General features: G+C 48.3%; 2 protein-coding genes across 3 annotated transcripts; one reads left to right on the top strand and one right to left on the bottom strand.

The window, feature by feature from the left end:
* Positions 1-23,694: 23,694 nt before the first annotated feature.
* BLK (BLK proto-oncogene, Src family tyrosine kinase) lies at positions 23,695-67,568 on the bottom strand. Of its 2 annotated transcripts, XM_054820565.1 has the most exons (14): positions 67,444-67,568; positions 67,139-67,342; positions 50,692-50,794; positions 48,526-48,574; positions 42,661-42,754; positions 41,548-41,646; positions 40,202-40,305; positions 33,789-33,938; positions 33,126-33,278; positions 32,022-32,201; positions 31,354-31,430; positions 27,483-27,633; positions 24,824-24,955; positions 23,701-24,448 (listed from the first exon to the last, which is right to left on the bottom strand). In XM_054820565.1, the coding sequence occupies exons 3-14, from the start codon at positions 50,791-50,793 to the stop codon at positions 24,240-24,242; spliced, it is 1,500 nt and encodes a 499-aa protein (XP_054676540.1). In that variant the 5' UTR covers position 50,794; positions 67,139-67,342; positions 67,444-67,568; the 3' UTR covers positions 23,701-24,239. The 2 variants fall into 2 exon arrangements, with proteins under 2 accessions (XP_054676541.1, XP_054676540.1); XM_054820566.1 differs by having other exon boundaries at positions 23,695-24,448; positions 67,139-67,568.
* A 6,148-nt stretch (positions 67,569-73,716) lies between these two features.
* On the top strand, positions 73,717-95,608 carry FAM167A (family with sequence similarity 167 member A). The gene is made up of 3 exons (XM_054822518.1): positions 73,717-73,972; positions 82,512-83,053; positions 92,839-95,608. Exons 2-3 carry the CDS (start codon positions 82,538-82,540, stop codon positions 93,100-93,102), a joined length of 780 nt encoding a protein of 259 aa, XP_054678493.1. The 5' UTR covers positions 73,717-73,972; positions 82,512-82,537; the 3' UTR covers positions 93,103-95,608.
* Positions 95,609-131,344: the final 35,736 nt, after the last annotated feature.

Raw genomic sequence — 131,344 nt, 5'->3', positions numbered from 1 at the left:
AGAACTGAACCAGATAGTTCTTCCCAAAAGCCTTTCCTGGCAATATTTTTCCCCCCTCCTGGCATACATACCCAGACCATGCCTGAGTTTCTGCTTGCAGCACCTGCGTGTCAAAAAATGCAGAGGAAGAAAGAACAACAAAAGAAAAGGGTAGATAGCACAGGGTAGTTCTTGTTTATCTCATGCTGGGGCTTGCAAGGTTGCAGAGATCCTCAGACTGAGCTTGGATGGGGAAGAGATGTCCATTAGCTCCATTGCCTTCATTCCCCACGTAAAGCTTTCTCCCTACTTTGCCACTTCAGTCCCCCCACCGCTGCCCCTGCCCCCCGTCCCATTAGGACCCAGCGAGCTGTCGGAAGCATAATGGAAGAGAGAGCTTTCATCCATCATAGACCTTGAAGAGTTCAGCGAGGCAGAGCCATCACAGAGGAGAAACATTCCTCTGCGAATCCCCTCTTGTCTCTCGGGTGGGAAGGGGGAGGAGGAGGGAGAGATAAGGCCAAACTAATTTGTCTTTTTTAATTGGCTCAGAATACTTGAACGAAAGCTGGTTTGTTATCCTTGGCTTTGCTCTGGCAGGCGTCCAGGATGTAGGGCAGAGACAGAGGCTTCTGAAGAGTTAACCTCTTCTAAATATCCTATTAGGATCCTCTCCATTTAGCGTAAGGACAATGTAAGCAGAGACAGAGTGGGAGGGCCTCTTCGTATTTCGTTTTTCCCTTTTTCTATTAGAAACTCAACCTTGGAAGGGACACAGGGACATGCGGAATAGCAAAGGCCCAGGGGTGAGAGTCTTCTGGTCAAATTTTGCTGTATGCATTGTAAACATCCAGAGCTGAGCTAATCACCCCGAGGTCCCTTTGTAGTCAGAGAAGAGAGACAGGCACTTCTAAGACGCAGTTCGTCTCAGTCTAAGGCAGGCATCTCAAAGAGGTCAAATGATTCATGCCTGCTTGTCTGCAAGGGTCTGCAGTGACTAGAAAGGGAGCCTAGAGTCATTAGCTTGAACGGATGCATCCATTTAACTGCACGCTTGTAGGCACCTAGTTCTCTCTGAGATTCTCTAGGGTTTATCATAGAATCATAGGATGGTTTGGGTTAGCAGGGGCCTTAAAGATCATCTACTTCCAATCCCAAGACATTTTTTTTGAGACATTTAAATTTATCTGGTGTCACACAGATATGACAACAGAGCTACAGGAGACCTGTGCAGGTCTTGAAAAGCAGCTAAAATGTCACTTGATAGAGGGCATCTAAAATGTCACTTGATACCTACTCATGGGTAACTGAATCAAGCTGCTAAAGTCAAAGAAGATGACTCGGGCTCTGGATGTCTGGCCCTAGCTGACCAAGATTTGTGTACACGGCTGGGAAGAAGTGGCTCCAAAGTCAGGCTTGAGGCCAGATTGATTGGCAATCCATGATTTGTGTTTCCATGCCGCAAATGACTGTTGAGCGACCCATTTGTTCTAGAAGAGATCAAATGCTGTAAAACAAACTCTAAAATAAACAAAAGTCACATTTACAAGATCGCTTAGGCATGAACTGCAACCTTTGTCAGTCTTTGTGGTCGTGATGTCTGGCAGACAAAGTGGTCCAACATGCTTCCTTGAAGACTCCAAGCTCTATCTTTCATGAGAACAGATGATGTGTGTAGAGGTGAGTTCAGGACCATATGGGCATGAGCTGGTGGGTCTTAGAACAACCCTGGTCTTTGCCAGGGCTCCTCACTCAGGTCCAGTGAAGAGGCAGTTAGCAGAAAACCAGTGACGCTGCACTCTTTGGTTTCCTCTCGTGCTCAGATGGGTTGATCCTCTGTCTGCAGATGGTTACAGTCACAGGTCAAGGCCTGTGCCCTCCACATGTCTGGGAGCATCAGATTTGCTTTGGTCTCTGACAGCGTTACTGCAAAGTAATTTCTTTTTTTGGGCCATGCGACTGTAGTAGGCAAAGAGGCGAGAGAGTGCCCAGCAGCTTGACATACAGTTTGCAAGGTCTAGGGTTAATTCTGTGCTCAGTTATAAATTTCCCTTTGTAGAGTTGGCAGGCCTAATTGATTTAGGAGCCAAGTTCCCATTTCTCAAAGAAGACTTATCTGGACTTGTAAAAACTGGAGCTTGCTTTCAACCTCAAAGCAGAAGAGTTAATGTCCCTTCTAGATGGTCTGCCATCTTAAATCATGTTAATTAACAATGTCATTTAATTCATATAAATGTCTGATTCCTTTTTTTTTTTTGAAACCCATGTTCCTATCAAAACCCATCACATGGGCAGTTTAGTTGCGTTCCTCTCTCTTATGGAAAGGAGAGTGCAAACTTTGCAGGGGTTTTGTTTGTGTGAAGAAAAGCCTACAAAAGCCTACAAAGTGAGAAAGGGGAAAATGTCCTGGAGAAATATGACAAAGCCTGGAATAGTACGGGCAGGGCTGTGTTTGCCAGGGCTGGAAATCCCTGCCCCCTGTTTTCATTGACAAAGCCTGTTAGAGTTCACCCAGTGTGACCCAAGTAATGCCGTCAAAAGACAATCCCAGCCCCTGGGTTTTGCTTTTCTCAGATTTCTTAATCAGTTTGTTTGACAGATGCAGGCAGATGCAGCGGGTGGCCCTGCAGCCAGACACTGGTGTGGGCGCCCGCAGAGATGGGTCTTATTCCCTGCTCCACCCCAAAAGTCCTGAGGCGCCTGGGGCAAGTCACATCTCATGGCAGCTGCCACAGTCCTAGCCGACAAGTGTCAAAGCATGGTGGGATTGGAAGGGGCTTCTTGAGGGCATCTTGCATCTGCCTCAAGGCAGAGTCAACCATATCTACCTACTGTTATCCTTGTCAGAGGCTGTTCTGAAGGATGCTGAGTTTCCCAGGCAGTTTCTCCATCTTAGGCTTCCCCGTCCTTGCCATTAAAAGTCCCTACCCTCCCTTCTTTTACCTTTCATGAAGGGATGTCACTCCTCAAGTGTCTCTGCAGACTAACCAATTTCAGTGCTTCCTCCTTAATCGGTTGTTTCTACTCCTTTAGTCATCTTCTTTGCATTTTTTTGGGTCTGTCCCCAGTCTGACCCCTTTTTTCCCTTGAAGCCCCGGGCCCAGGAGGGGGCTCAGCGCTCCAGCTGAGACCTTCCCACCACCAAGGAGATAACTTCATAGCTAACTTCAAAGATAATGCCATAACTCCACAGAGCTCCCCAAAGGCTCAGACACTTCCCAGCTTCCCAGGGACTGGGAAGAGTGGTTCACATGGTGAAATGAGACTGGGGAAGGCTGTTGGTTGGCAGCTATAAGACACCCACATTTCTGTGTCCACAGTTCAGTCATCCAGCTGGCCAATCCTAGGTCTCTGCTGCTGAGTGGAGCAAGTAGCTGTGGTGGCTCCAGTCAATACTGGGGTGTGATTTGGTTGCCACATGGGTGTCTAACTTCATTTTAGCCAAAGATCCTGCTCCCATTCGGATGGGTGTGAGTCTTGTGCCGTATCTTCTCACCCTGTGTTGATATCTCAGGTGCTTTCAGACATTCCCAGTGCCTCTGTTTGGCCAACCAAATTGTGTCTAAGGGTACCATGGGGAATAAACGGAATATAAAGGGAATTCAGACAGCCAGCTCATAAGGAGACATTGAGAAATTTATTAGCCTTAATCCACAACTGAGTCCTGACTTAGTGTACTAAGTCTTACAGCCTCCCTTGCTCTGTTTTCATGTCTACCTTCTCCATTTCCATCTCTTCTCCCCATGCAAAGGGACCTCCCTTGCCCTGCTCGGTGGAGGCATTGAAGGACCCCATCCCATCTACATCCCTGAGCATCCCTTGGGAGCAGGGCACTGAAACGCCTGAGAGGGACCCCAACATTTGGGACTTGAGTCTTGTACAGATGAAAGGGATGGTGAAACACCTTCCTTCAACTCTACCAGCACTGTTGAGCCCTGCATGGAGAGGAGCTGCCTCCTCCCACATGGGGATGTGCTGGAGGCCGAGCAGAGCCCACCGCTCTCTGAAAACCCCCCTCTGCTTCCCCGTACATCACAGATCCGGGCACCCCCAGCCCTCCGAGGGCTCTGACAGTAACCATGCCACGGGGGGCTGTCAGTCAACACAACATTGGGCAGTGTCAGCCACAGTTCGCTGTAATCTCCCGGGGGGGAGAGCGGTGCCAGAAGTGACAGCTACCTTTATCCTCATCTCGGGGATATAAACAATATTGTGAAATAATGACAGGGGGAGCATAAGCATCAATATCCTTCAGACGCTTCAACCCCCCTCTCTCCACCCCGGAGTATGTTCCTGAAAAGCCTCGTTTCCTAATACCTGGGGTTTCTTTGCTTATTAGCCTTATCTGCTGGAGCAAAGTACCTCAGTGAAAGACATTTTTTGGTGCCGTTTTTTGGAATGTTTTTGTAATCCTTGCATTTATAGGCAAAGACAAGGAGATCAAAGCTGCCTAGGGTTTATAAAGCATGTCAGGCTGAAAGTTTGACATCAATTAAAGTGATATACACGTCTGGATTTATGAGAAAACACTGATTTCGCCCCATCCCCTGCCCCCAAATCACTGAGACTCTTTGCAGTGACTTGCATCTCTTTTCAGAGCCTGCTGATGAGTGATCAGGGATCTGAGAGCAAAGCGAAGGGGACCCGGTGCCCCATGGTTCCTCCCAGCTGCAAGTCCTGGCCCTGCATGCACTGAGTTGGCTGGTCTCAGCTGCTTCCATTCACTCTGCCAGTGGCACTGCAGCGGCAGCAGTCAGAAATTATTCACTTGAAATATTTTTGGAAGGGAAAAGGGGATACAGGACTGAGAATTCAGTTCTCCTCTTAATGCTTTTTTTTGGGCCTTCTTTTGCCTCCTTTTGTGGTAGAAATTGTTTTGTTATCAGCAGAAGGAATGGCTGAAAATTGTAAAAGCGTCACATTTTGGCTGCTAACGGACAAGTTTCCCTCTTGAAAGGTTAGAGAGATTTCCTAGTGAGAGCAGTTTGGGTCACCATCCCCACTATTTTCCCAAATATTGTCCCAGATTGGATACTCTCTCTGTGGCACTGCAGAAAAGGGGTAGAAGAGCCCAGTGGCTGGGCAGTTTGGCAGAGGAGAAGAGATTTCATTTCATAGCCCGTCTCAGGCTCAGGAAATTTTCACTGAAATCATCTGTTTCCCAGGAAGGAGCCACAACCTCCTCTCGAGCCTTCTTGCCGAAGCTGGCCAACTATATATCAAAAAATAAGTGACTCGTAGACCGTGAAGGTAACCGAGGGGAGGGAAGGCTGGCTGTGCGTTTCATCTTTAGGGTGCTCCCCTGCACAGGTGGACTCTGCTGCTGTCTGTGCTTTTGCAGTAAGATGGTGGGGATGGAGGCTGAAGTCTCCGATCTGTAGAGTCCCCCTCCCTATGGTCTTCTGTGATTTGCACTGCTTGTGCAAGGTGACAAAATACAGACTAGCAAAATCTAACCTGCAAGAACCTCTTGAAAAATATTTTTGGTGCTCAACTACGTGCTTTTCAGCTCTCCTGCCTTTGGAAATTTGGTGCATGGAGAAGATCTGAAATGCCAGTAGAAAGTCAGCTTTCCCCCAGCTGGAGGAAGCTTCTAGGTATGGATTTGGAAGCAATGGGGCTGCTACCACCTTTTTGAGCAAACTAGATGGCGGGGGCTGCTGGGTGAAGCTGTGTACATCCCTGTTGTGCAGATTTCATTCACCTCTCGTTTCTTTCCAGGCAGTAAATCATGCAGGATCATTTTCCTGTGGGCAGCTGGAGTAAATATGAAAACAATCCTGAATATCTGAGAACCTAAAAAAAGGTTCTGGATCTAAAAATGGCCAAAGGGAAGGAAAGAGGGGGTAAGGATAATAATAAATGCAAATTGCATAGTTCATCCCTAAATTAGACCTTGCTTCCATCTCATTTCCCCTGTTGTGTTTCAGATATCCTCTGAGTGTTTCCTGGCAATCCCTCTGCATTTTTAACATCATAGTTTTGTTCATTTACCCCAACGTTCACTGCTCTTCCTGTGTCTTGTGACCAAGGGTTGATTGCAATGAATGTTATCCCTCAAGAACAAAACAGGAGCTGATCATCCCTTTAACCCTCCTGGAAACAAACCCATCCAAACCAAGAAATACTCCAAAAGCACCTTGACAACTAGAAATGGAAATCGCTGGGTGGAAGGAACAAGAAGTGAAGACACCACAAAAGGGATCAGGGTTTGGCTCCTGCTAGAGACACGGTCACAGCCCCAATTGCTTGGGCTCTTCCTCCCCAGCAGCCTCAGGAGCTGCCCTGAAGCGACGTTGCCCATCACAGATTTGCAACAAATCCACTGTTGGTTCAGCTTTTCTGGGAACACCCCTGACTGCGGCACAAGCTTTCAGCTTCAAAAGTTGTTAGTCCTCACCTTTGTGGAGAAAAAGTGAAATTCTCCAGGATAGGGGAAGATACTTGAAATTCAGCAATGTCTTTAAAACCTCATGATTTTCATGCTAATGTGATAGGTGCTTCAGGGGCTTGAGGTATGGCACATGGGAAGGTTCCACAAAGCCTGGCTTTGCCTGTGTGCTCCCCGGTTGCCTCTGCTCCAGCCCAGGATATCTCAGGACATGTGACACAAACTGACTTTGCATTTCATGTGTGAAGGAACTGCAGATGTGCCACCAGGATTGTACTGGTGACTGGAACAACAGCTACTCTCTGACTACCTAGACCTGCCAGTCCAAAGGGGTGGGATTCACCTGAGCAACCACATTTGGAGAAAAGAAACAAAAATGGAAGTGGAGATGCTCTCAGAGCTGTTCTTTCAGTCAACTACAGCATTTTACAGGTGCTTGTGAGCAAACCCATCCAGAGACTAAGGATCTAGATCCAAGTTTGACTCCCTGTGGATGTGAAGCCAGTTTAAGGGGGTCTGGCCCTAGTGACCTCCCCCAGGTCTGTGCCACAAGCTGCCAAACCTGCAGTTACCCCAATGACAAAATTTCTGGTGCTGTGTCAGATCACTGCAGTGATTGGGGCTAACATAAAAAGAAAAACAAAGGTCTAAGGTCTGTTCTCAGAATAATGGGATGGGAGTCTTCCCCTCTGGTTTCTGTGTGCTGCTAGTTGACCCTCCTAAATCAGCTTTCTCATCAGAAAAAAATGTCAGTGAACTGCATCCTGAGACATGGGACAAGTTCTTTTCCAGATAGACACGTGCATCGTGAAGGCAGCAGGACCTGGAAGATCACGCTGGAGACCATTTTGGAGAAATGGTGCTTTCAGCATCCCCTAGGAACTGCTGGCTTCCTTAAAATGCCCCAGAAGCTGTGTGGTCCAATTACAAAAAAAATATGATTGTTACAACTTAGCTGAAACTGTAACAGGGGGAAGTGACGAAGTTTTAGTTTCTTCTCAAACCACAGGGTTTAGGAACTGCTGAAACAACTCGGGCGTTGTGAGGATCTGCTCGTGGTGGTGCTTGGGGGAAAGAGCTGGGAGATACATGTTGTGGTTTCTACCTTTGCTCCAAACACAAGGAGAAAAGGAAGCAGAGTGGTCTGTGATTCAGGAATTAATGTCCACCATGGGAAGCTTGGCTTTTAGTCCCTGAGTGCTCACGAGTCGCTTACAACGTTGTAATGAACACGGCAGCTTCCAGCAGCCGCGGGGGATTTTCCACTTCCTCCAAGTGAAACCCGGTGCTACAAGGAGCCTCCCAAATCTTAAGACACTGGGCCTCCTCCTACATATTTCATCACCTCCTCCAGATCAGACTCCAGACTAAGGATAAGATTTAATCATTTATTGCCTTTGCATTGAAAAATATCTCAGCAAAGCAGTTTTTCAGCTCCCCTTTGCTCACGATGGCTGTTTAATGGTCCTATGACTGTCACTGGGGATGTCCAGTCAGCAGAACCTGGAGGGGTTCAGCTCATGCTAAAGCAGGCACCTGCATCCAGCTGAATTGCTCCCCAGGCTCCACTGACTGTATTGGCTGGGATGAGTTTAGATGCCTGAATGCAGGTGTTTAGGATTTTGGGGGATCCTTTGGATCTAACACTGAGAGTCACATCCTGGTGGTGTCACTTATCTGGGAAGGGGAGAAGATGTGCAGATACATGATGAAGTGGTGTCCCACAAGCCTGTGCATGCAACCCAGCCTATCCATCTGACCATCTTTTGGAGGAGCACTCTGAAAATGCCTGTAGCACTGTGAGCTGGTGTGGCAGTTTTTGTGTCTCAGCATCGAGAGATGCTTGAGAATGGACCAGAATCAACATTTATGTACCAAAAAGCTGATGCAAGCGTTTCCAGTACAGCTATCCTAGGCTGAAAACAAACCAGAAGTCCATATGGCAGCCCCTCTACTGCCTTTTTGCTAATATCTGGAGCTATTTAGGACCTCAGGGTGTGCAGGTTTTCTGGAAAGACAGCCAGTAGTTTCTGCAGACACCAGTGGCTCAGCGCTTGCCATCTTCAGATTTTACAGTGAAAGCTGATGTTCTATCAGTGAACTGAGCTGAATAATCAAATTCACTGGGGAAAGAAATACTATTTACTGCTTCTACACAAGGGATATTAGAAAGTTGTCTTTAATTGTGGTGCAACCACATTCTTTACTTCCTATTTTGGGCCAAACCAGAAATGACTTTGCAGGCCTGTTAGCTCATTTCTCACGCAAATTTTCTGAGCTTGTTAGCTTCTGCGAGCTGCGTTACTCTGTGCATGTGCTTATTCCTTGTTTACAAAGCGATGCCAAACAAATTCAGTCTAGGAAAGGCAACAGACAGAGGGGCCCCTCTTCCAAAGAGCTACCTGTGAAAAAGGGCTCGGCACAACCATCAGAGAGAGGAATACACAGGAGTTTGCTGCAGTCTGTATACCAGTGGGATACGGGTCTGTAGCTTCACCTGTCCTGACTGTGATGATTCTTATGTTCACGGCAGGAAAGAAATGGGGATAAGTGTTTTCACCATCAGGGGTGGAAATAAGCTCCCCATGGAGGCAGTGGGGACGCGATGGAGCCAGGTTGGGATGGCATGGGTGAGTTTCTCAAAGAACTGTGTCGTGTGGAGGCTGCTGAACTCAGTGTCTCGGCTCTGTGGTCCCGCCTTCAGCATGAGGGGGCTCATGTCCCCAGCTGGAGGCAAAAAATGATGTAGGGTCTTTCTGTCTGACAGACATCAGGTTTCCCTGAGGGCTGTGATCAGTCCCATCCTCTGTCCATGGCCATATCATAGCCTTCAGTGGAGCAAATGTGTAAGTATGGGAGGCCAAAGTATCCCTGATGCCCTCAAGGACCTGGTGGGTCCCATGCTGTGTGATTACATAACACTCCTGCACCTCACGGCCAACGTTTTTTTATGAAAACAACTCTGCTTTAGGTTGAAAAGACCAGAAAACCAGGCTTTAGGGATGTCGTATTTTATTCATGCAGCTCTCAGACGCAGAGGGGAACTGGCATCAGAGTATCAGGCAGGCAGGAGACCGAAGGAGAGGATAACAGGAGCAGGCAAAGACACAAGCTTTGGTGATATGAGCTCCTTCACTTCAACATAACTATATCTCCCACCAGAGATTTCTCTGCTTTAGTGGTGACTCCAAAGCTGGAGGTGAAGAGCTGTGGTCCCTGCCTAGAAGAAACTGTGCTGGCAGGAGCCACCAGACTAGATGCAACTTACGCTGGCAGAACTGGACTCTCTCTCACTCAGCCTGTTTTGTTCAAGGGTTTAAGCTATGGCTTAGCTGATATTTGCTGTTTTGCAGTGCCTGTTTCCCAGTGTGGTGTCCTGGAATCCCCATTCAGGTAAACTGGATGGTGTAATGGTGAGGAGGGAATGGGCTTCTGGTTTGGGGGACAAATCCTTTCCTCCTTCCCCAAAGAATCCAGATTATTCTTTGCAGGTGAAGGAGAAATGATGCCAAATATTTCATTTTATGTTGTTTTATTACTTCATCTCACAAGAAGTTGAATAAGGGGATCAGAGCTTCATTTCAAGGCAAAACCACTGCACAAAAGAGAAAAGGCAAGAAATTTCATTTTGAAACTCAGGGCACAATGCTTCTAAGCTTTCTCCATTATTTTTTTTTGGCTGAAACAGCTTGCCAAATTTGGCCTGAACTTACAAAGAGACTTGATCTGCCAAAACCTGCATTTTTTAGTGAATTAATGATTGTCATGAAAAATTTCAGCCAGCTCAGACAAAACCCAGAGCTGTTTTGAAGAGATAAAGTTAAAATGGTGCAAAAGTCTTCCCAGACAAGTCCTTATGGTTAACTTCTTAAAGGAATGCACGTACCTAACTCCCTCTAAAATGACGGAAAGTTAGTACTTAATTCTTGGATGACATTGGCCCTTCATGCTTATATGGTGACGACTATTTTCGATAGCAGAAGGGACTGAACCAATGACCACCAGCAAAAATCAGAGTTCACACTACCTCCATTCACCCACACCCAAGGATTTGCACAATTTTCTTTACAGTACTATTTAAGGAGCATTTGGTAGCACACCACACGATGTTAACGGATCTGGCCCTTCTCCCTAGGAGCAGATTCCTGCACTTGGCAGGTTTCAAACCCAGCTTGCCTTAGCTATAAAATGCACATTCTGCTGAAAAATCCCAGCGACCAGCTCTGCTCTTTGGCCTTGCTTCATTTTCAAATCAAAGAACAGCTTCAGCATCCTCCCTTATCCTCCCTTTTATTTCCCTCTTGGCAAAAAATAAACACATATATTTTTCCTAGGACGCTGGTATCTCTGCCCAGAACATGCCATGATATTATTTTTAACTCTGTTTTCTCTTCCTTGCTTTTCTTTATGGAAGATCCTTGGAAGCCCTCTTTTTTTTCATCTACACCCGCATCTGCTTTGCCCTTTCCTTCCCTTCCTCACTCCCCTTGATAAAAGACCCTGGTCCGATTCCAGCAAACTGCCAAATGTACCGTGCACGGAGCTGGGCAGAAATACCTCGGACGATTAAATCACCCTTTTTAAATAGCCTGAGCAGTTAATGTCATCTCTCCCTGCCAAACAGTTTCTTGCCTACCCATATCTGTTCAGCAGCGCGGCGGCCAACCTCTCTTGCTCTTGACTTGTGCTGAGAAAAGGCAGCTCACAAGCCAGACAGATATGTAGACATCCCCTGAAACAACAGGAGGAGGTGCGAGAGAATAGAAAGAAGCATTGCTGGGCAGATTGAACACTGCATTTCACCAAAATGTTGTTTTTTCCTTGCTGAGTATGGACCGAGTGTTGTGTTAAGAGCCTTAGTGTCAGTGGATGACCAGGGAAGGAGAGGACCTTCTCTGGCTAAGAATCAGCTTTCTCTTCAGGATGGAAAAATCCTCTTTCCCCCCTGCTCCCATCAATACTAGTGAAGGGTGGGCTGTCTGGACTGCAGCAAAGGTCGAGACATTATCCTGTGTATAGCGTGTGCAGGTTCAAGTGCACTTCTGCATCTGATCTCCAGGCATTGCAGGGCCTTAATGTTTCCTTGTCCTCATTCAGGTCCAGGCCATTATCACTAACAGGCAATTGGGGCTGTGAACCAGGGGAAATCCTTTCCACAAGATGGCACGGCAGCCCAGATCATGGTGGGTTTATAATCCACGTGAAAACAGAGTGGATGCTTATATGGATAGCAAGAAAATCCAATGTTATAACAGAAAGACCTTAAATAATATACCAGGGTATACCAGGGCTTTGTAGAGGATACAAACCCTTATGTCTGAGAGGAGGAGGTAAAAGAGGTCTAGAAGAAATATCCCATGGCAGCTGCTCATCCTGCTGCTGAGTGTATCTGGCACCCTCCTTCAATGCAATTGCTCCACTCCTCAGTGAAGCATCACCCTGGAGTCAGCAGCTCAGAGAGGGGACTCCGGACCAGAGCATCCTGCACCCAAGCCCCGTTATTGCACGCTTGTCTGCAAGCGCAGCCCTTGCCTGTCCTTCCCGCTCCCAGACAGAAGTCAAGGTCCCTGCGGCAGGAGAGCCTGACGCAGGCAGCTCCCTGCTGTGACGCTCCTGCGCCCGGGTACAGAACATTCCCATGGGGAGGCGAGGGGTGGGCAGGGGGGCCAGGGCGCAGATGTGCGCTGCCTGTTACCTTGAGCACCGGGGAACAGCTCTGGAGCGAGCAGGGATACGGTCGGCTTGTTTTGCAGTCCTACTCCAAACAAGAGGAGGAGGAGTGGGGCCGCCGTCAGGGATTGCATGGGAGTCTGCATTGGAAATAACCCGGCACAGCTGGGCTCTGTCCCGTGGCCTTCACCTCGCTGCTTTGCTAAGGGAAAATGAAGGGGGGGGACTTGGCTGGGGAGCCCTTTGATTTCTCCTCCCTTCATACTTCGGTTTCTTCTCAGGTGAAGCCAAACGGGAGCACAGGGGGCACGTTCACTCTCCGGTCCTGCAGACAAGTAGACACCAGCATGGATGGGATCCATCCTATTAAGCTCTCTTCATCTTCAGAAAAGGATGGCCACATTAAAAAAGACTATTGGAAATGGTCCCTGGCCCATGATAACCCCCAAACCATGCCTAGGACTCCTCTGGGTCAGTGCTAGCCAGGCCAAGCCAGACCTGTGCCACACTTAGCAGGATGAAAAATTGGGAGATGGAGATTCAAAGGGGTTTTTTTTTCCATGTTTCAGTGTGGCACAGAGCAATGTGGTGGTCCCCTTTCCCTCCATCTTTGTGAGCTCCTCCTGCTTCAGAGGTGACAGTGGTTGGGCATTTCCCCTGAGGTGAGCTATCCTGATATCCCATCCTTTTGTATCCAAGGGGACAAGGCTGTGAGAAATCCTCTGAGTAAAATGCAGCCCATCCCCAGGGCTCAGACCTTCCTTACTGGTGTGCAAGGACCTGAGGCTGGGAAACAGGAGGCATGTTCAGACCGCCAGCCTGGTGGGTGTTGCTTTTATCCCAACAAAGCTTGAGATTTGCAGGTCACATCTTGGGGCTAGGATGTTACAGGTACACGCTGAAGGCTTTACAGTCTTCCACCGTCCCATTCTTTTTAGACCAAATACATAAGAGAGAAACCAAGACAATGGTTTAAAAGCACCTATAAGTGCTTCTCTAGCACCACGGACACAAAGCTGTGCATGTAGAGCACACACATGAGTGCTTCCATCCCTTCAGACTTCCCCCAACTCCCCAGCCCACCGTAGCTGACACTCAGCCACAAGCTGAGCCTCTCTTAGCAATTTTGGCTCTGAGCTTGCCTCTGCCTCTGGCTCCCAATGCTGTGGGAGTGAAAAGAGAGTAGGGAGATCGGGGGGGAAGGGTGTAAACTGTTCACTGAGGATGCTATCACGTCAAGCCCACTGTTTACAAGCTGCTGCCAGGTTATTGAAGATCAGAGAGTTGCTGGGTCTAAACACAGCTACTCCTGGAGTGCAGCATGTCGAAGCTGGTTGATACATGTCCACCCGCTGCCCTTGGGTTGACCTTTAAGACCTCAGAGTTATCAGAGGGAAGCGACCATGCGGTGGGGCTGGAGGACCACCTACGGTGCGACATGAGCTGTGTGGCGATCTTGCACAGCTCAAGGAGAGGAGATCTAGAGATACAGTCTACACAGGGGGCTCCTGGCCCATATAGATCCAGGGCTGGGAACCTATATGAGGACCTAATCAGCCAGGATAAATAATTTCCAGTTCATAGATGGCAGAGGTTTTTTTCCCCAGTCTATCCAGTTGGGCTGATTAACCTCCTCTGTGGTGCTGGCCCATGGACTGAGGTGGTTCTGTTCACCAGATGAAAACCAGTGCTTGTGATTTCAGGCAAAATTAAGCTTAGTGGATATATCTGTACTAGTAAATTCAACACAGCCATCAATTTTATCATCTGCAGTGTTAAATTGCTAACATGCCCCTAGCATCAGCTTGGCCCCACTCAACTAGCATAGACCCAAACAATCCCTGGGCATTGGTATGGAGACAGCACACAACAGGGACCATTCCCAAAATGTATTTTGGAGGAGGCTTAGAGAATTTAATAGTGTGGACATGACCATGCCAGGCCACCTGACTTCAGGGCCAGAGGACAGGCCAGGTACTTTATTGTTTGCCAGCACAGCTGTAATGAGCAAGATCAAAAGTTTAAGGTACTCCGGAGTCAACACCACCCAGAGCAGCTCTAGCAGTGTTTGTCCTGCAGAAGGAAGGCTGTCAAGGTCCTTGGTTGAAGATGGCAAAGGCAAAGGTGATTAGACGAAGCTGGCAAAGGCAAGGTGCTGATAGAGAAGGAAGGTCAGAGCACACGCTGTAGGGCAGAGTCCAATTTCAAGTGCAGACTTGTTGTGATATTCATTTCTGAACTCCAGGACAGGCCAGTTGTTCTGAAGGTTTGATCTGGATAAGAAAATGTGGGACAAATGCGCTCACACTTACTTGTTCAGAGCAGCTGAACATCCTTCTGCTTGCAAGAGCACAGGCCCCAGTCAAGGCTTATCCCTATGGCTTGTAGGTGCTCTATGTTCTGCCTTTCTGCTTTGCAAGTGGGCACTTAGCAATGGGCACTGTCCCATACAGGTCCAGCCTTTACCCTTCTTAATAGATCCCTATGGGTAAGCTGAGGGCCTGGTTGGGACCCCTAGCTTGTGGGGCAGGGGAGAGCAGCAGGCCATGCATGTAGGGCTCAGTGGGAAGAAGGTCTGTTGTTGGTCATATCACATTGCTAGTCTGTAGCACAGGGGAACTGGAGGCAAGGCCAGATCTTTCTTGCAAGGGTTTCTTCCCAAATAAAATAGGTGAGCTTAGCTCTAGGCTGGGTTCCTACATGTTTCTCTCCACTTAGAAATACACTGAAATTCCTGATCTGGAATTGTTCCTCTGCTATTTGCTCAGAGACTCCAGGCAAACACTCACATTCCAGGAAAACTCAGAAAACTGACTGCAGTCCCTCTTAATGTCACACACAGAGAGATGCAGACAGATATGTGAGCATCAAATGCTGTGGAAGTAGCTAGGTCAAAACTAGGTGTCCTCATTCCCAGACAGCAATATGGCTATAGGTCCCATTTCTGGTCAAGTGGGTCCACATGAACAGCCCCACACCTATGTGCACTGAACCTTCCTCAATGTGACCCTACTTATCACATTTATTGTTTTTATCCTTCAAAGACTTCATTACAAGCTGGTAATTGCACCTGAGCTTCCTGTTACTGCCTGCTGTCCCTTGATGGAGAAGTGGTGACCACCACAATGCCTAAATCCAGAAGTAGTAATGTTTCAGGTCCTCGTGAGGCCAAAAAAAAGGTGTATTGTTAATACCTGAGTTGGGTATCAACATGATACCCAAGCACAACTCCAGGCTGGGCAGAGAATGGATTGAGAGCAGCCCTGAGGAGAAGGACTTGGGGGTGTTGAGGAACGAGAAGCTCAACATGAGCTGGCAATGTGCACTGGCAGCCCAGAAAGCCACCTGTGTCCTGGGCTGCGTGCCCAGCAGCATGACCAGCAGGTCGAGGGAGGGGATTCTGCCCCTCTGCTCTGCTCTGGTGAGACCCCTCTGCAGTGCTGCGTCCAGCTCTGGGGGCCCCAGCACAAGAAGGACATGGAGCTGTTGGAGCCAGGCCAGAGGAGGCCACGGAGATGATTGGAGGGCTGGAGCACCTCTGCTATGGAGACAGGCTGAGAGACTTGGGCTTGTCCAGCCTGGAGAAGGGGTTCTGGGGAGACCTTATAATAGCAGCCTTCCAGTACCTAAAGGGGCCTACAAGAAAGCTGGAGAGGGACTTTGCAAGGGCAGGGAGTGATAGGACAAGGAGCAGTGGCCTTAAGATGAAGGAGGGGAGATTCAGTTTAGATGTTAAGAAGAAATTCTTCCCTGTGAGGGTGGTGAGGTACTGGAACAGGTTACCCAGAGAGGTGGCTGCCCCTGGTTCCCTGGAAGTGTTCAAGGCCAGGTTGGATGGGGCTTTGGGCAACCTGGTCTAATGGAGGGTGTCCCTGCCCATGGCAGGGGGTTGGGACTAGATGGGCTTTGAGGTCCCTTCCAACCCAAACCATTCTGTGATTCTATGAGAGTTAAGCAAGGTACCCCATCCTGAGGCCCACATTGCCCAGGCTTGGCTGCCAAAAGAACTCAGCACCTTGACTTGCTTCGAGGGACCTCCGTTTTGCACCTCACTACGAAGAATTTCCTCAAAAGAGTGGTATCTTTGGGAAGGAAAAGCCAGAATGAAAGCTGCAAGACAGGACCAGAGACTGAAATAAAACTGCTGCTGTCCGAAGCTTTGTAAGGGATCTTGTTGTAGGGAGGCCACAGGGGCACATGGTGATTCAAGGTACAGAGAGAAGATTTGGAGAAATGTTTTTTCCCCCACTGTCTCAGTATTTTTGAGATTTTGGGAATGTTTTCATGGTGCACCTGAGACTCAATATATTTTCCATCCAAAAGGTGTTTTGGGAAATGTGGGTGAATTAACTGTATTCTCACTGTGGAGGGTCCTTGCAGTTGGATTATTTGTTGCCTAATAAGATGTGTCCTCCAATCTGAAGTTTTTCTGCATCTGGGGCATTCATAACATCTTTCAGCTCCTGACTGTCTTCATGCTACAGACTTTCCCTCAGAAAGGACATCCATGGCCTCTTTTCTCCTCAGCAGCCCATTTCCTTTAAGCTCACAGGAACATACTACGTCTGTGATCTTCACCCTTCTGGCCAGGGAATCAGGGCTACAGCAAGAGACACTTTCCTCCCTCACCTGGGTGGCCAGAAGCCAGGTGATATCAAGTTCAGCAGGCTGCTGGAAGGATGAGGGTTCAGAGGAACTGTGTCTCCAAAGCCCTGCTCTCTAGACCCAGATGATGATGCTGTGCTAGTCCAGGACAGCTTCTTTTAACCTCATCCTTTCCAGCTCTTTCCCTTTGTGCAGATTTGTAGCACAGGAGTTCCACCCAAGTAGCTGTTCTCCAAGGCCCTAAACACTAGGCTGGGCATTTAGCATTTGAAATATCCATCTTTTGCCCCAAAAAGTCCAACAAATCCGTAATTTCTTTGGTATGAGTCTCTCCTACCCCTCTGTTGTGGTTAACTGTTTCTCAACCCCAAGAGTCTGCCCGACAGCTTCAGTTCAAGTGAGCGTATTTTCTCTGTGAAAAAATTGGTTTTGTCCAGATATTTTCAGGTGGCATGTAGTGATAAGGGAAGTCTTGGGTGTTACAGCAGTTTCTCTTGGCTTCTTTTGAATCATAGAGACACCTCTATTTTTGAAGAACATCCTCTGTTAAGCAGTGCCCCCACAGGGATTTTCATTCACAGCTGCCCAGTGCAAGTGTCATTCATTCCTCTTCGCAAGGTGCACGTGATTTCATTTTTTTTCTGCCATCACTCTGTTGCCCACATCAGCTACCAGTGGCTCATGCACCAATGTTCCAGTTGAGGGTTGAGTTCAGCCTGGAGGAGATGCCCTGACTGATACATCAAGGAGACAACGATGCTTTCCCTCCTTGGGACCAAATTTTGCTGCATATGTTACAAGAGGGACAAGCTATGTGTTACTGCTGCAACGTGCAGGGATGTTTCCGTGGGCTGTGCACCAAGCTGGGACTGAGGTCCTGATTCCCTTTACCGGCTGTGTCCTTTCCTGGTGGACCAGACATCACACTCCTGAGCATCTCCAACCCAGGGCTGGGGACTGACCGCAGCAAAACTCTCATCACCCTGCCATGCCTGCCTTTCTGCCATCTCCACCCCGTGGCTTCAGCCTGCCCTGGTAAAAAAAGATAAGACAACTGGGAAAAGGGATCAGGTGAGGACAAGTTAAATATAGATTTGAAAGGCTGGGGGAACTCTCTTGCTATCACAGAGACAATTATGACCAGTAAAACATCTGGGTTGGGTACAATGAGGGTGACATCTGGCATTCAGAGGATGGCAGTGGGAACTGGAGGCTCCAGGGAGGTGCTCCTTCCTCCTGCTTTGCTGGCACAGAGCTGGAGCTCACATTTAAGGCAGAGAGGGTGAACTGGCTGCAGGACTTTGCTTATGACTGCCAGGGTGGCCAGCACAGGCTCCCTCACCTCAAAGGGGAGTCAGAGCTGGATCCCCTGATGCCAGCTCCCAGGATTGTGAGTGGGCCAGGGAAGCTGGCTGTCCTTTCTCTCCAACGCTGAATAAGCTGCTAATTTTAGCTGGGAATGACCTTGAACAGACTGGTGGGGAAGGAAACTCTGGAGAAAGGAGGTCTGGAAGCAGCCTAGAAAAGGAGCACCCATGGCAGGTCACAGCAAGACCTGTCTCCACCAATCGGCAACTGCAGATGCCACGGGCAGAACAGGGAAAGTGTGCGACAAGAGCCCTGGGAGAGCAGAACAAGGAGATCAGCAATTCAGAGACTTTCCAAGCCAGGGATGGTGTCGTAACACCTGACTCAAGTCGCTGAAGGATGGGCAGTTGTCCAGAAACAGCTCCAGCCCTCCTGCCTGCAACCCAGCAGGACTGAAGGGAGTGTCTTTGACACAGCCCACAAACCTCTCCGGAGCAGCTGTGGGCCCTGAGTGTGTAACGAAAATGCTCCCCTTAAGCCTCGCTATCCGTGGAGCGGTTTCTGGCTGCTGGCAGAGATGGGACGTTGCACTGAGTGACCGGTGGGGATGGAGGGGCCTTTCCTCGGGCAGATTTGCTGGGGACTCTGTCTCTGCTTCACATCAGTAACGCATCTCTGCTCTCTGCCACCCACACAGCCTGGTTGTGACACACGGCCCCAACCTCTCCTTTGGTTAGTGGGTGCTCAGGGATGGCCACCCACAACTTTCAGACCTAGCCTGGACCACCATCAGACCTTGGGGATGCTCTGAACCAAGACTTCTTCTTGGAGAAGCAAGCCAGATGAAGTCTCCTTGGGCTGTAAGCACTAGGCTAGCTAGCTGCCTGGCCAGGGAGGGGGCCCTCCTGGCAAAAAAGTGGTCATTGTTCCCTTTGATGGAGCAGCTTGGAGACCAGGGCTCAGGCTGGCAGGACACTGATGCCCTTGTTTGTTCTGCGGTATTTGCCAGGGGATATTTGCTCTGCTGTGTGTGGGTGGAGGTAAAACAGAGCAAGGTGAGGGCTCCTCACCACCTCCCTTCACTGGTAGCCCTGCCTCGCTTTTTGGTGGCAGCGTGGCAAGCTCCAGGCACCCTGTCCTGCACGGAGCGGGTGGGGACACTTGGATCCTCAGGGTGCCAGGCTCTTTATCACCCTGGGAGAGGTCCTGAGCTCCTGGCACAAACCAGCATGTGCTGTTGGTGAGACTGTGCTTGCCAATGCTGTTCTGCTGAGGGCAAACAGGATCCTAGCATGGGATGGCACTGCAAAAAGCTCATTTCCCAGGACAGGACTTTGATACACCGCTGCTTTGCTTTTGATTTACACCAGCCAAACAAATCCACTTCACAGCTCCAGGGTCCAGCTTCAGCCTGTTAAAGTAGATGCAGGCCTCTCTCTGCTGAGCAACCTTCTTCCCAAAAAGGGTAGCAGCTCCCCCATTTGCCAGACTTCTGGAAATGTAATGGACTTTTCTTCTTTACCCCTGCCCTGGCTGAGTCCTGCACACACAGGGTTGCAGTTTAAGCCAGAGTCAGGCAGTTTGGGGTGTTAATATGGCATGGGGAGAAAGAAAAGTGTAGAGGAGCCTTCCTTGAGAAGCCCTAGGTCTTTATCCCCTGGGCAGGGCCATGTGCTCCTACCTCTTCCTTCTCCCTCCTCTGCTCTTCTGTCTCGTCTAATCTTGTCCCGCTCTGATTTTTACCCAGTTTCCTAAAGACATTCAGGAAAGCCTATAGCGTGTGCTGTGCTTAATCTTTTATTAGACAGGAGAAAATCCATGTTGCTATGAATGCCTGGGTGATGGGAAAAGCCTCAGCTGGACCTCACACCTTACTAGACATCAGAGAAGCCAGCTGATTTCCGCAGCGCTGCTGCTCACTGGTTTTCCTTTGCTCTCCCTCTCACCTCTCTTCTCTGAGCACCTGCTGATTTTTCCATGCCTGTCTCACCCCCTGGCCCTGGCTCCAAGTTTCCAGATGCCCTTTTTGCTTTGCTAAGATGTCACAGTGCACAGCTATTGCCTGGAGAAGGTTTTACGCTGCAGCCATGGGGATGTTTCCACATCTGCTAGGTGGAGAACTGAGAAATACCACAGAAACTTTCCCTCCAGTGCCTCAAACCACTTGCAAACAGACAGATGAACCCAACACCAGCAGAAGACTAGACATTACCTGCACAGATGAATTTTCACACAGAGGATGGGGGTGAAGTAATGGGACCAAGGTTGTGTGGGAAAGCAGTAGCAAAGACCAATAACAGTGGTCTGAATCTTTCCATAGGAGAATTGGAAAGACCATTCCAGTGGTCTTTGGAAAGACCACCTGGCACTTGGGCAAGAAATTAAAAGACTATCTTGGTAGTTATGCAAGATACATATCATTAGGTACCCCTTTTAATCCTTGTCTTGGCCATTCAGAGAGCTCATACTCTGTTTATGGCAGGAATTATCTCTTATCCGGTAAAACACCTTGCACAGCCCGATGCCTGCACAAAATAAACAGCATGCTCTTCTTGGGTAGCTTCACAGGATCCTTGTAACTGAGCTGTTTGCGTGAGTGATAGGGTCCCTGCTGCAGATCACTCGATTCACAAACTGAGCGTGAGGATGTGAATCACTATTACCACTTTTCTCCTGCTCTGAGACTCACCTGTGAGCCTCTGGCTGGAGCTCATCCATGGTGAAGAGACACCTCGTAGGCTGCCAGGTAAGTATGGGGATAAAGGAGCTCTTGCAGAGCTTTCTGGGGCCCTTGGAGATGTCCTGCCCCCCTGCAGTACAGTTGTCTCCTGGGCTGGAGGTCACAGGAGACAGCATCCTGTTTCTCACCTGTTTTTTTGACTGAAGTACCTGATGTACATGTCCAGAATGCAGACTGGAGTGCAGGTCCTTTTGTCTCCAACTCAATGACCTCTGCTGTGGTGGAGCTGTAGGGTCCATTTCTCAGTGCTTTTGGTGGCTGTTGTGTAAACCCATGTCTCCTCATGGGGCTCACGGTCTCCCTTCACCCCCTCGAGACACTCAAGCTGGTGACACAGCCCTCACAGAATCCCAGAATTACAGAATACCAGACTGTTCAGGGTTGGAAGGGATGTCTGGGGATCACCTAGTCCAAGCCCCTGCTAAAGCAGGATCACCTCGAGCAGGTTGCACAGTGTTGCGTCCAGGCAGGTTTTGAATCTTTCCAGAGAAGGAGACTCCACAACCTCTCTGGGCAGCCTGTTCCTCAGTCCCACCCCCCTTAGCAAAGAAAGAGTTTTCAGTGGCTTCTGCAATGGCTTCATGGTGGAAACACACCTGAATGTGCAGCCAGGTGAGTGTCCGCCCCATCTGTTTATCACAGGCATGGCAGGGAACAAAATTCAATAAATGTTTGTGCAGCATGAATAAAAAAGGCTACGGTGTCCAGTGCAGAGGAAGCACAGATTACAGTCTCTTTGTTATGTTCACCCTGGGCTTGGCCACGTGTTGCTATTGGCCATAAAAATATCCATTTCCTTTCTAAATTGAGCTACAATACTTGACTCTTTGGCCTTGGGTGATAATGCAATGCACAAGTGCTTAGCAGAAATCCTGAAACACTTCTTCCTGGTTTGTTCCAGCACAAATGATCCACAGTTTTCAGTTCAGTAAAATATTTGCGGCCAAAGCATCATATATCTTTCATCTGTATTTATTTGCAGTGTGTCATCTCATTAATAGAAACCTTCTAGCTCTGCATGGAGTTCCTGGTAAATGTGAAAGACCAAGCTGGAATTCAAACAGTGGGAAAGACTGTTTCTTCAACTCCAGTGAAATTATTGAATAAATGACTAATAAATAGTTCTTTAAAACAGGCTTTTTATAGTTGTAGTGCATACAACTTGTCCCTTGGAACCATGAAACAAGTGAACCAAGTCTGTTCCATCTTAAATTAGCACAAGGACCTACTAGCACTGGGTTCACGGGGCCCAGGAAGTAGGTTGTGAAGATGGAGATGGGTGGATGAGGTTTGCTGATGATTTGATGAAGAGATCTGTCTACCTTGTCCACGCCCTGGCCACACAGCTGCTCTCCAGCTGTTCGTGCTGAATTGGAGGATGACTTCTGGTGGCTCATGGAAATGCTTGGGAGTAAACTTCATCTTCTTCCATGAGGAGCAAAGCTGCCCATGGATCTGCTATGGAAAGCAATTGTAGATCAGATGCGTTATGGGTGGGATAGGAAAAGAGCTCTGAGACACCAGAGGTTGATTCACTTCCAGGTTTGGACACTTTGGGGGTAGGGGAATCCCACCTCCTGAACACAGGTGTCTAATGCTCTTTTCCACACTCCAAGGTTTCCTATCCAGCTCCAGCTGCAGGTCTCCCATAGACTCCTATCCACCAGCCCGGTGAAAACATCCTGGACACCCTCAGGTGTCTCCACTGGTTCTAGGATTTCTCAGGCTCTATCATCTCAACCAGTTCCCTTCCTCTTGTGGCTGGGACACCTGCTATTAAAGCCTCTTCCCCTCCTGAGGATGTAGGGAATGACATTTCCAAGCTGTGCAAACCAGCCATCTCCAGAGACTTTGACCTCCTGTGAATGTTAAACCAGTCCCTACATACTCTTTCTCCCAGTTGAGGGTCTACAAAGGAGGGACAAACAGTATTTGAAGCCAGGCAAAGTGCTGTTCATGTTGACGCAAGCAATGTTGCCCCACCAGGAACACCTGGGAAGTGATGCTGGCATCACAGTGGGGGATTTTGTCTCATCACAGGTGACAGACAGGGGCATTATGTCACCTAAGATCAAGGCCTTGCACTGAATGTAGCTGTCAATAGCCCAGTTGTCCCTATAGATTTATTATGAATCTTCCCACTCTTTTTTCCTTCTAGGCTCTCTTGCAGCAGTAGCCTGCACAGGTGACACTGCGTCACGTGTTGGTGATGGTCGGGTATTTTTTCTGGCACACAGGAGTCACGTCTGCTGTTTCTTTCTTGGAGTGTCCTTGTTACACTATGAAAAACACCCGCTACGGCAGGACTCAAAATCTGGCTCATGGGGTAGAAAACAGCAGACCAAACACCCCAGAGAGATGCTGCTCAGCATCATAACCAGAAGGGGAGTCCCAGCCTGGTGCTCACTGCTGTGGTCCTAACACTCCTTCAGTGTGCTATCTGTGCCTTATTTCTTCATCCTCCACTTCACAACCCAGTGCAACTGCTGATGGCAGACCACTCTGCAGCATAGCGTGGACATTCCCACTGGAGCTGTGGGTCAGAGATGCACCAGAGAGCAGGCAAAGGGCATCTGAACCCTCCTGGTGGGACCATGGAGCGGGACCTGCCGTGGGGCTGGCATGATGCGCTGATGCTGCATCAGGAGCTTGTGCAGTGAAGGGCTTAGCAAAGCGGGGAGGGTATTTTTTCTTTTTGAGGTATTTTAATATATTTTTTTTTAATTCTCCCCCACCCAGATTTGTGGGGAAGGAGGGACATCTCGTGGCCACACCACGAACATCTCTCCTTCCTCCGGGCTCCAAGGCCGCCTGTGCGGGCGGGCGGTGGGATGCACCCTGGGCATCCCCCTTCCCTTTCCCGTGTACCACCCCAGCATCACCCCGAGCTGCCCGGGGAGCCCCATGGCCTCTCCCCTTCCCTCCAGGGGCACGGGAAGCACAGGCTCCCATTGTTGCCCTGACACCTGAATAAAGAAATGTGAAATGGTGGTATCCAGTTCTTTATTATTGACTTGCGGAAGAGGGGTGGCACCACCTGGAGAGATTGCTCCAGAGCTTGGGAGCCTGGCATTGCCCAAGGAGGTGCAGATGGGACACGTTCCCACTCTTGCCCTTAGGGTGAAGGGGTTTGTAGTATTGCTGGCAGTGGCATCAGAAGTGGGGGAGAGATTGTGCATTGTCCCATACCACCATCCCTGCCATGGTCCCCTCTTCCTGGGGCTGCAGTTGCAGGGCTGAGGGGCTTTTCTTTCTCCAGGTGGGTCATGAAAGAGTCTGCTGTCCTTCATGGCAGAGATGATGTCTGCAAAGTAGGTATAGACCTCCAAGGTGAATGAGGAAGCAGCTGTGCCAGCTCTCAGCCACCTCTTCAGTCTCCATCATAAGCACAAAGCTGGCAGCATCCACCTCCCTCATGTCCCTCCTCGTTCCCCATCTCCAAATGCATCATGGCAGCACGTGGGAGAAAGGGAAAGGCATGAATCAAGCCATTGCCAGGTGGTGGTTTCCTCCAGATCTGTCCCCAGGTGCTGGTGGGACCGTGTCTTACTGCTGAGGCTCGGGCTCATACTGCTTCTCCGTGGCAGTGTAAAAGTCTTCGAGGACTGACTGCAGGTACTCAAAGGTCGGGCGCTCCTCAGGCTTGTTTCGCCAGCATTTCAGGATGATGTTGTAGAGTTCACCAGGACACATGTCTGGGCAGGGCATGCGGTAGCCCCGCTCTAGATTGCGAATCACCTCGGGGTTGGTCATCCCTAGAGAGAAATGCAGCCCAACAGGAGTTATTCAGCACCCTGGGGGAGCAGCTCAGTGCTCCCAGTAGCTCACATCCATGCAGGGCTGGAGGGGTATGAGGGACTGCGATGCTGGGCCATATCTGGGCACCATCCCTTCTTCAAGGTTACGCTCCCCTCTCCACCCCTCTGTCCCCTCCCTGACTCCTCTCTGTAGGTTTTGCCTACTATGGGTATAACTGAGGCTCATGGGAGCCTAGAAGAGGAAACTCAGCATGAAGAGACAGGAGTGTGTGTCTGGGCACACATGTGCACACTTGCGTGCGTGTCTCCAAGCATAAAGCAGCACTAGATGCTTTGAAGCTGATGCACACTCATCCCGTATTCACAGCGTACCTGGGTAAGGGATCCTGCCGTAGGTTATGATTTCTGTCAGGAGGATCCCAAAAGACCATACGTCAGATTTGATGGTGAAAACTCCAAAGTTAATGGCCTCCGGCGCCGTCCATTTGATGGGGAATTTAGCACCTGTCCGGAGGAAGCAAAGGGAAATAGCACATGGTGGTACAGCATCTCCCTCTGCTCCCACAGGTGCTTGCAAGCCGTTCCCCCAAAACTGCCTCGTGGGGCTGCGATGGGACTTATTGATGTGGAGTTATGGAGATAAGGCCAGAGGACGGTAATTGCTGCCTATCTCATGGTTTTATTAAAAGGTCATTTCTACTTGGCATGTCTTTGCCTTTCTTGGTTCTTTTTCCAGTGCGATCAAGGCTATTTAATCTTAAAAGACTTTTTCATATGTATATGCTTATAAACATCCATAGATACTGATAAATGGAGGCCAAATAATGAAAAAACTTAATGCTTTAGGTAACCGATAATATGCATATTAAAAAAGCCCCCAACCCTTAGGTAAACTATTTTACTGACAAAGTTGGAGGAATCTGCAGTCTTATAACACCTTTGCACCTCTCGTGTGTTTAGCAATGGGATCTCAGGAATGGAGGCAGGAACGGCAGCATGGACCAGCGCTGTGTATGCTGAGCGTGCGGTGCTGGGAGTGAGGTACAGCCCTTGGGCATCAAGCAGCTCTTGTGAGAGACCCATCACCCTTGGGGTAGCAACCTGCCATGGGGAATCAGTGGGTTTCTGTAGACTCTCCTATTCAAAGTCAATGCCTCGAGTAACTTTGTTAGAGGACAACAACAGTAGTATTTTGTTCTGTATAAAATCACTCACTAGAAGGGGGTTGTTTTCAGCAAAAGTGCATAAACAATACAGAAATATAAATTCTCCAGCTTAAAGCTAAATATGTATATTAAACAAAAAAAAAGTTCCATTTTATTTTGTCCTCCAGGTTCTTATTTTGCACGCTGTGGACAGCAATGACCATTAAGATTGCAATTTCAGTTTAGCTAAGGCAAAAATACCCCCCCACACCCACAACCCCAAAACACCTTGACAAGAAGGAACTGAATGTGTTAAAGATTGCAGAGGAAACCACATTTTTATTTGTATATATCCTTTCCGTACTGAAAGTCCAAATGCAGTGTGTGAAATAAGTGTCTTTGTTCTTGCACATCATACTCTGACAAGGAGACTGACAAGGCTCGGAAATGCAGTCTATGAAGTGAAAAATCATTCAAAGTAGATAGAGAGGCAGTTGTTATTTCAGATTAAAGCTAGCTGGAACAATGCTGATAGGAACTGTTTTCCACTGGAAATTTAGCTCCTATTAATTTCATCAAAACTTCTCTTAAGGACAAAACTGCCTTAAAAAATTGCAACGATCTCACAGTACACCTTCATGACCTTTCAGATTACATTTGTGAGCTTTTACTACTTTGAAATAGTTTTACATGTTGAAATGGGCATAATTTGTATCATAAAGTATTTTGGGAACAGCAAATTGAAAGAAAAGTTTCCTATCTTATAAGAGAAAAAAAAATCTGTTAAATTTTCTTTCCCCGGAGTACTCTTTATGGGGAATTTTAGCTTCATCCCAACTCTAGAGCAAGGATGGATTTCTAAAATTTGAAAATCTTCTGGTAAGTGCCACTTTTGCGAGATTTAATTGTTTTATTTCAATCCTTTCTGCTTGTTTCCCTGGTGCTCTATAAAGACTCTTTGCAATCTGAATGACGCGATCTCATAATTGACTTCAAAGTACAGCGAAAAAGCTGCCACCAGAGGAATTTGACTTTACCCTGTTGTCAAATGGCTGTAGACGGACCTCTGCACCAACCAAACCAATTGTGACCTCTCATGGCCATGCTCTCCCATACCACTTCAGAGTCTCAGCCTAAGCAAGGGTCTTGGTTTTGCAGGTGGAGTTATAAGGAGATTTCACATTAACATGGGGTATATTGGGGGTTGTATATCCTTTTTTTTTTTTGGGGGGGGGAGGTTTAGGAGTTTTGTTTTGGTTTAGATGCTCAAGGTACTCTGTTCCCATGAGAAACACCTGACAATCTGCAAACCCTCTCCCACATTTTATAAGCTGTCCTTCTGTTATGGAAGGGACCTGACCTAGTCAGGGCTTGGTTTGCCTGGGACATCTGGAAACTGCCTTTAGGTCCAGATTCGTGGCTCCAGCTGCCCGCTGCAGTCCTGCAGTGTGCGGTGACTGAGTTACACTGCGGTTTCCTTCCCTGCGGACTGACTCGCTGTGGACACGTAGGCACAGGCAGCAGGTTTCATTAGCAGAGGTCAAATTTCTCCAGTAACACAACCTGAGATTCAGCAGGACTCCCCAAAACAGTGCCAAAAGTCTTTTTTCCCATTTCCCTCTGCAAACCTCACTTGCTCTTTATTGTCCCCAAGCACTGCTGCTTCTCCTGGGACCCCATTTTTGGCTCTCTTGCTTGCTCTGCCTGCTGCCTGGGTGCTGACAACAGCAGCGATGTGGGCTCTGGTCTCACGCCATCGGCAATGATGCTCTGTGCTTGGACCCATCCCAGCCCTTGGATACCCCTTATCTCGGCACGTCTGCGTGGCAGAAGGATTAGAGATAAGGGAAATGTGTTGGTGAGGCAAAGCTGGGAACGACACCCACCTTCTTGTGCCAAGTATTCGTTCTCAATGATCCTGGCCAGGCCAAAATCAGCAATTTTGCAGCAGAGCGTCTCTGAGACGAGGATGTTGGCGGCTCTCAAGTCGCGGTGGATGGAGTTCATTCGCTCGATGTACGCCATTCCCTCTGCCACCTAGGAGAGGAGGAAGAGTCCATTGTCATCAGTCACCTCCCCGTGACAACAAGCTAGCCTGCCTGTGTCTTACCCACCTTTACAAAAGCACAGCATGCGTATAGGGTTGCTCACATGCCTCCATGTGCATGGACATGCATACATGCTCCATGGATGGATAGACAGGTAGATCAACAGGCAGATAAACAGGTAGACAGATACATATATATATATAAATAGATATTGCCCATGTACGAGTCCATATGTGTAGCTCTACCAGCGTGCACTCGGCCTCCAAAAGCTTTAAGCAGCCAAGTCAAGCAGAACAGAAGCATCACTCTCTGTTTTGCACCAAAATTACAGCTGTGAGTTGTGTCTGTAGCGTGATGCAGAAAGTTGATGCAAACCTGAAGCCACATCACTGGATTCCCAGTTTCTGCCACAACACTCTCCCCTCTAGTTGGGATTTTAATCACAAACACTCCAGATTAAATATATGAATTAAAAAAAGAAAAAAAAAACGCTCAAAGAGCTCATCTGTCCCTCAGTCACAGTAGCAAAGTTCAGATCTAGGACAACTAGATGTTCTTCAGCAACCTCCTCTGTTCTCCCTCACTGGTCTGCTTTGGGATGGGGAGGAGACCTCTGGACATCCCTCCACAATAAAACTGAGATTGGTGTTTTCTTTCCCTGTGCTGGATCCAGACTAGGACCCAGGACAGAATACAGTTCCCCTCTATTACCTACAGGATGCATTAGAGCAGAAGACCCAGATATCCATAAAAATATGACTGGGATATAGAGCATGTCCCTGGACAAATCCCTTGTCCTGGGCATGCGCTGCCTTCTTCAACCATCTCCAAACTTTACTTTGGGAGGTTCTTGCTTGCTCCCAAGACCATCTTTCACAGTTTAGCTCCTTGGAGCAGGGAGCAGCCCTGGGGAAGTGCCTGGTGTGTGACGAAGCCCTATAAATGACGGCAGCAATCTTTTATTGCTGGGTGCTGGGAGATATAGAAAAAAGAGATTGCCAAGTTGCTCTATCGGTCAAGTCTCAGATTTGGGTTAGGTATTTATCAGGAGGATGAGTGGATGCACGCAACCCCTGCTAATAATGGTTAGTACCCATTAAAGCTTTTATGCGCCTGTGGGTGAGGGCAGAGCAATTTTCCACTCCATACAGATTCACATCAGCATCTTGACTTACATGTGGTTTTAAACAGGATACTAACACATACTTTCCAATGCTGTATTTCTAACCTGTGTCAACACCCCTTCAGTGCAAGTGCTGTTTGCTGCAGTGGAAAGTGGAAGAACTGATGTAATTTCCTGTCCTGATGTTAATGAGATAGTACCCAGCGATGGGCCCGTTCCAGCCCAGCGTGCTTTTGAGCATGTACCCTTGAGACTGACCACAGGATCAAGTGCATCGGCCAGAGATTTCTAATTTTAACTCCGACGGATGCTATTGGATCCAAAATTGCACATGAGAGGATTGGGGGCCTGTCAGGCCATGATGTCATCCCAACACCGCAGATGAACAGATTGCAAAATAGCTCAAGAGACTACCCTTTTCCTCCTCCTCACGGAGCTACCCAGTGAGTCTTTGAGTCCCTGCCCTGAGGACGTGGTCCTGGGGTGGGAGGGGGATCGATGAAAGCTGTCCTTCTGATTGACACCCATGCCTTGAAGAATGGGCAAAATCCTTCTTACCCCACGTGCTGCGGGTGGCTTGTGTGGGTTATTACATTGCTGGGGTGTGTGAGTTTGGTCTGTGTTTTCTCTCCTGGTCCTAGAAGTGATGGACAGTGCAGGATGCTGCAAAGTGCGTGGAGGGATGCGAGAAAGGTGTGCGGGTAGGTGAGTGCTTCCAGGTGCTCATGGAGAGGGGACATCTATGTGCACTTGTTCAACCCCAGTGAAGGTGCCCACTGTGGGGACTATTTGACCATTGTGGTGGATGGGTTTCTGGCCAGCTCTGGCCATGCCATGCAATCACATTCAAGACTTCAACCCTGAACTCAGAGAGGAGGTTTGGGTGAACGAAGTTGCCCTGGGACAGGTTTCTCCCAGGGGTTCCTGCAGCCAGTGTGTTGTCAGACCTATACCACCCTCCTGCTTGGGACAGACAAGATCACTGACCTCTCCCCAGGTTCTTCCACACACCTGCCTGGAAATGCTTTGTTATTCCACGTGCTCAATGCAAGTTATAATGTTGTGATAAAAAAATGCACGAGTACTCGTAGCTTCTGCTGTCCCTGCCTCAAAGCTGGGTATACTGTTGGCCAACAGCTTTGCTCTGGGTCACCCCTGTGACTATAGCTGAGTGCAGACTGCTCTGGCTATGGCACTTTCCTCTTGCGTAGAAATGCATCAAGCCAATTTCTGGGGTAATGCTCCCACCAAACCCAAGGGTTCTTTAATACAGATTGATTTGGACCATTCTGCTTGTCATCAGGAATTTAAAACAAACCACAGGGTATAACTTTCAAGAGAAGGATTGAAAGAATGAAAAAGGGAGGGAGGGAAGAGGGGAGATAAAGTGAGAAGGAGGAAAGGAAGGAAGAAATTCAGGGAAAGATACTAAACAGGGAGGCTGTAGGTGGCCCCATAGCCTCTCACAGACAACAAAGATAAAGCGCCAGATACGGAAGATTTGTCAGTAGTGAAGACGGAAGGCACTGAAATGTGTTCCACCCTTCATAGGGGTGCAGAGGAAAATAAAAATGACAGAAAGGGACACTGCTTTAAAGTATTTAAATATTTTCATTCTAGTTAAAGTAAGAAGGAAAATCTTTCGCTATCATATAACATTTGCTCAAATATTAAGATTCTCCAGGTTTTAATACATTATAAAATAGTTCTGTATGATGACTGGAACCAAGTGGCCAGCCTTTACACATTGTTTGCTCAGGCTCACTTTGGCCCAGAGATGCTGAGTGATCTTATGGGTAAATCCCAGACCTGCACATCAAAACAACAGTATTCAGCCGTGACACCGATGCTTCATGTTTGGGGTTTTTTCCCCCAATATTTCCAAAATTAGTCTAACTCTTCTCTGGGTGAGCCATACTCTGTCACAGCTGGCTAGGACCAAAATGGAGTGATTTTATCCATCTTATCCTTCATGTACACCTTGTTTTCACTCTGGTTGTGGTTTCCCTAACTTTGACCTATTTTACTCTAGATGCATTTCTGGACTAAAATGTCACAGTCCAGCTGCAACTATTAACATTTACAGCCTGGGGACACTTAGAAGGAAACAATCCAACAAACGTAAACTTTAGTTCTCATAAGGAGCAATATTCCCAGATTTGAGGGTCGGAACATCCTTTATGCCTAATCATCAGAAGGGAAGAACTACTGAAAGCCAGCGTGTCTCTACATTGAAAGTCTTTTTGCTGAGGTTTTTCTTCCTTTTGGTAAAAAGAGAAACAAACTTATTTGCTGCTGAGCAAGCCAGAAAAAAACAAAACAAACCCGAACCCAAGCAAACAAACCCCATTTCTCTAGCACTGCAGTAAGTTCCCCAGAGGCTGTCCTGAGGACAGCAGAGCATTGCTGAGCTGACATGTACATCAGCACAAGAGGGCTGAGAGAGAAACCCTCAGAGAGCACGCCAGGAGGTGCTGTTTTTCTCCAGGAAATCAACGCTCCGACAGACTTCAGACTTGCAAGAATTTCACTAAGGCAATAACAAATCATGGTCTTGAGTCTGTTTCCCAGAGGCTGTTCACTAACCTGAGCAGACATATCAATGAGTTTTGGGAGATTCAGTTGGCTTCCTTCTTCTGTCTTCAAGTAATCCAGCAAACACCCTGCGAAAGAGGAAAGATTGCTGTGACTTTTCTGAATAAGCCTTTGCTTAAATAAGCATTTGTTTTCTCCTGGTGCTTCTCTGAATATATACAACGAATCTGCCTGCATCCTAGAGAATATCCGAGGAACCACAGTGCATTTGCTGCAGCATCTTCCATTAGGAAAGTTCCCAAGTGTAGCCCATTTTTCCCATGTATTTTGCACAGACCTTTTGTAAACTGCTGGCCATCCTTCACTCAAAGCCTTACAGACAAGAGGGGTAAAAGAAAGCACGATTTCACCATGAGGGGAGTAAAAGACTGAAACAAACTTCCAGTAGGAACAGTGGAGATGAGGACTTTAAATGCTCTTCAAATGGAGCATCACTATCTTGTGAAGTAGTTTATGAAATATGAGACCAAAAAAGGCAGAATTTCATCATCCAGAAAGTCCCTTCCAGTACCAGGAACAAACCTGTGGGTCACTTAGTCCTTCTGCTAGCAGATTCGGTACAATTCCCTCCTCCCCACCCCCATTACGCATGGGAGTACCAGCCGGCTCGCTGACCTGATTTTGCAGAAACCCAACAAAAACTCAGTGAGTCTCTTTACCGTTGGCCATATACTCTGTCACAATGTAGATGGGCTGCTTCGTGACTACTGCATATAGCCGGACCAGTTTGTTATGCTGGAGCCTCTTCATCAAGTTTGCCTCTGCCAAGAAGGCATCAGGATCCATGCTGCCCTCCTTCATGGTCTTCACAGCCACCTTGATGTTGTTCTTGTAATAGCCTGCAGAGAGATAATGATGCATTGAGGAATTTTGGTGATTCTATGGGCTCTATCAGGCTGTGCAATAAGGAGTAGAAGAGCATGTGGATCAGGGAGCAGAAAACAACAGCAACAGCTTACAATCTCCCAGCAAGAAACAAATGGAGAATCTCAGTGCCAGTAGGCTCCGAGCATCCAGCAGGTATGAGAAGAGAAGGGAAAGACACAGCACAACTGTCAGTCCATGTGGCTTCAGGAGGCATCATCTCTGCTCCAGGTGGTGGACGTCCATGCAATGAGCCCATCCTCATGCAGTCCTCCCAGCCCTGCAAGATTCCTTCTGGGTGAAAACCCCTGGGCCTCCCATCAGCTGGGTTCTCAAATAGTCCAAATGCCATTGAGAAAGCCAGGACACTGCAGTCAGGATGTCAACTCAGTCTGGTCCTGTCCACAATCTCAATTGCCAAGGCAACAGGCAACCACAAAGAGGACAGCAAAGGAAGCTGAGCTAACCCAACTTCCTCTCCCACTGATAAGCAGTGGGCAGGAAGCCGTAAGGGATTCAGATTTGGGTTAGAAAGTGGAACAGAAAAAAGTGGGATAATGTCACCCAGGTACACTGCTGTGTGTAACTTAGGATCCTACAACCATGCCCAGGATTCCCAGGAAAAACGAGAGCATGTCTCAGGAGATGAGTATATAGTTACTTCAACACCTCTCACATGCGTCTAGCCTGTGAAACCCATGCTCAACCACCGATCTGTGTAAACACAACTGGTCTGGTCCTTCCCAGGAGTATGGCATCTACTGCTGTTTGTGTACCCATAAATGTGTGTTCATACTTTACGATCCCCACTCCCAGACTAGTCTTATCTCAGGGAAAGAGTGCTTTCTGCCTCCTCTGTTTAAATATTTCTTTCCTGGAATGGGAGGAATTATACTTACCCATCCACACTTCCCCAAACTGCCCACTGCCAAGTTTCTTCACAAGCTTCAGAGACTCCCGTGGAATCTCCCATTCATCCTGTGCCCAGGGTCTCTGGGGAGCCAGGGATATGCAGGGAGCTGTGAGCCGCTGGCACAGGCCATCCCCCTTCTCTGTGTGAGGACAAAGCACAGGACAGCTCAATGGGATAGGCTGAACTTTCAGCCCCAGAGCTACCCTCCTCCAACATTTACGCAAGCCAGGAAAAAGTCAACCCATGGGAAACCTCCACAACCACACAAATGTTTCAGCCACAGGGATCAAGGCACCCAGAATTGACTCAATTAAAGGAAAAAGCACAAAAAGAGCCATAGAGGAGAAAATTCTCCTGCCCAGCAAGTCCAAACCCTGCTTTCCAAGCATCCCTCCTGCATATCCCTTCAGCATTCATCTCTTTCCTGGTGGGAGAAACTCCCTGGTTATAGGGCTGTGGGCAGAGGTCACTCTCACAATGCTCTAGGATGAAAGATAGGACATGGGTGCCCAAGTTCTGCTTGGAGAAGTACACCTAGCCCATGAGATTGGATGGTTTGATGGTGATGGCTAGTAAGCCCATCCTCCCTCTGCCCACATGCTCACCTTCTGCTAGGAGACAAACCCATTTAAGAAGGCAAGCAACTTACGGCTATAATGATGGATTAGCTCTGGCAGGCTGGAGAAAGTCATCCTGGGGGAGATGTAATATCCCCCGCCATCTAAAGAACGGATCCTGTAGTGTTTGATGATGTCCCCATGAGCAGAGTTGCTGTCTCTCACGGACAAGGAATAGGCACCTGGAGAATGAGCAGAAGAAGGAACTGTGAGGATAAGCAGCACCCAACTCAGGGACCAGCTACGTCCTCTTTCCTCGGCTGCCTACAGCTGCAGACACCTCTCCCAGCCCTTGCTGATGCCTTCTCAGGGCAAGTCACACCAGACTGCAAAGCTACAAACTTCCCTCTCTCCAAGGCAAGTGGAGAGGATAAAGGTTCATCAGAGCTTAACTAGGCCTGTGGAGACTTGGTTAAGGCCTGCCTATGCCATGGCCAACAGCCCCAAGGAAGCAACATGGCAATCAATAGCACATCTCTAGTTAGAGCAATCAGACACTTTTTAGGTCATGATGGTCTTCCCACAGCTCCATGTCTCCCATTTGAGCTCTCTCAACCCCACCATCTCATCTGGATGAAACATCTCATCTGCAGTCTCACCAGTGTGTACAAACACAGGACTGACAAGAAGTTAAACCACCCCACCAGCACAACCAGAATTTCAGTTAGTGGGAGAGATGAGGTCAAGAGATACGTGTTCCTTCTCAGCACTATCCAAGGTCCCCATGTCCCTGTTATCCCCTATAACCCATGTGCCAAGGTCACCGGTTCAGCTGGGAGGTACAGAAGGGGGGTTCAGGAGAATTGTCTTGTTCAGCCATAAAGTTGTGACTATGGCTAAACCACATCTAGATTCAGACCTAATTTCAGGGGCCTTTTGACCTCAAGGGACCTACTCAACAATCTACCACTCCAACCTGCTATTGTCTCCTTATAATGGGTTTATAATCTAAACCAAAGGGTTGGGGTTTTTGGCGCACAAAAACATCACTAGATGTTGCTACAGAGCAGCAACATCCAGCCTATGTCAGTGTAAATTTCAAGACAGCTTAGCAGGTTTTTTTTTTTTCCTTTTGTCTGGATCATATTTCCGGAGTAAGTTGTTACAAGCCTGCTGGGCTGTGAAAAGTCTAATACGTCACCCGGGTTGATAGGCTGCTTTTTTTAATGTTTGAAAAGGCAGAGTTATATATGTTAAAAAGTACGTATCTGTCATCTAGGATCATAAGCAGAAGTGGAGCCTTCCACAGTGACTCTGAAACCCTAATCCCGCATGCGATGGGAAAGTTTACTAACATTTAACACTCACTGGCTGGTGTTTCTCCAATGCAGCACCAGCACCTCCCTACACCGTGGCTGGAAACCATTTACATTTTTAAAAAGTAACAAAAGAAAACCACTTCTGTGGATATTTGCTCTGCTGCAGTGATTATAAATCTTTACAAACAAAATTTGGGAGTCTAAAATTTTCCCAAGTGCTAGCAGTCATTTTTGGGGGACTCCCTTTCTTCAGAGATCAGACTATGAGATAATGGTGTCATAATGTTCATGGAAGACCTGCCAGTTTAAATGCAGAGCCAAGGAACCTCTAGATTGGAAGCACACAGCCTCAGCATAGTGGGCTCTTTCTCAACAGAGGTTGCGCTTCTGAAGCTCTCCTTCACCATGAGTGTCAGGCAGAAGACAGACCTGAGAAGACCCTTTGGCTCTATCACTCCTGCAGCTGAACCTCTGAGAAGCAACATCTTCAACAGCACAACAAAAAACTCCAAGGAAGGGCAAAAGAATGGCTCATTTTTGCAGTCTATGTCAGTGACCAAAGGTCACTACATGGCTAAGGGTGTCTTTCCCAGGGAGTGATCTTTGGTCCCTAGTGCGTGTAGAGAGGTGTTGGCATGACTTCTGTTCGCAGTGCTCAGCACAAGTCCTTCTAGAGTGGAGTAGTCACACTCACACTCCCTAGCATTTGGCCCCAGACCTCCTCTGGCTCTTCTGTGGTACCTTTGTGGCCCTAAGTTGCTAATAATAATAACCACAACAATAATCATATCAACAACAATAAAAATTAAATTTTACGATTTATAAGTTTATAAACTATTATTGTCGTCATCATCATCATCATCATCTATTATTGTTGATGATGATGTTATTTTAATTCCAAAGCGAGTTGAGCTTATCTGGCACAAGTTCAAGAGGCTTACGGTATGTGTGGGATGTTTACAAGACAAGGCCTGCTAGAAGAAGGAGCCAAACACGGTGTGAACCCAGCTGCACTGACAGCAGACAGCATTGCAGAAGGGAGCGCGGGACTTAACGACTAACGTGTGTGCAAGTGGGTGCTTGGGGGCTAAGAGTCAGCAGAGAAGAGGAGACCTGATCTGTTTGTTAGTGTGGTTGCATCTAAAATGCCTGCTCTCCTGCAGGACCTCCTTTCCAGACCCCACTGACCCTTTAAAACCCTCTTGCAACTTTCAAACCAGTGACATGCAGCGGTGACAGGGGCTCCGGGCAACCTCCAGGCCAATCTATCAGCTACCTGCTGCCAGCATTAATACTTATCCTGTCATTAGAGCTAATGACTGTATTTCACCCCAAGTCAGAGTTTAGTTTGCTGGAGCGAGTGTGGTAGAGCTGTCCTTGTCATTCACCATGGCCCGTTACTGTTCCCTTGGGAGCTGCAGCGTAAAAGCAAAGCACCAGAGCTGAAAAGCTTCACTTCTCCCAGTGACGGCAGCAAATGAAAAATGTTCAAAAAAAAAAAAGGGGAAGGAGCCAGACAGATGGCAGGACTCCTAATCTCCTCCGATGATAGCCAGGATGACTGAAAGGAATTCTTGTTCCTCACGCACAAGGGACATTCACCTGTCCTACAGTCCTGCATCACATCTTGGCACAGACCTGGGCTGACACACAGAGGTCCACACTTGCACTCGACATCAGCTCAGAGCAGTGTGAACACAACCAAATCTTGCCCTGGGCAGCTCTGGGTGTCCCACCACATGCAGCATCTCCTGTTCCTTTAGGTCCCATCAGGCTCTTAACTCCTTCCCGATGGGAAACCCAGGGGCTCAGCTGGATGCGGTGGCTGAGCTCTGCAAGGTCCCTCCTGCCGGGAGCAGAGATGCAGCAGTCTTGCTGTGAGCCAGGAGTTCGTGACTCGGCACAGCTGTGCGACTGTGTTCCTGCAGGTTTCAGAATGATTATTACTTCAGGGGAAGATTTGTTTATTTCCAGCAGCTTTGGCAAGATGAGCTCTCTGCCGATGGTTTCACTGCTGGTCTGCTTCCCACATTGTCCTGACAAGGACCCATCTTCCTGGGATGTTGAATGTGTCTTTCATGGCCTCTGCAAAATGTTGGCTGAAAGTGAAGACCCCAGGTTTGCAGATCTTCAGTATCTTTAACCATGAGCAAAACAAGATGCTGCTTAGGATGGTCTGTGAATAGGTGCTGCTGCTAGGCAGGGTGCAGAATGTGTCCCGCTGTGGCTGAGACAACCCAGTATGAGACAACCACCCTCCAGTGCATGCAGCTAAGGGGGCTACAGCCCTTAGCTTGACTCAGTACTCATCCCTGAAGATCTAATGTTGCTAATGATGTGCAAAGTGAATGAAAATATACATTGTGGAGGAGGAAAATAGGAAGAACCTGTGGGGTTTGACGGGCAGGGTTAATTCCATGGCATGCTCTGGACACCTCATGGAGAGTCACAGGGTGCTCTACATTAGTGATCTCAGTTTCATGGCACATTTGAAGATGCAGGGCTTTGTCTTTTCCTCTTATCTTTAGAGAGGAAGAAGCTGTGTTTAAGACTGATCAGATGGTGTCACCATGGCCATTCAGGCAGTCTAAAGCACAAGGTGTTCAGGTAGAAGCTGATCACATGCGATAATTCAGAAGATGAGGTGTTTGAAGGAATAAGAGCATATTTTAAGGCAGAATACTAAATATCAGAAAAGGCAAAGGTAAGACTCACATTTCAGAGCAGAAGCTGACACCTGACCATTTGGGACTAACATGGGATTTTGGAGTGGAGTTCATGGAGTGGAACGTGCCACATCTGCTAATGCAGAATATCACGCACCTCCAGCTAGGTCTACTTCTAGACAGCAGAGACAGGGCATTAAAGATCAGGTCTAGCCTGGTTATTCCTCCTTGTATGTCAGGACTACACCACCTCTGTCCAAGCCTTGTGCGACCTAGACCCACCCACACTCCAGAGAATTGCAAGGAGTTATTTCATCCTATGTTTGCAGCTTGTGGTTAGCAGAAATAGGAGGCAATCATCCTGAGCAAGTGTGGGGAAAGGTCTGATCCCATCCATGTGAGGCACCTAGAGATGACCCAAAGACTAGGATCATGTGTGGACAGAGGGCCTCACTCCTTCCCAGATCTTCAGATACAATGCACAAGTGTCTGCTGGGCTTGTGCACGACATGTGTGTTGCTTCCTACCCTTCCTGGGTGCAATGCACAGCTACCCAAATATCCCAGCAAACAAAGGGGAGAGTGGGAAGGGGATAAATGGGAGAGCAGCATGTTGTGACTAGTCCAGGCCTCATCATTTCAAAGGCACCACAAAGGCAGTGGGGAAACCAATATACAAGCAGAACAAGGTACTTGTAAAGGGAAATGCTTAGAAACAAGTTTCTTTGATGTTTCCTGACCTGAATGTTCCCTAAAAATTCTGAAAACTGCAAATCTGCATGGAAAGCAGCCCTCCTACTTGGCATCAGCTCAGCAGGGACATATAGAGGTGAGCCCAGGCACAGGGCAGGGAGGGAAGTCAAAGCAGGCTGCTATAATGCTGACACAGCACCCCTACCTGATGGCTGATGGAGAGAGCTACAGGAAGATGAACATCGTGTTGCCCCACTTAGCACACTAGATATCACACCAGTTGAAGACCAGCACTCCAGCTTGACTCTATTTGCGTTGTGAGATCCTGTTGTTGGAAGTGGCTGAAACGGCCAAATCTGCAACACAGCCAGGGCTCAGACTACATCTGTGAGTAAACTGCACCGTGACAGAGCTTGTTCTCCAGCCCTGGGGTCACATCCACACCATGTAACTATCTCAGCCTCTGAAACAGGGTGACTGCACTCAAATTGACTATTGGGAATGGTGCCCGGTTGACACCAGGACAAAACCTGCACAAAGACTGTGTAGATGACCCAGCTGTTGCATCCAGGCTCTGGCACTATTTAATTTACTGGTAATGATGTAGCCATGGAGGAAGGGACAAACTCTGCCTTGAAGACCTCCCATGGAATGGGGGAAAACAGAGACAAGAAAGAAAGAAGGAGATGCTACCGCAGGCAAGAACTTGTTGTAAAATGGAAGATCCAGTTTATCTGTTCCCACTGTTACTGTTTGGCCAGGGCCTTGTAGCAGCATTTGGGAAACGAGTCAAGGAAAAGAAGGTCCCATATTCCTTCAGATAGATGCTCTAAGTCTCTACTGATCTATTAGGAAGGCACAAACCACCTTTTCTCATGTGGCAAGGAAAGACTCCTATGTCCATCTCACAGGAAAGAAACCAAAGCGCAGCAAGACTGAAGTACTTTCCTGAACTACTGTAAGGAGCTGGTTCAGCGCAAAACCATGGGACTACAACAAGCATCATTTCCTCCATGCTTTAAAGACACCTGCTGGCCCAGAGGATGCAAAGAGAGAAAAGCAGGAAAGAAACAATGTGATAAACCCATGCGACAACCTAAACTAGCTTCCAGACTGTCTACAAATTAACAGCACAGAAGAAAGAAGCTGCAATTACACAGTTAAGTATTATAGTTAATAACTATAACCACTGCCTGAGAGAAGTGACCACAATGCTCTGCCCTTTCCACCCTCATTGGGTCATGTCTTCAAAAGCCAGCCACGTTCATAGGGCAGGAAAGTGGGTGAAGTCCACCTTTCCTCCTCTTGTCAGTCCCCTTCCAAAAGTTGTGGTTTGCATCAATTCCCCTTGCTACAGACTATCAGGAAAAACATGTTTCCTCCGGGAAAATATTTCACCAAAACATTTTTTCCAAAATCCTGCAAGTTTCTGCTGCAAGCAGGAGAAATGCTTCTTCAAGAGTGCATAAAAGAATCTCCTTTTGCCAAAAAAGTAACATTTCCTCAGGGAGAAATGGAAAATAAACCCCCTACACATTGTTTTGGAATTTTTTTTCTGCTTATCTGTGCTCCTGCATCTCTGCCACAAACTATGGTGACAAAAGCCACCCTTACCACAGCCTGAACTATACACACAAGTAACATCATGAGCAAATCTTTGCCCTCCAAATCCCCAGCTCACTTCCACAGCCCTGCTGAGCCCAGCAAGTGCGATTTTGCCCAGCCAGATCCAAGAAACACTGACACGGCTGAACTTTGCAGCTGAGGTCTGAAAGGTTTTCCAACCCATGGCAATAAGGAGGAGTTACCCTTGCTCTGCGGATCTCACCTTTGCTGGTTTCACTCTCTCGGACAAGGAAAGAGCCGACTTTGTTGCCAGAAGACAACAGCAGCCGTTCAGCATCTTTTCTGCTCAGAGTTTTAAAATACCACCTGGGAGACAGAAAAGGCAAAATCGTTGTTTGAAAGGGAAAAGCTCTAAAAATACCCAAATTCTTTCCACTTAGTTCATTCTTTTTACCATTACACTCTGAAACCGAGGGCTGGTTTTATCAGCAAATAGCTTTTTATCTGCTGGAAAGTGGCAGTAATAGACTATTTTCAGTAGACTAACATCAGATTTTGGTCACTTTGGTCTTGTTTCACAGCCTAGCAATTCAGCCAGAGCAGAGAGTAGATGGTATGTGCAGTATCCCCTACACGAGAGAGGTGCAAACTCAGCCAGAGTATGGCTTTTGAGGCACGCAGGGACCCACGGTTCACCTGACAAGTGAGTAAGCCCTGAGCAGTGCCCAGGCAGGCTGCAAATAAAGCAGATACATGGGCTGGAGGCTGAGCAGAGTGTGCCCACAGCCATTTAAATGTATGCTTTGGATACAAGGAGCATTTATGTCTCGACCACATTTCTGTGCACTGTTAAATATTCGCTGGATTCAATGATGGTTGTTCCTTCAAGAGGAGATTGCAAGCAGGGATGATAATTTATAGCTGAATTCCATAGAAGATAATAAGTCATGGAAACAATTTCTTCTGCTGCTTGTATTATAGGTATAATAAACCCTTTTGGCTCAAGTCTTTCTTTACAATCCTCTTTGCAGGGAGCCAGACAAGAAGGCTGCATCTGGGCTAATGAAACAAACAGCACCGGGCTGTGGGTCTGGGCACTGGCACTCAATTGTCTGCCTCGTTAAATTGTTAGTGTGGTCCCTGGCACACCTGAAACCTGGATCAATGCACCCTTCCGAGTGATCCTCAGTCCCAGTTTGCATACAGACACCTATTTGGAGGCTGAGGAAGTTTAACATTATGCATGTGGGTGGACTGGCCCACTGGGGCCAGAGGGTGGTCCCTGGGACTGCTAATTTACAAGCGCAAACATAACCTTTATGTTCTTTCCCCAAAATCCTTGTTTTCCATGGTGGGTGCAATCCATGGGACAGGAATCTTTGCCCACTTTCCCCGTAGCCACCTCATCCTCCCTGCTCTGCACCCACATGGCGCTTAAAACTTCTCCTGCACTTTTGGGCAGCATTGCTGGTGATGATGAAAGACCTCTCGTCATACTGCCCAGCAGTCACATCTTCCTGCTGGCAAGTAAAGCTGCTCCCGTAGCTTATTGAGAGACAAGGCACTGCATCAACCAAGTGTTCACCATTCATAAGCTTACACACTTACTTTTCCTCTTCCAGACTGTCTACTTGTGCGACGAAGTTACTGGGGATGTAGCCTTTCCTCCCACTGCTGAGGGATTTTGCCAGCCACCAGTCCCCATCGCTGCAAAGGAAGCAGAAGAGAAAGCGTGAGTGCCCAGAGGAGGTTTCATGACAAGCTAAGGCTGAGAGGACAGCATGGTTTCTGAGGTTTTGAGCACTGCAAATAGGCCAGCACTCCTTAATCCACTCTACATGTCCTTCTCAATTTCCTAGGACCAACACCAGGCTGAAGGCTGTTGGTCCTTCAGGGACTTCTGGAGGTGACAGTCTCTTCCCATGAATGCAGAGGAGATGCGGAGTCACCACAGACCCAGACCTCTGCTACATGCCCCAAGTGAGAGGAGGGAAATCAGGCACCGTGGGTTTATTTTGCCTCTTGCACAGGGACATTGGGGGTCCCCCTTTCTGTTCCTTCCTTTGGCTGCTAGACACCTCACTGCTTTGCCACCAAAAACCATCTGCACCCAGCAGTCTCCCCTGCCCCGTGGGTCCCAGACTATGGCATCTGGGTGAGAAATGTCATCTCTGAAGGCCACCTCACAGAGAGGTCAAGGATGGAGCAGCCATACAAGACCAAATGATCAGGGGACCCAAGCCCACCTCTGCCCTGTTATGGACTGGGCAGATGGACTTTCAGCCTCTTCTCTCGTGAGTTTAAGAAGAAGGTGAAATGAAACCATGCGCCTCTCTGGCTCGATTCTGTCCTTTCCTCTGACTACGCCCAACCCACATCCTTTGCAAAAACACTATCAGCACAAAATATGAAACAGGAGCTAGGTTGTTTTTATTTATGCTACTTCTGCACCCACGCAAACCAGCAGTGAAAAAGGTCCCAGTAGTATCCGGGCAGGGACACTACATGACCCCGAAGTATCCATAACCCAAGAAAAGCATGGAAATGCCATCTTCTCAACCTTGCAGAGAGAAGAGGGTATCCAGAGTCATACTCTGCAGCAAAGATAAGGCACAGGCTCACATTTGGTGGGCTGCAAATTGGGGTCTGACCCCAAGGTCCCCTCTTCCCCAGCCTCACCATGCTCATCTTTGAACTTCCCTCTGGCAGCAGGTCACTTACTTGGAGAGGACTTGGAGTTTCTCCCCCTTGACCAGCTGCAAGTCACGGTCACTTGAGGCAGGAAAATCATACAGTGCAATCACAATCAAATTATCTGAAAGAAGAAGCAGCACCATTCAATACAGCCAGTTCCCTGCCGCGGGAGTGATGTACACCCGGGTGTATGGTGAGACTTTTCACCCACACACACAAGCAGGGGCTGTCAACCCCTCCATCCCCCAAAAAACAAGCTTTCCTCCAACCTAGCTTTCCTGCCAACCACAACTTCTTGGGGACTAAAGCTGATTCACCAAGCTGTTTCCTGTGTATGTGTTTCTAAAGCACTCCAGACCCCCTTATCCACAAAACCCAATGTGTCAAAAAGAAAAAAGAGTTTGTGTGGAATAAGAAGTGTCATAAATAACCTGTCAGTGTTTGACCTCAGTTTTACACGGCGGTAAATGAAAACTGCTGTAGCAACATTTCCCAGGGTGACTCTGGGATTTGACTCAAAAAGATGAGGCTTTCTTGATTGAAAAAGGTATAAAGTTGTCGCAGTTTCTGTTATCTGAGCCCATTGCTAGGATTTAACTCTCCCTCCAAATGCTCTCAACTCAGCCTCTCTCTTGCCATCCCTTTTACGCACTGTTCCTTGTAGATGTGCCGCCATGTCTAAGTCACGTTGCCATCTTGGAACCACCACCTCTATAGCATCTGGCTGCTCTGCTCAGCTGAAATTCCCAGAACAATGGAGGCTCCAGGATCCCGTTGCTGCTCCCTGGCCCCAATGCACTTTAGATGCTCCAGACCACAAAACCAGTGCTCTGTGTCTCCCATTTTGCTTGCAATCCACCTGGACCGAGGCTGTCAGCAAGTCTGCATCCCCATCCCCTACCCTACCATGTTGTTTTTACTCCAGCCATGTTGGTCAAGCCTAAATTTTGGCACAGCAAAATGAACTTTCGCTCTCTGGTGCACGCGAGCCATGCTGCGTGTGGCAAAGCTGCTCCCTGGTACGTGTGCTGTGAGGCTGCTAACACACCCTGGGGAAGATCTCTGCGGGCTGGAGCTGAATCGCTATGTTTGCATGCCCAGGTTGTGCTGGTGCAGCTCTCGGAGAGGTTGTGCAACCACTCACATGTGCTCTGTAAGCTCACAGCTACTGAAGCAGAAATGAACAGCTATTTTGGGGCAGATCAAACTTTACAAAGACAATTAGCACACGCAAGCGAACACAAAAATCTAACAAAAACACAACGGTGAAAATGAAGAAGAAGAAGGAGGAGGAGGAGGAGAAAAAGAAGAAAAAGAAAAAGAAAAAAGAAAAAGAAAAAGAAAAAAGAAAAAAGAAAAAGAAAAAGAAAAACAAAAAGAAAAAGAAAAAGAAAAAGAAGGAAAAAGAAGGAAAAAGAAGGAAAAAGAAGGAAAAAGGAGGAAAAAGGAGGAAAAAGAAGGAAAAAGGAGGAGACCATTTGCTGCGGAAAGGTTTTAGGCTGTACATAGCCTAATTAATGCACTGAGAGCAATGGATGGTCTATTATTAGCATTTTTCAAAACAGACTGTCAAGCCACAGTCTCTGTGTGACCTTTTCAAATAATGCCACCAGCAAAAGAGCCAGACTGGCCCTTTGTCATCGCAAGATAACGTGTCTCTGGGGCAACTTGGGTTTTGTGTCTGTGCAAGGCCTTGCTGCTGCTGCTCTGCTGGCAATTTACTGGGGAGGAGGGAAGAGAAAGGTCAGCGTGGGAGGAAATGCAGCTTTGTAAACCGAAGCCCTGAGCAGTTCCCTTCAGGCTTGCGAGAAGGAACTTGGAGATCCATGAGAAGTTTCAGCAGAGCTTCTCTCTCTCCTACGTATGGGGAAAAAGGATGGTCGGTCACAAGGGAGAATGCTTTGAAGTCTTAAAATAGGTTGCACGGTTGGGGGCTTCCCTTGAGGGATTTCAAAGTGTCTGGCATTAGCAATGCGCCCAAACTCTTGTCGCATCCTTAAAAAAGTTGTTATCATACAGCTTCTCTGACATGAAAGGTTTTGGGACGTGTGCTGCAAGTTGTCCCCCAAAAATGCGCTCATCCACATGCACCATCCTGCTCCTCTTGAAAGTAAAATAGTACAGTGGTCACACTTTTTCTTTGAAAAATAGAAGCAAATACGTAAACATCTTCAAGCACAGAGTGGGTGTGTATTCCCGAAAATAAAATGAAAAATGTAGTTTTGATCTTGAAGCAACTGACTTAAGTACAAATAAATGAAACAAAAAACAAAAAGGAGAGAGAAAGAAAAAGATCAAGTATAGTAAGAACAAAAATGTTTTATATGCTGAAAAAATATTATGATCACCTCTTATCCCCTTATCAATATAGGTGTTGAGAAACACCGTACACTGAAGTGAGCCAGAAGAAAAGCACTCTGCTCAAGCCAGAAGGACTTGCCGTCTCATGATGAAAGTGACTCTTCCCGTCTCTGAGTCTGTCACCCCTCCGAGAAACAGTGTTGATAATACTTTCTTGGCCTATTTGTTCAAGTGAGGTCATGAGTGACTCTACAGCAGAGAAGCCGTCAGGGCTGCTAGGAGTGACTGCTTTGCAGATAATGCTAGCAGCCCAGAGACTTTGATTGTGAGCCAAACACATCTTGGCTCAGAGCTGCTGTCAGGAAAGTTAGATACCAGCTTGGTTTGCATAGGCTGAGTGCCAGTTTGATGGCTTAATAGAAATTATTCAACCAGTCTTCCCACTGCTGCCTCGTCATGAATGGAAAGTCTTTGCAACTGTCTCATGGCTACGGAGCTGGGCTGAGACTGTGCCAGGGTCCCCCAGAGGACCATCACTTGGTTTAGAGCTGTGCTAGGATGGTCATGGGGTAAATGACAACTTGCAGCATGTGTGCTGGCCGGCTGGGTGCACTGAGCTATGAGTTACTGCTGCTGAAAATGGGTCCAGCTTTCCATTTCAGCATGGCATGGGCTGGTTCACCAAGGTAAACGTGTGCTAGAAAAGCACGCCTTCAAAACACACAGCTGCTGGTGGCACATCAGCCTTATTGCTGGTGTCACCAAGCGGAACACGATTAGATCCCATTGATGGAGATGCAGAAGACTATGTGCTGGGACTGTTACATCTCCTAGCTTGTCAGCAAGCCTTGGTGGCATGGTGTGGGACGTGTCTCCGGGCACATCCAGACTTGCACTAGGAAAATGATTTCTGCACAGTGAATGTTTTTGCAGATAATTTCTACTTTCCTCATAAAATCATAACTTTTTTATTAGGAAATCAATATTTTGGGCAATACCCTCAAATATTCCTTCCCTCTCTTACTTTTGATTGGCAATGGCCATTTTTTTAATGAGAAGTTTTAATTTCTCATTGAAACTCAGCCTTTTCAGTAGAAACAACCCCTCCTATTTCCAATTAAGCTCAAAAGCACATTTCTGACAGCATTCCTTTCAAACTCAAATCCATATTGAGGGAACAACAACAAAAACGACTAAAAGCTTTGATGCTAATCTTGAGATGCCTCTAAAGACCTCAATTTCCAGAGCACGCTAAGCTCCCACCCCCTGAAAATCAGTCCTATTCATATTATGGTTAGCCAAAAGCAACCGAAGAGGTGGAAGAAGTTGCAGTTCCTCAGTCAGAAGAAATGACCTTACAGAGAGACCGAATCTTTGTGCAGTCACAGGAAAAGCACCCAAAACGACCAGTTGTCCCCATCAGTGGTACTTAAATCCAGCTGTGAGCAGCCGGCAGGGCAAGGGCAGGGGTTATTCTACCTATCTGCTATGTCTTATCTCTCCAATGCAAGCGAATTGCAGCAGCTGTAGCCAGGGAGCTGTTGTGTTTGGGGAGCAGTATCATGGGCCAGGACTTTGTTGTACCAGGAGCTTTAGAAGTGCAGAATTAAAGGTAAGTTTTGACTCCGTAGAGGTCTAGAACTGACCTTAAAGACATTGTGATTGCTTAGGGAACCATGTTAAAATGAATGAGAGACTCACACCACGGAAGAACCCACCCCAAGTGAAAAGTGGATCGGCGATGCTGCCAACACTGCAGTTGAATCCAGAGTTATGCACTGCCTGCCTGCCTTTGTGTTACTTAATATAAATAATGTCAGGCGGAATTAGGCTTTTGTTAACTATAAGCAAATAAATGATTTCTGAGACAGTGGTGTGAAAGCTTGAAACTGTGAAACAAGTTGCACAACACCGAGATCAGAAAAAAAAAAAAAAAATCAAAATGTAAGTAACGCAACAAAATGCAAAAAAACTCTCCAAAACCCAAGGAAAAAAAAAAGGTTTTGATTTTATGTTATATGCCACACTTCCACAGTCATCAATTTTGCCTGACTAAATTTGAAGTGCTCCTAAGGATATAATTCAGCCCTTTGATTTTTTTTTTTTATATTATTGAATTGCCTAGATTTTGTCCTTTCTCTATCAATTCACTTGAATTGCCTTCTTGCACGAGAATATATCGGATGGCTCAAATATCTTGCGTGGTTCCTATCAGCCCATTTTGCCACACAAGACAGAGTCAAACATAGCATCATTTCTGGAAACTCAGACACTGGTAGAGAAAAATAAGAAGTTCCCCTAGACTGTCAGTGTGAATATTGCTCCAAAACTGGAACTGAACCTAACAAACCAAAACATTTTTGAGAGCTGAAAATGGCTAACATGGTACCTAAATGCTTTTTTTAGCATCTTTCCACTTCTGCCTTCTGGCATGAAGCAGAAATAAAAGCCTCCTCCCTGAAGCTAGCTTCTGTTGTGCTTCTCACCAGAGTGAGAAGGTTGATAAAAACCCCGTGAAAAACTGGCGCTGCCTGCTCAGTTGTGGAGGAAGGAGAGCATGGCTGCTTGGAAATGTGCCATGAAAGCAATTTTGCAAAAGAAAGCATGGTTTCTGGAAAAATGTTACTTCCATGGAAACGCACCCTGGTTCATATGGTTGAAGAGCTACACCTTCCACAAATTTGATCTCCATAACAAATGTTCAATTTTGAAGAACATTCTGACGTTGCAGGAGTTCCTCTATCTGCCTCGCGGCAGAGACCTTCCACCATCATCCATAAGACTGCGAGGACCTAGGTCTGCCGTTCCACCCATCCTATTTATTTGTCAACCCACTTTTTTCTTTCCTTATGCCCTGTCTCCCCTAATCCTACACTTTCACCCACGTGAGGAACTCATGTGTTGCTAACTGCTTTCTTCCAAGCTTCTTCTATTTTTTTACCGTCTTCTACTTCTCTCCATCTTTCTCTCTGTCCTTAAACTGCAAAACTTCTTTGACACAAATATATACAAATTGCTGTTGGAGGCTGGGCAGAGGTAACAGAGGGCTCCCTGCTAAAAGGCAATCATCTACCAAACGCCATCTGCAACCTGCAGATAATTGCAGAGGTGGATGAAGCCAACAAACAGTCTCCAAGCAGGGGCTCTGTGCATCCTTATTTTCTACTCTTTCCTTTCTTCTCATTGCTTTGTAGTGTCTCTGGGCTCTCAGCTGCCTGCTATTTCCTCTGAAATTTTCAGCTGGCTGGATACAGAATCCACAAGTTGTCACGCTGCAGACAGGGCAGCAGACAGAGAAATCTCATGCAGTTGATGTCTCAGATCTCACTTTGCGCAACCAATGGAGAAGGAGTGCTTTTCCCTCTTAATTTCTTTGATGAGCAGGGGAAACTGGCAGCTACAAACAGTTAGTGATGTAAACTGAATCTTCTGAAACACACTGATAAACTCCCTGCCTGGCAATGCTAAAGATACAGAAACCGCAGACCTGCAACATGACGGCTTGTTTTCAAGACCTGCTGTTGGGGGACCACCACCTTGCAAAACCCCACGGGAAGGCAAAGAAAACAGCGATTGAGCTAAGAATCTTACCTTGTACAGAGGCTTGGTTTAGATGAGGGATGTTGATAAATTGTCTGCCCTTTGACAGAAACAGAAAGAAAAAAATAAGACATTTATTACTTTGCTATGTTTGCAGGAAGACTTGCTCTCAGCTTCACTGAGTGGGATTCGGAGCCCACTGTAGTCAGTCAACAGTCCCTGCATCTGGCTCCGTATGTGTTGTGATGGCTTTAGCACATTTTGCCATGACGTGTTCATAGCTGTCTTAACTGTCAGCTTGAATAATCCTTGGCTCCCCTCCGAATAAAAGCATAAATCTGCTATATCCACTCATTTAGGCCCTGGTCTATCCAACTCTTGTTCACTGATGCCATATTTTGGATCAATGAGGGATGAGACACGAATGGTGCCATTGAGAAATGACAATTGTAATATTATTTGAAGCAGAAAACCCGGGATACTCTTTGCCATAATTGTCCCGAGGTTCATGGAATATCCTTTGCTCAGGGATATCTTCAAAAAGCATAGGCAGTGACGATAATAGCAAATTAAACAGCAGCAAGGTACTGCAACTCATCTAGGCACACTTTTAAAACATTGACATGTCCTTAGTTTGGTTTGGCCCAGACCCTAAGAGTGGTCAATAGACCATAGACCCTCCTAACCAGTAGCTGGGATGAAACCACTTTGTTTTGTGGGCTAAGAGTTTAATAGTATGGAAACAGCCAGCTGGGGTCTGTTGGCCCCTACCCATCTTCAAACACCAGTCCTGTGATCAGTCCAAGGTACAGTGCCTAGTGATTAAAGTGGGTATTTGGCCATTGCCAGGGCTATTTATACATCTTCGAAAGGAGTGAACTACAGACACTGAATTAAAAACATCTAGTGCTTTCTGTCCGCACCACACTTTGACTCCTACTTAGCAGCAGTGTGGGGTGGGAGAGCTGCTCAACCACTGCTCTTTCTAATTTAGCTGAAAGAAATATGGACTTCCCCTGACATGTGAGAGCTTAGTGCCTGTGGCAAAAAAAAAGTGCATCAGAAGGTGATTGATGATACTGTATTTACACTGATAGCAGCTCCCCTCCAGTGAGCTGGAGAGAAGGAAATTTAGGAAAAGAACATCATCTTGGTCAATTCGACGTCTGCTGTCATGAAAACTGGACTTCATAACCATGGGATAACTCAGAAATGAAACTAAAGGAGCGAAAAACATCTCCACCTGTCACCAAAAGCAATGATAGGCAGTTCCTCCCCCCTCTCAGAGCTCAAGACCCAAGATGGTTTTCACATGACAGTTGCAACTAGAGTTCGTCTTGTGCTGGCTGCTGACTGCAGTGCCGACAAGGGCAAGAAAAGAGAAAACAACCTCATGTCCTCTGCACAGCAACAGACAGAAAAAGTGATTTTCCAGGTTTAAACAAGGGGTCTGTCATGCAGGTATCCTAAATCCTATCCCAGTGTCTTACTGATCTGTGTCCATGTAAGGAGAGGCCGTATGAATTCAAAGGGAGCAGCAGATGCTCAGCATTCCTGATTCTCAGCCCACCCCAACACAGATTAGCTGTAGACCCTCTTTAGTGAACCCGTTGTCCTCCCTGATGGCAAAGTTTCCGTTGCGGTTTTCAGCTTTGAATCTTAGCCTGGATCTGACCCATCTTTGTGCCGTTTGCAAGTCAGCAACATCAGCTTGGGCTGCAGAGTGCTGAGAGCAGCAGCCCTGTCTAAAAGATACAGGGATCCACTCAGAGGACTTGTGTCCAAGCGATGCACGGCACATGGGGCAGTGGCTTCTGCACCTTCTCTCCATAGCCCCTGCCTTGCTCTCCAATCCAGCTGATGCAAATAATTGTGCCAGGTTCAACATGACATGGCCTTTCAGAGTACCACCATCCCTAGCCCACTCAGACAATTCACAGCCATAACATTTTCCCAGAGAGAAAATGGCATCCTTTTTGACAGAGAAAAAACCCAGAGCAAGAAAGGGTTGATTGAACAGTTCACCCCATATTAAAAAGCTTGTGGGGGGAAGCCAAGATAAACATTTGTTTTCTGCCCTTTGAATCACTGGTTGACCAAATTTTAGGAAATAGAAGTGCTCAAGTTCCTGCTGGCACACACAAATATTGCCTGCATCACTCCAGACACTAACTGAGCTGTGGAGAACCCCAAAAGGACAAAAAACTGAAGGCTTACCTTGGGTGGGGCGGGAGGAGGTTTCGTTTTGTTTTTTGGGTTGCTTCCAGAAGTGTGTTTCTCATTGGATGTCAGCTGATTTTTGCTCCCGAGCAACCCCATCCTGGAAGGAAGAACAGAAATGACTTTTTAACGAGATTCCTCTTGGGGAAAGGGACAGGTGCTGAGGAACAAAACAATCTTCTCATTCATGAAGAACAAGTTGGAGAAGATGAGAATGCAGGGCAATGGGACAGTGCAGAGAAGAGTCTAGAAACATCTTCTCTACAGTCCTACTACCCTGGAGCCTGTGAAACCCATAATTTCTGTTCTCACACAAGACTTTGCAGATGAGGTTCAGACAGATACTGTAAGTCAGCAGAAAAAAAATGGACACAAATTACTGCTTTGGATACATCGCCTGTCCAGTGCAGAGATCCCCAGCTGGCATTGAGAAGACTTGCTGCAGAGTTGGGTGATGCTGCATACATGCACTGCTGGAGGGTTCAAGAGGGGATGCTGGAGATGCTGGGGAACTCTGCTGTACCAGGGCTTCAAGAGTGTTACACAGTCCCTGGACCAAGACCGAGCTGTACTCATGCTGCTCAGTGCTTTCTGTGGGTCATGTCCCTCCCATGCAGCAAGAGCAGCACACAGATGTGGTAGTCATGTGTGTGGTACCAGTCTCACCCTTCCTTCTGCTTAAGCAGCACAGACACACTCTTAGCTTGTCCACAAAGGCATGGGACCTGATTGGACACTTTGGAGGACTGCAAGGAGCTTAGGGAGTCAACATGATGTAGCTTGCGTCCATCCTGCCTGTTAAGTGTGGGCCTAAGGCTTGACTCCGTTGTCCCTGTGCAATGCCCTAGTATCATTTGATGTGCCCTGGCATTTCACAAGGTGTGAGTCTCCTGTACATCCTGGATTTTGTTTCCCAACCCCGTGTGTGTGTGTCAGACCTTCTGGACACCTCAAGAAACACTAGACACAAAAGAATCAAACCCTTTCCATGGGCTATCCTCTAGTCCACACTAGGGTTTCCGCACCTGTGCTTGAGGGCTGGTTTAACTTGCCACCCAGAAATGTAATTTTAGCTCTGGTCGATAATTCTAGCATCATACTGGATCTGGGTAGCCAAAATAACCAAATTATCACAAACTTAGCCTGCTTAACCCCCTGAAAGAGTAGGGAACAGTTGAAGCCATCACTAATACAGTGCTGTTGCCATGGGTGTATAAGGCATCTACACCATCCAACACCAAAGTCTGCCTCAGCCCCTACTTTGAACCAAAGGCGTTGCAAGATGTGGGCTACACATCTGAAAAAATCAACCCCAAACTCCTGAATACTTGTGTTCTTGCCAAAAATACCTCAAGGTCTGCAATGAACATGGAGGATCAGGGACTGGAAGTCCAAGGACCAATGTGGTCAGTCAGTTCCCCCAAATGTCAGTCTGGTGCTGTATTGTGATAGTCAGACTCCAACAGATATGTTCAAGAAAGCTTGCAGCAAACCAGAGTTGTGGGAAAAAAATATGCCAGTAAAAGCTATTTCTTTTGCTTTCTAGCACAGACCTAATATTTCAAAAACTGGGTCTCTGAAATGAGGTTTCTAACAGAGCCATCACAATATTTTAAGGCATTATTGTTTTGAAATATCTTCTGCCTTCTTCCTCATTTTTATTTTCAGTGATAAAATGAGCAAAATGGAAGGAATTGGTGAAATATTTCAGGATAGCTAAATACACATTTTTTCCCCCCTACTAAAAGCTTTTCAGCATCCAAACCTCTCTCAGCTCTTCTCTGACCTGCCTTTACAGATGTCCCATCCATCTGTACCCAGATGCCACTTTCTGGGCATTGACAACACAGTTGGAGGGGAAGTTTCGCCAACTGAATCAGCCACAGCATTTCCTGCAGCAAGTTCATTTTCATTTGGCAGCCTCCCCTCCAGGTTGCAACCAGGGTTTGCTTTGCTTAGATCTGATTGTCATGCGATGGCACATGATTTACTAAGTGAGCTTTTCCCGCTCTTCCACTTGCAAATTGGTGGAAGATAACTTTGTGCTGGAATGTCTGATTCCGAATAGTGTTATTTGCCAGGATAGTAAGTGAGAGTAGCTGGAATTCCTTTTTCACCCAAGGAATTGCAAGGCATCATTTTAAGTCAAGGCTGGATGATAAGTTTTAGGTATCATTCATTACCAACCATGAGAGGCACAGAGTCTGCCTATGCATTGGACATCTACCTATGGTCCTTGTTACTATCTCACTGGAGCATCTTGGGGTCTTTGATACAGTCTGCCCCGAATGGGAGATACAGACGTAGCAATCGCTGTCTTTTCTACAGCATTAGGGGACGTGAGATATAGCACGAGTCAGCAATATGCTTCAGCCGCCAGCCATGTCACCAGGATGATCTTACAAGAGGATTGATGAACCATCTGCACCATGGTGGATGCACGTTTTGGGGTTTTGAGTTGCTCTCCCTCAGGGCACTGGTGGGGCAGAGTGGGAAAGTGCATAGAGGAAGGTCAACCGCAGCAAGTCCCATCAGGGGCTTGTGGCCATCCCAACTCTTCTGACAGCGTTTTAGAGGAGTGGAGACCATGCTGTGACCTGTGCATCTCCCCATGGTGCTCCCGTCTCTAGGAGGTCATTGCAACCCTTTCTGGTAGCACCTCTCTGCATGCTTGCATAAGCCGAGCTTTCTGCCCGCAAGCATGTGTCAAAGACACATCCGCGAAAAGCAGCGCAAAGAAGCGAACAGCATGTCCCGGCACGGGTGGGAAATGCAACCGGAGAAAAGTCTCCTACAAAGGTCACTCGCTCCCACCCACGCACAAAAGACGTTACCACTGCTCTAGGTATTCACAGTCCCTACGAAATCCAACCTTTGGCAGCCAACGCGACCATCTTTCATGCTGGCAAGTGCTATACAACATCCCAAAATAGCACCGCAGACAAATGTTGTCAGATGCAGTGAGCTCCCAGGCCACAGCTGGTGGAGTTTTCATTTTTTAAAAAAGTAATTTATTTATTTTTTTTAAAAAAAGATGGCTGAGTTGAAAGTACATTGTTCCACAGTGTTTCTGCTTCTGATTAATATTTTTTAAAATTACCTTCACAAAAATATATTGAGAAAAGTAACTGGTAGTTCTCCCAGCCATTTTTTTACTGGGTTTTTTTGGTTTTGTTTTTTTTTTTTCCCCCCAGTGGAAAGGAGCACTGAGGAGAAAACAGTAACTTAGAAAAGCATGATTATTTCCTTTTGTGAATTTACAGTTTTTCATATCTAAAAATGTTTATTTATAATAACTGAGAGTGGGGAAAGTCATTTCCTCACTTAAGCTGAAAAAGAGATTTATAAAACAAGTTCTTTTTACAGCAATCAGAACTCAAAACGGATCAAAAAAATTTTAAGGCAACACAAATTTTCTCCATATGCTTGAAAAGTTTTAGCAAAAAATAGTCCAGCTTAGCTGCTGCTAAGTTTTGAGTAAAAATATTTGATGCAGAAGTCTTCCTAGGGGAGTCAAGCAAGTCTTTTGAGCTCTGAACGCGTGTAGGACATGCAGGTCCCGGGCACACTGGATGCTTGTATAGGACCTCCAAAACATGCTGTGTCCCCTGTGCTGTAGGACAGCAGAAGGCAATTTCAGTAACCTTCAGAGGGGCAGCTGAGGTGACATTTTGGCTAGCGAGAGCTGGATGCAGGTACAGATGTTCCCCCGCAATGGGGCAAGGGGAGGTCTTCTGAAGATCCCACCACAGGGCCCTGCTCCAGCAATGCTTCTTCTGGCATTTGGACAATGTCTTTATGGTAGAGAGGAAAGGATGTGACTAAATGTCCTATCACTCGCCCATCTTCAAAGTGGGCTGGAAAACATATGCTACAGGAGCAACCCATCAAGCTGAACCTGGAACTCCAGGAGGACCAAGGTCCAGTTGAGGTGGACACAAGTCTCTGTTGACCACAGGGTTTGGAGACCTGTCTTGCCCCTATGCTCGGCGTGTTTTGAGTGCCTAAAGCAAACAGGACAGTGTTGAATTGGACCTGCTGGATGCGTTTACTCCTTTTGTTGCAGGAGATGAGAGGGTAGGATGGAGGTGCCTGGGCTAAGCCAGGTGCTGCAAGCATGGGCTTATTGCCCATCTCATCTCTACGGAAAGCAGCCCTGCACCATGGGCACAACATCTACTGCGGTTGGCTGGTTTCCGCTACCAGAGCATGAGAGCTCAAAAGTTGTTTCTGACATGAATGCAGCAATGTCTTCTGCAAGAGGGATGTGGACAACACAGATAAACGGCTTTGGGATTGTATGGGCGGGTACGGGGAAAAACCAAGACAGAATCTAGCAGAAAAGCAGAAGTCTCAGGTTATCATTTGCCTCACCCCCATGAAACCGTTCCATGGAAAAATAGGTTAGGACCCAAGCAAACCAATAGTGTTTCACTGTGAGGGCAGCTCCAAAACTGCCCCCCTCGAGCCCAGTGAAATCTCAAAATGAGCCCCCCTTTCCACTCAGATTCTAGGGTGGGTCCAACAAAGTGTTCTCATAGTTCACCAAGATTAGATATTTCACTTCACTTTAAAACTTCACAATGTCTTTTTTAAGAAAACACATTTTAAAAGGAAATGGCATAAAAAAACCCTAAAAAATTACTTTCACAATGCAGATATAGTCAATTATGAAGGGTTTTAAATGCTGAATTTCTCTTTGCAAGTCCTTCTCCTTCCAGAAAGAACTGCTGGAATCAACTCACTTTGGATACAATAATTTAAGTATTCCAGATTTGCATTTTTGCATCAGTGAGGAACAAAAAAGTTTAGTAGAAAAAAAATTTTCCCCCAGTTCTAGGCACATCCGGGATGCATTAAATTCTCTTTTTCCTCAACAAAATGGCTCTTCAATACATTTCACGACCTGGCACCCTTGGATTGCTTTGCAAGACACAAAACTGGAGAATTACTGAAGATCTTGGTGAGATCAGCTATTTAAATAGGAATGAAGATTTGCTACCAAAGCGTTTTCTACTGTGACTGTTTTCTACTTTTGCTGGGTTTTGGTCAAGCTCTTTTTATCTTTTCTTTTGTTTTTAAATAGTTAGTGGCTTTGTTGCTAGGAGGTGGTTAGAAGACAGTTACAAACAAGTGTACTGTGCTATAAAGAGCACTGGCCATGCAGAAGGTCTGTCTCAGAGGCAGAAGGTGGAGGTCATGGCCACTGTCCTTTAGAAGGACGCAATGGCCAAAGTCTTGCTGAAGTGAGAGGGCAGCGAGACCTCCTGTGATGATACATACAGTGCTGGGTCTCCAGCTAACTGCTCAGTAGGACCAGGCTGTGTGAGGAGGAATTACAGCAATGCAAAAAGTCCCCATGAAGAGCTGGAGAGCCCGGAGCAAGAAGCATCATGTTTTTTGCTGGGGAGTGAAGCAGAAAGCTGGTTTGCATGTTGCATCCTTACTGAAGAACTGGGAATATCCTACTGGAAATGTTCAGATCCCATCTAGTCCTGGTCCTTGCTGGATAGAGATACCAGTTTGCATTTCTGCTTGCATTGAGACCTCTTTCAAACATTCTGACTCATGCAAAAGGCCTTTGAGGGAGCATGAAGTCAACCCCCAGGAGCAGTCAGGTTCTCCAGCTAATGTTGGTGAGGTGCTAATGTTGATGCTGTGTTGTTGGAGGTCCCAGTTTTGAGCATAGTCAGTGTGGCCAAACTGGTCTTGGCATTGTGTGTCCCCTGCCAACCTAGGGCAGCCAGAGGACAAATCCAGGAGCTCTGTGCTCCCATGATTTACCCCTTGGTGAGAGGTACACATTGCAGAAATGAGATTGGAGCCCATTGGCTTATTTTGGGATCTCTTGCTGCAATCCTAGCCAGCTTGCCATTTCCACTGCAACCTAAGTCTGGCCTGAATCTATCATCTTTCTTAGGCCATGCTTTGCAGGTGAACCTGCCCCAAGCAAATGAATCAAGCAGAAATTCTGGCTGTTTCAGACCTTTCTGAAGAGCTGGGACACCCCATGGGAAAAGGCTGTTTGTGAGGTTGGGGGGTAGAAGTGCACAAATTTCCAGTCTGAGTTTAAGCAGATGCAAAAAGATTCTTGGCAAGGAGGAAAAAAAAAAAAAAAAAAAAAAGAAAAAGAAAAAAAGATAATAAAAGCTTCTTGTGCTCTCCAGAAGTAGAAAACAGCCGCCTGCTGCCAGAGTGGTCATTCACTAATCAAAACATCTGTCTGGAGGAAAAATGGCTGCTTACATTGAGCATTGCGCCCTGCTGGAACCTGGCAGATGCTCGGCTGAGCTGCAAGAGGCTGCAGGCCAGGAAGCGGAGCCAGGGCTCAGGGTCCTGGGGCTGGGGAAGGGAAGAGCAGGGGGACAGGCTGCTTATCCTGGCTCCCTTAAACATGCTTTCCTCATGAGCTCATCCCAGGTGTTGCATCAGCCAGGTGGAACATCTGCTGGGGACCTGAGGTCCTGCAGCACAGGGAGTTGGGATGCACTGGAGGGGAGAAGGAGGAGGATGAGGGCAGGAGAAGCAGGTACATCTCTTTGGGTACCTGGAGCATCTCTGAGTTTCTTCAGGTGTGAGAGGTGTTATCACGAAACTGCATTGCTTGACCACAATTTCTGCAGTGGCTGGAATTTCAACCTAAATTTCAACTCAGCTCTATCTGCTGCCTAACATGGGCATGGACCAGACTTGTGGATGGGAGCACAAGTTGGAGCACAGCAGGGAGAAGTCCTCTCCAGAGACCACCCCTAACTGAGGTCTAAGTCCTGTGGAAGTGGGCGCAGTCCATACTTGCTTGACCAAAACCCATGATTCTCTGTTTTACAGCACTTTGTGGGCTCATCACAGTGGTCTGTAGAGATGGGGGGGGTCCTGGCCCTCACAGCCATGGAGACATGAGGAGATGGACGCGGTGTCTCTCCACACCTCTATATGTGGCCACCCATATTTCTGCCCTGGGAAAGGTCTTTCACAGAGGCCCTGCATCCCAGAGCCTGCCTTTTTCTAGCAAAGGGACAACATTTTGTAGGAAATGTTAGCCATGTCCCAAGAGGAGCAATGAGGCTGGTGCTCAGGCACTCGATGCTGTCAGAGACCCCCTCCTTGGTTCAAGTCTCAGCAGAAATGATGCTCCCTCCCACCATGCTCATATGAGGCGAAGGGCTGCAGAGAAAGAAAGATGTACAACTCCAGTTTCCCACCTGAACACCTCCAACCACTTGGAAAGCCACACCAGAAATAGCTGCTGGATGCAGAACTGTGTCCAGCTCCAGCCAGCCTTCCACACACATATACCGTCTTCCCCTCCAAGTCCTAGGGAGAATGGAGGAGGATGAGAGTATCAGGGTATGCACACCTGGCACTTACTTGTCCTCCTCTCTTTTTGCAGTAAACCAAGGGAACGGCATCCCTGCAAACCATCTCTTGGGGCTGTAGTGCCCCCATCATCTCTCAACCCCACAGATCCTGGGGAAGGGAAACAGGGCAGGGGGGGCATCACATGAAGGAGGGATGGGAGAGAGGAAGAGGGTAGAGAAAAACCTGCTGGGTTTCTCCCAGCCCTCAGGGGAATGCGGATAGGGGTGGGATGTTCCCTACTTGCCTGCTTCCTATGCAGCTGCTCCTGGAGACACGATCCGAGGACGGACGAACCACTGGTCTGACCCATGACAGATGCTCCATGGGGCTGAGGGCCCTTGAAGAATTTCTCTGTTAGATACCTCTGGCTCCCACCACGTCCACACTATCCATGGGACCGACCGCTTTGAATGTCGCACTCCCAGACTGCAGAAGCAGCCTGATTTTGCAAATGGGCTTTCTTTTTTTAATCAGGTCTTTGTGTCAGAACAGACTCTTTTCTCTCCCCCAAGGATTCCTTGCTCTATTTTGAATATAAAAATTATCATCTGGGAGGGGGTGGGAGTTGCACTTCCCATACAACCTGGCCAATGAAAATGAGTGAGGAAGGCAAGAAACCCAAAGAGAATCTAGACACAAACCCCAGCAAAGCCCACAGGCTATTAACAGCTGTCATTAAAAACAGCTACAATGACTGTGAATGGATTGTGTTTCCACTATGCAAACCACCAAATTTTAGGAAACAGCTGAACAAACTGTCTTTGCAATGATCTTTCCTTTCTGTGATTAAAAAAAAGGCCTTTTTCAGATGAAATGCATCTTGTTCCAGTGAGCCCCAACCCTCTATGAACCTACTCAACCATAGCAGTGTGGTCTAACGAATGAAGACCTGGACAGGGACTTGTGGGTGGCTCTGAGGAAGTGACTTTTTCATTCTGCCTCAGCATGTTCAATAAGGAGACCAAAAGGCCTCTGTCTTGGGAGATAAATGTTGTATAAGAAGCAGGATTTGTTTCTACAGACTCCTGAAGTTTCCCGTAGGGTGCATAAAGAGCTGACTTCTCCAGGGTGTTTTCAGTGTATTTGCTTAAGCTGTTGCAGAGATGAGGCCCCACAAACCCACTGTGTAAACCTCTGTGGGTAATTGCATGACGTCATTTTTGCACTATATGGGGTAGCAGGACAGAAGGGACTCTTGTCTCAGCCACCCAAGGCTGGAATGACCTCACGTAGTTTGCACTTCAGACGCTCTCACTGAGAAAGACAAACACAAGCTGACATCTACCGAGTGTGATGCTCAACCTACAGGTCACCCACACGCTGATGATGTTGTTTACAGGAGGAAAGGCTTCATGGAGCAGATCTAAGCTGAGGTCAAGGCGGAGGACCTTTACCAGCCATAAGACCCAAGGACAAGACGAGGCTGGCTGAGGACACGATGCTGCGTCAGCAGCAGCTCTGAGCCATAAGTAGGGTTCTGCAAGTGCTTGGGGGGGTCACACCACACCCCTTACCCTAAAGGGCCAGCACAGGGTGACTCTGGAGACAACCAGGACAGGCACCCACCCCATCGCCCCTTGGCCAGGTGTGCTGTAGATTCAGGCCTGCCGTTTGCATACCAAGGAGGTACAGAAATGAGGAAGCCCTTGCAGATTCATCAAACTTCTCCCTTGCCAGCTTGCATTTTGCCTGCTCAGTTCTCCTCCAGCTAAAGGCAGAGGAGACAGGACAGAGATGGAGGTGTTTGGGTTGGGGGTGGGGAAGGAGAGGGCAGCTTCAGGGTTAGCTGGATTGCTTTGAGCTTTAGGGCAGGGGCTCATCCTTTGGCGGAGAGCACATCTGAGGTACCTGACCACCCTTTGCTAAGCAAGCTTCACTTCCTATTCCTATGAAAAGGGAAGTTGCTTTTTTAGAAAGCTTCTTGTCATCCACCGCTGAGGTAGGAAGGAGGAGCTACCATGAGGTGCAACAAAGGCTTAGAAATAAGGTAGCTGCTGCCAAGTCATCTTGGGAAACAGGGCGATAGCGTGGTGGCTCCAGACAGAAACCTGCTTCTGATTTGAGACATGGTCCCAATGCTGACAGTGGGGAAACCCAGCAGCTGCAGCCAGGGCTGCTGCAAAGACCCTTCCAGTGACAGCCACAGTTAAAGCGAGTCAGAAGAGAGAAGTAAAAATAAAACGAATTAGATATGGTGAGGTCTGCCTATCACATCCTAGGGAGATTTTTTGGTATCTAAGATATCTTGCTTGTGCCCCTGCATGTCACCTGGGGCACATCCCTCCATCCTGCCTGCCTCCAGACGGGGCATCTCATAGCTGTGAGATGAGACCTACAGTCAAGAGGCTCAGGCAGTGAGTGACCTTCTGCAATTTGCTTACTCAGAAATCATGAAGCGGCACCCCAGGGTTGTCCTTTGAAAGCAGCTGGAGGGAGACCATCAGGAAAGCATATGAAAAAGGGCACTAAAAAGAGAGAAAGTCTCTCGTACACAGCTCCTGCGTCACTCCAGACGGGCTCTACCTGCCCCCACTTCCCTGACCTGAAAGCACAGGCTGTAATCTCACTCAGTCACGTAGGGTCTGTCTGGCAGTGGTTTCCACCTTGTTTTCATACGTCAGTGCCCAGATGTTCTCAAGTATTTTTGCAGGCCTCTACATGAGTCTGCAATGCCAAGGCTGGCTTGTCTCTGCTACCTTTTACCGTCCCCTATAAGATGTGCATGGAGACCAGAGGTCCAGCCCATGGGCTTGCCCATAAGAAAGACCTCTAGGACCTACCGCTCCACAGGATGTGGAGATGGACCAGAAAATGTGGCAGCCTCCCTCTGGATGATCCACAGCCCACCATGATGACCCCTCAGCCAGACACCTACACCGGTGGCCCACTGCACAGCCTCCTTCTGCAGCAGCACCCACTCCCACTGCATTTTATCCAGTTCACACCAAACAAAAAAATGTTCTTGTTAAGGTGTCTGCTGCAGAGGTGACCAGCTGTGATCTGAAACCACCAAGAGGGATGAAGGCACTTCTCCTCTTCCAGCTGGCCCCCAGGACTTCTTCCCTATACCCCTGCCAGGAAAGCTGGGCAGATCATTCCCTCCAGATGTTGCTTTCATGGTCTGGCCATGTTTTTCTCTTCCCTGTTAATAATGAGTAGCCTAATTTACCACCTGAACCTCCCTGTTTCCATTCCTCTAGCAGATAAAAAACAACATAGCGTTGCTCCAGGAAGAAGCTGATGTATTATAACCAACCCACCAACCTCCATTCTGACCACTTAGACATTCTGAGCTCTCCGAGGCAGCGTCTCTACTAGTAAAATAGACAGTATCAGGGCCCATTCTCTCACGCTTCAAAAGCAGGTGACTGCATCCAAATTCCTTGGAGTCTCTATCCCGTGCTAGCTCCTGGACTGTGCTTATGAGTGTCTAGCCCAATTGCTCAAGTTGCACTGCCCATCCATTGGGTCTCTGCTTTCCAAGACACAGGCTGTCCCTCTTCCCCTGATTTACTACCCTAAACACGTCACTGTGTTTGGGATGACATTCAGAAACAGGCACCTTGTGTAGCCCCAGGTATCAGACCACCCCAAGCACAGGGTGGCGATGGGCTCCCTCTTGTTTCACTATTGTTATTTATTGCTGAATCCCATGGGCATTGCACGGGTATCTTGAGGGACTGGGATGAAAATGCAGCAGTGGCTTTGGCTGATGGCAACTGGGGGATATTCTACTAACAGGGATGACAATTTTTTTTTCTGGTGCTACTTTGGAAAAGCCTTTTTGGAGGGAGAAAGTGACTTTTTTTCCTTTTTCTTCCTTTCACATATAAATAAGAGAACTAATGAGGAGAAACACAAACATTTTAAAACAGACACCCTTCTGGTCACCTCATGGAAGTCTGAATTTCCACTGTTCAGAATCAGTACAACCGCTTGCAGAAAACAGCCGCTGGAGAAGCATTTAGCACAGCCCTCCACCCCGAGGCAGGATCAGCCTCACAGAACCTTGCTGGAGAAGTGTGTGGTCCTTGCTGTGAGAACCTGCCCATGCTGGACATGATGGTGCTGATTCTTCTCTCTACCCAGACCAGCCCTCCCTGCCAGGCTTCCTCTATACTGCTCACACCATGCCTGATCTTGGCTACCTGCAGCAGCAAAAAATCTGCCTCAATATTATTTTCCTTTTGATGCTAGTAAAGAAAAAAAAAAAAACCACCATTTTTTAATCCCTTATTCAAAATTACAAGATGAGCTTGACTTTCAGAATTAAAAGAACATTCAAAATTCCCTATGGTGCTCGAAGGAGACAGAAACACAGTAGAAGAAAGCCAAACCTCACAGCCAGGTCTGTTGCAGCAATCATTACTTATGGCGCAGGAGTGATGGGACTCATCCACTACCTTATCTTATTTTTCTATTGCATCACAGTCAGAAGAAATCTTATTTCCTTAAGTTTCTTGCTTTTCCAGTGTCCATACTCTCACTAACAACAGCAGGACAGTTGATGCCCATGCAGAACTGCATTTAAACAACCAGGATTTCTTCCCATCGGGCTAAAACCTCTCTTGTAAAGAGTCCCATGGTCTCAATTCCGTTCTGTGCACAGTTGTTATTCATTGGCAGCCCACCCAGCAACTTTTACACAGAACGTTTTTTCCCACTTTTCCACCAAAATTTCCAGGAAAAAAAGCATTCTATGGGAAATTGTCACCCTTGAAAAGGTTCTGTCACAAAAATACTGTGCATATTGGCATCTTTCACTGGAAAAAGAATAATTCCCCACAAAGTTTGCTATATTAATGTCTCAAGCAGCTGTGATCTTCTTCCTGTGCTTCTAAAATGGTGAAGGCTAAATACGTAAGAGACAGCCAGGAAAAACTCTTGAGATAAAAGGCAAGTTAAAGCTTTTATATTAGTTTCTCCATTTGCTTAGTATGATCTTGTTTCTCCTTCTTTCCATCACGTATCGCAAGTGATACCTTGATTTTTCCATTGATCAAATTTAACCTCTATTCAAAGCCCACTTTTTAAGCATCATCCTCCCATACACATATTTTGAGATGTTCTGCCCCAAATTTTCATGGTTGCAAGCCATTCACCATCAGCAGCTAGTCACGTAAACATGGATGCCATCGTGGCTTGGGTGTGGGGCAGGCGATCGGCTGGGCTGAAAGAAGTCCTGCAGTTCCTCTGCCCGCAGCATTTTGTCAAGGTTTTTCTTTCCTACTCCAAGGTTTCACAGAGAAGAGGGGTACGTTCTTATGAGGACACCTCGTGTGACCTGATGGTCCTTCAGCACTAGTCACCACAACCCGGGGAAGCACCGAGGTCTGAGAAAAGGGGAGGCTGGGACCTTCTGTGTAGGAGGTTATACTATAATGTAGTAAATTGGGACCCCAGGAACTTGGGCCAGTTGCCTCTTTTGCCTCTTGGCCATAAGGATGCTTAAGCAGATGGCACAAAGAGTTGTTTCAACCAACTTTTATCCACCAAAACTGTTGCATATTCAACCATCAGTAAGGCAAACCAGATATCCCGGATAACTGAATAATTTTCACTCATCTCCTTTCATTAGGTAGCAAAAGATTAATTTGTAAACCATGTGTTTTCTATTTCTGCTCTGTCTTCTACGTGCCTGACACGCAGGACCCAAGGGGTCCTGCACGCTGCTTTTTGATCAATAACACATTTCATGGTTTCCAGAGAAGCAGAAATGATCAGTGATATTCAGTCAAAGTTGGAGAATAATTTCATAAATATGTAAATAAATAAAGAGGGGGAAATGCAGGAGAGAGATTTTGAAAAGCATATTTCACTTCAGAAGCCACATATACTTTGCAGGATGGCAGAAATGTAGAACTGGCCCCTAGAAGGTCATTAATCTGGTGGACCTACATTGCATCGGAGAGACTACCTAACTTGTGCTTCAAAGATTTTAGTGATGGAAATTCCCACTGCTCCCCATCACTCTATCCCAGCCCTCCAATTCCCGTAGCCTTAAAATGACTTCCTAACGATCAGCACTAATTTCCTTCACTGAAAGACCTACAACTGCTTGTCCTGCCCATCATGGCAGACAAGAAGTTTATTCCTTCCTTCTTCGCACTGGCTCCAGCAGATAAAAAAATTGCAAAAATTCCTCATTGATCACACTTTCCACACCTTTGCTCAAGCACGTCTCTCTCCTTTGGGCATTTATAATTAGGTTTGGAAGTTTGAATAGGCAAGCCCACAACGTTTTCCCAATTAAAACTGACCAACATTAACAAAGGCAAAATTGCTCCATAAAACCACAGAAACATTGTTCTCCTGCTCAGTTGCAACATTTTCTTGGAAAAAAAAACTAATTAGAAACCTATTTTTTATTTCAACACAAGGAGCTGCTGTGTTTTGAGTTTTGTGTTTTGGGGGGATATTTTTGGCTAGCGAGTGAAATGAATTCACATGGATTTAATCCTGATATGGAAGACAGGCTGACCTGTGAGAAGCACATGGCTTGTCCAGCATGAAATACCAGAGGTCTGGTTTACGTTCATATTGCGTATGTTGCGCCGTAGCATTTATTTTTAATCAACAACCATGACCCTGTATATCCTGTTTCGCACGGTGATGTACTTTCTTTTGAGTTTCACAGTGATGTCCAGCGGTGCAGCCACTTCTTCCACAACCAGCAGCGGGACCCTGAGGCTGTAATCTCTTGCCAAGACCTCTGCCAAGGGGTAATTGCGTCCTTTTTTATCCCCTCAGCTACTTCTAATCTTGCAGCATGGTGCCAACCTAACAAGAAAACTGACTTGCACCACATAAAATGAAGCCATGAATGGAAACTTTGGGGCTGCCGAGGGCTCCATCAGGATTTAGCCCCAGGTATCTTGCAAAATTCTTGCCCATGATTGAAGCCCGTGGGCCTGGAGGAAATGATTGACTACAGGGGAGCTCACCCACATGGAGTCAACGCTTGGTTGCCTCCAGAGTCTCGTCAACTGTGGAAGAACAGCAAGGAAACTCCCTTCTCAACATAGAGAGAATTGAAAGAATGAGGGGAAGGAAGGAAGACAAATAATGATGAAGTAATAGTGTGCCCAAGTGCTCCTACTCTGCTCAACACAGTGCTGTGACCCCCGTGAAATCCATGGTGGCCTGTTTCCACACCTGACTGAGACGACAAAAAGCCTTTTCTGCACCTAAATACAGCCTCAAGGCCTTTTTGGACTCTTGATGTGCCCATAAAGGTGCCACGGAGAATTAAAGGCTGAAAGGTCAGTCAGTCAGGAAGTCATAAAGCAGAAATACAAGAGTTTTCTGAAATGGACACACAGCCCAAATTGGGTAGAAGCGGGACGCTTACCCTAGGATATCGTGGGCTTATTTAACAGGGGCTGGGGAGCACACTGTCTCAGCTGAGACTCCAGGGTAAAAATATATGACAGAACCCTCCACACTGATTAAGCAGAACACAGAAAATCATGAGAAAAGCAGATAAAGGAAAATCAGTAGAACCTTTGCAAAATTTTCACTTAAATATATCTTGGGTCTTTCCTCCTCCATCAGAAAATTCAGCATGCAACTTTGTAACCCTCACAGTGTAATGATAACCCTATTTTGGCAGAACAAAACAAGAACGGGCCAGAAGGTTTTTTCACAGATTTTTGTGCATCAGTATAATGATAATGCTGCGCTAGGTCTGGGAGAAAAAACAAAATGTGGGCAAGAAAACACAAGCTCTGCAGCCCTCAAATCATCTGATAAAAATTACTTAAACCTTGACAGAATGACTAATGGAGCGTATTAATGAGGGTGCTTTTGCTGCCCTGTAGCTGTCCTTTTTCCTTCTAAATTTCCATCTGCCTTCTTTTCTCCAGCATGTACCAGAGCAGGGACCACGTGTGCGTGCTCTGTGTGTGGCAGAAACGCTCACTGCTGAGGGTGTACGCACTTTGTCCCGATTTTGCACTTTTAAAGATCTGTAATCAATTAAATACCAGAGCAGCCCTGCAAGAAAGGCAAGAAATGTCCCTATTTCACAAGTGGGGTAGCTGAAGCACCTTGAAGAGCATTGCCTTGCCAGGCATCACTGGCCACAAAGCCCCGAGTAAACACCTGAGGAGGTCTGAGATGCAAATACCCAAGATGCTGCAACTGCTCTTCCCTGCCAGAAGTAGCACAGCAAACAAGGTGGCTTCTGAGATATCCAGGCTCCAAGTTAGAGCACTGTGGAAATTTGAGTCTGGCCTAAATTTTAACCAAGAATGAAAGTTATGGACTTAGTGTAGACTCTGCATGTGTGAGGATGGGAAGTGACCAGGGGAGAAGCAGTAAGTCCATCCTTCCTTTAGCTCCTCTGGAGATCTCCAACTTGCCAGAAGCTTTGCCCACAACCACTGTTAACCTGCCACTGGTTTTACCAGCTTGAATGGAAGAGTTGGTGAAAACAAAATATTACCTCCAAGGAGACTATCCAACCCATCTGTGGGGCAAAAGAAAACAAAGATCCTCAGCCTCAGATGTGACCCTCGGCAGAAGGGGAATTAAAGCCTCAACCTTCCTCTGCACCGTACGCAGCATCCAGCAGTTCAACCCAGCAAAGGTTGCTGAGTTGGAAACTGAGCATCTAAACTCCCACCTCCCCTTAAATTCAGAATTGCGTCCCTGATTTCATTTTCTCCCCTCTCCTCTCCAAGGAATTCAGCTGGAAGAAACTCATTCACCCCTTTCTATTTAAAGGGCTTTCATCTACTTTTATTTTTTTTAAGAGAAAGAGGTTGATCTGTGCCCAAGAGACAACCTGCCAGGTCAGCGTCTGACTTAGAGCATCAGTCCCACCTCAGAGTCTGCTCTGATTTCAGCGCTGAGACACTGCGAGAAGGAAAGAAAGAGATGCACCCTGCCCCGATCCGTGGCAGCAGTATGGCCCATTGAACATCCCACTTCCAATCTTTAAGGGCTTAATTACCACCGGTCCATAGACAATAACCAGAGATGGGCCAAATCTTTAAATGCTCTAAGGGGATGCACCCAATGGAGCACCGGACGATAAACAGGCAGCAGGAAGCAAAATTGATGGAAAATCTTTTGCACTTACCTGGCGAGTCCTATGTTTGGATCAAATCATATCCTGCTCAATCCTAGTTGTCCACCAGAGTAAAAAAATCCCTTGTAAGGTTCGTACTCGAGAACATAAGCTCGTCTTGATAGGTTTTAATCCTTAGAGCATGTAGAAAGAGAAACCCTAATTCTTCTTGGTGTTGTCAGTTGACTGCTGTTAGTGGTTTCCTGTCGACAACAGCTGAATGACAAATCAAACTGGTTTGTTACACTTATAGCAATTAAGGGCTGGTAGTATAAACCACACTGCTTATTTAGCACTAATGTTAGCACGGTGTCTACCTTAGAAGAACCGTTACCCGCAAAGGTTCGTCGAGCTATAAAAAGTACCGTCCCGCTACAAATGATGCCCTGAATCGCTCTCATTCAGGCTGGTGTGAGTTGAAAGTCATCCCCTGGAGTCACAGGATGTAAAGCTGGTCTGCAAATGGGAGGAGAAATATGGGTCCTTGATTTTTCTAGATTGGCCCATTCACAGCTAAGAGCAGTCTGGGCCAATAGCAGGGGTGGAGATATTTATTGCATGCGCTTAACCTTTGGGAGAGTTTGTCTCCAGTCAGGTTCTAGTCTGAACAGTTTCCCCTTTTGTAATCATCTAGGTTACGGTGCTGTAATCTTACTCACTTTCCATTTGAGGTTCTGTTTCTGCTTAAAATCTCATCTAAAGAGAGCTGGCCGCCTGTTGGCAACAAGTACAAGACAGCTGATGCCATTTAGGGCATGGGGGAAAGAGAAGTACAGGAGACAGCTGACCGCACATCCTGATATCTCTTTATCACTTGCATGTAAGCTCTTGGTAAGGTCTGCCTTCCATCTTTTTTTTGTGCAATTAGGTACTTGCTGTACTGCAAAAAGCTTTGCCTGGGCTGAGCACCCAGTGCCCACCCGGAGCTGTTGTGTGCAGGGATCAGCTCAGACCTCACTACAATGGGGTCTTTCGGTGCCTGCTGTCCTCAAGGGTCTTTGGGCACAGCTTTGTTTCCAACCATGCAATACTGTGAAGCTCCATCGTTCTCATTTCCACCCTCATCAGCAGGGTTTCAGACCCACCAACCCACTTGAAGGTCAGGAAGCTGATGTGTGTCACCTACTGATCCTGCTGGATTTTGGATAAAGCCCATGCCACGTCGAGACAAGCAGAAAGGCAAGCCAGCCAAAGCTTCATCAAACAGGACAACAGGGATTCTGCCTGAGGCTGGTTGAGCGATGGGCTGTTTATCAACTCTTTTTTGAGATGAGGGATGACAACTTTATGTAAGAGAAGGTTGAATCTTGGGTCTTGGTCCTGCAGTTCCAGGTAGCATCATTGGCTGAAAACAGCCTTCTGTTGATGGCTGTCTGGGGGATGGAGACAACCTCCAAAGTATGGATCTCTCTGGAACAGGGTCACGTCTGATTTTATGGTTCATTCTCTAGGCTGAAAAAAACAGCAAAGCAGAAGAATCTAGCAAGCAACAACATTTCACTTGTTGTTTTTATTTTAATGCCCCCAAAAGGGGCTGGTTTGATGCAGGAAAATGAAAAATCAAACTGCTGGGCTGAAAAAAAAAGTCAAACCCAATTATTCATCTTTCATTTTTTGCCCTGAGCTGAAGCTATTGTTCAGATTCAGTTTTTCAAGCCACCAAGCGTTGAGGTGAAACTGTGTTTTCTGACAGTCAGTTACAAATCCAGGAAATTTCACCCAGCTCTTGCCATGAAATTGACTCTGGCACCAAGGGGGGTGACAAGGACAGGGATGCTGCAGCTTGTCTCTGCATCATTCATTCATCCCAACTTAAAACAAGTATCTGAGATGGGCTTTCCTTACCTTTCCCTTCCTTGGCTCAGAAAGCCAAGGAAAGAAGTTGAGGGTAATCACAGAAATTTTAACTGGAGTTCGAGGAGATGGTGTCCACCCAAGAACCCTCCACTCTTGTGTTCTTCAGTAGAGATGCCTTACTGGGTAGCCAGGTAAGACTGGGAGGGGAATTTTTGGTTCACTAGCAATTCTGGAAAATAATTTACAACAAATATTTTGGGTGAAAGTGGAACTCAAGTCCTTTTCCCAGCAATGTAGAGAGATGGAAAAAAATGCATACCAGTCCTGAGATTTTACATGTTTTTTGCTTCTATGGGTTGCTGCAATGAATTGGATTAGCAGGTTTATCAAAGGAAAGTGATTACAAATGAGACACTTAAAATCTTTGGAAAAGGTATTGATTTTCTTTAGAAGTGATTTCTAGTTCTTCAGGGACTGGGAACTTTTTTGGAGTTGAAGGGAGGAATAATTCGCTAACTCAATATGCACACTTGCAAAGTTAGATCTGGAGTCACCAAATTGATTTCCTTTTACCTATGAAAAAACAGGTGGGCTGAAAATTCCCACCATGATTTCCATAGGACTTCAAGCACAATTGTCCTTTGCTTTTGTCTTTGATGTTGACTCACCTGGGAGAAACTCGTGGAGAAAATATCACTGATACCCCAAGGCAACACACAATGCAAAAAATGTCACCATGTTCCATGACGGTGAAACTTATGAAATCTGATTTCCTGTTGATAGTTTGGTGTTTAACACCCTGGTGGTGCTCACCGTGAAGCTTTTACTCTAGTGGACTTAGTCTCCTCACTCCTATGCTCAGCCACCTCTTTGCAGCTTTAAAACATCTTCTCCTTTACCAAACTCAGCTAGAATTCACCAGAAAGTTTGCAAGTTATTTAGTGGGATGGGTTGATGAATGGTCCAACAATACAATTGGTTTGGAAATTCATAGGAAAACAAAATACCAACCTCTGAGAATATTGAGAAAGAAACTTAATGGCTCACAGGGATGGTATTTGAATGAGGAGGGTCAAGGTTAAGAACTGTTCCAAATAGTGATGAAATACTTACAGCCCCTTGCCTTGTTCTTGAAGCACTTCACACAGCACTGTCTTTCCCCTATATCCCTACATCGCTACTCTGTCTCCATCTACATGCAGGATATATGGTCCAAAAACCAGCTTCCCTCTTGCTTGCACCTGTTTTACACTGAAACAGCCCCAAGACTCTCTGACATGCTATTCCAGACTCCCAGGAGCCCAAGTCCTCCCTGCACAATGTCCCATTAATTGGCAATTAATCTGCGTCACACCCCAGGCTGGGGCTGAAGGCATGGGTGGACAACCCTTTCCACAGGAAAGGCAATTCCTCAGTCCCAGCATGCACATCATTTCGGCAGGGTGAGGGGTGGATGCTCAGCATCATCCAGAAGCAGAGCAGGGACAAACACATGGGTGCAAGGGTCTTGTCCTTGCAGTGGACTATTTCCCCTGTGTTGCTCAGAAACCTTGTGCCAGCCCAGCTGGGAAAAGACATCTCTTAAACAAGCTGACCCACACCAAACAACAGAGAAATACTGCAAAAGACCAGTCCCAGGTCCTTCAGTGGTCCATGGAGATGAGCAGCCAGGTGGCCACAACCCTCTGCACATCATCTGTGCTTGTCTCCGTTCCCTTGGGGTGATCAGGGACAGCATTAGCTGGAGACCTGCTGCCCTCTGTAGGTGCCTCTGCCACATTTCCAGGTTGACTGTTCCCAGGTGACACTCCAACCATACCAGAGGACTTTTCTGGTACAAGTCCCTGTGCAGGGAGTGGAGGCTGCACCTGGATAGGAGAGGATGGTGATGGTTGAGACCACCACAGCCTCTTCTCCCCATCCCAGCCTGGGCAGGCTGAGGCCCAGGGACTTTGCTTTGAGGGAAAGGCATTTACTTGGTGACCAACTGAGAAGCAACCATTGATGCTCCTCCAAGATGCTCCCAGCACGTGGTCCCACAGAAAGACCACACTCCCCTACTGGGAGGTCCAGCTCCTCCATGCTCTGTTGGCAGGATGCCTACAAGGAGGAATTCCTCAAAGCCAGGAGCCAGGGCAGGAAGCAGATGATTCAAATCCAAGCCGCATTGAACTGCTTCTGTTATGGAAGAAGAATGGCCATTTCTGCCCATTTCTGGTGATACAGAGGCAGCTCGGAAGGTCCAGATGAGATTTAGTAAGCTATAGGGCAAATCTATCTCATGGCATTTGTGGTGCTCAGACTGGCACAGGAGATTTGGGTTTCCCAAGAAAGTCTGGAGGGAATTACCACTATGGCAGGCAATTCCCAGCTTGGGCTTTACAAAACCACATGCCAGCAAGGACCCAGGCTTGGATCCAAGTGTTCCCAAGGATGCAGGAGTGTGCTGGAAAAGGTGCTGTGCCCAGGGATGCTCTGGGATGTAGCTCTGAGGACTGGCATCTTCTGCATCTCTGAGTGCAACAGAAAGGCTGCGCTATATCTCAGTAAAAGAAAAAAAAAAAAACAACCTGAACTATAGGTACTGGCAGTGTTAATGTTGCACAGGTTTATTTTGACTCATCACACCTAATTTCAGGTGACCAGTGCAGGTGTTTGGGGTTAAAGCCTCACCATCAGAAGGGTTTTTGTAGAAGGAGAAGAGCAGATCCCCACCACAGGTTTTGGGGGTTTTTCTGGGGGGTGAAGACAACTTAAATGAGATAAATCCATGCCAAAAAAACATTCAAAACCCATGAAGAGACTTCAGAGGGACCTGGCTTCAGGCTTTCACTGGTGTCTCACGGCAGTTCATTTGAAATCCATTACATTACTGAATGAAAAATAAACATTTACAGAAGAGGGAGTGGGTGACAGCGTGTGGGCTGTTACTGCCATGAGATAGATGTCCAGCCTCGGTAGCGACACCTCTGCTAGTAAACTAACCCGTGCTAGACCTGGTCTTTGGCCCTGAGGCCAACTGACCCTGTCTGGGAACATCCATGCAATGAAATGCTCTCGGTTATCAAATCTGGGTGGCTGAATCCAACTTGGCTGTCGGGAAGGGGCCCTGGTCTTTGCTCATTCTTGAACCATGTCCTGGGATTGCTCATCCCACATCAAACCCAGACCAGGGAGTGTGTTTCCACCAGCCCCCTGTGCCCGTGCCCATTCCCTCACACCATTTGGTTCATCGGCACAGACCCAGTTTTTGTTTTGATGAGATGTTGCAGGAAATGTTGAACCATTTGTTTGCTGCTAAGAGCTTAAATGCAGCTGTAGATATGTCAGATGGTTTTAGCATGAAGGCAACAGCTCTTCCATCTCCCTGGTTCCTCTCCATCATCACCAGCCCCGGGAAGGGCGGGTGCAAGCTGCAGCACAGCAAGAGCTGATCACCAGACTGAGTTTGCACATGCATATCTGAAATCTGACAAAAAAAGGTGCTGGCAAAGCAAAAAAAAAAAAAAAAAAATTAAAATTGCATTTGCATTTGCATAAAAAATGCTGTTGAGTCTGCATTGCTGTATCTTGCAGAGTGCCTGCTCCCCCTGTGCTGGGTGCTGTACAGACACAGCCTCTAAATTACTGGGGGGGTCTGGGGCACCCCCGGTCTGGCTGGCATTTGAAGGGAGGTGGGAAATCCCAGCCCTGTGATGCGTTTTGTAAGGCCCTTGCTGGGATGCCAGACTCAGGAAAGGGCTGTAAATCTCTCCCCGATGCCCGTGGGGGAGAGGAGGGATGGTTTAGGTAGGAGAAGGGAAGGGTGAAAAAAAAAAAAAAGATAAAAGGAGGCTGTGAGGGGGTTTCTCTCACAAAAGCTGAATGTGGGAAGAAGCCTGGATGGTTAGGTGTCGATGGCCAACACTTAACCCTTTGCACCACCAGGTTTGCAAACATGGCCAGTGGTCCTGAGACACCAGACGTGCCATAGCTGCACGAGGGACGGATGTGTGGGATGCTTTTGAGAGCTGTCCCCAGGCTTTGAGGGGTTAAAATTTCAGCTTCTTGTGAAGGAAAAAAATCCCCTCTGTCCCCTGCCTTTGCTTCTGGTCCTGAGTCAGCCAGCAGCTGGGGCACGTACCTCTACCAGTCCCTCTTTGGAAGCAGTTAAAATGGTTTCCAGCCCCACTGGGGGAGACATGGGAGCAACAGGCACTTTCCCAGTACAAAAGACAGGCAAAAGCTGGTTTCTGAGCTGGTTTCTGTCTGGGGATGAATGGTGCCAGCAAGCGGGTACTAACCACGATGCCCTGAGATACCCACCCCAGGGCTTCCCGGAGACGCTGATGAAGCCTTGCAAAACTCCCCTCCACAAACGCACTGACCCCTGGGCAAGCCGTGGCATCTGGAAAACATTATCCCAAAGCTCTCCCGAGTGCCAGAGGACCCCAGGCTCCTTGGAGAAGGGCTCATAGCTCTCTGCGGCATGCAACGAGAACAGCCGCGGGGACACCAGCCTGGTTCATGCCGGGAAGAGCCACATGCTCCTTTGGGAGTACACCAGCTCTCCAGGCACCTTCTGCAAGCCTTTTGGGTCCCTGCCCTTGGCAGCACCCCTTCATCCCTGTTACCCACACCGAGGGCATCGCTACCCCTCCTCCCTCGTTTGGGTGCCGGAGTCGGAGGATGTTTAGGACCCAGGCTGTGCAGCTCCTCCCTTTCAGGTCTCTCCAGGGTTATTGCTTGGTGGGAGGTAGGTTCAGGGCTTGGTGGTATGAATGAAAGAGAGACAGGAAATCTGGACTGAAAAGCTCAAACTGGAATAGCTCGCCTGTCTCCAGGCAACAGGCCTGACGCAACCGCTGGAAAAAAAAAAAAGTCCCTTAAATAAAAAAAAAACCAACCCCAACACACACACACAGAGATTTCTGAAGCAAGACAGAGAGGAGGATGAGACAGTCTCCTGAAGGCACTGGTGACACTCCTCTGCAAATACCGAGTTGGAGACCCGAGGCGGAAGGAGGGAGCCAAGATGTCTGTGCAATCTTCTCTCTGACTCGGTCCCCGGTAAGTTTGTTGCTCGCGTTGGCTTGGCCGTGCTGGGGCTGTGGGAGAGCACAGCCACTCTGGGGACACCCCGCTGCACCCAGGACGGGAGCTATCTGAGAGATGCCCGGTGCTAGAGGGGACCCCCCGGCTTTTCTAGCCCTGCAGAAAGGGGTAGCAGCAAGGATCAGGTCCCCGGGGAGCATCGAGGCGGGGACGATGGGGACCCCGTGCACCATGAAGTTCAGCACTGGGGTCTGGCATGCTGCTTACGAAGTCGTGGGGCTGGGGGCTAGCATTGTCCTCCCCAACCACAATCTCCTGCCTTGCCAAAATCCCCTGGAGATGGCCGGCACGGTGGATCCCTGTTGATTGGGACGGGCTGGAAATCAGAGCAGGGTTTGAGTCCTCCTTTACAATGAGGTTTGTGGATTTTGCTCTCGGCTGGGAGCAGTGGGGGGGTTACTCACCACCTTCAGGGGGATTTTTCTGCACTGACTGGGGTGTAACGGGGAAGAATCTGGCCAGGTTTCGGGATGATCACCTGTTGCTCCCTCTGCCCCCTCCCCGAGATTTCCAAGAGCCCTGGAAAGGTTTATCAGCTTGTGCAGTGCAGACATAATGGATAAAGCGTGGTGGCCTCGCAGGGCGTAGCTACCTTTGATTTTTGAAGCAGGCACTGTGTGCTGAGCAGAGCAGGTTTCCACCTGCTCAGGTCTGGCCCTTGCAGCTCACATTAACACTGAGGGAAAAAAGAAAAAAAAAAAAAAATCACCCAGAACTTCTTCAGAGCCCTTTAGAACAGCTTAGGGCTAATTGCTAAAATAATACCATCAGCCCACACCCCTCCCAGCACAAGCACTTGTGCAACCCCAGCCCGCACACCCGGGTGCGATGCACACCCCTGCACCCACACCTCCCAAATCGTACAGCCTGCACCCTGCACCCTCTCCAGTCCGTGCAGACTGACACCTCTCCCACAACGGGCACCCGCGCAGGGCTAAGGAGACCCCTCCCTATTTTTCTGTGATGCTCCCTGTATTATTCAGTACTGCTCTGCCCTTCGGAGCTTTTCTACATCAGGGACCTCAGTGGAGGGGGGGTAAAATGGATGAAAACCAAGTGCCCTGTTTCCAGCAAGGAGCTGTGTCCAGCTGATTCCCTTGGCTTTGTCTGCTCATTCCCAGTATCCTATGGACACCTCACTTTTCAGTGGGAACAAGCCTGTTTTGGCTACTGTGGGTTTTCTCTCTGCCAGCCATCATTTCAGCACGCCAGGGCTGTCACTGTTATTTGCATCTCAGGTCTTCTCTGCTTTCGAATGCCCATTGCAGTGGTACCTCTTCATGGGGGGATCTGTACGACACAAAAAATAAAGCAGAATGGGAGGGATCCGGCTTCTCCCGGGCTCTGGGCTTGCAATAGCTCCGCAGCCATTAGGTGTTTGCAAAATGTAGCAGAGACGCTGCAGAAAAAAATAAATAATCAGCCTCAGAGTAATGTAGCCTTTTTTGGGGGGAAGGGAGTCGAGGTCTGTTTGCAACCAGCTTGCCTTAAATAATGTTAAATAACAAAGTGCTGCTCAGCACCGGGAGAAGGCAGGTCTGAATACAGCTCTTGTATGATCATTGCTCGGGCAACTGCCAGGGCAGGTAATTGGATGGGACAGGGAGCGTGTAAAGGGGATGAGGGGAGCACCGGGGGCTGACCCTGCTCCCCCGATCACTTTAACTTGGAGCCTGGGGGTCTCAAGTGGCTTGTCTCTGGGGGCGGGGGGGAGCTGAGTGCTGGGCAGAATGAAGTCCAGCAAAGCCAGAAAGAGAGGTGGGGTTTTTTTTTGTTTTGTTTTTGTTTTGTTTTTTTTTTTCCTGAAAAATATACCCTTCCATGGTGCATTTAGGGAAAAATAACTCCCTGTGCCAGTCTCTTGGGAAGAGAGCATTTCTCAGCTTGATGTGGCTCATTCCCAAAGAGTCACAGCCCTTCACATTACCCTGTTTGCACGGGCATAGAGGTCCCTGCCTGCTCCATCTGCTCTTTCCTTGCTGAAACGTGGCTGTGCTTGGGGTAGCAGCAGGGAAAATAAAATAAGGAACTGGCTCTGCCAAACCACAGGTCCTTTGGGGGCATTTCTTGGGACAGGTTAGGCATGCCACCTCCAGGATTACATCCCAGGACCTGCTAGGACCCTAGGGCAATGCACGGAGAAGCAACCCTTGCCCATCATCTGTGGCTCCCTTTGCATCTCCAGAGACCTTACCAGAGATGACTGGGGTGGATGGGGTGTCTTCACCAAGAGGTGTTTTTGGCTGATGGGCTGAGAGCATTGACCCCCTCCAGTTTCCCAGTTTGCAAATGCTTCCCACAGCTGGAAGACTGGTTTGTGGGAATGCCAAACATCTGGCAATGCCCATCTTCATGTAGGATTTCCACCCGACCACTGGAAATCTGCTGATTGATGAGAACTGAGCTGGTCTGAAAATGGAGCTGCCAGGGTCCATCTAAAGCAGGCAGCAACCTCCATCCTGTTTCCTTGCAAGAAGCCTGCTTGATTTTGTGCAGAGGAGGCAGGAGGGATAAGAGGTAGCCAGACAGGAAGGGGTAGATGTATTTATTGAAGCAGGTTCTGACTCTACTAGTGATGCTGGAGATCAGCATAGGAGAAATACCTTAGGGCAGGGAGGACAAACTGGTCCCCTGTTATCTCTGCATTTCTGCTCCGCTCCTCTTGTCAGGCTGGTGGATCGGCTGCAGTCACCCACTGCTCTCCCCTCCTCCCTTCATTGTACTGTTTGCGGGTCCATCTGGGGGTCATTTGGGCAGAAGGATGTGCCAGGGTGAACCCTCACCCTGCTCTAGGTCATACGTGAATGGAAAGCTCCACTTTTTCCCTCTTGCCCCTGTGTATCTGTGAATTCCACATCTACATCTGAAGGGCTAAAGCAGCAGGAGGGGCTGCTTCCCCACTGCTGACCTTAGCATCTGAGTTGTCTGGGACGTCTTCTGGGGGGTTGTTCAAGGCAGTAAACGGGCAGGAATATCCAGGTGCACTCAGGATCCCATTAAGCCAGGTGCTGTGCCCATATCTCAGCCCACTGCATGTGGGCATGGTGCATCTCTGTGACCACCTCTCCAAATCCCTGCAAGGGCATTACATTCTGGATCAGCCTGGTGACAAAAACTTGGCTCCTGCCTGGGCTTTTGTTATGTATTAGGCTGAAAGTCAGGTCTCTGTGTGTGTGAAGGGACACAGCCAATGTGGGCAGCCCTGCAAAGGGACCTGAAGGAAGGGTCACCAAACGTAGACCTGCATTCCTGCTTATGATGCCCAGCTTGGTCACTTTGGTGTCTTCGTCCCCGGGAAGAAGGGCTTAGGTCACAGCCCACATGAGTGTGGCCAGGAGGTGTCCATGGGCACTATGTCCAGTGGGCACTAACCAAGGGCTGGGGACTCTGCCATGACCCCTCCAGCCTTGCATGGGCAGACCCCCTTCCATCCTGTCCCAACCACGCTGAGCAGGCAGAGAGCATCTGACCCTAACTTGGCGATTTCAGCAGCAGCCTCTGCCCTGGAGAGAGTCCTGGATTCAGGATTGGGCTCATCTTCAGGTTGCTGGCATCGTCTCCTTTTGAGGGGAGGGAGGCTGAAGGTCATTTTGGGACAGGTGAGAAAGGCATTTGGGAACCAGATCAGTTTTCTGTAGGAGCAGATTTCAGGTGCTACAGAAAGGGATCGGGTGGCCAAACACTGGATAATATAACCCAGGGAGACTGGCTCTCCTTTGAGCCTGTGGGACAGCCAGGAGAGCAATTTGCTTTCCATCTCTGTAGGACCCTTGTGCAGAGTAGTGTGCTACAACCATGCTGCTTGGGGGGTCTGTGGCAGGGGACCCCAGGGAGAGGAAAAGCCTGAGCTCACCAAAGCCCACACAGCACAGCAGCTCCTCTCCTGAGTGAGGTCATTTTGGCATTGGGAAAGGAGTTATTCATGTGTAACCTCCCTGAAAGGGAACCACCGGTTCAAAGGACCTGCAGTGTTGACCCAGATGGGTCTGCCCTCCCTTCATCCGCTGCCTGGGGCCTCAGCATCTCCACTGCCCGGAGGATGCTCTGGAGCCTCCATCTACCACCGTGCAGCAGCTGGAGTCCTCCTTTACTCCATTGCTATGGCAACCCCCTTGCACAGGCATCTTCTCCTTGCTGCCCTGCTGTCAACCTGCTGCAGACCTCCGGGGGGGTCAGCCACCCCCACGCCATCCCCGTCTTTTTGCTATGCTGTGACAGAAAGCAAACACGGCTCTCCCTGCATGGGGTATGCACACCGGGCACTGTCACCCCACCTCTCGCTCCACCTCGGTATTTTTTCAGCCCGCTGTTCCAGGCTCAGGGTTGCCCTCACCCACTGGGACCTGCAGAGCTCTATGATGGTGTCAGCAGCTGCAACTGAGTCCAGGGTTTTCTTTTGAAGGACCAAGGGGTGTCTGCATGGCCCACAGGGTGACACCTATAGAAACCCTTGGAGCAAATGCCTGCAAATGGTCAGGGGAACCGCATTCCAAACTCCATGGCTCACAGAGGTTACCCCTGCACCAATTATAGTCAGTGCACAGGGTCCCGGATGAGATAGAGAGACCCGAAGACACCAGAGCTGAATCTGAATCAGTTGCATGAACTGCCTACTCAGTGAGAGGGAAATTGAGGCATAAAAGGGGCTGAAATGCTTTTTGAAGGTCATTAACAAGCTGAACCATTATCTCTGCCCTGTTTAACCCATGTCAGAAATGTCATCCATGGCCCTTCATCCCACAAAGAGACTTCCCTCAGCCTGGGCTCTGTCTCATACTGAGGCTCTTTTTTCTTCTCAGAGATTAGATGATCAGAATAATATAGAATCTTACTGCTGCTCCTCTGCAATAAAAAATGTATTACAGCTGCAGTCCACCAGGAATAGTGAAGGGAGCAGAATAATTTGTTCCCCACACCTCTGTCCTAGCTGATAGTTTTATTTATTCTGCTTTTTCCCTCTCATTTCCATCCTGAGTGTTTCTCCCTTCGTTTTTTTTCTTTCTTCTCCTTGACCTCTTGCTCCCTAGCATGTGACCTTCCAAAGTACTGTATATCCTTATTTATAGCCCTTAATTTAACAGGCTGTACTTGTGCTGCCCTGGTCCACCACATGCCAAGCAATGCTGCTTCATGAATGCCTCATGTTCAAAGCTGACCAGGGCAGAGAGCTGATGGGGAAGGTACAGACGTATGAAAGTTCTCAGGCACGTAAAACTCCCGCAGGGTAAAAGGCTGTGCCTAGCATCATTTTGTGCAATCTCCCTTTTGACTGTGAACAGCATCTGAATTTATTGTTATCCATCATCAGTGATGATAAAGCAAAGCTTTTCTCACACCCCTGTACACGTTCCTCTGCCTCTTAGTACTTGCCCCATCACACCTGGTTTGTCAGGGGATGTTCACGTGGCTCTCCTGCTCCCTGGCTCTAATGCGTGGGCAGGGATGTCCGAGGGTGTGTGATGGGGACAGTTCTTCTGCATCTGCTTCAGGGCTGGAGGAATGGCTGCAGTGGGACGTTGTGGTGGCAGATTCTGCCGCTGGACCTGGTTTCATAGAGCAAAGGACACCCCATGAGCTTCACAAGGTGTGTCTGGTGTGGGAGAGGGAAGGATTTGCATGGCTGACCTGCAACCATGCGAAAGCCAAGCCTCAGGGCACGCCAGCTCCGTGAGTCTTGGCGTGGTAGGACTTCACACCCAATCCGGTCCTGTTATTTCTCCATCTGTGTCCTGTGCTTCTGCTAATCCCTTTGCATTACAGCTTGCAGAGTAGGTCAGTTAAGCTGACTTCTCTGATGGAATCCTAACCCAAGAAAGAAATTAAAGGGGTTTTTTTAATTGTCTCAGTGATATGATGTGTCATGTGCCTTCAGGATTGACAGGGTTTATGTAAGAGAAGGGGGAAACCTCTCAGCAAAAGGTCTTAGTGGGGTGGGAGCAGACCCTCATCCCATTTTGGTGTTGAACTCCTGTTACTACTAATTAGGCATGGCACCAGCCCCCTGAGACTGGCAAGTGTGTTAATGAAGACAAATCAAGGGTTAATCACTTAAACTGCCCTGCGCAGAGCAGCCTAGGGGGAAACTGAGCCTGGGGCAGGCAGACTGGGAGACGTCTGTTGTCTTGAGCCAGAGGCCAGGTTTATTCCTGGGAATTAGGTAGGTCTCAGGCAGCAAACAGGTTTGTATTACAGCCTCGCACACAGACATTTTTTGCACGCTTACCACTTTCAGATCTCTTTTTCTACGGCAGATCTTTGACCCAAGTCCAAGATATTGATAGGAAATTAGAGGCGGCTCCTTTCTGTCGTTTTTGAGTTTGGACAGGCTGGGAAACAGACGTACCTCTTTAGGGGGTGTCCCTACAGAATGAATGAGAGGTTTCGTGTTGCACTTGGGAGGAGGTGAAGGATGGGTTGGATCTGTGCCGTTTTCAGAGCACAAAAATCAAATCCCTCCATAGCTGCCAGGAAATGGTGATGGGGAAGGAGAGATGGCAGCAGGGTCCTGGCAAAGGGGATGCTCCAGACTGCTGCTGTGCTTTCAGAGTCTAATGCTGTTAAAGCTAACTGAGCTGTACCCAGGACTCAAAATAGGCTCTTCCACCCTGAGGATTTTATGCATGCTGAAGACACAAGACAAAGGAGATTGTGGGGGCTCTGCTTTGTAGCTGTGGCATTAAGAAAAGTCAGCCTTACAATAAAAATATTATCTCTGTTAGGGGTTACCAAACCCAGTAGCCCAGTGTGGAGTTGCAGCATACTTTATTGGGCTGCTGGTTTTGGCCACCCCTAGCAATCTCCATCTCAATGGACAGAAAAAAAGCTCAGAGGTGAGGTCTTTAAAGTCATTAAGTGTTTCCCCATTACTGATTTCTGTAGGCTGGAGCTGGAGGCAAGTGAAATTCATCGACAGGCCCTCAGCTCTGCAGAGCATCTGTGCAAGACCTGGTTCAGGACCTGACTCTCCAACAGGGCAGTCCTCTGCTTTCCCCTCCATACAATCTATTTTTTAACAGAAAAAGGAAAATTGTTGCTGGTCCAGGTGTGACAGCTGTTGGCTTCAACCTGATATAGTATCCGTGCTTGCTCCCGCTCACCGTAAAACTCTCATTAACATAAATAAGAGCAGGAATAAGACCACAACATGACTAATTCTCCACCCCCAGACTGTCTGTGTGTATATTATCAACTCCTCGTTCAGCTCATGTGCCTGCACACAATTGTGGGATAAATCTTGCTTTCTGTTGGTGTTTATTTTAAATTGAATCTTCTTACTGAAAAGGTTCGAGCAGCATAATTATGGTCTGGATTTCAGAGTTACACATGTCTTTGTGGGCACAAATAGCAGGAAAAAGAATGGCTGAGTAACTCATATCGCTGCGGTTTAGTGCATCCAGCTAGAAAGCTGAATATGTCCCGGCTGGTCTTTCTTGACATGTTACCAGGCAGGCAAAAAAGTATTTTGTTTTGTGTTCAACGTGTAGACGAGAGCTCTGGATCTATTCCTAGCTCAGCCATAGATGAGCTTACAACCTTGAGAAAGTCTCTTATCTGATCCTACCATGAAATGAATGCAGAAGCTGCCTGAGCTTAACTCTTGCGGAGTTGTTAAAAGTCCTCTGTCCCACCAGGTCCCACGGAGGCAGGTTTGGTAGGCCAGCTTTGGCTGTGGGCATGGCTTCTCCAAGCCCACAGCTCATGGCAGGAAGAACTAGGATTTTTCCTAGGACTCTGTGCTTGTCCTCCACCTGGGTGTTTTCAAGGGGACCACTGGGACCCTTCCCAGTGGGCAGACTAGATGTGTCCAGTGATGGAAACCACAGGCCAAGTCTGTCTGAGCACAGGCATCTGAACCCAAGCTGTTCCAGCACCCCAGTTACTCCCACACTTGGCTGGGGACCATGCTCCTGCCCTGAGACTGCTGGACAGGATGGAGCTGAATCTTATGGCTGCAGACTGGCATCTTTAGCAAACCTAGACCCAAACACAAATATGTAAAACTGGGGGCGGGGGGAAGCCACTTTGCCCAGCTCTCCTTTTGGCTCAAACTCTTCGGAGAAGTTTGGGTTGACTTACTTCACCTGGTCCTGTTTTGCCCAAGTGGAAAGATGTAGGTTTGCCAGCCAGGAAATCAGCAATACAGTGTGCATAGACACTGCGACCCCCAGCAACTCCAGAGGACATCGGGTTGTGTGATAAAGCTCCAGAGGAGTCTGTGAATGTGTCCTGGGCTCCTTGGCAACCAATTCATGGCCCCATCAGTTAAGACTGGAGATGCAGGTAACCAGAGCTTCCCTAAAAGCCAGAGCCTGTCTGTTCCTGCCCCAAAAGCAGTCAGATAGCTGAGATGAGGTAACGCTCCCCAGGAGCACCTTGGCATTGTGCCTCTCCCAAAGCCCTCGCTCTGCTCCCTCCACTGCAGCAGGAGCCATCTTTCCCTTCTCGCTCACTTTTCCTTCTCAAACTGGAAATCAACCATCTGTTTTTCTTCCAGGTGTTCATCCAGGGCCAGTGTGGTGCATGAGCAGGTGCCATCATCACCACAACTGTCCTCCAAGGGGCTGTGTTTGGCACACCGCAGGAACTGGTCCAGCCCTGAGGGTTTCCCACCTCCATCCCTGGTCCTTTGCAGCACACCCCTATGCCATTGGACTCCGAAAGAGGATGTCTCTACCCAAAATCCAAATAGAAGAGGCACTGGACAGCACAGATGCTGGCTCTGGAGGTGCTGCTCCTCCTGATGACCACCTGAGGAGCCTCAAGGCATTGACAGAGAAGCTGAGACTGGAGACCAGGCGCCCGTCCTACTTGGAGTGGAAGGCGAAGCTGGAGGAGCAGGCATGGAAGAGCCCCCAGCCAGCGGGAGAGGAGGAGGCAGTTGAGGACAAAAAGGCCACAGGGGAGACTGTCCCCTTGAGGAAAGTGCAGTTGCATCTCAATGGGAGCCCTCCCCAGGACAAGGTGACTCTTACCTCAGGGAGAATAAGCGGCTTTGAGAGCATCGATGAAGCTTTGACGTGGCTCAGGAAGGAACTGGTAAGTGGTTACCTGTCCCTGTTAGATAGCATGCTTTTTCAAGAGGGGAAAAAAACAAAAAAAGGATGAGGAAACAAGTGACTCCTTGTTCCTACCTGCCTTCAGCCCCAGATGAAAAGACAACAATCAATCCTTGCATTTTCTGTGGCTGGCGGGAGCAAGAGCAGCCCAGGGAAGGGAAAAGGCGAATGCCGGAGCATCCATAACCTCAGAGGAGGAGCTAGACCCTTCTCAGCATTGCTGCTGGCATCCAGCAGGCTGGGGAAATAAGGTGGTTTCTGCTGGTTAGGACTTTTTAGCAGTTTGCCCCCTCCCCTGCTTCTCTAATTATATCTCAAGACTAGATGAATACAGCAGGTATGAATACACCGTGAATATGTGGACACTGCTGGTGCAGTAGCCCATCTCTGATGGGGATCGGGAGGGGATGCTTCCTCAGGGCTGCAGGAAGGAAGCATGACCAGATCCATCCCCTGGACCTTGCAGCTTGTGGCTATTGGCAGTTTAGGAACTCCCCCAGCAGGAGACTGTATGCTGACCACTGCATTTAGCAGTCATTAGCAGATCTAACCTCCAAGTGTTTGTCTAATTTCCCCTTTTTCTTTTTTTTTTTTTTTTAAAAACTCATAACTCTCTATGAGGTCTTGTGGTAACCTGCTTCCCCCAAGTAATTTCTGCACGGTGAGACCAAGTGCTTCCTTTTGTTTCAAACTGTTGTGGGATCCCCTTGTTCTGACCATGAAATATCTAATGAATAATATTCCATGCTGTATGCATGACACCAGAACCTTATCTCAGACCCATCCTCATCCAGCTCTTACAGGTTCATCATCTGTTGGCTCCTGCTTCATTAGAAGCTGGTCCACATTTCTGTCATCCTCCCATCCCAACCTTGGGACCTATCTTGCATGTATGTTTATTTCTGGTAGTTATGAACTGGTAGTTTCACAGAGAGGAAGACAAGACAAAAATGCTACACCTATGCTAGGAAAATACACAGAGCCAGGGCATGGCTGTTGGAAGCTCGTTTTTTATATGCTCTGTTGCTATCATGGTCTTTGGCCCAAAGTTGCCCTGGGCCAACTAGTGCTGACCCAAGCAGCTCCCGACCCAGCTCAGGAGTCAGCAAAGCCTGGGAATAATTCCCAGGAGGAAGCGTGGATGCAGCGTATCTTTTCTGGAGGCCACAGGATGGACACGACCAGATCAGAGCAGCTGTTTTCAGGGCTGGAGAATGGGCCCCAGTGTTCTTCCCAAGAATAGGAGCAAGCAGACACCAAGACCACACTTCTCAGTGATCCTTCTCTTCTCCTCATTGCAATGAAAAATCTTTATTATTCGGCCCACATGACTGGAAACAACACGTGTCACATGGCTTTGTTTCTGTTGCCTAATTGGAAGTTTGCCTGTGAGTCCCACCAGCATTTGCAACTGTATTAACAGCAGAAATATTTGCAACAGGGTCCCAGGGAACTGGGACATCACTTGCGGTTCAGATGCACTTGTTAAAATGTTCCTGTGCAAATGCTTTGCTTTGGATAAGCACTGAAAGTCTTTGAAGAAAACTTCTCAAGCACAACAATGAGTAACAGCTTTTTAAAATTCTCTGTGACTTTTCCTCCAGAGAATTTTTATTTGTCAACTTTTGGTTGCTCTTGATGTATTTCATAGAATCATAGAATCTTTAAGGTTGGAAAAGAACTCTAGGATCATCAAGTCTTGCCCAGCTAGATTGATTTCTAGAGACGTTATTTATGGAAGCAGTTCTGGATGTCACAGTTTTGGTGGTTGAGGTGTTTCTCAGGACCATGGCTTCCACAAGGCAAGTGAGGGCTTTCAAGAATCGAGGACTATTATGATGAGTTTCGAGCCGATCTCCTAAAATCACCTAGTGCTCCGGAGAATTTCAGTTCCTGATCCGAGACCTGAATCTGAGTCCGTGCTTCCATCTGTGATGGAATCTTAAATTCACAGTGCACTTGATGTAAAACCCAAGTCTCAAGATGCCCAAAGACAGTAAGAAGCAGATTTTCCTTCACAGAGCCCTGAATTTCCAAAGGTTTGGTTTGTTCTGTCAGTTTCTGCCCATGATGGAAGTATAAATTGTCTCAGAGTCTGATTCTACCCTTTAGACTAGGGTGTGGTGTATAAACCACCATCTGATGAAAACTAAAAGTTTAAATTAAAGAGGAAAAAGGGCAAAGCAAACCCTAATTGTTCCTCACTTTCCATTTTCCTGCCTCTTAATTATACCAGTCTTTTCTGGATCTGGACGTGACTCATGTAATTTAGAACAATTTCCCCAAAAGAGAGAGCATGTATTTGACTGACCACACAGCCAAATAGCTACGTTGGAGGCACTATTGTTGGGTAAGAGCTGCCAGCAAACAGTGAGAACACAGCGAGGCCATCGCATCACAGGATACTGGAACAAAAAGATGCATTTCACATTACATTTCAAGGGTGAAACCCAGATTCTTTTCAAATAAACGAACAAGTTTCCACGCATCCCAACACAGCCAGGATTTTTTTTCCTTGTTTATCTCCATGTTGTGATAGTGAAGCAATCAGGAAGGCTTCATAGCAGGATATGGTAATGTCAAAGTTTCTACGTTTACTTAAGGCAGGAGCCAAAGCCAGAAAGGGCAGCATCTCTCAGCACCCTGCTCGAGGGGGCCAGGCAGGGGGTCAGCACCCCGCACCTTGGGTAAGGTCACCCTAAGTGGGCAATCAATCCTTCTGGTCTAGTTTAATGTAGAAGACCATAGACCTCAGAGCACCACACAACCCATCCATGGCCCAAGCAAGTGTGAGTGTCCCAGGAAGCTTTCCGAAGATCATCCAGAAATGATCCAGTAGACATAGTTGGGGTGAAATCTGCCTCCACCATGCTGTCCTCTGCTGCAGGGTGAATTCTCCTCCACTCTACACAGTCCTTCATGAGAAGTCATTTAGAGTATGTAGGATTCATCTACCCAATGAAAGGGCAAAACCTGGCGCATGTAGAGATTTCTACCCAGGAAAGAAGTACACCAGCCCGTGTCCTTACTGAATGAAGTGCAACGATGCAGGGCTTGCAGCTCCATCACCCACACCATGCAACCCTCCTCACAGCTACCAGCGTGTTTGGGCTGGGTTATTTCAATAGCATGGCCCCAGCATAATTTTGGCTTGTATCAGTTAGTACCCTGCCAAACAGTTAGAGCTTCAGGAGTCTGCACATGCTGGGGACTATTCCCAACAGGCAATTTGTACGGGACCACCCAATTTTGGAATTAACTCCATCCAAGCCAAAACCAGTAGAGGCAGCAAAGTGAATTTAGTAGTATGCATATGCCCAAACTTCTGCTTGGCCATGGTGCTACAGAACAGGTCGTGACACAGGTTAGTTGCCTAGTGAATTGATAGTCCAGGAATGCCCATCTTTAAAATTAAAGTTAATTTTTAAATCTGAAGCATTACTCCCAGTCAACACAAAAGGGGTCATCCAACAATGCAAGGAATCTGCCTGCATGTCTCCAGAGTCTGATCTGGTTCAGGTTCAGCCAGGTCCAGGCTCCTCATGTTCAGAAGTGAAGGACAAACCCAAGGTCTCATCGTGCATCTGCTGTTCTTGGTCCTTCACCCCACGTGACCTGTCCCAGGACCTGAGTCTGCACATCAAGTCCTGGCCCTGCTTTATAGGACTGACATATGTCCACTGAGCTCCAGCCAACCACGTCAGCTGGGACCTGCTGAGAATCTGGCCCAGAGAAGCTGATTTATTCAGACACGCAAACTCCTGCTCTTTTTTTTTTCCTTTGAGAGGCTCTGTGTAGGTGTACAAGCAAATTGCATTGCTCAGCATGTGCTGAACTGCTCCAGGGCTAGACCGCTTCCCTCCTCAGCTCCTCCTGCCTCTTCTTTGTCCTCGTGTTTGCCTTTGCATTGTCAAGTGTGGCTGCTCTTCATCAATGCTGAAAGTGAAGCCATCATCAGCCAGGGTATGGTGACAGACCCAAGGATCAGAGTGGTCAGACTGTACTTTCCTCTTTGTTTTTTTGCAATTTGTCAGGTTTTACAAATTAAGCCCTCAAAGTCATCTTTCCTCCTAAATGTGGTTAAAGAACAAAACTCTGCTATGAACTGGGACATCTTAGGACAGTTCTGACTTCGTCCCAGTATGAAAACACATTTTCTGCCCCAAATTCACTGATGTTTGTCACTGAAATCTGAGGTGTGAGAGCCAGAATGTAGGAAAGACTCTTGAAAAAGGACATAAATGTCTGATGCTCTCTCCTAGGAAATTGTAAAACACCTATGTCCTGTTGGTCAGACAATTACTATAAAATATTATCTCCATTTGGGATACTGATATTGGCTGAAAAAGTACTTAAGTGAATTTAAACAGCGCAGCACCAAAAAAAGTGTTGACATGAGCCTTGTTGCAGATTGCTCTGGGGTTGTTTGGAGGTGGAGAGGAGGAGGAGGAGTCTAGAGCATGGATATTGTGATGGAGACTGGCCTGCGTTGGGAGTCCTCTGCTATGTAGCAGCTCCAGGAAGGATTTGTCCATATTTGTATCTAAAGCAGTGAAAGGAAATCAGCACAGGCACCAGAGCGGGGTCATCTCTACTGTTAAATTGCTAGAGCTGGGGCACAGTTTAGGAGTTATCACAGAACAGGACCATCCCCAAGGGGCAGCTTGGGTGCAGCCATCCTGTTTTGGAAAGGGAGGGTGTTTCATGGAGTGGTTGTGGATTTATGTGCGTAGCAGAAATGTAACTGCAGAAGCATCTGAGAATTGATGTGGTCTTCTCCTGAGTAAGTCAACCGAGATGTTCATGCTAAGTGGCCAGGCTTTTCCTCTGGCAGTAGGGTTTGTCCTAGGTACACCATTCCCAATCCTGAATGCATTTTAGCACCTCTTAATTTAACAAAAATGAGATGTAACTACCTCCCTCAGGAAAGGTAATATGAAGATTAATTCTGAGGAAGTCAACACAGACTAAACTCAACACTGAAGAAAGGTGAGATTTGGGACCCACGTCAGGCTTTGCATGTGTCAGCTGGCAAAGGTATCCTGGACTTTGGTCGTGTGTAACTCCCAAGCACTGCAGAAGGAGATGAGACACCTGATTTGGGGCTTTGCACCACAAGGGCATGAGCATCTAAAATTATCCATGGCAGGGTGGCATCTGAGCACCTTTGAAGATGAAGCCTCAAACCAAAACACAGACTTCACTGACTTCTCCGAAGCATTCAGCAAGGGTCTAATAACTGGCCTGTGCTTCTCCATGCTTGAATCCAAGTGTGTGCACTCAGTTAGGAAAGCACCAGTTTAGATTTAAGTTTCTTTTGATCTTTTGAAAATAAAAAGGACTAGTCCCACGGGAGCAGCCACTTCTTCATAGACCATCACCCTGAGCTTCATGGCCCACAGACTGGGATGCTGTCCATGGGGCACTTCTCTTTTGGGAAGAGGTCCCAAGGAGCTCCGCACCTCCATGCCATGAGGTGCTCTCTGCTGGTACTTCCCCCACAGGGAGATGGACCACGGGCAATGGGAACATTATTGGTTTTCCTCTCTGTGACCATATGGTTAAGGCAAACTTGAAGACAAGTCTAGGCTATACCCTGAGCTACTTCCACCTATTTGGGCTAAGCCACCTAGACTGGACAGCAGGCAAAGATACATCCAAAACTTCTCTGTCCCCCATATTAAACATCCCCGGGAGACTCTGAGTCTCAATCCAAACAGAAAATCCTTCCTGAGTTCATAAGCCTTTGGGTCTCTGTGGTCCAGCTCTGTGATTCGGTCTAGGAGCTGCAGTAGCTCCTCTGCCAGGAAGAAAGTTTGGTTCCCCTCCCACCCGGGGAAGTTCAAACCAGCAGCCTGTCCATCCCAACAGCATGATCCAACCATGCAGATGAAAGGCAGCTCTTTGCCTGATGGAGCTGGATGTGCAGAAAGAGGTGGGGGAAAGGCAAAAAGCAGTTTGTGAGAGCAAGACATACCTGAGGCTGTTCTTGCATTTGGCGTGTGAGACTCGAGGGAAGCAAAATGCATGGCTTCTGCTTGGTGCTCCCCATGGGTTTCTCCAGGACATTGCACAGTGTGTGGGATCATGCTGTCATCCGACACAGATGAACTGGTGCATCAAGTTACTTTGTAGTGACTGGCCTTCTGGGTGAACTGTGTAAATCAAAAACCAATGGCTTCCTGCGATGTGGCCCCTGTAATCCCGTTATCTTTCCAGGACGCTTTGTGGAGCTCTGCTGACCCAATAGTGCTCCTTTTAAAAAGAGATCATTCTTCATTTATAGCAAAGGTTTGGTCCTCAGCATGGGACGGATTGAATGTCTCTCGTACTCATGAGAAAAGGAAAGGGCAGGGGAATGAGGATTTCTGGGTTCTGACCCAAATTTTGTGAATATTCTGGGAGGTTTTGAGCAAAGCAGGGTTTAATGGGACAAGTCCATGGAGGGAGGACAGGGTGTTTACATTTCGAGCCAAGCCCCACTGATGAGTGGGAAGAGTGACAGAGGTTATGACCTGCAGAGCAGCCCACCCTCCCTGCCTACAGTGGGCCTTTCGTGCTCTGCCCCCTGCCCAGTTGTCCCCCCGTGGACCTACCTCCATGGGACCTGTCACCATGCAAGGAGATCCCAAGCCCTCAGGAAGCCAAGGCAAGCTGTGACAGCCCTCATCCCCTGTGCCATTTCCTCATTGTGCAAGTCATCCTTTAGTCTAGCATTGCTAGACTTTGTTCCTCACCCATCTACCCTTCTTTCCTGGAGGGCAGAAGAAGGCTTTATTCCCCTGGGAAAGCCTTGGCTGATAGTGCACATTTGACAGGTCACCCCTGCTTCCCCATTCAGCCCCAGAGCACAGCCAGAAAGGGCTGTGTCCAAGATGGTGTCACAGCCTAGGTGATCAATGAAGATGGGTGGTGGCTTTGCTCCATGCCACATTGCCCCCACCCTGCAGGTGGGCCAGAGGGCCACATGGCTAGCTTGGCAAACAGCAGGGCCAGTAGGTCCGATGGGGGAAAGAAGTGTGACTGGAGATTGAGTACCTGAAGGACGTGCCCTGGAGGGCTTTGTCTTCCAGTCCAGGGAAAACAAGAACCAGTCAAAAAGCGGAAAGCTGGCTTGCAAGGGAAAAATAGCAATCTGAAACTCACATCCCTCTCCACAATGGCCTCATAATTCATTTTTAAACCCTTTTTGGTGGTTTGTTGTTGTTGGTTTTTTAATCCCACATTCCTCAAAGCACTTAATAAAAGCAGTTGTTGACATTTCTTATGTAGCTTGATAAACTGACAAGAAAGAATGACCAAGGGTCAGTTCAATAACATCCATGATTGCCTTCCTGATAAAATGTCAAGTTGCAGCATTCATTGTGACATAGAGAAAAATATTGACAAAATTATTTTTTTTTTCATTGCATTTCACATGGGAGAAGAAAAACCTGCTGAGTGGCATTACTCTGCTGGGGGCACAGGCTATGAGGTCTGCAAGAAAATACTGGTTTTTTTGAAGAAGGTAAATGGCCACAACCCTGCCAACAATTCAAGAGAGGTTTCACGAAAGAGGGAGAGGGGGAGAGAGAGAGAGATTCACTCTGAGATTTGCACAAAGGTGACTTAATCCTCTCCAGGCAATTGCTGGCTGAGAGCACCAGGCAACGTCCTCCAGGGTGCCACCACGGTGCAGGAGTGAGAAAAGCCTTGCTTGGTTTGGATTAACTTGCATTATACTCATGTCAGCTCTCTGCTTAGTCTCTGAGCACAGCATTGCAAAGGGCTTCCGGGCAGGTGCAGAAAACAGCTGAAGCAGAGCCAGGCTTCCTTCCAAGCCCTTCAACCTCCTAAGGTGGCTGCTTCACCTTGTTGTGAGACTGGCAATGCTGCAAGGGACAATCCTGACGCCTTTGGAGGCATCGTCTGGAGGAGGAGGGATTATGCCACAAGCTAGAGCAACCCCGAGGCTGACAGCCTTGTTGCAGCAGCCCATGCATCAGGCATCAGAAAGGTCTCATAGAAATACCAGGGCCACCTGCGGAGCCTCCCGAGGGGAATTTTCCCTCCTCTCTTCCCTTCTGCAGTTTCTTGTACAAGCCACCAGACCAGGAATAAATTTACCCCCCACCCCCAGAGCTACATCTGTACTTGTAAACAGTTCATTTTCAGGCCTGGAGGCAAACTGGTATGGTTTGGCTGCGTCCATGCTGTTAAAATCCAGACAAAGTGGCTGTATCCCCAATGCCTACCAAGGATGAATCCCTCTGAGCTAACTCCTGAAGAGTGCCTGTGGGAAATTGCTTAGGCCTGTGAGAGCTGTCCTCAGCTCAAAGGATGCCAGGATATTGCTTGCAATCGAGTGGAAAGACTTTGTTGCAATGCACTGTTTAACGTATAGCTGTAGCTGTAGTCTCAGTCTGTTTCTGAGCTCGTTCAAACCTCAGGGAGCCAAGAAACCAGTGATGCAAATCAAAGGAGTGAGGTAAAGGATGGGTTTGGGGTCAGGGCAGCTGCACAGTGGAGCTGGGGATGAGATCAGGGCACCATCTCATGCCCTGAGAAGTCGGTGAGGACAGGATTCACCCAGGGAGCCACTGGGATGAAAAAGAAAATAATCAAATAAAACAAAATCTGGAGCCTTGTTGCCAAGGGGCTCCTTCCAGTGCCAGTCCATGTCTTGCGATGGAGGCAACACCAGGGGAAGAGGCAGGACATCTCATCGGGCCAGATGTAGGACTGTTTTCCAGCTTGTTTTGCTCCCTCCTTGTCTCCAGCACTTACAGAAAGATTTAAGCCTCAAAGTTTGCTAAGAGCTGTCTGGCTTCTCTCCCACCACCCTCTTTTCTTTGTGGCTTTTGTGGCTTGTTGCTTTTCTGTGAGGAGGGATGTGGGGTGAGACGTGGGGATTGTCTTCTCGGCATCTACTGTTCTAGCTCTGCCTGCTTCTGTTCCGCAGACAAAGGCTGATTCTTGCACTGAATCTCACCATGGGTTCACCTCTTTCTTTCTCCGCTCCCAATATCCTGTGGCAATAAATTTTCTACTTAATTATAAGTTGGAATTTTAAAAAAAAAATAAAGCTCTTTTCTTTCATCACTTCTTAATCTTCTACCTTCTGAATTTAGGTGCCAGGGGAGGAAAAAAAACATCTGAAACACTTAGCTCATTAGCCTGCGGGATAGTTGTTCTCTCTCCTGTGGGAAACCACGGAGGTCCCATCCCAAGAGCCACTTTAAATCAGCGAGATAAGCCACAGGGGATGTGGAGGGCCACGTTCCCGGCTGCCATGAATCAGCTCTGATTTATGCAGGCTGGAAACCCAGGCTGAGTATTTGGGGATAGGTTCTCTGGGGTTCTTTTAATAGGTCCTTTCCATCTCTAATTGCTACCTCTCACTGTGGCTGCTCCCTTATGAGCAAAATTAATTCAGGCTTAAGGTTGAGATGGAGGCTGTGAAGCCTGCGCTGATGGATACCCAAGCCAATAGCCTTGGCATGGCTGGCTTTAATTCCACTTTCCTGGTGCTCCTGAAAATCTGGACAGGCACAGGCTTCCTGAATGCTAAAAATTCACCATCCTAAGCTGGTATTTGACTGGGATGCATTGCTGGTTTGGAAGACCCTGTCTCCCTCCCAGTTCTTTGCAATGGTGTAGCATCTCTAGATGAGTTACATTTTCAATGATTTGGTGCAGCCTCTAGCAGGAAGCAGCATGATGAGCAAATTTGCTGTGCCCTTGCCAATACCCTCTTCCCTCCCCACCCTCCGTCTTGTGTTTCAGGCAGAAATGCGCCTGCAGGACCAGCAACTGGCGAGGCAGCTCATGCGCCTTCGCAGCGACATCAACAAGCTGAAGATCGAGCAGACCTGCCACCTGCACCAGCGCATGCTCAACGACGCCACGTACGAGCTGGAGGAGAGGGACGAGCTCTCCGACCTCTTCTGCGACTTCCCCCTCGTGAGCTCCTTCAGCCTCTCCACGCCACTCAAGCTCATCGGGGTCACGAAGATGAATATCAACTCCCGCCGGTTCTCGCTGTGCTGAAGGGAGGAAGAAGAGGGAAGGATGGGGGAGAAAGAGAGAGAGGACTGGGCAGTGCCAGGGCTCTCTCTGCCTGACGGCTGGGTGAAAAGAGGCCAAAGAGGGGCAGACAGAACAGGAGCAAACAGGGAACCCACAGCTGGTCTTGGTGGCAGGGTAGAGCAGCAGAGCTGGGCACTGAGATGGCCTAGAGATGCTTGTCAGGAAGACAGAACCTGCACGGAGGAAGCACAGAGAGCATCTGAACCCAAAATGTGCACTTAGCCTGCTCCTTTGCAAAGTCCCTCCTCCTTCTCTTCCCCCCACAGTAACTAAGAGGACGCAGCTCCAGTGTGGTTGTTTGTACTCAAAAATCAAAGGAGGGTGTCAAAGATCAGCCACAAAGCAAAGAAAAATCCCTTTTCCCTTCCCCTTTACCTCCTCCCAGGTTAGAGCCATCTCTTCAGAGTCGGTCTCCTCCCTGGATGTCTCCTTGGGCCCAAGCACAGGGTCTGCAGGGCTATTCCAGGTAAGAAACTGATTTCCAGTGGAAAGGAGCCCTCCCAGCAGGTGAAGGACTGTGGGTTAAATGGTATGCAGGCCCAAGAAGTGGTGGGATGTGTTTGTTGGCTTGCTCCGTTGAGTCCAGTGTACTCTAGCTTAACTTTGCCTGTGGTATAGATTATGGACAGATCACGGACAAATTTATATAGAGACTCCAGCCAGCCAGAAGTCGCCTGTGTGCTGTAGGAGTCCTACCCAGAGCAATACATGTTCCTGATCTTCTTGTCAGCAGTAGCCACAAGACACTGTGCGGTTGCCCCCTACAAGCAGGAAGGCAAAGGAGGTAACTTACATCTGAGATATCTCGTATCAGAGAAATCACCCCAGACTGACATTCTCCCAATAGCAGCACCAGCAAATCCTGGATCCTCTGTAGCAACACACATCCATCAGAGAAAGGAACTTCAAGAGGAGAAAAGGGACTTCTGTGTAATGAACACAAATTGTGACTAAAATTAAAGGGAGAAATATTGTTGCAAACACGTGGGATTCCCTCCCTGCTTGGCAGCATGTAAGATGGATGCTGTATTTTCTTGCCTTTCAGTGCACACAGCTGCACACTTGCCTGTATGTGGCACGGAGGGCAGAGACACCCATGGTGTAGCCCAGCAAGGGCAGGGACACAGGTGGTCTAGCCATGGCAATCTTGGGACACCTGGCACCCAAGACAGTCTGTCTAGAGGGAGCGTGGGTGCCTCTAGGCTCTCCCTCCTCTGTTGACACCTCTCCTGGCTGTGTCAGAGAGGTGCAATCTCTCACCCCATCACCCCAACCCAGCTCTGCTCTCTGCCACGTGCCCAAATGGAGAGCTCTGTGGCTGGGTGAATGTGACTGTGTCCATGCAGCACCAGCCCAAGCCCTGGGGACGAGTGGGAGATGCGAGCCAGCGCTGAGCTGAAAGCTGTGTGGCCGTGTTGATGTGCCTGTGCCTGACTGTGTCTGTAAGCTGTGTGTGCGCATAAGTTGTTGTGTGTGTGTGCGTGTGAGCCCACGAGATGCCTCTCTCAGGAGGCTGAGTGGTGGACCCACGTCTTTGTTCCCAAACGTGATGTGAACCAGAAACCGATGAGACTCTGCCATGCCTGGGAAGATGCAATGAGGCTTCGAGACTTGGGGGTTTCCACAGAGAACTTAGGTCAATGCAGAGAAGACAAATAATCCATCTGCCTCCACAGGTCTCTGTGGGAGGAACAAATTGACATCACGAAGGGGTTCACAGCCACATGGGGCTAGGGACTGGCAGAGGACTCTAGAGCTGAGTTCAGTCCTCTATCTCCCATAGTACGTAACCCCTCGGTGATGCCTTCCCCTCCACTTCAAAGCTCACTGAGTATCATTTCATTCTGCTAAGGAAGGAGGTATTCTGGGCACTGGAGCTCTGTCTATACTAGTAAGATAATCAGCGCCATGCCTGGGTGCTGAATCTTGTGCTGCCCAGGCTGTGAAGGATTAATTGAGTTGAGGCCAGGCTGCCAGTTGGCCTCTGGACAAGACAACGGGCCACAATGCTGTTTAGTTTACTAGTAGAGAAATAGCCTTATTTCCCCATGGACATGTTGAAACAGAAAAAAAAAAAAAACCCTCATTAAAATTCTTTGTTTACTTTTTTAATAAAAAAATCAATTAATGTCCCACATGTTGATTTTCAGAGGCATTTTCGATCAAAAGATAGCAATGATGACTTTTCAGTGAAAATAATGCCTTGGAAGAGGGGGACTGGTTCTCTCTAGGATCAGCTAGAGTTGACGATAGGGTGGGCCTGCCTTTGGGCTCTTGTCTGATAGCTGAATGCAGGAGGTTAGTACAAGCACAGTCTTAGGAGGTCATGATATGTGGCATTAGAAATATCAGACGTCTGAGTTCCAGACATGTATTTTTTGCATTAAGTGGAACGGGGTATGGTTATAACTGCCAGCTGTTCATCGAAATGCACAATTTTTTAATTATAAAATTACGTCTGTATTGATTTCTGCCTCTGTGTTCATGGCTCCAGCTTCGTCTGGAGAGCGGTCGGGGAAGCACCAGTCTGGTGTGTTCAAGGTTTACAGATGTGCAAGGTTTCCAGTCAGGTTTCTCTATCCATACACATCACCGGGACACCCCTACGGCTCCATCAGCAATTGTTCCACCTTGCAGTCTGGAGGAGATGGGAAGAAATTAAGGTGGGAGCACTTATTACGTATTTGGACAAAAATGTACAGGAAAGAAAGCCAAAAAAAACCCCAAACAAACCACTCTTTTATGTCAGGTGCTGTTTTGTTAGTCAGCCACTGAGTCAAAAATGGGTCCAGGCATTAAAAAAATACATCAGGCTAGGGAAGAAAAATAAATAGGTCTGTGCCTGATTTTTGCTGAACTTTGTTAAAAAAAAAAAAAAGGAAAAAAAAAAAAAAAGGTCATACAAAGGTTGGGCGGACCTTGAGGAACATGATTTCAGGTCACTGTTCCCACCACAAAATTCCCAGAAAGGAGAATCCATGTCTCAGCTGTCTGCAATGAGATGAGCTTTGCCCTCAAGTGCTGGTTCCTCTCCTCGTACAAGTGGCCTACAGCCATGTCCCTTTTCCTAGATGGCCTACGAAGCCTGCAGAGAAAGGCTGGTGGCAACCAAGGTTGACATCTCTGGGGTCCATCCCGAAAATACCCTTTAATACAACCACGTGTGTGGACTACTGAATCAAGGCTGTGGTATCCCCATTTGGAGCACCAGCAGCATCATGAAGGTGGGTGCTGCTCCATTTGAAGCAGGGCTCTGCTGGACATTGGTTCAAGGGTTGTCCACAGCTTCCCAGAAGTGAGATACGTTCCTTGTTGAAATTAAAGAATGAGTTTGAGACTAGTCCATGTGAATAATTAACTGCATTTTTAATTTAAATGTCCAGACTGGAAGATCATGGATTTCTCCAGGCTAACTAGAAGACCAAATTTCAGATAATTTTTTCTTGCCCCCAAAAGCTCACGTATATGCAAGTTTTGGATGGGAGGAGTCAGTCTAGTTTTTAATTGGTTACATTTTGCTTTTATTTAAAACAGTTCTAAAAATCTTAATTCAAAACTGAAACCATTAACACCTCATTGTCTTTTCAAACATTGTTCTGTAATGAACAGTCAAAATATTTTCCCTGAAATAGCCTTAATGAAACTTTTCCACTTTCTCTTTTTCACTGGGTATCAGCCATTCATCCAGCTAGACCCGATCCCTGAAGTTTCAGTCAACCTGTAGCTCTATATATCTTTCAGCATGAAGAAATCAGTTAAAAACAAATTTGCCCAGCTTGATTTCTGACTTCCTTTGGGTCAATTAAGAGGAAGCACAAAGCAATTTTACACATTTTTAACTTATGGTCAACTGGCCACGCTCCCTGGCACAATCTGCCACAACCTACTAATGGACAAGACCTTGCTCATCTGTCACAGCTCCACTGCAGCAACGATATAAAAAGGGTCATTGCTCCTCGGAGAGTGTCTCATTCCTCACTCTTTTGGCACTGGGAAGTGCTATCGTATAATCAGTGAGTGATTTGTATTTTGACATCTCCCACAATTGCTTTCATATAAATCTTAATGAAATCCAACAGAGATATCATCACAGAAATGCCCTAATAGGTCCCACTCGCACCGGGAAAGCCAGGGGATGACATGTTTAAGGACTTAAAGATTAAATTTTCAGATTCTGCTATCACAGTGTAACCTTTTTATACATATATATATATATGGAAAAAAACCCAACCCCAGCTGGAGTATTCCCAGCACCTTGTGCTTCTTTTTAGCAGACCGAAGCTGTCTGCTAAGTGTGTTTTATTTTAGATCAAGGAAGACAGAAGGGGGGCGGGGGAAGGGAGGATTGCAAGGAGGAGGTGGCAGGCTACACACCGAAACCAGAATCAGACTCACTTCCCTCGCTGCACATTTTATAACTGAGTGCTGTGTCTGAGGAGACGTGCACAAGGCAGCGAGACATCCCAAAACCTCGGGGAGAAATCACCCCTCACAGCCCAGCCAGTATCCAGAGCAGCTGTGCAGTCCCCCAGAGGACCAGCACCAGAAGATGTGCAAACCGCTCCCAGAAATCCTCACCGGTCTCCACGCTACCCAGGAAATGTGGAAATGACACCAGCATCTGCCTCCCCTCTCCGACCAGGGGACACCCCTGAGCCTTGGATGACTGCACTCACTCTTGTGTAGTGGTTCCGCCAAGCCGCAGTGGTTGGATGTGGATTGTAAGGTACTTGATGGTCAGATCTGGGGCAAATCCCTGATTTCAGGCTTTCTTCTCTCATTCTTTCCATATATTTTATGAAGAAGGACCAAGATGCCAGCTCCATGCACCCTTCATTCAGACCAGCTGAGACTTGGACTTGCCCCATCCTTGCAGAAGGAGGGCAGTGCAGAGTCCCTGTGGTCCAAGCCTTGGGGCAGCCAAGCCATCCTGGTCGCAGTTGCCTTCAGCATCTTGGCCATGCTGCAAAACACTCTGGGTGAGCCACCATGAGTGGTCTGCAGTGCCCCAGCCCTGAGATGTTGGTGGAAGGTGCTCAGTGCTTCACCCGCTGCCCTTTCCCCAACACCCCCTCTCCCTGGTAGCTGTCTCAGCCCCCCCGAGGGGGACAGGGGTTATTACACAATGTTTTTGTTCCACTGACGATTTCCCTCTGCCAGTTGGAACAGGCTGCTCATAAATTTCAGCTCTCTGGAGGGGTTTCAAGAACTTTGCATTCTTAGATCATTGTCTCTCCTTCCCGGGAACAATGGGGGTAGGAAGGAGCTGCTCCAAAAATGCCATGTGGTACGAGGGGATTTCTTTAGGATGGGGATTGCTTGGGGAGGCAGAGAGAGTTCCCCCCAACTGCTTTAGTTTGTAGCCTGGGTAGCTAAGGAGGCAACTCAATGGGAAGCAGGACTGTTAACAGTGCTGTGCAGAGATCTGCAAAGAGCTCCTTCCTACCACCCCAGGAGGGTAGTTAGAACAATCACCCTCTGATTATAAGGTGGAAAATGAGACGTGGGATGCCCCATGCTGTGGCTGCTCAGTCTGAGATACAGACTGGACCTTCTGGACTTTCCAATGTGACCACCTTGGCATGCTCAGCATGTCCTTTACCACCCTGGAAGCTGCTGGGACTGGGCTTTTAGACGAAAGCCTGTCCTGCCAGTGAATTAAAAGTGGAAGCCTGTTGCAAAGCTTCTAACCAAGTCAGAGGGATCAAGTTCTTAATGCTGTTAGGCTCATCCTGTAAAATTAGCAGCTCGTTAGACAGCCCTGTCCCCCTTACCATGCTGCCACAGCTTCAGTGGTTTTGGTACAAGCTCTGCCTGCTCAATAATCAGCTTGGTTCCTGGCATGGTGTCTGTCCAGTCCAGCTAGCACCTACTCAAACAACCAGCAGGTATGGCTCAGGAGTTAGTGTCAGCCAGGGATCATCTCGATCAGGCAATCTGGGTGCAGCTATCTCTTTTTTTTGGGTTTAACCATATGAACCCATCTGGGCTGTACCAGCTGGTCTTGGGGACAGAAGAGGGGCCCTGGTGCTGTTCACCAATAGAGTTGCAGCATCTGCATGAAGAAAGGCAGTCAGAACAGTGTGCAATAAATCTTTCTGATAAAGCAGCAATCACCAGTGACTCGTTAGTCTTGTGAAGGGACAGTTCCCTCGTGCACTTTTAAGCCAAGGCTGTAGAGACAAAGTTTTCTTGATTCATGACATACAAATCTCCCACCCAGAGGTAGGATCGCTCATTTGGAGGGGAATACCAAGAACCACATCTCCACCAGCAACCAGGATCCATTCTCTGACCTAAGGCCAAGAGGCCAATCTGGCCAGGTCCATATTACTGACTACGAAACACAGCAGCCACAGCTGGAATGGTCCCTGACCCAAGCAAGGTCCCAAACCTTGCCTGGGGAATGTTGTCCCATGCCTAAATCCTGCCAGGGACTATGATGACCACTGAACAGTTGAACTCCAGCACCTGGAAATGGTCCTCAGCCATTTGGTTTGCTAGCACAAATATAGCCACAGCACAAAAACTACCAAAGTCCTAATGAAGTTTTTCTTCCCTGCTTGGGTCTCTTATAAGCCCACTCAACGCAGGTAGAGGACACCAGTCCTCTCAGATCCCCATAGGAAAGCTTGGCCAGCTTGTTAAGAAAGGCTACTATAATTATCTTCATTAGCTGCCAATTTGAGCAGTGGTCCCAGGGATGCCAGGATGCTCCCTAGACATCCTTGTAACAAGATGCAATCAGTAAAAGAAAAGGGAATTATTTATCAGAGGCTTCTGGCAGAGAAGGAAAGGATTTAGTGCCAGGACTTCAGTATTAAGGGGTTTCTTCGTACCCCTGAAATGCAAGCCTTCTTCCTGGCCCCAATTCAAAGTCATTGCCACCGAACAAGAAAAGCAGAATCTTTCGTATGTCCCACATCTGTTTCTGCAGAGCAGCTTGTACACCAGCCTCCATAGAACCATGCTCTGTAGCTTGGGGTCCCTTGGGGTCTTGCTTTTCATATATTCAGAAATTAATTCCTGGAGGACATGCTTCATTATCTTTCCAGGGCCCAAGGTGAGGCTGACTGCTATAGCTCTCCACATCCTCCCTTCTCCCTTTCTTAAGATATGTGTAACACTTGGAGACACCTGATAGGTGCACAGAGGCCAGACGCTGTGTTTTTCTGTAGATGACAGGCAGCAGCCTCACCATCACATCAGAGAGCTCTATCAGAGCACGAGGATGAATCTCATCCAGTTTCACGAGTGTAAATACATTTAATTTCACTAAATAGTCCCTAACCTTTTTTCTTTCCCCACTGCTGACTGTTCTGCTTGCCAAATGCTGTTGTTATGTGCAGAGGTTTGGAGCAAGTCTGACCTATAAAAACTGAGGCAAAAAAGGCATTCAAGCTTTTCCATAATTGTCCATCACTAGGCTATTCCCCCATCCACCAATCAACCTACATTTTCTCTGAAGTATGCTGTTAAAATACTTGCAAACCTCCTTTTTGTTACTCTTAGCATCCCTGGCCAGTCTTTGCTCCAGCTGGTCTTTAGCCCTTCTGCTTTTATCCTGAAGTACCCAAGCAATGCACTTGCACTCCTCTTTCATTTTCTCTCCTTATTTCCATTTCTTGTATACTCCCTTTTAGCAGCTCAGTTCACTAAGAAGCGTCTTAATTAGCCAAGCAGGCTTTGTGCTGAAATTCCTGATTTTCATGTGCAAAGGCAGGGTTTGTTCCCAAGCTCTGAATAAGTTTTCTTTAAAAAAAAAATCAGCCAGCTGTCTTAGACACCTTCTCCCCTCATAGCAACCTCCCAATTCCCCAAATAAGATGCAGTCAACTCTCCTGAGGTCCAGAGTCCTCAATCCACAGCTTGTCTTCTCAAGCCTCTCTCCAGATGCAAGCCCAGTCATCTCACAGCTACAAGAGACGAAGCTGCCATCCCTCACCACAACTGCCCTCTCCTCCTCCATGTTTATGAGCAGGAGGTCAAGCACATTGATGAACACGGACAAGCATTGACCAAGGAGAGCTGATGAGCTTAAAAGTTAGCAAGAGAAAGGCAAGGACGGTAGTTAAAGACAGATGACAGACCCTGATGGTGCAAGTTTTTCTTTCCTAGAAAACTGGGTTAGAAATAGGGCCAGTCCTGCTCTCACTGGAACTGGCCTGGATCCCTTCCATGTGCCAACCTACCTCCTGCTAGCCACCCTCCACACTTTTTTCCTTCTCTCCCATGTGATGATCCCAAGCATGGCAGGGCAGGATCGACTTTATGCCTCGGGGTTTCTGCATGGTTTAGCCACCTTAGTTAAAACCTGGATGGGTTCATCACTCCAGCTCACCACATGGCTGCACAAATGTGTGTGCCAGCACGCAGGAGAAGGGTAGGAAGGAAGGTACAGGGACAGGAACCCTCAACTCCTCAGCACCAGGTTGTGCTGTTAGTGGAGCTACATGTTGTGTCTAACTGGCAAAGAAAATGCAGCCAAGGGTGAGCCCCACAGCCAGCCCCGTGCTCCCTGGCACGTACCAGCAGTGCCTTCCCAAACCACACCTGGGAACTGATGGTAGCATGGGCTGGTCTCCAGCAGCAATGCGATACAGCTGCCCCGCTGGGGGTGGAAGGATGTTTAGCTACAGGTATGGATGTCATCATATGGATGACATTATCTGTATCATGCCACTTGGTTCTTGGGCCAGAGTCCCAACTCCTGACCCGTTTTACTTACTGGCATAGATGTAGCTACAGAGCCTGAATCCAAGGTCTTGCATTCGCCAAAGGTTCAGCTGCAATGCTTCAGCCAACGCTTGTGGCAAGTGGGATTTGCAGACGCCCCCTCCCCAAGCACCAGACCAGCAGTGTTTCCTCTGCTGGGCCAGACATCCAGCCCAGCCTGGCCAAGGACTTAGCTCCTGTAAAGAGCACAGGAACATGCCTTCCCCCTGATACCACGCTGCCTTCCACTCCCCTTGCTCCAACCGGTGGGAGAGTCTATCTCAAGCCTGGCTGTCAGCAGCACAGCCCATAGGAAATAAGGCTTTTGACGAGTTCAAGCCTGGCAGATCTGAGAGATGCCATCATGGCTCAGCCTCCCACCCCTCCCAGCTTAGCTCTCCTTTCTTTCCTAGCAGTGCCCTGCGGAGAGTGTTTACTCCTGCCTCCCCGCTACCCCCCGCGCCTCTTTGTTTTCCTTTCACTGCTCAGCGGCTGCAGGGGTTTGATCACCTGCGGCTTATTAATTACGATGTGCAGCTCTCCTCCGTCTCCGCAAAAAGCAAAGAAAGAAAGATCCCCTTTTAGCTTCTCCCCAGGGACCCGTTTTGTCTACGGGCCTCCAGTTCCCTCGGAGAGCAGCTCTGCCCCATCGCTTTGTGCATCCTGCTCGTACAAAGCCCTCTTTGTGTTGGCGCTGGGCTCCAGCCAGCCCAGGCTGCAAGCACACGATTATCTTTAAGCAGAAGCAGCGTTACCGGCTTCAGCAAAACAGCTTGCATACTGAGGTGAGGAGTGCATCACGCCAGGCGTCTGAGCTCCTCCTGTGGGTACTCCAGAAATGCCCTGCCCCGACCCACACTGCAAAGTCACCCTTTTTCCGTGCCTTCCCCCAGGTCTGCACTCAGGGTGGTGAACATGAAGCCTCCAGGCGAGGCGATGCAGAGGGGATGGTGCTCCTGCTGCCGTGGTTGTCTGCCATCACTTACTAGCGCCAGCCAGAGGGACGTTGGGATGCTTGGCCAGGATCTGGGGGGGCTCTTGCCAGCACAGGATTCCTCAGGGGCTCACCCAAGTCTCCCGAGGTGATTGCTAAGGGGACAGGGGGAAAGTCAAGAGTCTCTGGCAACAGCACAGTGCTGACACTCCTCCTGGATGCAGAGATTCAACTCAACGTGTCCAGGTACCTGCAGGGTTTTCATATATTGCAGAGGAGGCTGTTTCCCAGGGGGAAGCTGCCTGAACAGAGAAGAGGGTGGATTCAAGGGCTGCTCTTCAAAGAGGAAACATGGATTTCATGTCTGGAGTCAGCTTAGCCAGAGGGGATTCAGACGGGGTTTTTTGGGATTCCCTCTGGCCTGTTTTTGCTTGGAAAGGTGGCAAATTCCCCCGATGGTACTGATTTGTCCTCTGCAGGCTGTACTTGCAGACCTCTATCCTTGCGTGCAAGTCGTTGACTCCAGGCTTGTTTTGGCAGGGTTGCTTGCAAATGGCAGGCTGAGCATGAGCTCTTACTGTTCCCCTCCGCGGGGAAAGCACGCTGCTTCGCTGACAGGGAGTTCCCTTAACCCCACAGGTAACTGTATCTGTGTGTTATTGTAGGGTCTTTTCTGAAGGGAACACCTTGATTTGTAATTGCTGGGTTGCTGTTGAGAAGATTTTTGCAGTCACAGCCTGATTTATTTTTTTTTCCACTGGGTTGTTTGCAGGTGGAAATCAGCTTGGGAGTGGCAGTCCAGGTTATTTACCCACCTCCAGAACAAGCTATGAATCCTGATAGCATAAGCCCTTGCTTGGCTTCTTAAAGAGAGGTTCCCCAGGAGGTTTGCTGGCTCGCTTTTGCAGGCTCGTATGCACACCAGCTCTCCCATGCCCTTGCCCACACGCTGCTTGGTCCCCAGTGAGTGTCTGCACACATTGCTGGTGGGTTTTGTAATGCTGGTGATGTAGGAAAAGGTGCAAAACTGTCTCTTGCAGGTTAAGTCTCTTGCAGGAGGGGAAAACCTGCCTTTTCTGTCCCCAGCCAGCAGTTCCCTGGGGGGAAGGAAAGAGCAAAGGCGCTCCCTCTGAAATCTGGGAGGAGAGCAAAACGTGAGGGCTTGAGGGATGTGCCAGCGGCAGACGAAGGCGCGCCGAGGAGGGGAGGGAGTGAGGAGCTGGCTCTGAGGCTGCCGGCCGGGTTGCCATGGATTTTGTGCTAATCGGCCCCTTCCTTGCCTGGAAGCCGAGGGAAAAGGGAGGGTTTTGAACATGGAGGAGCTGCCTTCACATACCTGAGCTGTCTCCTGCGACCATCTGTCCAGTGGCTGTGCCAGGCTGAAGGGCCAAAATTTTCTGGTATGGGATACTTAGGGAAATAAGGAGGTGATGTCCCTGTGCCAGGGACGCCTGCTCCACCGCACGCTGCTGTGCTCCTGGCTGCAGCACGGACCTGGCCGTGCTCTCCTGCAGGGTGTCGCAGATGGAGTCATGCACCTCACTTGCAAGAGAGAAGCGACAATACGCTTTATCGATATAAAACGGTGAGTTAACAAAGTTCAAAGGTAAATGCGACAGTGGTTTAAGAAGTTTTGATGGCAAGGTACACTTGATTATTTACTGCATAGAGGACAGGGTCAGACAAAACTCGTTTCAGGGACACTCTCCCATTGAGTCATGACTTTCAGAGAGGACCCCCTTGGTTTCTAAACTCCTTCTCAGACAGGAGTCTAGGTGCAGCTGGATCCAATCCTAGTCCCAGACTTGATCAACGGCTTATATGTAAAGGATTCTATTTGAGTAATCAATCCTTCACATCACTTAGCTAAAATTTCAAAGTTTATCATGCTATTAGTCACTTACCAACAATCTGTTTTGGCAAGGAATCTCTCAACCTCGAGGAGTAACCTTGAGAGGCATCCCTACGCAAGGGGAGATGCTGGCGTGCAGCCCTCTGCCATGCAGGAGAGCTCAATGGGCTCTGGGCTGTCCACTATTTATAGAGTAAGATGATTGACTTATAGTCATATTTGCATAGCAGCAAGACGTCTGGGTCACTGTTCCAGACAGCCCTTGGCTACCGTGTTGCCATCCGTCCCGCAAAGTCCAGCATAAACTGGATGCAGCCATCAAGACCCCACTGGTGGTTATGGCTTGGGGGGGGAGCACATCACCACACAGGGCTGCCTATGTACTCCAGATCGTGCTGCATTTGCGGCATGAGTGATGGGAAGGGGAGATTCACAGGAGCAGACAGCAGGGTCAGGATTTTTGGATGCCTACATGGGCTGCAGGATGTCCCCAGACTCCAGACAAACCTCCAAAACCCTCTTGCTTGCCTGCACTGCAGACATTAACACTCCTCCCTACATGAAAACGCCCTTCCTCAGATGTCATCTGTCTCCAAGCCCCAGGGTACACGTTCATGAGCACAAATCTCACCTTGACACGTCCAGGATGCTGTTGTCTACCTGGACCGGGGAGGATGAGGTCACATCTGTGCTAAACTTCCCTTCCTCTGAGTGATCACTTTTTATTAAGCCCTGGTTTTGAGAGCATCAGGAAACCACCCTGGTAAAGCCAAATGCGATACTGGCTTCCCTGAGAGCATGGCTGCCTTCACCAACCCAGGCGAGGATGCTCGTGGTGAAGTACGAGGGGTCGGAGCCGGCATCGAGCATTCAGAAAGGCAATCGCATGTCACAGAGCTTGAGGTTTTGAGGGCTCCGTGCACTGTTATAAAGGGACTATAACTTATTAACAAGGCTGCCAAAACCCATTAATTTGCCTCAGATGTGTAAAGAGATCTCTGGCTGGGGATCGGCTACCAGAAGCGTGATGTATCTGCTGGGCATGAGTGTGTGTACGTACCACAACGTGAACCATGGTGCGTGTGTCTGTGTGTGCCACGGTGCATAGACAGGTGTACCACGGGTGTGTGCATGCCCATAGACTATGCTGAACACGCTCGTGTGTATAACATATTTTGTATGTGTGTCTATACAGGTAACATGTTCAAAACATAATAAAGTGATAATAAACAGCGTGTATGTGTGTACCACCATGCTTGTGCACATATGTGTATCACTGTGTGTTGAACACAGCAGTGTGTGTGTGAAAAACGCCTGTGTAGTAAGTGTAGACCACAAAGCACACGCACAACGTTTACATGCACGTGCCTGTGTACCACTGTGTGTGTGCGCATCAGTGTGCAAATGTATGTGTGTGTCTCATTGTGCACTTGTGCAAACACAACGTGCATGGGTGTGTAGGGCTGGTACGGTGCACGTGGCTCACTGCAACACTCATTTTAATCTTCATTTTCAGGATGTTTCCTCGAAGACGAGCAGAGCCGGGCTCCAGAGCTGAACACGCCGATGCTCCAGGGTGGGGTTGCAAACCAGCCCCAGGGGACCCATCACCCCGTGGGCTGTCAGAGGAAGGATCCTCTTGGCACATTTCATTCCCAAATCTCCCTCTCCTCCTCTACACCAGTCTCCCAAGCCCCGTCCTTGCATCCCTCCAGCTCCTCTTCCCTCCCCAGCATCCCCTCCAACACCCTTTTTTCTCTGAAATGCCCTCAGCTGTGGGACTGAGATAAGGGCACATACTTCAAAAGGATGCAGATGTTCTTTGTTCAGTCTTTCCTTCCAGCTGGCTGCCAGAAACTCCTACTCCAGCCCCTCCAATATAGACAGAGGATAGTGCCGATGCTGCAGAAAGCCCTGCTTGAGTGAGGAGCTGCTCACTGGCTCATGTTTAGGTTTCTTCTTCCTCCACATCCCAAATAGTCAAATATTTGCTTTTCCTTGCAGCATCTCTGTAGAAATAAAGGGAGGGGGAGGAGAAAATGGTCTCAGTTCACCCAGCCCATCTGTCCTCTGTATCAGTGTAGATCTCATTAAAAGACAGGACATAATTAAAGAGGAAATAAATAAAAACTGTGCTGGTCCTGCTTTACTGTTAAATCATGTTCCCAGATATTTCTCTGCTCAGTTGTTAGTGTTCATCCTGCACTGGCTGTATCCAAGGGGATCCCTCCTCTCGACTGCTGTGGGGTTTGGAGCACTATATACAAACAAACTCCAAGTCTGCAGCAGGCAGGAGCTGATCTTCGCACTGCTCCTCAAGGACGATGAGGGAGGGAGCCCCAGCTGCTCTTTTGGAGATACATCCCTTTCTAGATGGAGCTGGTTCACCGTGTTCCTCTGCCTCTGCCAGGCTGGGGCTGCATCCTTACATGCACCACTTCCAGAGCTCTTCTGGGCACCACGTTCCTTTTTTTCCTGGGTTTTTCATAGTGACTCTTGAGATACTCATCCAACTCCACTGCTGCACAATCCAGAGCTGGTAATCATGCAGGCTGGGCTTAAAAACCTACAAACCTGAGCTTAGAGGACCTCTGAATTTCTTGAAACCACAGCAAAAGCTCCCAACGCAGTCACTGCTGTGGGCAGCTGCTTTATACTACAAAGTTATGGTGGTCAGGTACCAAAACCCACAAACCATAAGTGCAGCTGGTTTGGATCTGCAAGATCCCCTACACAAAGTCATGGTTCTCCATCCAGGTCCTGAAAGGTGGGTTTCATCACCCCAAGAGCCTTTATTGGCCAACTTGCTGGTTTTGGCTGGGATAGAGTTAATTTTCTCCGTAGCAGCTAGTATGGGGCTTTGTTTGGGATTTGTGCTGGAAACAGTGTTGATAACACTGGGACGATTTCGTTCTTGCTGAGCAGCGCTTACACAGAGCCAAGGCCTTTTCTGCTCCTCGCACCACCCCACCAGCGAGTAGCTGGGGGTGCACAAGGAGTTGGGAGGGGACACAGCTGGGGCAGCTGACCCCGATGACCAAAGGGATATATCATATGACATCATGCACAGCATATAAAGCTGGGGGAAGAAGAGGGAAGGGGGCAACATTCAGAGTGATGGCATTTGTCTTCCCAAGTCACCGTTACGTGTGATGGAGCCCTGCTTTCCTGGGGATGGCTGAACACCTGCCTGCCCATGGGACATGGGGAATGAATTCCTTGTCTTGCTTTGCTTGCGTGCACAGCTTTTGCTTTGCCTATTAAACTGTCTTTATACCAACCCACGAGTTTTCTCACTTTCACTCTTCCAATTCTCTCCCCCATCCCGCTGGGGGGCAGCGAGCGAGTGGCTGCGTGGGGCTGAGCTGCCGGCTGGGGTTAAACCACGACAGCCCTTCGGTCAGGGCAGCAGCAGCAGCTATCCTTATCATAAGGGCCAGGTGGGCACAGGATTTCACTGGGAAAGGACGAAGTCAGCCTGCCCTCCTCAGGATTTAATTTTGAGGGTGCATCTTCATCCTGGGCCCCACTTTTAAGCTTCTGCCATCAGTGTAAGGTTTTCCTGAGCAAGACTGTTCAATTGCTATGGATAGACCAATCCTCCATGAATTTCTCTTATCCCCTCCTTGAATCTCCATACCCCTTGGGCTGCACAGGGTAGGATGCAGTAGCCCAGGAGTCAGGAGGTTTTTGAGGGCTCCCAAAGGCTTATGCTAAAGCCCAGGCTAGGAGATGTCTCTGTTGCATAGGCTTGGGCCAGTGCTCAGCCACCACGGCCAGGAGCAGCTGTTCCCGACTGCATTATGATGGTTTCAGCCCTGGGATGAGGTTCATTGTGCTCTCAGTCCTTCCCAAAAGATGCCTGAGATGGGCGGATGAGATGTGGGGAGGGACAGAGTCGCTCTGCTATTGAAGCTGCAACATCATTTCCAGAGCAAACAGCTTCCAGTTCAAGCAAAAAACAACCGCAGCAACCCCAGGCGATTCCCTCCTCCTCCTCCTCCTCCTTCTCCTCCTCCTCCTCCAGCATCCTTTTACCCTAGCAAGGCAACCTTGACCAGGCATTTTGCTCTGGGGAGCAAAGGGAGGCAGGGAGTGGGTTGCAACTTGAGACAAAACAGGGTTAATTAGGCATGGAAGGGGTTTTTGTCTGTCCATTGCTTGCTTGTTAAGGGAAGAGTGTGCTCCTTCCCCTTCCCTTTCTCTATTCGTATTCCGAGCTCATTTGCTGCAGTGGGAGCTGCACAGCCGCCAGCCAGGCCGGGAAGCACATCTGCATCGTGATGTAGTCAGAAACTCAGGTCTCCAAATCAATTACTGACCTTCTGCTGCTCCAGAAATTGCTTGGGATGGATTTGCATGTTGGGTGTGGGGAGAGAGAGGCTCAGCCTCATTTTCTGCCTCTCTGCTTCTCCGGCTTCCTCAGAGGCAGAGCTGTGATTTATTTTGTGGATCTGATTAATTATGCCTGTAAGATTTCCCTGTTTGTCCTGATCTTCCTTCTCTTGGTATCAGTTCTGATTTTGATGCACAAGCTGGTTTTGGAGTGTTGTGGTTTTTTTCTACGACACTTATGAATGATGCCAATTGTGTATCACTCTGTTTGTTGTCCACCCCCTCTTCCCTCCAAACAACTTTGGAACCTCCTGATCCCTGCCAGATTTGACAGAGCAGTGAACCTCAGAGATGTCACATTCCCACAAATGTTTCTCAAGTGCTTTTCCATCAGTGTATTTATCCTGCAGCGGATATACTTGAGAGTAACGACGTCCATACCAGTTAACTAATCAGTCCCTGGAATTGTCTTCTGTCCCAAGGCACTCCTGGACATATCAAGTGGTCACGAAGGTGGTGGATATGATAACTGCAGACTTGCCTCTCACCAAGTCCTAGGGAGCAAGTGATGAAACCATCAGGGAATCAGTTTAAAACAGGTAACACAAATTAGTTCTTGGCACAGCGGGCATCAGAAAGTATAAGGATTCTGGGAAAAGAGCAAGAAATAGCTGCGGACAGCAAGGCCATAAACAGATGTTAAAGACTAGGCTGGGATGTCCTCCCGAGTGTCCCTAACCCCAGAGATAAGGATGCTGGGGAAGCACTTGAGGACTGGTCCATGGACAGGTGCTGATTCATGAGCTCTCCCTAAAAAGCCTCTCTTTGGCCAGCATGGGCTGAAGGGACCATGTTCTGATCCTCGGGGACATTTCCTACATCCACTCCTGCTTATACCACTCAGATCCTCACAATCCCTCTGGGGACTGATGCCCCCCGCCCAAGGGTCTGTGCAAACACATCCCGAGGGACCCCACAGTCCAGCCAGGGAGCGGGGCAGCAGATGGGGGGAAGGCAGAGACATGTGTCACATCACCCAGAAGTTCTGCAAGGATAGAGACCTTGGAAAACAGAGGAAATGGGTGTCCTGGGGGAGATAATCTTCCCTGGGAGCAGCTCTCCATCTCCATCTGCATCACGTGCAGAGCAGAGCTGGGAGCAACTGAGAGCCGAGTGTCGGTGTTTGCTGAGCTGTGAACACGGAGAGGCTGGTGTCATTTGTCTCAGTAAACTGGTTATTAATTCTTGCAGCCGGGAGGGGATGCATTCGCATTTCCTTGGCAGTATCGTGTGCAGGCAGGAAACAAAAAGGCAGAAATGTTGTCTCTTCCCGCATTTAGAGAGCACACGGACACCTGGCCAGAGCCAGGCTCTTCTCAAGCATCCACAGAGACACTGAGAAGGCACCTGGGGTGTGTGCGGTCACTGCCAACACTCAGATCTACCTAAATTAGAAAGGTGCATTTTAGCCTTTTCAGGGAAAAAGAACCAAAACAACCAGCAAGGAAATCCAAGCCTGTGTTCATTTAGAAATCCCTATACATACAAACAAACATGCCCACGCACACAGTGTCAAATAAGTCAATACAGGAAGGTTACTGTAGTTCTCCTAGGATTTTACCCTCAGCTCACTGCTGGAGATCGGAGCATCTCCTGAATAATATCAGTATTCGGCTTAAACTCCCGGCAGGCACTGAGGGGGCTTGGGAGCTGCTCCGTTCCTCAGATAAAAGATCAGCTTTGGGGGAAGAGCTTTGGGATTTGGTTATTTCAGTTTCTGTTAAATCCTCTCCTTCTCTTCCTGCTTGCTTGGGGCTTAAGGGAGAGCGAGGGTGGTGGGAAATGCCCCCCATCAGGTGAATGCCAGTGGGGGAAATTGCAGGTTGGATTTGGAAGAGAGGGGCAAATACTACAGGGACCAAAGCACAAAAAGATCTCTGAAGCTTCATGCTAGTCCCATCCCCGTCCCTCTGTGCTGGGGAATCCCATGTCTCACCAGTGTTGCTGCACTCAGAGCTCCACTGCTGACTAGGAGAGATCAAAAGCTCCACTGAGGTCATTTAGATATCCCCCTGCACTCAGATATCCCCCTTGAAACTGTTCCTCTGGGGAATTTGGAGGTACCAGGATACTTCTTGGGGTCATCTGAGCCAGCTCAGGAAAACTGCTGAGCCCCAAGGAGACGAGTAAAAAACAGAGATGGTCAGTGCCAAAAGCAGACTGGGGATGATGAACCTTCCTGGCTTTGCACATAACATTTTCAAGGATCACGATTTCCACCAGCACCTTTGAAAAAGGGGGCAGGACATCCATTCCCAGAAAAACATCGAATAAGGTCTTTCTGCCTGCAAAGATGAAGAAAGGCAGAGGATTCACTAAAAGGGTTTCTGCATACTCAGCTACCTTTGAAAAATGGTGTTTGATCAGGAAAAAAGGCAATCCATGCAATGGATAAATCGTTACAGCGTTCAGGTTTGTGTCCCACAACTCCTAGACTTCTTTCACCCACTCACACAAGACTCCCAGATAATCCCATAACCCTCATTTATCCTTCCCAAGTCCCCTTGGTCTCCCAGGTGCAATACTTCCATTCCCTTCTCTCCTTTGACCTCCTGTCTCTTACCCATCCTTGGCTCTCAGGCTGTGGATACACCATGTCTTGGCTTTGTTTGGAGCTATACAGGTGCTGAGCAACAGGGCAGAGGCACTGTGTCTGTGCTCTAGCGGATACGAAACAGTCTGAGGCGCTGCCACCCCTGCCCTTCCTTCAGTGCCAACAGTAATGCATCTCCTGTCCCCCAGCTAGCAACTAGTTTAACTAAAAACCTGCAAGAACCAAATGTCTTTGAGACCTGCACTCCTAGATCAGACATGGCTGCAACGTGTCACATATTTCAAGGTGAGTAACCTTGCAGACAAGCAAGTGGCATAGGTCTGCACGGTCATGTGAGCCCCTTTCTTTAGGAAACCCAACAAAACAGCATTTCAGAGCCTTGGGTTGGCTGTTGGCTGTAGTGTGGTTTCATTGCCTCCAAATGTTGCTATGTAAACACTAATCAGTCCAAATTATTCAAATCACAACTGTCGAGCATGGAAGTAGCATTAATGAGGAAAAAAAGGGAACAGAACGGTAGAGCAGAAAGTGTCCTTTGGCTGGAGGTCGGTGGCTCCCATCCAACACATGCAACTTACACCCCTTCCTCTCCCATAGCCCTTGGAAATGTCTCCTGTTGGGAGAGAGCTCTGGGCCAGGTTGTCCAGCCTCAGGGTTTCTGGCTGGCTAAACACCAGGGAGTATTTCCCTTTTCATGGAGAATATAAGCACCTTGGGGTCTCACTCCAACCTGAGATGTCCCAGACACTTGGAAGGACTCTGTGCCGCTCTGCTGCCAGGTTTCCAGCTAGTGCAAGAGCACCTTGGGTGTCTACTGCAAAACCAGGATGGGTGTGAGTGCGAGGCCCTGTTTTATCCTTCCAGTGCCTCTGTGCAGACTCTCATTTCATTTAACCCATTTCCAGATCTGGCTAAGCTTCAAGGCTCTCTTAACACCCATGGCTCCAGCCATGGCCATGGTGGTTCCTAGAGGCAGAATCACACCAGGTCATGGTGCCTGACGCGGCTCAGGCTCATCTCAGGCAGACGAAGTGATTGCAGAAGTCTGTCACGGTGCCAGATGAGCCTTCCATATGGTTTGGACCAAGGAAGGCACAAACCTCCAAAGCCCAGGCCCATGAAGGCCATGGCAAACAATGTTTCCCCATGCAAATCTAGGTGTACCATGGCTGCAGGGCTGCATGCACTCATCATGTTTCCACAGAGCTATGTTAGACCAGGAAGACTATATCAGACAAGGGAAAAAGGCTCTCATCCTGCCTCAAAGCTTTACACGGCATGGCCAAGCCCTTCATGGCCTGCAAGCACCAAAGCATGGCACCTCACATGGGCTTTGATAACTCATACCCAGCACATTGCTACCTGCTTAGTACTCCATGCAAAGATTACAGCTAAAGCAAACAAACACCATGCCTAGACCAAAAAGTGAAGGCACATGTTAACAACGGGTTGTTTTTTTTCATGTTCAGTGTTGGCAAGACTGGGAAGTGACCAGGATGGGTCCTTGCAGGTCTCTCCAGGCCGTTGCAGACCCACTAAGGGGCTGAGCATGGTGTAAATAGCACTCACAGCTCTGCAACGATCATCTCACATCATGCCCACCCACCCAGGATAAGTTGCTAAGCTGGAACAGTCACGGTGTGGACACCATTAGCAAAACCTCTCCCAAAGCAGAGGATGCAAGTGGACACCTCTGGCAATCCCTGCCCCAGGCCAGCAGGTAGGCAGGTTTGCACTGCTGTGCCAGCCTGTGAAAGGAAACTATTGGCTTTGCTACAGGCAGTAGCTTCTGGAAAAGGAGTAGAAACAAATTCCCTGGTGGCATCCCAGAGAGGCTGTGAGATCTTCATCCTTGGAGGTATTCAAGACTTAGCTGGTGACTTAATTTAATTAGACCTGCACCGAGCAGGATGTAGGATAAGATGAGGTCCATAAGTCCCTTCCAGCCTGATTTATTCCATGATTTTAAATTGCTGCTGTAGTCTGTACTAATAAACTAACTACTAGGCCAGGAATAAGTTTCACCCCTGGGGGCTACATCTGGTGGTTTGGGGTTTTTTTAAATGAACTTTTCCAGAACATTGGTGACACCAATACCTGAAATAGATGTGAACCACTCATCCAGAAATGTCACAGCAGAGCCTTGCAGGAGGATCTTCAAAGGTGGGAATGGGGATCTCCTGGGGGCTGTTCAGATTCAGCATATTGGAGCAATTTTCAAAAAACAAAGCAGGTGTTATATGTGGAAAGGGTAAGCCAGACTCATCGACATTATCCCATGGAAAGCTGCTGGTCTACAGAGAAAGCGGCCAGAAATCACCTGCATCCAGTATACATCCAACTGCAGGATATACTAAAGCAGGAAACCATCAAGTCAGCCCTTGAAGCTGGCGTTTAAACCATCTGGAATATATCCCAGACATTAAACACTTGGAGCTGTTAGAACAAGGTCAGAGTAAGAGAAATGACACTTGGGAAAGGAAGGAATGAACCCATCAATCTTCAGTCTCAGGAAAAGCAATTTTAAAACTTTCAGGGGGAAGAATTCCAAATTTGGCTGGAGCATCATGAAACACTGCACCTGAAGTGTTTAGGTTTCCCTCTTTGCTTTGCTGGCAGCCCTGTTTTCCACCTGTCTAGCCCAGAAACATGGAAAATCTGGGTGTTTTGCTTTGTGGCCCTCCACCTTTCTCTGCTGAGGTATGGAAGGATCTGTTGTCCCCATCTTTGCCTCAAAGGCAGCAGCATTTTCAAGGGACAGCCTGTGCCCAGAACCTGGAGGAAGGTGTCTGTATTTCTCAGAGACTGACCGTGACCCTTTTTTTCACACTCAGACTCAATTCAGTTTGAAAAGTGCTTAAAAACATATTCAAGCACCTGAACTGTGGAACTCCTTGCTGCAAGACGTTGTTGCTGCTAAAAGTTGACGTGCAGTTGATGGGAGACCAGATTATTTTGTGACAGTGAAATTGAGTGTCGGTAAATGAGCAGACAGAAACCACTGACAAATTCAGGAATACCTTGAGGTACAGCTGAGGCTGGAAGAGTCCTCAGAGGAAGATATTTTAGGTTTCCCTTATCCTTGTAGTATTCCCTTAGGCATCAGCTTCTGGACACTGTGGCAGAGATGTTGGGAAGATACACCTAACCCATGAGGGGTGATGGTTTTGCATATCTGACCCACCTGGTTTTGTACACCCCATGCCAAAAAAGATGTTTGTCTCCTTGGTCTCTGAACTCATGTGATTCAGACTCCAGCTCTTTGTGCCTTGTGTGATCTGTTCTTAATAACAGGGCTTGGGGTTTGGGGAATTTATCCCCAAAACAAGGGGTCTGAATTAGCCTCAGCTGTGCTCGGCTCCAGTTTTTTCCTGAGAAGAGATGAGAGCGGTGGGGTCAGTGCATGCAACTCTAGAGCCACCTCCTGGTAGCCCACCATGAAGTAAACTGGTCCCATCCATGCCACCAATACACCTGATTTCCAGATGTCTATATTCTGTTGTGAGTCGATGTTTGCACTGGAGCTAAACTGAGGTTGGGATTACATTTACATCCCCAAAATGTCCTGTATTGATGACTAAATATCTGTGACTAATAAGGATTCTCAGGTAGGTGCAGACTGCCTCTCCTCCAGTCAGACATTGCAGAAAGTCAGCGATGTGAGGGTCAGGGCTGCTGCTCAGCTGCCAGCACCCAGCAAAGCAGCCCCGGGCATCATTTTCAGATGCAGACACCCAAAAATCCTTGCATTGAGTGTTTCATATGAACTTTCAAGAATCTTTGGCGTTGGAAGCATGAAGGGGTGTATGAGGTTTAGGTGGAAATTAAGCCATCTGTGCTCAGCTCCTGAATCATACTTACTACACGACAAGTTGGTTTTCGAAACATCGTTGATGCTGTGGATCAGAGCAATGGCAGATTTATTACCTGCCCCCCAGCTCACTTTGCCTGGAGACAGTTTCGGGGTGATGGAATTAGCATTGCTGGTGAATTATGCAGGCAAGATGGAAAAGGAGGAAGAAAAAAAGACCTGTGAAGTTTGCAGCATGAGCCACTCGGGCGTTTCACAAGGAGATGGAGAGCAGCAGGGTGGGCTGAGCCCGAAAACCTCATGTGCAATCTGCTCTGGGCAGGGGCACCCTCGGCGCCAGCCCTGGCTTGGGGCTTATCCTTTGGTGAATTAGTTGGCAGCAGCTTCCATTCCTCTCAGAGAAGGAGTTACCCATAATTTGGCCATCCTCTGATGCTTTAGATGCTTTGCTGGGCATCTACTCTGCTTTTTATAGGATACCACTGAAGCTGGGGGATGCATGCATCATCCTAAGGACCACACACATCCCAGCAGCCGTCCTGAGCCCTGGGTGAGGACCAAGGGGCACTTTGCAGCACCCACCACCCAAAGCCAAGGGACCTCTGAACTGGCCTCAAGGACCTGCAGTCCTCAAGGATCTGTATGAATGCCTCCTCTCAGGAGCTATGAGGTGGTGTTAAGGTCAGAAGGACTGATTTCAAGAGGGGGTCTTGACCCACCAATCTCAATCTGACGTAAGTAGGAGCTGACATGAAGCAGCTTAGGGACATACCTTGCCCACCATGATGCCACACTAACAAATGTGGTCCCAGGAAACATCAAACTTTGACCAAATTAAATGGGAATTAATGGGCTCTCTCAGCCAAAGAGTGGGGAAGAAGTCACCATTCCCATTCTCTCCACCATCCTGCCACTAACCCCTTCCCTTCCAGATTTGAGGTAGACATCCCTGATTTTGTAAGCAGTGCGCTAAAACTGTGCGAGGGAGCACGACAACCCAGTGGAGATGGCCATGATCCAGTGAGTGGATCCATCCTCCATCCCGTGGGGACCCTGTTTGGCAGCACAATTGCAGCTAACAAAACCCACTGCAGCCCGCACCCCTTTGCACAAAGCCTTACATGAGATTTATATGAGACTTCACCTCATATTAACCCCATGTTCTTTCAAGGAAACGTGGCAGGGGCCCAGAGTTCCTCAGAGGCCAGGTCACAGTTCATTACTGTGTAATTGCATGACCAATTACAGCAGAAAAGCTAAAAGAAACCTAAACAGAAAGGCCAGCCCCAGCCCTAAGCTACTAGGTCGTATCTGTGTCCTTGCACAGTGCATATGAGATGCGAAGGAAAGTTTGATGGCTCCCGGAAGTGTAATTAGCTTGCAGTGATGAGTGGGAGACTGGGAACAATATTAGTGCAGCATATATCATCTTTTAAACAAGTCCTGTTTACTTATAACAGGCTCCCATGACCTGTGCCCTGAATTTAAACCTCCACTTTTGCTCTTTTATCCACTCATCTCTGGGTTTCTGCATTGCTGGGTGAAAGAGAAGGTCAGTCAGTTGGTTAGCAAGCTCACTTGGCCCTTAGGAAATGATTAATAGATCTGGAAAGGGTTTTGAAAGGTTATTCAGATTATTTCCCAGCCCCATGAGAGGAGAAACTACACATAAATCAGTGCTGGTGGCATCTATCTGATGGTCTCATCAAGTATCACACCTAGATCATGTACATCACCTGTGTCCCATCTGCCCTGGGTTTTCTCTGCCACTGACTGAATGATCCCCTTTGTCCCTGCTTGGTCCCATGACTCTGCATACCCCAGTGACCCCGCTCCGTCCCTTAGCTTTGCCTTTTCACCCCAGGATGATGCCAGAGAGGCTGGTGGCAGAGTTCTTCACCTCCATTCAAGTCCTGGTGGTGTCTTCTGGAAAATCTTTTCTCCAAAAAAGATATTTTTTTAGTCCACCACCCCCACATGCACATGTACAGGGGTGGTTTGGGTCAGCAGGACTCATCCTGGCCAAACCTTTGCCCACAGCCAAGTGAGTGAGTGGGTGCAGAGCAGGAGTACAGCTCTGAGCCTGCCTGCGGCTTTATACTGGCTCTGGTACTGCCCTTCCCACGCAGCTGAAACTAAGTCAACTCTTTAATTATGCCAGGTTCCTCAAAAAAGGGACAATTTTCTAGGGAATGTTCTTAAATATATGTTTAATGTCTATCTTGAAGCAAGTGCTTACAGCAAGGCAGGCTGCGTGGCAGGGACAGAGAGACCTCCCAGCACTTAGCGAAGGATCTCCGAGGGGATGGGACCAGGACAGCGTAGGTCCTCGGTGGTGTTTTAAGGGCCTGATCCAGGTGCTGAAGTCCCCATGAAGCCGAGAGGAACGAAGGATGTGCTGTTGCAGACAAGGGCGGTTCTTGGTACGGTGTTGCCCAGGCTGACCCCATCACCAGCTTTTCTCCGAGTCAGAGCCCTTGTCACTATGCTGTAGCCCTGGAAGTAGGTGCCCAAGACTTTCTGGGGTTGAAGAGAACCCGCCTCCTCCCTGTCGATGAGCCAGTTCCTTGCCATGCCTCCCTTTGACCTGCTGCATCTCCTGGGAGGTGAGTCCTGCTGAAATGGAAAGTCCTTGCAGCAGAATTAGAGATTGGGAAAGGGTTTCTTACCAGAGGGCTCATTCAAGAAGGGAAGTTCCTTTATCTCCATCCATCTTTTTAAAGCAGCCCAGAGAAATACCCAACAAGATGAGTTTAGGTGTAGTGACAGGACAAGGGGTAATGGGTTCAAGCTGAAGGAGGGTCGATTTAGATTCGATGTTAGAAAGAAATTCTTCACTGTTAGAGTGGTGAGGCACTGGCACAGGTTGCCCAGAGAGGTTGTGGAGGCCCCCTCCCTGGAAGTGTTTAAGACCAGGCTGGATGAGGCTTTGGGCAATGTGGTCTAGTGGAGGGTGTCCCTGCCCATGGCAGGGGGGTTGGAACTGGATAGGCTTTGAGGTCCCTTTCAACCCAAACCATTCTGTGATTCTATGATCCTACCTTGGAGCAAAGGCATGGGAATGGGAGCCCTCCTGCCAGCCCTTTGATCATCGCCAGACTCAAACCAGCATTGGCAGCAATGGCACAAATCTTACGGTGAGCCCTTCCTGCCGCTGGCCTTGGCCTAATCTCTGCCCCATGCATAAGGTTTTTGCAGGAAGGGCGTGCAGGAAACTCTGTGCCATGCTTAGCTGCGGTGATCACAGGCTCCGGGGCTGGAAGGAGAGGTCAGTGTCCTCAGACTCAATCTCATAGTTCATCTTGTAACCAAAACCATCTTGCTCTCATTTACCTGCTGGTCCTTCCCGCTGACACCATGGAGTGGGATTTCCATCAGCTGAAATAAGGAGATCTCAGGCTGGAAAGGACCTTTGGCCTCAAGCAGTCTCTGGTCAAGCTACTGCAGCAATGCCTCCCCATAAACCAAGCCATGAGCTGCACGTGTGAGATGGATCATTTAACAGTACCCTGCTTCTGGTTTGCATCTCATGGTGGGGATCCCCTTGCCCTTCATGCAGAGACTCGCATCTCCTGCCCAGCCAGCCGATGGCACTGGGCACTGGGTCAGTGGCTGTCACACGAAGGGCTCCCGGAGCATGGCGGGGCTGTCCTGCCTCCTGCTCTGCCTCCCTTTATAAACAAAACATCTCCAGCATAACTACAGAGCCCCTGAATTAGGGTTGTGGGAGACAAGGTAGTTTGCAGGTACCACTCTTTGCTGCAGCTCAAACTGCCTGTTTTTCAGAAAGTAATCCATAGAGTTAAACTCGAGGGCTAGTGCCTCTGACTGCAAAACCACAGAGAATTCGCAGTTCTGTTTTGATTGGGACTTACAGTTTTGAGGAATGAACATAAATGCACACAGACCTCCTGAAAATCACTGAAGCCATTTTACTCTATGAATTGCTCTTAAAGCGGAGCTCACTCTGATACTCTGCTAGCGGGACAGACCCTTTCCTGCCTATCTGTGCGTCCAACCCATCGTTTTCTATATCCACACACATACAAACGCAGCCTTTTGTCCCCTTGAGATGAAGTCTGGCTTTCTCTTAGCAGCCAGGGCTCAGTGTTTTTCTCCCTCTGACCTGTAGACCCACCAGCAGTGTGGCTGAGGAGGCTCCAAAGGGTGACATGAAGAAGATCCTTTGCCTTCTCTTGGGTCCTGGCACAGCCTCCCCCCCCATACAAGCTGGGTTTAAGACCCCTCAGACAGCCTGGGGTCTCCCCAGGCCCCTTTCCCTGATGGACCATAATGAGGGTGGCCACTCTGTTAAGCCACCTCATGCATTTGAAGCCACCCTGGTCCCCCCTTGATGTTCCCTAAGGTACCCCGCCATCCCTTGCTCCCCTCCTCCCTCTCAAGTCTGCTCAAGTCAGAGCAAAACCACAGAAAGAGAAAGAAAACATGTTCCCAGCTTTAGCCCACAGGGAAAAGGTCTGGGGAGCTAATTATAGACTAACGCATCAGAGCTATCACTAATTCAGGAAGCTCTGAAACTGAGCTGGAGAAGAGATGCAGGATGGTGCTTGCTCAGCTGCTGAAGCACCTAGCGCCACTCTGCCCCTGGGGTCAGGATGGCCAAGCCATGGGTGAACACATGGGATGCAGTGCTATCACCCATACATTTCAAGGGGTAGATGCCAAATTCAGGCTCTCCATCCTTTCTCCTGCTTCCCTGACAAATGAAGATGGTAGGATCCTGCTTCTCTCCAGGCTTCAAGCCACCAGGCTCCAGCTTGCTGCTAGACTCTCCTTCCCAAGACACAAGTCTCATTTATCACCTCTTCCCACAGTCATCTCTGTGCTTTTCTCTACCTTGAGTAAGGTTTTGAGCTTGCTGGAACACCATTTTATTTGTAAGGTAGGTGTTAGGGTATCCGTTCAGCACTGTGCACTTCCTGGCACTGTAGAAATGCTTCGCTCTTACCATCCTTGAGACATTGGGATGAGGCTGTCACATCTTTCTGAGCATCCCTTAAGTTCAGAGAGAGCAGGGAGAAGGAAAACTGGAGGATAAAAAGCTGAAGCTGAAATTAACACAACAGCACAGGGGGCATCTCTTGCTAAATTGGGGATTCAACTCAGCCTTGGATGCATTTCTCATCAGCTGAGCTTCTGGAAGGACAGGTGTCCACCTCGTCTTAGCTTCAGCCGAACAGAGGGATTGTATTTGGAAAGGCAGATGAATCCAAGCAATTTGGATGTCAGCACACCCTGAAAACACAGCCCAAGCATCTCCTGTCTCTCTCATGCAGACACCACACATGCACACCTGGATGAACTCTCAAACACGCCCCAGGTTAGTGCATGCCTACATCCAGCCCCACGGCCACACGCGTGTACCAGTGCACGCACAGGCTGGCCCCACGGACACACCACCATGTGCTGACACACACAGGTGTACACCAACGTGTTCAGGTATACAGAAAGTATTTAGAGTCAGCTGAATACTGGTTCCTAACAGCACACAAGAGAGGGCAAGGAGAAATCCCACCCAAAGCACATAGCACTCACAGCACCCAATGCAATTAAAACTCAAGGCAAAAGTCCCACAGGGCATTGGTTTCTTGTGCTGACTACACCAGGATGTGTCTCCAAAAACTAGGGCCCTGAAGGGCCTGACTTGCTGGATTTGCTCTGAGCATCCCCAAATGCCGCTGGTACCAGCTCCAAACCGGGGCGGGGGGGTGTGGTTGTGTAGCCTGGGATGCCCCTGTAGCGGTGAGCAGCCCTTCCCAGCAGCTCTCGCAGCTCTCAGCTGAGGCTCTGGCTCCCTCTTCTGACACCTTTTGTTGGTCCAAACTTCCTCCCAAAAGCTGGTGGGGAAGGCACTGGGGTAGCTTATCACCCAGCAGGTCTGGACCACAGCCATGAACAAAACCACTGAGTTGCTCAGGCGTCCCTCAAAAATCCAGTTTTGGTGATGGTTCACACATATAAATTTTTGAAGGAATAACCGGGTGCAATGTCCTTCAGCAAATCTTCTTCCAGAAAACCATATTAAGCGTGCTGAACCAAATCAAAGCATCAGCAGCACCATGGCAAGCATGGCCATGCATACAGAAGACACATCTCTCCCCCAGACCTACAGTGAGCTTCCCTCACATCCATCTCTTTCCAGTGCATTGGGGTTTGCACATGAGAGAGGGCCTCTTGCTTCTCTAAGCCCTGTTGGCCAGAGCTCTCTCCTGGGATGGATTTCACAGCCTCCTAGGCCCATCAAAATCCATGCCATGGCCCCTGTGGGCCAGACCACCTGCATCTCATCCTTGGGACCTCTGTGTTAAGGAAGGCAGAGACAAGCCAGAGAAGGGAGCATCCCTGAGCCAAAGCTGCGGAACCAAGTGGGAAGGTACCCCTGAGGGAGGTTTAGGAGAGGGACAATGCTATCACGAGTATGTACATGTTTCAGCAGATACTAGTAGACCACAGGAGCAAGGAAAACCTTCTGGAAAGCAAGAAATTAACTTGCAAGGCTGTGCTTGGTTCCGTCCTGATCAGGCTGGTCCCCCATGGGGATGCCAGCAGCAGCACAGGGCTCAGCCCTCCCAATCTCTTTCTCCTGACTGTCCTCTGCCCCTGCTCTTGCTCCTCTGACGGGTTCCCACCAGTAGATGGCAAGACAAGCCCACATTTTGGGGAGATCAGGTGTGAGCCCCAGGGAGAGAGACCTGTGCCAGGGAGGGGTTTCTCTGGTGTCTAATATGGGGTTCAGCTCACCCCGTGGCATCTCTCTCACTCCTTCCAGCTACCCGTGTCCCAGAATTTCTACAGACTTGGCATTTTTTGTCTCTCTAGCTCTCGATGCAGCCTGGCTGACATCAATCATGGGATGCAATTATTGCTGGAGGAGCACTGATGAGGAGACAGACAAACAGTTGGGCATATTATTCTTCACTTTCTTAGGATGTAGACTAAAAAAATGCCTGTGGCACAGAAGCTTGGGGAAGGGGAGGAGCAAGGGAGACTGGCCAGATTTTGAGTTCTCTAGAAAATAACTGAAAGGGCAATGTTGGCCCTGTGCAAACCCCCTTGCATGTCATCTGGCTGCGTTCCCTGCCTGAATTTGGCCTTCTCAGCAGAGATTTGGTTCACACACCCCCAGTTCCCATTTTTAATACCCTTGGGATTTATTCCAGGGACCACTTTCCTCTCTCTCCATAAGTTTCCCATCCTGCTCTCCTGCTTATGGGGCCACGTGGGTTTCTGAGACAACGTGCACGGCGTAGGGCAGGAAATCTCCTCTCCCCAGGGCTGGGGACCACGCTGCTAACCTCTCCCAGCTGCTGGAACAGGCTCAGCAGCAGCAGTGTGGCACATGCAAGCCCCTAATGGTACCTGGAGTCACTTTGGGGGTTGCAAGAGCCACAGCGTGACCAGGGTTCCTGAGTTATCACCATGCACATGGACATTATCAGATACCCAAGTTCAACCTCACCAACACGTGGAAGAGATAGAGGGGGGAAATGAAGCAAAATGCATCATGTTGCAGAGTAACGGCACTGCTCAGGTTGCAGAATAATGACGGATTCACCGTGAAATGCTGATCCATGGCTGGACAGGGAAAAAGGCAGGGAAAATAGTTTGCTTTAAAAAGTTGTTGGGAAGGGGACAGCTGTTTTCACATAAATGTGTATCCCAGTTGTGCACAACCATCAGTTTTCCTTAAAAAGACAAAGCAAACAAAACCACAAACAAAATCCAGTATCATCTGGGAAGTTTTGCTTCATCAGCCCCCGCAATACATCATGCACAAGGCCTTCAAAATCCAGGGTGGGGAGGGAAGAGGATGTGGCAATGCAAAGCAGTTGTTTTGGCCTGGGCTCACTGAGGATGGAGCATCCTCCACCTCCCCACTTCTCCAGAATCACTCCTTGAGCAATTTCTCTGGAGTCACAAAAGAAACCTGGGCCAGATGTACCTCTGACACCAACCTTGGCCACGGAAAAGTCCTTTCCAAAGACTTCTCCTGCTCCAACAGCGTTGCTTGCCCCATGCACACCTCAAATCGGGGCAATTGTTGCACACCCAAGTGTCTCCCGTGCCCACAGGAGCAGCAGCGCTCACCACCTCCACTTCCACCTCCCGGCCAAAGACAGTGCTAATTAAATAATAGCTTCCTGGGAGAGGACAAGTCAAGCCTTAAATTAAACTTTCCACTTCAACAGGCGTCTCAGCAGGGATGGAGACCCCTGCCCTGGCCAGGCAACGAATAAAGCTGCGACAGGCTCCATGTGTCTTGGAAGAGATGGAGATGCCGCTTCTTGTGGCATGTCAGGTGGCTACGATGGGAAGGGATTTGGACACTAGCATGCCAGCAGCTCATGCCTTGAGCTCAGCAAATATCTAATCACTATCCCTGGAAAAAAAATAAAAATAAAAATGAAGAGACGTTGGCCAGAGCAATGAGCAGAAACTTCTTGGCAATAACTTGGCTTTAAGTTCCCCAAGTGGAGCTGCTGGCAGCGTCACCAACAGCGTGAGCAACACTCATCTCACTACATTTTTATCACTGCATTCAAAGGGTTTAAATAGGGCCTTTCTCTCAAAAATGCTGCCTGGTCCTGAATTGAGAGGGAGTACTTTTAACAAAGAAAATGATCCCTGAAATTTTTCACTTATTAAACCCCGGCATTTTGGTAAATAAAAATGGACTTTTTTCCTAATTCAAATTACATTTTTTTAAAGTAAATATATAACTCTAGAAAATTGAAGAGAAAAAAGAAACAAGCCAACATCATAAACATTTTTTCCCTTTTTTGATGATGGAAAGTGCTGGGAGTAGGAAGAAATTTGGAAAAAATCTTCCCAGCTAAAGCTTAATCCAACCATGTTGACTTTGGTTTGCATTCCCTGCAAAGGAGAGAGGGCGGAGGGCACCACCAGTACCCCAACAGGAATGTGCAGTGGAGCAGAGACACTGCGTCTGGTTGGCTTTTTGGGAAAGACATCTGTTAGAGAGCTCTGATCACCCTGTCCCACTGGTCACTTCAAGTCCCAGAAACCCCCTGTGAAGGTCTCAAATCCTCATGTTCTGTCTAGACAGCATTTTTATGGAAATCCAAAATGCCAGAGCAGGGGCTGGCTGCCAAATTTCATATCCTCCTCTCACCTCTTTGCCTTCTCTTCTGGGCTCCCCACTGCACACCGGTTTCAGCTGTGGCCAACTCCAGGACTCCCCAGTGTCCAGGCTACATGAGGCCTTCACATCTTCTCCACTTGGCCTCTTTAGGTGGTCCACTGAGTGTTGAATGGTTTACAGAAAAAAGACACAGGAGAAATGGAAGACGACCCTGCAGGGACAAGCAATGAGGAGATTGACTTTGGTTCCTATGTTTCTGCCAAAGGAGGTGGCAGATGGATGCGCACCAGGGTCATGTCCAAGCCCCAAAAGGGCCAACCAAAGGCAATCCAGTGGTGGTGAGTCACAGCCTCCAGCAAACAGCTTAGGGGCTATAGATTGGTGTCCCTCCTCCTCAGGTTTCCATCCCAATGATGCCTTTCTCCTCCTGTGCACGGCGCAACTGCCCTTCCCCATCACAACCCCCTTCACCATGGTGGCTGTAGCTCTGTTGCAATCTCTAGAAAGTCAAACCCCCTCTAAACTGGCCTGGACCCTTGCACAGACACACTGTCTGGGTGGGGCCATGGTGTGTCCACAGGGATCAAGGTACAGCCATTCACAGCGGGATCGAGTGCACCCTCAGCAAGTTTGCCAACGACACCAAGCTGTGTGGTGTGGTCGACACGCTGGAGGGAAGGGATGCCATCCAGAGGGACCTTGACAGGCTGGAGAGGTGGGCCCGTGCAAACCACATGAAGTTCAACAAGGCCAAGTGCAAGGTCCTGCACATGGGTCAGGGCAATCCCAAGCACAACCACAGGCTGGGCAGAGAATAGATTGAGAGCAGCCCTGAGGAGAAGGACTTGGGGGTATTGATTGATGAGAAGCTCAACATGAGCCAGCAGTGTGCGCTTGCAGCCCAGAAAGCCAACCGTGTCCTGGGCTGCATCAAAAGAGGTGTGACCAGCAGGTCGAGGGAGGTGATCCTGCCCCTCTACTCCGCTCTGGTGAGACCCCCCTGCAGTGCTGCGTCCAGCTGTGGGGTCCCCAGGACAAGAAGGACATGGAGCTGTTGGAGCGAGGCCAGAGGAGGCCACAAAAATGATCAAAGGGCTGGAGCACCTCTGCTGTGGAGGCAGGCTGAGAGAGTTGGACTAGTTCAGCCTGGAGAAGTGACAGGACAACGGGGAATGGCTTTAAACTGAAGGAGGGGAGATTTGGATTCGATCTTAGGCAGAAATTCTTCCCTGTGAGGGTGCTGAGACCCTGGCACAGGTTGCCCAGAGAAGCTGTGGCTGCCCCTGGCTCCCTGGCAGTGTTCAAGGCCAGGTTGGATGGGGCTTTGGGCAACCTGGGCTAGTGGAGGGTGTCCCTGCCCATGGCAGGGGGGTGGAACTGGATGGGCTGTGAGGTCCCTTCCAACCTGAACCATTCTATGATTCCCATGCAATGCGGATCCTGCTGGCCCCAGTCTCCTGCCAGCTGAGGATCTGCAGAGGTTACTGGCAGGAATACGTGCCTGGAGACGAGTGGGAAACGTGTCCCCTCTCTCTCCCAAAGGCTCAGCGTTACCTCGGGCAAACGCCAAGGCTGCTGTTGCCAGGCAGAGAGGCTGGAGGTGGAAAATCTGCTCCTGGCGCTGATCCTGGGACATGCTGCCAACAGAGCAAATACCCTGGGCAGCCACGGGTCATCAGCACCTCAAACATCTGTTCTGTCGTCTACGGCATGTCTCGAGTGAGAGCCTGCTGCTCTTGTGCAATGGATGGGGCAGATTTTCCACCCAGCAAGAAGACAGCAAGGCTGAGGGTCAGGCGGATGAAGAAATAAAGGTGTTGCTGTTTTCATCAGCCAGCAAAGAAAGCAACTGAGCAAATCTCTGGGTAGATACAAATGTCATCAGGAGGCTTTGCAAGTCCTCTACCATTAGTGGAGGAGAAGATATTTGTGGACAAGTGATGAAAGAGGTGTGGTGCCATGGTGCAAATCAAGGGCTGAACCTTAACAATTGGATGTATGGAGCTGATGTCCACGGGGAAGTTTGGACGTGCAATACAGTGGAGTGATGGTGGCATGCTGAGTTCCTAGTGCGCACTGGGGTCCTGTTGCTCCTGGCAGGAGCCCAGATTTTATCAGAGCCCACTTTCTACCCACATGCTGTACACAAACCCCTCCGGTCTCTATCAGCACACTCGAGCAGCAGCAGCTCATTCAGGGAGGTTGCTGCATGGTCTGGTGTGGAAATCAGAAGAGCAGCTCTCCTGGGCTTGGACGAGCAGGATCTGCACCTCATCGACCCCCTCTCCTCCTGCCTGGAGCACTGGTAAAGATGGCTGCTACCCGATTGGGGATTTTTGTTGTTGTTATATATGTCAGGTTTCATACCACCTTCAAGCAGGAAAGAGATTGCAGGAGGATTGGGATTATTCCCAGTCTCCAAAGCACATTTGACCTCAGCAGGGCCAGCTGTGACACTTATTGGACCCTGGCACAACTTCAAACCTGCTTAACCCACACATAACCATGGAAAAGAGCCAAGTAGGCATGGAGGGAGGAGAGATGACATTAAAAAGGAGTAATACTGAGAAAGGGAAATTGCTCAGTTGTTGTCCTTTCCTCCCTTTGCATTCCCCAAAGGCAAGTGGAAGGGGAAGAGTGTGGAGGGACACGTGTGGGCGTGAGGGGGCTGGAGTCAGGCAGAAGGAGGAAGCATCTATTCGCAAAAGGAACATTTTTTATTCCATCGTTAGATACATCAGTCAGCTGCAAAGACACAGATCCATACCAAACCAGGTTTCTGTAGTGCTGGAGCTCAATATTGCATGAAATGGCACCCTTGAGGTGATGTTTTGTGTGACTAAAGACACTCAGACACTCTGTGTTGAGCTCCCTATAAAAGACTCTACAGAAAATGTCATTTTAGCAGTTTATCACAATTTAGGAAATGTTAGCAAGCCGTATCTGAGCAATAACAGTGTAATTCCTGTATTTACCAAAGGAATGTATGAATATTGCTGTGGCCATATAGTGAAAAACTGTGAGTCCACTAAATCGAGATAATTAAAATATAAACAATTATTATAAATAAAATGGTAGTAAAATATTAAATCCCTGCACTTTTAAAATTAATTACATATTTTTGAGATCATACATTTCCTATTCATTTTCAGAAGATTATATTTTTCTTGAAATTACAAGGGTTAGAAAGATAGGGCTTGTGTCTAAACCTCAAAGCCTCTCAGAATCACAAGACTCCAGGAGGCAGGCCTGTAAAAATGCACCAAATCTCATGAATCTTGGGCTTGAGATCCAAAGAACCAGCAGCACCAGTTGAAGGGGAAACAGATGGTCAGTGGTCGGACTCTGGACTTTATTTTGTCTCCTCTGACACGTTGCTTTCGCAACAGCTCTGCTGATGACAGGTCTTTAACCTGGCATTACGGAAAGGCTGGAGAGATTAAGGACCTATTGCACCAGATCGGTAAGGAGAAATCATCCTTGCAGCAATGCTCCTTTCTTGCCAAAAAATGATCGGTCACTGGTGTCCTTGGAGCTGCACTCTGACATCCCCTGCCAAGAACCTCCTCTATTGAGGATTGGTCTAAACGTCATCCCACCCATCCAGCAATATGGTGTGACCTCACGGCAGGAGGGAATTCCTGGGGATGTGTTTATCCTGCCAGGAGCATGGTCTCAGCCCTTTCCCCTGGACGAGGAGGCGGCTGAGGAGGCCCACAGGACTGGGAACAAAGGCAGGGACATGCTAAGGAACCAGCAGCAAGGTGGAGGATGCATCTGTTCAACTTAAGAGGCCCAGGGGACATATGATTTAATTACAGGAAGATTTTCAAGAGCCTCCTCATGGTTCTTCCCATGTGTGGCTGGATGGCCAAGTCCCAAGACCTTGGTGGAAAGGGTAGGCTGGAGATGGCCCAGCCAGTTGGTATGGGACCCCAAGGAGGGACACATCTCAATCCACACTGCTGTGCCACATCCCCTTTCTCCTGCTTCTTGGTTCCCCGTGTCAGACACAGAGACACAGAGTCCCACATGAGGGACTGCATGACTAACCTGAGCAGAGCCTGGGCCCTCCCTGGCTGGCACAGTCTGGCCATAGCCGTATATTGGACTTGTTTGCCCTCCAAAACAGGGCCACTGCATCAAAATTGTCTGCTGGGTTCCTGCTCTGGGCTAATCCCTGACCTATTCCCAGGGATGGTGTTGGCAGGTAACATAATGAAAACAGGCATCAGCTGGTTGATGATGCCATCAGCTGTAATCTGGGTAAAACTGTGCTGTTCAACCCCAGCCCCAAATCCTCTTCCCGCCCCAAACCTCGCTCCCAAACTGACAGGGATTTGGAACCTCAGCTGCTTTCCTCCTCAGGACAGTGGCAGATGATGGTGTCATTCAAAGCCATGGATCCAAGGACGTCCACAATCAGCACACAGGCTGGGAGCTAACTCGTGTGAAGGGTCTCATTTGCTCCTCTGGGAAGGTTTGGGTGAGAAACCTGAGGTTACATCTGTGCTAAGAAAAAAACCCTCCTGCAGCTGTTGTCCATTCAGTTTTACATAAACCTTCAGCAGAGCTGAGGAGATGTACAGAGATGTCTTCAAACTATCCAGGTCTATCTGCCTCCAACCATGGCTCCCAGCCCATTTTTCTTTCCTCTTCCACCTGTCCGTATCCACCTCTTGTCATACAGTAAGACAAAAGCTCTAGGGCCAGAATGATCTTTCCAGCCTGTGCCTGCACAGCGGCATGGGGATCGCTCTGTATTCAAAGTCTAAAGTGGCTAAAATAACACAAAGAAATAAGACAACCTTCAAGCACTGACATCTGTAAGGGGTTTCTGCTTTTCCTGGTGCTCAGATGAGGTCTGCCCAAGCAGCCTGGGAAGACGTGGCAGCTAGAGAAATTAGCACTTCTGTGCTGGGGAAATGCCTTCTGGATCAGGGAAGGGGTAGAATTTCCCACCATCTGAAATCCTCCGAGGTGAAACACATTTATCTTATAAAAGGCTGCTCTGGAAAAATAAAACTGAACATCCTGTACTACTTCTATATGGGAAGCTTCTGACTTCACTCAAAAAAATGTCATTTATAGGAGAGCTAAAGATTTTCCACATGAAATGTCATTAAAGCCAGCCCTTTTCCATTATTTTTAAGGTTGGGACTTTCAGCTAGAAAAATAGTTAGCAGGGAGTGCCTGCAGCAGCTCCCAGGAAGATCTTGGTGGGCCTTCAGACTGGTTGGAGAATCTCACGCCTCCGTTGGGAAGATGAGAGATAAATGAGGTGGCACCACATTTTGCAGGGTGGGGGAAGGAGAATGGAAATATTGAATGGTTTGTAGGACTTTGCTTCAGAGCTCTACTTGAGGTCAGAAGAAATATTATCCTGCACTTTAGATCTTCTCTGCTGTGGGGACCCATCTGAGAGAGGGGGAGAGGGCAGCACAGGGTGTAGATGGCACTCAGCCATTTATATTTTTTGGCAAGAAAATGAAATCTGCTCAAAGCTGAACTGCACCTTCTCAGGAGCTTCAGTTTGCTTATTAGAGGACTATAGAAAATACATCTACTGGAAGATATCAAATGCAGAGAAGCAACCCCTGAGTCAGGATGGATGATGGTTGTAGTGGACGACCACTCCAGCACTGAAGTGGATCTCAATTTTACCAAACTGTTGGCTTAATTCCTTAAAAATATGCAGATAATCACTGCCAGCTTGAAGGAAAATGTCCTAAATTGCTCCAAATTCCAGTATCAGGTATAGGAAGCAAATTTATTTTCTGGCTGAGCAATGCCTACTCCAGATTTAAGATCTACAACTGTGCTGCTGAGGCATAAATGTCTTTTGAATCCTGTCTCTGCTAACGAAAGTCAGTGGTATGAGACAACTCTCTCAGCTGCTGTATGGAGTTACCGTCATCTTTAAAAACCCGGTTTTATTCCAGAAGCTGGCCCTGGCTTGAAGAGGTAGGCATCAATCACAGCCATCCCAGTGCAACAGAAACGAAGCACCCATGAAGGACAGCAACAGCCTATTTCTTGTGACACTCCTACCCAGCGGGTACGTGTGAGCCCACCCCTCCACACCCCCTGCACTCCCCCTCAGCCTCAGCGTGCCATAGGCGCTCAGACCCACGTGGAATTTCGGATCACATACAATTATGGTATGAATCCAAAAATAGCCTGAAGAGCACTCGTCTGGCCAGAGCCTCCAGGAGAAGGGCAAAGATGTCACAACGCCAGCTAACGTTCACCTAAAATAGAAACAATCTGCTCTGAGGGTGTCAGGAAAGCCCCCAACCCTACCTGAAACATGCGGTGTCATGAGGTGGGCATCCCAGCCCCCGGAGCCATGCTCCTGCCCTCTGGCTAACGCTGGTGCTCTCCTCACTTCCCCAGGTTTGGCTTCTCCTCCCTGTAGGCACGCAGAGCTCCAGACAAATGGTAGGTTAGGGCCCGACACCATCCTGAGGAGCAAAAGGAGGGTTTTTCCAAAAGCACAGAGGTGAACCACCCGCAGCCCTCATGCTGTTTTGCTGAGGGAAGAAGGTTCCTCTTCTTCTGCACCCCTCTCAGATGTCTTAAGCAGCAGAGAGCAGAAAGCAGCTGCATCTGTATGGGCTGAAACAAAGGAATTAAGTTTAACATCTTAGGAATTAATCATTGCTACAGGACCCAGGCAGGATTTGCATTTCTATCCCAGGCTTGGGCAGTGACTTTCAGCATGACAAAGACCCTTTCCCCGGCTCCTGTTTCAAATTCAGCAGTCTGGGTATTAATAGCGCATTGCCATAGAGGCACGCAGTTCAGTACCAACTTCA

Source organism: Grus americana, chromosome 3 (assembly GCF_028858705.1).
Source record: "Grus americana isolate bGruAme1 chromosome 3, bGruAme1.mat, whole genome shotgun sequence".
Taxonomy (NCBI): domain Eukaryota; kingdom Metazoa; phylum Chordata; class Aves; order Gruiformes; family Gruidae; genus Grus; species Grus americana.
Note: the sequence above shows the minus strand (reverse complement) of the source record. Positions and strands in the feature narration are given on the sequence as shown.

Bases quoted from the DNA above. Each gene is read 5' to 3' on its own strand.
- BLK (XM_054820566.1), bottom strand. From the start codon at position 50,793: ATGGGGTTGCTCGGGAGCAAAAATCAGCTGACATCCAATGAGAAACAC. The intron at 48,575-50,691 runs GTAAGCCTTCAG...TTTCTGTCAAAG, and splicing joins CTCCTCCCGCCCCACCCAAG to GGCAGACAATTTATCAACAT. The intron at 24,449-24,823 runs GTACGCTGTGAA...ATTTCTCTCTAG, and splicing joins CGGCAGGATCCCTTACCCAG to GGATGACCAACCCCGAGGTG.
- FAM167A (XM_054822518.1), top strand. From the start codon at position 82,538: ATGAGCAGGTGCCATCATCACCACAACTGTCCTCCAAGGGGCTGTGTT. The intron at 83,054-92,838 runs GTAAGTGGTTAC...CTTGTGTTTCAG, and splicing joins CGTGGCTCAGGAAGGAACTG to GCAGAAATGCGCCTGCAGGA.